Below are 144,179 nucleotides of genomic sequence, written 5' to 3' on the forward strand. Positions count from 1 at the left end.
TACCAGTAGCCCACTCTGTTTACTTGAAAGAGCGTTATGAAAATTTAGAAATGATATTGTCAAAGATTAATTATAATGAACATATGTGGACGATTTGTGGAGATTTAAAAGTGATCTCGATGTTACTGGGACAGCAGGGAGGGTACACAAAATTCCCATGCTTTATATGTGAATGGGACAGTAGAGACAAAAGTTCACATTGGATTAGAAAGGAGTGGCCAAGAAGAGAAGCATTAGTACCGGGAGTTAAAAACGTGTTAAGAGAAAATCTTGTCGAACCAGAGAAAGTTCTTCTGCCCCCACTCCACATTAAATTGGGTATTATGAAGCAATTCGTCAAAGCATTGCCAAAAGATGGCCCGTGTTTCAAATACTTGGGAGAAAAGTTTCCAGGATTGTCTGAGGCGAAATTGAAAGAGGGCATTTTTGTCGGCCCTGATATTCGTAAGTTGATGAAAGATGATGTGTTTGAGACGAAAATGAATATAACAGAAAAAGAGGCTTGGCTTTCTTTGAAAGAGGTAATAACCAAGTTTCTAGGAAATTATAAGGACCCTAACTACATGTTCATTGTAGAGAATATGCTGACTAAACTGAAAAATCTGGGTTGTTCGATGAGTTTAAAACTTCACTTCCTGAATTCCCATCTTGACTACTTCCCACAAAACCTAGGAGCTGTGAGTGAGGAACAGGGTGAAAGATTTCACCAAGACGTGAAAGAAATGGAAAGGAGGTATCAAGGTCGATGGAACATTACTATGATTGCTGACTACTGTTGGATGCTGAAGAGGGACTTACCGGACAAAGTCTACAAACGAGAAAGCCATAAAAGGAGCTTCAAAAAGAAGAGAATGAGGCATAATGAAGACGAATAAACATACAAATTGGTCATATCATACAGTAAATGGTGTTAAAAGCGCTCTAAGTGATTTATGAACAATAAATTTTATGATAAATAAAAATAAAGTGAAGTTTCTTGATCATTTATAAAATTGTATTATTTCTCCTAATTTTTATTTGCATTTTGTAGGAAAACCTTACGTGATGGAAAAAAACCATGGTCATATTTGGATTCAGCACACTTAAAAATATAAAGTTCAGCCACCAAATGTGAGACAATTTTCAAAAATTCGAAAAATGCAGGCCTGTGTTATTATAGATTGATCAATATTATTGATAACCTGAGCAGGTATTTGAAGTGAGTAATAATTTTGTTAATTATTGTATATTTAGATAAATTGTAGTTCTCTCTCTCTGCCATTCTACCCCTTACAATATAGTTACGAGTTGAGGTTTGAATTGGCAAAGAAATTTCACTTCTATCACATGTGCTTCTACATGCCTTCTTACTTTTTTTTACTGTGGGGTTTTAAAAATATTGTGCATTACATAATGGGGTGGACCCGACATAGTATTTGCTCCATGCCCTTATTTTATATTGACAGCCCTGTATCAACCAATGTGTCTTCTACCAAGGGCCTATAATTAAGGGTCATTTGTCAATCTTATTTTTGTCCTCTTTCAAACAGCTGTAAGAGTTACTTGAATTTTGCAATTTCCTCATTTTGATACAAGTAATGTGAAAAATATGTTCTGCTCTTTAAAATTGACATTACTTATGTGCTTAAATTATTTGAAGCCTGTTTTAGATGTACTTGGGATAGTGGCAAACAATTTTTTTAAAGCTTGAAAAATGTGGCAAAAAAAATTTATTTTACAGGCAGTTAAGTAAAGCAGTGCACCTGCTGTAATATTTAAACCACTGTGTGCATTCTAAACAACCACTTCCTGGTTAAATACTGTTTAGCCTACACTAAATAAATAAAAGCAGTTTTTATTGTCAGTTAAAATTATTCTGTGATCTGCCAATAAATGTGGCTGAAACTAGATTGCTACAGAAATACATTAGTTGAAGACAAGCCTATTGTCACAAACCACCTTTCTTTATGACATTAAAACATTATGCATTTGAGATTTGCAGCTATATTTCCAACATTTCAATATTGGTTAATGTTGAGTGATCTTCTTACATGCTGAATGACTCTTGAATTCAGTTAAATTTTTTATGCCTTGTTTTTTAAAAACATTCTGAAGATGACTGTACAAAGAATTTAACAAGGCTTGCAAAACAGAAAATAGTTAAGGTGAGGCTACGCATGAAGCTAGGCTATGTTCACGATGTATGGCTATATATGTTTATTAGTTTTAAATATTAAGTTGAGTTAATATATTAGTTTTGTCAAGCTTGGCAACCTAGCGAACCAACAGCATCTAATTTTCGAGGTGTGGCTGGCTGAAAAACATCAGCCTGATTGTGACTACCCCTCCCTCGCTTCACCTGACTGAACAGACTGTCCTGAGGACGTGGACAGATCCCAGTTCCCGAAACATCACAACTTTTTTGTTTTGGGAAGCATACGATTTTTGTCTGTGCTTTCGTTTTGTCAGGATACCAGTTTAAATTCATTGCAGAGTTCACTTGTGCATCGCTGTGTTATTGGTATGTCATCCAGATTATCTGTTTAGTATCGTTGTTGGGTTCCTGTCTCTGTTGCTGTGCTGTCCAAAATTTTGTGTGTCTGTATTTACTATTTTGTTGCAACTGTCTCATCTTTGTCAGTCCTTTGTATTCTTATGTGTTGATATAGTTCCAATTTATTTAACATTGACTGATTTTGGCTTTTTTTTGTCTGTTCTTCAGGTTTTCTCTATGACATAAAGGGCAAATTAGCAATTGCAAGTCATTCAAAGAACATAGAAAATTGAATGCTGGACAGCTCAAGGGGTTTCCAAAATACACCCCACAAAAAATCAAAAGCTGTGCTAGATAACAATGAGATGTTAAAAAAAAATCATTCTCGCGTAAAGAATATTTGTAAATTAGTTTAATCAATTCTAATGAAATATTTTTACATAAATGGTATGCACTCACCTTGGGCATAACAACTTCAGCCACCAAGGAAGGTGCCACAATAGTTTGACATTAGACTAGCATTGAGGGACCAGAGTTAAAATTCCAGTCCAGATAAACTAATTATGGTTTATAATAGCTAAATTTCTTCAGGCAGCTGTTGGCATGGTCCTAATGTGGACTGTGGCTTGTCTCTCCCCTAATTTTCTTTGATTGATCTTTATGTATGAATTGCTTTCTAATAACCTTGATGAGAGAGAAATTAGGATTGCTGCAAATTATTACAAAAAAAAACATTTGTTTGAAATACTAATAATTAAGCAAATAATAAGCATCAATATGTGAGCACTATGTTCACTGATTATACTGGAAAAATCTGTTTATTTTCTGGGGGAGGGGGGGACATTTTGCTCACCACTTAAAATTGTTAACCTTGACAATAAAGTACATGGTGAGACTAACTTTGCCAGCTACCCTGGATTTGGGGCTACCGAGTGTCAGCTGATGGCTGTAATTACAGAGCCAACTGCATCGTGTGTGGACACGGGCTTTCCCGCACTATGCTTGGTTCGGCGTGGTAGTGCGTGGTGATCGTTGGCAGCCTGAAGGATAGTGAAGATGGGTGAACACTGCATTTAAACCCGGCTGCTCGTGCTCTCGCAGACATTTGCTTGCCGGAGGGACTGATGAGTAGAGCCAAGATTTTATGGTGTAATAAATATGCAAATTTTGTCATTAAAATTAATGGTAATTCATGAAGACTCCTTGTGGAGGCCCTTTGTTAAATGTTCAAGCTTGCTCATCAGATGAGCATTCACAGTTGCAACACGTGTGTGCGTGTGTTGAATGTGTGGTGTGTTTGTGTGATGTGTTGTGGTTGTGTGTTGTGTTAGGATGAGCTATATTCCCCTTTTGAATGGTTTGGATATTTGCCAGCTTTTCTAACTTGTGGATCACAATTGCATTTATTGTTATTTTTTCTTCTAAGACAATTACCTCTGCCATCGTTGCGGAACACCCTTGAGCCCAGTATTTTGAACCTAACACTTTGTACATGTCAGGTGGCTATTGTGTTAATATATTCCTGTTTATATTCCTATATTGCTGTATAAGTGTCTCTTCAATTAACTATGACATCATGGGTCACAATGGTAAAGTGAAACTGAACAGAAAAAAAATTATGTTTAAATATATACAAACTTTTATTTTAAACTATACAAAACAAACAAAAAAAGTGATGATTGTTATTTACACAACATAATCGTACTTGTGATACAAAGTCATCATACATAATTACGTAAATTCAGCACCCTTCATGCTACCTAGGAACATAATTAAAAGGGTATTTTTTTTCTGAACACAGGTGCATAGTTATTTGTTAATGCACCTTCTAAATCCTTAACAGCGAAGTATAAAAAACAAACATTTAAGAAACATCTATTCAGTTCATGTATCTTACATATAATAGGTATATATTAACATTTACCTAAAAACAGGTATACACTTCAAGTACATTTGTTAAAATACTTTTAAAAAAAATGTACAAGGATGAGTTTTAAGTTAATAAATTATGTGCATTAAAGGTTCACAATACAGAAAAAATATTTACGCAAAAAAACTTGAAACTGTTGCTCGAGATCAGCTGTCTTACATAACTACAGAATTAAAATTATAATTACAGTTCAATTTGCAATTTTAATAGTATCACCGATCATATGATTTACATTCTAATTACCTAGTTACACACTTTTAACTTCCTTTACTTTTATATGAACCTATTGCGTGGCAGCTCAGAATACACATTGCACAAGGTAATACAAAATCATTAAACTAGTCTAGTGGCCCTTGGACACCAGCCATAAAAGTTTTAAAGTTGTAGAATCATTTCAAATGAAACAAAGAACACCATACAAAAATTATTCATATTTGTAAAAAAAACATGTTATAGTTGATAACCAAATGAACAACAAAAAAACACTCACTTTACTTCAACCAAATTTACAACTTAACACAACAGATAAAAAAAGAAATTGTTTAAAAATATAAATTTATTAAACCTAAAGTTGCTAAATAACGTAAACTAAAATTTAAAAAACAATTACAAAAGCATACAAAACAATAGACACAAGGCCACATGATGGCTTAAATCAAAGTGACTTTTCTTTTTACTACTGTCCTGGCAGTGACAAACTAGCTTGTAACAAAATTGCCTTATGTTTTACTGATCAAATAAGTTGTATTTAAGAAAAATTACTTTCATACTTATGTAAATTTAGGTAAAATTAATTTCCTACACCACTATACAATAATATTAAGTCATAATATTTTAATAGAACAGCTTTCCAAGGCTATAGTATAGAACTTAATGAATGCAATATCATTCATTTAAGTAATGGTCAATAGGCATCATGCACTTTTTTAAGACTTTTTCAAATTAAAATTTACATAAATTTCAATCAAAAAATAATGTAAATATTTCATTTGAAATATATGATTAGCAATCTGTACTGCCATGATATTGACACACTTGTTTCTAAATTCCATTGTCTTGTCAATTCAAAAAATTTGGCAACCTGCATTTTTTAGGTTGTTATGTTATCAGTTTAAGAAAGAAGCCACATAGATTTTGCAGTCATTATTTGGTCACGTAACACTGAATTTTCCTCCCCCACATTTCTGCCTTTGTAGCAATGCTACGTACTAGTATAATAACATTAATAGCAATTATTTTAAACTGAAATTGCACTACAAATGCTTTTTGAAGCACTTTTGGGCATCCTTACGTTTATTTCTGCCCATTATGCTTATTACACAAGGCATTTAATATGACTGTTGTGGAAAGCTTTTTTGACTGTGTGCATGGTCGCATGAGCACTACTGTAGCCAGGGATGAACACATGGGGGCAGGGGGCAGGTTATATATCCTTCCCCAAAATTTTAATAAATAATAATAAAAAAAATTGTTATCCCCACCAACAAAAGAAAATAATTTGAAAGCAAACCGCAGGCTAAGAGGTTCTAACTTTTCCCTTCCCCTTCAAAATGAAATTGTGCATAGGCTCGTGCTAGCATTAGATAGTTTTAGCAAAAAAAAATTTGGGCGCACTTTAATTTTTTATAGCGCATTGGTTACATGTTATGATGTCCATGGAGATTTATTTCACGTTTAGGCAGACCAAAATATCACAATCAAAAAGGTCGGGTTGCCACATGTATTAAATTTCATTCCACCAGTGAATGATAATGAGCTGACATAGTTTTTAATGTGAGAATAATGCATTAACCGGTTTCATTTTTAAATTCTTTAAGTTAGTTCTAGGACACTGATGTTTGTATTTTTACTTTTTAGTATAACAGGCTTGTTCATGATGTTAAATGTTTGTCAAACAGCATTAAAGTGACAGGGAAGCAAATAAAGCTATTAATTTAATATGGTCTTGAAATGTTATATGTTAGTTTTAAAAGAAGATAAGAAGGTAACAAAACATTAAATTGTGTTTGTAGGTTCTATAAATGATATTTTATTATAGTAAAAAAAAAGTTTGTAGACATCTACAACTTAGAAAGTATATTTTTTTCACCTTACAGCTTTTTAATATTTCAACATAATCCCACTGTTGAATTTCATGTGACTAGCACAAATTTGAAAATGTTTTAAATTAAGTCACATTAACCCATACTTTGACTTCAAACAATAATTAGTTAGTTGGCATGTACACTGTAATCAATATCACATACACAATTGACTCAATCATTTAAGGGATTCAAAACTATCTTCTTGAGATTTTTTTTAACTTACTACTCCAAGACATTTACAATTTCAAAGTTTAATCTGTTGCATGAACATGTGAATTTTAGGGATCAAATGTGTAGTATGTAACGCAAAATAATAATTGTAAAGAACGTGTTGAGGGTATTTTAATAACATCTCTCTCAGCAGGATAATAGCCTAAATATCTTGGGTTCTGTGCAGGAAAGTAGTATGAAAACACTGTAACTCAGGAAATGTACGCCTCCTTAATACCCTTAATTTCCTTAAAAGTCCTTAATTTGTCTTTAATTGAATAAGGGCCCTTAAAATATTTTGAAGTGAAACTTCTTTGGGCACGATGGGTGTAAAATTTCAAGGCCAAATTTTAATGCAACATTTTCGTGAAACATTGTTGTGAAACGTTTCTGACGCGAAAAGGACGGAGAATAGGTTGCGGACGGTGCAGAGAACATGTCGAGCCGCGGGCTCCACGTGGCGGCATGCGGCTCAGGTTAAGCCCTGCCGTGCTGCAGCGATAGGCGGGTCGCAGCGGCATGGACCCGCCTGCACCTGACACCACCTGAGTTGCTGGCATCTTGTAAAGGAGTATTTGGGCAGAGGGCAACACAACAGGGTTTGAGCTTATTGCTGTGCACCACGCCACGGGCCAATTTGCCAGAAAATAGTGTTCTTGTATCTTGTATGTGTTATTTTAATTGTGTTATATCATTAACGCAGACGTAGCCAGGGAGGGGGAAAGTACGGACCCCACTCTTCCAGGAGTTAAAGGAGAAGGGGGAGGCAAAAACATAATAATAAAATTGAAGCTACTTATCCACATAAGCTTACAGGAAGATTAGTTTAGAAGGACTATTGTAATTGCTAGAGCCTCCATAACAAAATCCTAGCTAAGGCCCTGGTTATATGAGTATTGTTTAAATGTTTAAGCTCGGTAGTAGCTAAATATTTTTTTTTTGCTGGTATTATGCTTTTCACACTTTAGATTTACAGGGTAATTATTTGTCACAAATTATTATTTCAATAACTAAATCACTCACCATATTACAATCATGAGCCCACGAGTGTGTAAACATGTTATGTCCAAATAAGAATATGCTAGTTTAAAAAAGATTCAAACAAATCCCATGCATGGAATATTATTATTTTTAACTTTGTGGCAATATGGTTCTGATGTAAAGTGTTACAGTGAGGTAGGGCCATGCCGTTAAGTTTTTGCGTCGCAGCGGACATGTGCCATTGTTCATTCACTTGACGGCAGAACATTATCAATGTGCAATGCCTATGAATGCATTGCAGTATGACTATGTAATCTATTGACATAAGTAATATGTTTCACTATAACTGAATGATAACGTGATATTCACATAACTACAAAATAAGTCTAGGTGATATTTGCAGAACTACAATATCAGTATAGAAGAATGCTCTTATCAAATTCTATAATACCTAATATAAAATTAAATTAAACTAATTTATTATAATCAATTCTAGGTTTTATATTTACTAAACATATCTTCTTCATGGTGTGTGTATATATATTGTTAATTAATACTTATTGATCAATAATTATTGATATCCTGAGCTGTTATTTTGAAGTAGGTAATAATTTTTTAATCAATGTATATTAACTTATTTCTATTTTAATCAAATTTCTAATAAATATAAAAAAGGTTAGGATTTTAAAATACTAAACCAATTAAAGCAAAAAAAACCTCTGCTATGTTAGCTTGTTATTTAATTGTATAAATGGTTTTGCTGAGTAACACTAAGTAATATTATTAATGTGGTTGAGGATAAAATTTATTGAAGTTGATTTACTTTTTAAAATGTGTATAAATTGTAAATAGAATTGTTTTCATGCTACATTTGGGGTCCTAAAAATCTTAATATAACATTTAATGGGGTGATTATTTCAACAGTAACATTTATCATTAATTAATAATTATTTTTGATAAATAATTATTGATATCCTGAGCATTTATTTTGAAATGAGTAATAATTTTGTTAATTCATGTTTATTTAGAAAATAGTCTTCTTTCTCTCTCTCTGTGCTGTTTTACTCCTTTCGGGCTTGAATTGCTAAAGAAGTTTCACTTTGATCACTTCAACTATTCCATGCACTTTTTTTTATTTCACTAAGAATCCTTAAAAAATTATCATTAATAAAGATTGATAGCATGAAATTAATGGATAAATGGAGGTGTTTTAAATTTTTTGGTTTCTGACTTGGCAGTAAACATTTTGCACATGCACAGTACAATTGGTGAATTTCGGGCCATATTGTTAGATTTTATGTACATATAAAAATAATTTTAATTCCTTATTCATATTTTATATCTCACCTTTAAACTAAAAAGGTGTATTTTACTGTTTTACTTTGGACATTTAAAGTTAATGTAATTAGTGCTCAAATTAAATAATAGGGCTACATTTTTTAAGATTGTAACTATTCTTGGGTTTAGATATGTATGTGTTCCAGGGATAGTTCCGGACAATACAGACTTACCTGTAAGAAGTGAACTAACCAACTAAATTTTTTTGTTCATTTACTTTTTAACATTGTAATTTTGTTACGGGATTCTGTGATATTACCCCTTGGTGTTGAAGGCAATGAAGTAAAAGGGTCCTTAAACACTCATTTTTTGATTGCACAAGAGGGTATGAACCATAATATCCTCCTTTATTTTTTTATTATGCTATGAGTCTCATATTTTCATTAACATCTCTGTTACAAATAAAAATAATTTACCACCACAATATGGTACCTGTATTGTATTCACAAGAAATATCTCTCACTATTATGAAATATGTCATAAAATACCAGTTAACGCACAAAAGGCAATCCATCTCATGATAGCAGAAAAATGTGACATCACAATGAGACTATATTCTGTGGTTATTGGACAAACTGGAACTTAGATCAAGGAAAAAAAACATATCTATCAGCTTAAAAACATTATTGCTAAATTGTAAATAATTAATCAACCAAATTAAATTTAATTAAATTAAATTCTTTAAGTGATTAGTGCATGTTCCCTATTGAGGAAGAAGACATTTCTTAAAACACTTAATGTTTGGTACTGTTCAATTATACAAAAAAAATTTCTGTACTGTTCAGCTATACAAAAAAAATTTCAAGTAAAAATGCAGAACTTGAAATAGTTTATGCTTACAAACATACATTTTCAGTTACAAAACCTATTTTATTCCATTTAAAACCAGGTCGATCAGAGGGTATGAAATGGTAATAGTGAATCTGAACATGCCATCTGGCATGTCACAGAAAGTATGTATTAGCTTATCAGTTTAATTATGGAAGCAAATATCTGCTAGTATTTGTAGTACAAAAAGTTTAACAACTGTCCAAAATTATTTTGTACAAACTACTGACATTTCTTGTTGATAACAAAATACCGGTATGTTTCCCAGAACACAGGTTTTTGTATTCTATTTGCAACTTAGTCTTTCCTGCACCTAAAGAATGATTAACAATACATTTTCAAAGTCACACCACTTGATTAATTTAAATACAGTCAAATAGATATTTTCAAGAATACAGCTGAATGGATATTTTCAAGTTGAATACTAGTTGAGACCACATGCATACATGACATGACAAGAAAAGGATTCAGGATTGTTTCAGAGTGTACACTCACACAAAAAAGGTTTTATGACAGGATGTCCACTACTAGCTGTAACACAATCCAACGGTTAAGTGTTTATGTACACACAGAGAAGTACTACAGATAACACACAACCCATATCACTGAATACTAGTTTTGAAAGTTTTTACAGCAAACGTCTCCATAAATATGAAAGGAGTGCTTTATCAATAACAGTTACATACATATTATGTAACCTATGATAGTGAAAAAACAAATAATTTTGTAATCAATTATAGTTAGAAATAGCTGTAAAATCTAGTTCTGGAACTAATAATCAATTAATACCTTTCTCATTTCACTCTGCCAGTCAGCAATGTGCATATGTGCATAAAATAATAACAGAAAACCCAACTACATTATATTTCACCACAAGCAAGACTTTACAAGTAGTAACTGCATCCTAAACATGTATTGACCAATACCAGTTCTGAATGCACACGGGGTAGGCAGTTGGAGTGGTATGTTGGTAAAACCAAGTGTGAAAGCATTTTTAATGTGTTGTGATCCCCAAGAAATTAAGTAACATATGTATGGAATTCAGTCATTATCAATTTTCTCTACCCTGCAATACTGTTTAAATAAATAAAAAATTTTTTGTTTGTTTTTACAAATTAGTTTAAAGCAATATGCATGATCATGCTGCTTCCCGCAGTCAGCAATGGAAATGCAGACATTGTAATCAAAATATGTTAAATTCTCTTACAGGTGACATAACACAAACACTTTTCTGTTATATGTTATATAGTTATACACAATAAATTACTGTACCTTTTTTTTTAACATCTGCTGCATACACAGTGACATAATTATCACAAGTCACTCAGCTGACCTCAAACTACAATGTCGGTGGCATGGCAACGCTGGGTCTATGACATATATTATATGTAGTTTGTTTTACATCATGACACAGACAAAAATATTTCAAGACTACAGTAAAATCTCACTGATACAAACCTGAAGAGACTATAATTTATGCACTTTGTAATAAAAAAAAGTTTACTCTTTGTAACTGTTTTGAGTTTTGTACTTGCACATTAACCACACATCTAAAATTAATAGGCACTGGTACACAACAGAAAAAAACATACCACGTAACCAGTAACAATATCTTTATGTCAGCTTTACTTCAGTAATGAGAGAATACTTATAGTAAACTAGTGTTTTGTACAAACAGGATTTGTATTAACGAGATTTCTGTGTAATTTGATTTTAAAAATGCACAAAAGCAATAAAAATAATAAACATTAAATCACAAATAAATTTTACAGCTGCATCAAGAATGACTGAACAAGCGTAGTTGAATAACAAATATTTTAAATATTTGTTTGCAAATGAATGGGTAAAGACTTAAGATTAAGCCATTGGGTAGAAGAGGCTGCCGAAATATCACTATCCCACAGATGTAGTAGTGCATAGATTAAGTAGGGCTTGTGGTTATAATGCTGTTTAGTTATGTTAATGGGAAATGTCTACCACAGTTGCAAAATAAATAGTTGTCTTACTTTTTTTTACACTTTGTGTAATGTTTCCTTTATCAGTATAGCCCAAGAAAAAAGTGAAACCATAACTGCAGAAACTGCATAAATGCAGAAACTATCATCCCAACTTATATCACGACAACTATGCCCAACCAGTATTTGTATTACATGAGTGTACACAATTTTTTTTAAATAAGAAGACATATATCTGTTATAAAACATTGTGAAAATCTACATTAATTTTTTTTTAAAATGTTACTAGTTTTCACAGCTTATTACAAACATTCCTGAGAATTTTAATTTTTAAAATAAGCTGGAAAAAATCATACACAAAAACAGAAGGGTCATACGAATACTAGCCAACTGAAAATCTTGGTCAGTTGCATATTAAAGGATGTTCAGAATGAAGATAAAGAACTCTCTTAATTCTGTTGCTATGTGGCATAAAAAATAAACTGGGTGGAACTGCAGTAACAGATAGAATCAAAGCACAATTAAGTCAACAAAATTCAGTATAGATACAAGTAGACTGAGCTGTTACAATAGATACCTACTTTTGAGAGAGAGTTATACCAGATAAATAAATAAATTTTATACTCTCACAACTATCTGTTTTATGAATGAACTAGTTTGAGTTCTGCCAAAAAAAAAAAAAAAAAAAACGGTATTTACCCAAAATATTATTTTGAAGGTGAATTAGTACCAACAAAAAGCAACTGAGTTCAAAACTGAGCACAGGACTTCAAACAACATGGACATAAAATTGAGGAGCTGGAAATATCTTCCTCATGCATACACAGAAACCTACAACTGTACACTGAATTCAATTTTTCAAACACCTACTGTAAATGGACAGAATAACAGATTCATTATAAGAAAACGCAATAGTACGTCACTTTAAATGTAGTAATGTAAATAAACACCTCTACATCTGATTCATAGTACTGAAGCAAAACATTGTAAGAAGTGAAGATACTTCAATTATAGAATGGAACAAAACAGACCAATGAGATAAAATTCTGTGCTACTGTTACACCCATAACACATAACACATCTGTCTTCTAGCCTGGAAGGGCAGCTATCAAACCAAATCTGTACAGGCAGTGGATATGGCAGTTGCAAACCGCACTTCAGAGAGAATGTGGGATACAAGAGACATAACCAAAAACTGGGGGACACAGAAAAATTAATACTTCATTAACTAACACTGGGTAATACTTTTTCCATTCAAAACAAAAACAAAAATACAGATAATTGCACTAAACACACACACAAACACACAGGCAAACCGAATTCAACCAGAAACATGACAGACAAATTCTATGATTAGTACGTATAAGTAATTGGGCAGTTGAAAACACAGAGTCTCAAACCTCGACTACAGATGATTCTGCAGAAACGAGAGTAGCGTGGTTTCATAATGTTTGCTGGCATCCAGATGCCGCAGACTGTGCCTCTCATTAGGGTAAATCTGAAATAAATGTGGTAAAAGTTGAATACATGATGGGTATCTTGTACAAAATTTTCCCACATTAAAATATAATTTTAAGCAAATAAAAACAAACACTCCCTGGTTGACTGACATACCTGTAACTGGTAGGGTTTCCCTGCTTTCACCATTGCGCTGATGAACTGACTCGTGTGGAAGAAGTGGACATTTTCGTCAATCAGCCCGTGAATGATCAAGAGACGATTCTCACTGCCAACAAAAAAAAGAATTACACGTATTACACAATTTTCACTAAAAAAGAAGTTGGCATTTATGCTCACTTTTTTTACAACTTCAGAGGTTTCATTAAGATTTACTTAATTTTTTTTATCAAAATTAAGGGAGAAAAAATTTACTACACTAAATACAATGTATCTAAAAAAATACCTTGTGAAACCAATTTCCGGATGAATTTTTAGGAATTTCATATAAAATGTTCATATAAAATGTTATTATTTCAGGGTTATTTTTTGTGTATACTTATAATAAACAACACATAATATCAAATAGATCTACTCCTTCAGTGCCATTCTTTATGTTACAAAACTAAAGCTTCCCACAGATGAATTCCACACAATTTAAGAAGAGAGTCTTTAACTATTAACTATTTGTATTTCATGAGCAACTATAAACAGAAGCGAGACATCAAAACACAAAATGCAAACTAGCAAATGGCTGTTGGAAATTATGAAGTTTGGTGACTACCAGCACATTTACTGCACAAACAGCATCATGATTCAGAAACCACGTCGTGGGAATTGTTAAGTTTAATGTGTTTCAAAAACCTTCTGAGAGCACACTTCTTTGAATAGGATATTTAAAATGAACTCTGAAAGGGCTACGTTAATGAAAAGTTACAAACTGTAATTTTGGATGTGCATATCTGGTTCAATATTTTTTTTTCCATTGTATTTTTGCTTCCAATGGTACACAGTAAATATTATTTCAGTCTTTTAGTAATGAAAAATTACATGGACAAGTGAGTACGGAATATTTCAAATTATTTATGAAGAAAGAGCAGTTACGTTTTGTTGAATTTTAAATATTTTAGTGTTAAGAAAGTGTGTAATATACAAAATATGGTTAGTTTTTCTCCCTGTCACGAAACCACAATGCACTACTGTGTGCATAAATTCTCTCACCGATTTTCAGAAAAATAATGGTTGTTAATTATTTTAACATGTTTTGTTCACTAAATCACCACAATTGATTTAATATTCACAGCTGAGGACCGTGCATACAGAATAATTAGGTAATTGGGTCACCATCTTGGTTAGCACTAACAAGTAAGCTTGTTGTTCAATCCTAGCGGCCCACAGATCAATGTGCAAACCAAATACCATTTCAAGTACATATCAATATCACACATATATTCTAAATACAAAGCTTGCCAACCATTTGTGGTAATTTAGTGCCAGTGTGATATCTGCTCTGTGACTTGAAAACACACACTACACATTTACATTTTTAACTATATTTCTAACCTAGGTGCTGCAAGATCCCATGTTTTTTTTGGGGATGACCCTTAATTTATTTTCAAAAACTTTCAAGCTCAAAACTCTTTTTTTTTTTTTTTTTTTTACACATTTTTGTTGAATTATGGCATAAAGACGAAGCATTACTTTCAACAGATTCAGCTAACAAAAAAACTGTTCAAAGTCTAGTCATTCTTTCCTATATTTAAAAAAGTAGGGCCAAAAATAATTTACTGTTAACAATGAAACAAATTTAGTTTGTATTTAAAGTGAAGTAAAATTTTAACATTAATATGTAACATAGTTATTTTACATCACTAATTGTAACATACAATTTCTCGACCCATCATCTTCATTATTGGTCTAAACTACCCCACTGCACATCAGTGTAATCAATAGTAATGTGTATCATAATTTATGTGACACATTTGGTAAAATTAATTTTATTTTATTGATACTTAAAATTTATTTTCAGGTTAATTATTGACGAGGGAGGGGGAGACGAAAAAATGAAATGAAACATCTAATTATTGAGGGTGAGTAAAAAAAAGGCCGGATGACCTGTCTTCCCCCCTTCTGTTTGTGGCGCCCATGTTGTTAAATATGCTACCTGCTGGGGCCGTGGCAATTTCAAATGCCTTTAAACTTGGGTATGTTTTGGCAGGAGATGCAGTACACACACAAAACAAGGGTAGTGCATTTTAAAAAATAGATACTAAAATTTAAAATTAATTAACTTATGAAAACATAGTTGAAAATTCATATCAAGATGTGTACAAAAAAAAAAGCTTAGAATTTTATTTGAAAAATAAAACAGTTAAGAAGTAATTAGAAATCAAAAGAACTAAAAAACAAAATATTTACTTAAATAAGTTATAGTTTTGATACAAAAATTTTACCTAATGAATAATCTAATAGGAAATTTTAGCTGCATGATTGCAATTTTATGTATAATATTATTTACTTGCTTAATCTACTGTTTGTGAAAATAAAGAAAAATTAGTATTTCCCAACCTTTTCTCATCATAAAAAAAAATTGCACCGATTCTCAACATTTTTTGGTTTTCATCTTAATCTCGTCTTTAACTTAAAAACTGCTTGTCATATTTCTTACTTATGCAATAGTAAAAATGTCCATTATTCATACATGCACTTAAGTTAATTAATCCACATTTCCACCAAATATTTATTCCACCTCCCCAGCACACTCAATAATGTGCAGCCAATGCTACGAAAGTAGTTTAATTAATCCATTTTCATACAATTTTCTTTACATGGGACCAAAAATCTACAAATTGTATTGTGTGACAAAAGCCAAATCATAATTACATAAAAGTGCTATTGCCCTATATAAGTAGAGGAATACTTGTAGTGTAATAAATCATTAAACAATTAAAAATTAATTGATAAGTCAATTACATTACAGTAGACAATTTACTGTAACTGTTTAATATTAAAAAACTTTACTGCTTATATGCCTTCCTAATTAACAATAAGTAATAAATATGCTTTACCTTAAAGGTAGAACCCCGATTTTGCGAACACGGATTTAACGAAAACAGTGATTTAACGTAAAGGTTTTCAGGAACCATTAAAAAAAACACCAATTTATTAAAATAATAATATAATTTCCAAAAAATGAAAGTAAATAGTAATGGAATCTTATTAAAAATTACATTTTGTGGTGTCAGTAATAGAATGGAGGTACTATATATTAATATGTGCCTTTGCATCATCTGTCCAAATACGAAAAAATTAAAAAAGTTGTTCAAATTGCTTAAAAACTGCGTGGCGCTGTAACTGAATTGCGTAGGTGCGTGCCCTTGCGCGCGCATGCGTAAAACATACGAAAAATGCGAGTAACGAGATGCAGCCGTGTGTAACGTTTCGTTACTCGTTACTAGATGGCGCACCTGTTACTCGGTACCGAATACATACGGTTTGCTACAGCTTTATTATTCTCAGTAAGAGCTTTGTGCGCGGTGTTTAGTTTTTGGAATACGTTTTTTATAAGTGCTGCGCAGCTCAGCGAACAAAGAGAGTCAGCCGGCGGCTACGCCGCGCCGTAACAGCAGCTGACCGAGTACAATGACCTTTCTCCGCGTACGGCGCGCTGTCGGAAATTTTCCATCAATTTGCGGCCAATTTTTTTATTTTTTACTGTGACGCAATGTGTATGTAGCTCGTATTTGTTATAAACGCTGCAGGTTGCGACTGTATTTTAATACACTTTAACGTATTTCTTACACTTTACATATTTTTAAACTTTTATTTTATGCCTCATTTTTCACGGTTTCTGAAAATCTGTATGTACGACCGAGGTGTACGTACGAACCGGGGGCCGTACGAGCGAGATTAAAAGACGTTGAAGTTGTAAAGATAACGAAGTCTGAGATAGCACGGCAGCACAAGATATCAGCGTCGACCCTGTCTACGATATGGAAACGGTAGGGACGCGATTATGAGTGCGGGGGTCATTGAAAATCGGAAAATCGGATTTAATGAAACATCGATTTAGAGTAAACATTTTCGGTAACCATAGCACTTCGTTAAATCGGGGTTCTACTGTAGGTACATGTACTCTATACATAGTGTGACGGCAGTGAAATTGACTATTTCAAATACATTATATCTAAAGCACAAGTAGTAGCACTCACTCATCAGGAAACTGATTGACATAGGTGAGGATGGAGCCATTCTTGTAGCCTGCCTGATTGTATTCTGGCAAGTCCATGTATCGCTCTGTGTACCCAGTATCATACAGCGTCCATGAGGTTACTGGTGCACCTGCTATCGCCAACTGTCCGACAGTAATCAAGCACTAATAAACAGTACACTCAAACATCATGTTCACAAAGTATGGTTCACATATGTACTTATATCTGATACAGATTCAGAAAACTGTTCAATTTTTTATAAGCTCACACCACACATTCTTCCTTGAAAAATATCATATAATATCTTTTGCATTTCAATATATTGGTTTATCAGGGGGGGAAAAAAAACACACGCATACTTGTGAACACATCAGCAGAAACATGCACCGAACACATACACACACATACGAATGGCATATTTAAAAAAAAAATCCTAAACAATGCTTACACCTAGTTGAATGGATTGTGTCCATGAACAGTTTTAGATGTTCCATCTTAATACTTTAATTTTTGAGATGTAAGCATTTTTCATGCAAGAGCTACTTATAATTTAAACTGTGTAAGTCTTCTTATAGGTTGCTTCCAATATGACAAGAGGCTATATCCTAACAAAATTTGCATAAATGCCAACTTTCTAGAAAGGTAACTATAGTGCGAGCCAAAAGTCTTGCAAGCAGTAACTGTGGAGGTGAGGAGCGTGAGATTTAAGCGGGACAGATGAGGAAGAGTATCCGTATCAGTGGAGCGTGGCCAAGGAGATACTAGAAGTACCTCCTCGGGCACAGTATTTTTTGTAGAATGCTATACCCAAAAAAATATATTGACCACATAGTTACTTGTAGTTAATGTTCCAACTAGTGGAAAGAGTGGAAAGGGAGAAAGTGATTGAGAAACATTAGAAAACATATGTAATGCATTTTGAAATGCTTAAAAAATTTATCAATGCTAATAAATGCTACAGAATGTAAAAAAAAGTTGTCAATTTTTCAATCACGTCAAAAATGATACTAAATCATTGTTTGTAGCTCTCTATTTCTAAAAACCCTTACAAACTTTGCTACTTTGTTACATTCCAGGTTGCCCCAGCCAGGAAACCCACAAGAATAGTAAAAATTCCAAACATACTTGCTAATTTTAATTACTGTTTCTTTGAAATATTTTTTTTGTAGTTAGAATGATGAAAAAGAGATTTTAAGTTCACTCAAATAAGAGTTTTAAACATTTTTTTTTTTATTCGTCAATGAAGCATGTTAGCCAACAACTTACATATACCAAGTACAGTATAAAATGAGATGATTCTTTCTACCACTGAAATCATCACTAAATTATGAACAAAAATAAATAAATAATAAAAATGTACGAAAGATGTTGATTAAGTCCTTCAATTAAATTTTTAATTGAAGTACCAAGTAGTCCAAGACACAGCTTGATGAGCCATTTATTTCACCCTGGAGAATCGCTGATGCTTGAGGTTGAATTTCTACTTAAAACAAAGTCATAAAAAGAAGGCTATTCCACGACCTGGAACCAAACTAGCAGGCGTGAAATCATCACTTCACACACCCACATCTTTTAACTGCAGTTTCCGATGATGCAACCACATGAGGCGACAATCAAGCAACAACTGGTTGGACGACACAGCTACCTTTCCTTACATAGGCAAAAAAGAGAGAAGGCAATCCCGTGGCCCAAACTGTCTAATCAGAATAAATGTTACCATACATGGTAATAGGCTATACCTCCAAAGGAACTACTGACCCTAAGGACAGCTTTCGAAGTTTAACAAATACAGAGCGTGGCTCATCCTGATTGGCTGCCAAAACTGAACCCAGCAAACATTCTACTATACATGATTTCACCACTGCACAGTCTAGAACCTACATACTGGATTTTCCAGATAACAATTCTTAGAAATGACAGAATACAAGTAAGTCTCTCAGACAGGCACCAAGGTATTATTTCTTTCCAAGACCGTCTGTTCCAGAACTTGCTGTAAGGAAGACCAGAATATAGCATTTAAGTATGTAAACATGTAATTAATTAACAAGTTAATTGAACTGATCAAACTTAAACCAATTTTTTCACAAAAATAATAACTTCATCTGGAAATACAAAAATTAAACAAAAAAAAAATTAAATTAACATATTTTTATGAACTTATAAAATGAAGTAGGAATACTGTAGATTAGAAAAGAAATTCTGTTTCATTTCTACAAGGGGGCAGTGTGTCTGTAGTACTACAACTTACCTGTTTCCTTCATCTGCGTGCAACTGAAAAGTTTCACGCACATACTCAGGGTTCGTACCCTCTTGGGCAATCAAAAATTAAGGAGTTTTTAAGGACCCCTTTAAGGATTTTAAGGATTTAAGATATACATGAATACCTACAAATATTTAAGTAAAATAAGGCATTATTTTTGAAGTCTCTAGTACATACAATACATGTGATATTACGAATTACAATTTTGGGAACACGAACAGGCACATTGACCTTATCTTCACATGTAAATGAAATAGTAACAAAAATCTCAATATGATGTTCATTTTCAACACAAATTGCACAATTTTTTCTAATAGAAAGCAAGGAAAATAATATGTGAAAAATAAAACTTTTTTTTTCCCAAATATCTTATGTTGCCTAGATATTTGACAAAGGTAATAGTTTTTCAATTCTTTCACTTTCTCTTCTATTTGTTGCACCAGAGATTCAACTGACAATTTTTTATCTTTTACAGTTTTTCTTAAATTATTAGACTTGCAGCACAGTGTGATTGATCTTGTAAGCTCTGCTACTTCACTCAACTCATCAGCTGACTTGATAAGTTCATTAATGTCTGCTTCTAAACAAATCTTTCTTTTGAGACCTTCCATGTCATCTTGTAATTTTCTCTTTCGTTCACAAATGACTTCTTTTTTTTTTTTTTTCATTTTCTTCTCGCTGGCAAGATGAGCCATGTACTTTAGTCTAGCACTACTTGCAGATTCAATCAATTCATTTGAAATTAAAACCTTCGATAATGACAGTAAAAAAGGTATATACTTAATACAGCTAAACTTAAGAGCCTATTTTAGAAATATCTTATACAATCCACACTATAGTTAACTTAACTTACAACCACTACAGACTACACCTAGCCTATAAGACAAATAAATGATAGCCTACAAAGTTCCAAGTTAATGTAATGTGAATTGGGTGAAGTTAGGTTAGCTACATTAAAAATTATATGGTGAAATTTTTTAAACATTTTATTTCTCACAAAAGTTTGATCATAACTAAGGTGAAAGGTTGGATTGGTAAGCTACATTATTTTTCAATTCTTAAACCACTGAGTTTGGAAAATGCCTTTCTACTTCAGAATTAATTAATTTTTGAAATTATATTGCTTTGTTTTTAATGAATTTCACTCAACACTCTCCCCTAACTTTGCCTTCACCAATACTGAGGGGTAGAAAACTATGTGTAATGTCTCAAAATCCCACAATAAAATAACATTATTATGGTATGTATATGCTCAAAAATAAATCTTTTGGTTGACTGATTCACCATCTTATAGCTAAGTATATTATCCATTAAAATATTTATAATCCTAAAATATAATTTGATACCTAATAATCTATAATTTAACAGTTAAAAGTAAAATGGTGAAACAAGAATTTTACGTTTAAATGTGAGATGCAAAGTATGAAAAATATTAAATACGTTTTTATAAACAAAATTTGGTCATGTGGCTCGAAATTAGTCATTTCCTACATGGCATAGGAAAAATGAGAGTTTCGTGACCAATATCTAGATAACCTACATAAACGGGCCTAGCAAGCTTAACTAAGTCATATATATACCTTGGTAGAAAATACCCATGTAGGAAGTCCAGAGAAATTTTAAAAATCACGTGTGATCATGTGACGACAATAAAATGAAACAATACTGTTCCATGTAGATATTGGAAAACGTAGCATCATTTAAACCCACTAATTGAATAAACTACAAAGACCATAACTCAAATTTAAATATAGCATTTCTCAGACATAGAACAAATATAAAGTCTATAAAAAGCTAATTCAAAAGAAATTACGTACCTTGCATATGTACTTTCCTAAGCACTTTCACCCATTACACCAACATCCAACACTTAGTTACACCATGCACAAATGGCTTTGTGTTTACACTTTTCGTATTCATGCAACCACTCCTTGTACTCCTTTTCAAAAGCCATGTGGCTTTAAAAACACACTTTCCTCCAGGCATTAGAATTCGTATCATAAACTGCGTCATGCTGAACACTGAATGGTCCGCCATTACCAAAACGAACACGGACACGTCACACTTAATTCTGGATAGTACTACGTAATTCATTAGTCACACACCCAGCACTGTAAATGTGCACGGCGCATGCACCGAGCGTTGTTTATTACCAAAGTCGTTACCGGAAAAGAAACGAAAATACCAGTAGTCGTTACGTTCGCACGATGTTTTATAAGGAGTTCTGAAGGACTCTTGGTAAAATTTAAGGACTTTTAAGGGCCCTTATTCCAAAAATGAAATATTAAGGGCTTTTTAAGGATTTTAAGGAGGCGTACGAACCCTGATACAGCATACAGCACAAAATATGACAGAGAAAATTTTTGAAGAATGTTGGTAAAAGCACTCTAATATATTCAGCTATGAATTTTCTAATAACTTTCAGTTTCTTTGTTATTTAATTATAATTTGATTATATCCACTGTTACCCATACAGCTACTACACTGCATTAAAAACAGTTTCATTATTACAAAAAAACTACTGAAACAAAAATTTGGTACAATTTTTTGCTAAACACCACAATACTCAAGTTTTTTGTCATGAGTTATTGTGCAGTTAAAAGCAATCTGCACTCTCAAAACATATCTCCTGAAGGCAAGGTGCTAGAGAATTAATTATAAAAGCGCAACTGTGAGGGAAATTTTGCAACAATTACGGCTAATTCACTACTTGGCAGATCTTGGATCAATTTTCAATTACCTGCTAGATGGTAGCACGCTCACACAACAATGTATTTGCTGCTATCTTTACCAAAGGCAATTAATTTTTATTTACAAAACCAAACAAATAATGATATAATGGAAAAAGTCTTTGTCAATCTGTCATATTATTCCTTGCTTATGAGCTGACATAATTTACAAAAGGATTTAAAATATAATGTATGGTCCCCACTCAGCACTCAAAACAAAAGCTAAAACAACAAAGATGCTGTATGCTTTATAAGCAGCTGCAGTAAGTTACACATGCCTCTTCCAAGTTACCTTGAAAATGTCAGCATGTTGTGCCAAGGCCATGAGACTGAGGTAGCCACCATAGGACCAGCCATGAATCGCCACACGACTCATGTCTATGAAACCCAAACTGTCTGCCAACCACTGCAGCACTTCTATCTGATCGGCCAGCTCCACTGTGCCCTGTAACAAACAGTGTTTGTGACAACATAATCACTTGAACTGAACACTTTTAAGAAAAAATTTAAAGAAAGGGTGGATACATGCTCGCCAAGTGCGTTAAAGTGAAACTTCACAGGAAAAAAGATAGGAAACTTGTAGGTTCATAAGTATTTGAAACAAGTGTAAGAGTGTGCTAGTATACAAGCTTACAGGCGAGTGTACATGTTTTGTATGAAAGTGTATAAGGTTGTGTGCAAGTATCCCAGTGCAGAAGTATGCTAGTGCAGAAGTATGCTAGTGCAGAAGTATGTATGCTAATGCATCTGTATTCAAGGGTGTCATACCACAAACTTGTCAGAGAGCGCTGCTGTCATCTGTTTTTTTGGCAAGTTATTTGAAAGCTAAAATTGATGCATGAACTTGCCTTCAATAAAGAACTCAATAGGAGTTCCCACTAGCTCACAAACATGGAGACGAAAAACCAACAAAGAGTCTTACAGTTCTCTGAACCTCTATCTTATTCCTTATTCATTATCTCCCTCTCTTTCACCCACTCCTAAGCATTAAAATTTTTGTTTTTCTTTATGCTATGATCTTAACTTACCCTATCAGCTGTAAGGAAGTTGCACTTCAAAAATAAATTGACACTGCAGTGAATAAACAAGTTCAAACCTCGCCCCGTTTGCATGCAGTTACGATGGCAGCAAGCTAACTAAATACGCTCCATGACATGGCAGCTTCTTTAAAAAGAGAAATTCTTCAAATGGTGACCGCTGAAATTGTTTTTTTTTTATACTATACAAAGGAAATCGAAAAAGAAAAAAAAGAAAAAGAAAAAAATGGCTTAATTGTTTACATATTTATGTTTCTTTGTTCCTAACAATTTCCAACATTCTTAATGTGATATTTATTACATATGAAATGACAACCATACATATATATAAAGAGAAAAAATATATTTAATGAACAGTGCCATACTCTGAGAATTTGTTTTCTTTGCAACAAGAAATTAAGTAGTTATGTACTGTACAGATGCATAGCTGTACAATTAATGACTTACCTGTAGGATTCTTAACATAACAGCATCCAATATACAACTTATAACAGCATTTCTAAGTTTTTATTTGAAAATTTGTAAAGCATTATTTTATGCAATTTAAAAGTATCCATATATAAATTTTAGTTTATATTAATGTATTTAAATATGTCTTAAATTCAATCATACTTAACTAAAAGAACATTAACAATTCTGCAGGCAATGTATCAGTGATGAAGATCATTCACACAAAAAAAAAGGCTAGATACTTTGCATTAAAAAAATAATAATAATAATAAAATTAAACATGTTTACTATAATGGTTACTTAACTTGTACTATGATATTAATAAAATTCTTTATTTATTAAAACTAATTCAAAACAAAATAAACTTAATACAAATAAATTTAATGTTTCCACAAGCACCTGTCACAAAAATATATACCTTTGATTATGAAGAGCGGAAAGAAGGAGATGGGCATTGGAGAAGAAACTGTGGAGCTGCTTCTCATGGTAAAGGAACGTTTTCCAGAAAAAGATTGAATAGAATTACTGTAAACATTAGAATAACAGGACAAATTTAAAATTAGTGAGTATTAGAGCTACAAGAACTAAGCTGCCAAAGACTGCACCTACCATTCTCCCTCTGAGGTGACTCTCGAACTGTAGTCCTCTGTGCTGGGATCCTCGGGAGTCAATGGCAATCACACAGTACCCTTGAGCTGCCAACATGTGCATCCGCAGCTGACGCATACCCTGCAAACGTTCCAGTCACCTTCACAGCTTGAAACATGGTGGTGCAGTAGTCACACGGGTTTAAAGTAAATGCTCACTTAAATGCATATTGCAGTCTAAGCATGAGCCACGTTACAACCAGGGGCGGATCCAGGATTGACTACTTGGGAGGGGGGAGGCAGCAGGAGTCTGGACCTAGTATAATACCCGTTTATGACTTCTGAAGTAATAGTGCATATTTTACTCTTCTGGGGGAAGACACATGCACAAGAGCCACACCCCCCCCCCCCCCCCCCCCTTAGATCCATCCCTGGTTATAACACAGTTGATCCGACAAACTGACAACAGCTATTTCCACTATTTCCAGAGTCCACTACGGAGTCCAGTGCTTTTCCCAGTCAGTTATTTAGTACAGTAAAACTTTGAGTAACCTTATCTTAGCCGGCAGTTTCTGTTATCCATCATTGTTTTTTAAAAAAAAGTGCATTAACAAAATAACATCTTTAAATAATCTACAGATTACTTTTACACCCTACTGTATAAAGCTGAAAGTGTATGCATTATTTAGTTTCATAGGATTTTAATTTCATTTTCATCTTAGGCCTGCAGTGAAATCACATTATTGTACACAGATATTAAGAGATTTCTGTTACCCATCTATTCTGTTACGCATCACAGCTCTGATCTGGATGGTGAAGGTTAATCAAAGTTTTATTGTATGCCAACTAAATAGTCAGCAAAACTTTAGGCCCGTATGAAATTGCTAGTCAGTTTCCCTTGCACATCTGAGGTACGGGGCGAAGACCCTCGCCAAGAGCTTACATCATGTACCAACAAGCAAAAATGTTCCTGATAAAATCTGTACCTCAGAGCCAAACAAGCCTTAAGTAAAAATTTGGCAATTTTTGTTTTATTGCAGATTTTGTTTTAAAAGATCATTATTACCAAACAAAGACTTCATAACCCATTAAAAAACATTTCTGAAGCATTTAGCAACAGTTGTTAGAGCCTAAGTCAAATATGAACCTATGGCTGTAGGAACAATTAATCATAAGTTCCTTCTTGACAGCCAAACGCACATGGAGGTTAATAGGAAACACAGTATAATTGAAAGAACAGTAAATTTTTTAAGTTAACCAATTGTGAGTAAGGGGCTTCTCTGGTTCTAACATACAGAGTAAAACTGAAAACCACCTACCATAATAACCATTGTCACACCCAGCTTCAAATTTTGGGAGGAGCAAAAGATGAAGGTTTTGGGTGGTATAAAATACCTTCCAGTTAAATGTAGTAAAAATAAGTATGAATATATATATATATATGTATGTATGTATATGTATATATATATATTTTTTAATTTGTACATGGAGTCCACGCGTGACAGTAGTGAAACTTCTTACTTATTATATTATTAGGTGTAGTAAACATAATTCTCTTTGGCTGAGGTTGCAGATCAAAAAAATACATATACAAATATGTGAGTGCTAAATAATGTTATTGCGCAAGTATACAAGTGCTGCATCATCACTATCTCTCCCCTGCTGTATCTTCTAACGGTTCCCCCCACCACATATTTAACTATTCCCCTCATGCAATTGGAATTTTTGTAAGCTTAAAAATTGTAGCCCTCTCAGCAAAGAAGTTTCACTTCAAAAGTATTTCTGGCATCTCATCAACATAAGTTCAATTAATCAGTAGAATTAAGAAAAAATGAAATATTTCATTTTTACAAAAATAAATGGAACCAACCTCAAGAGTCAGGTGCGACCTGGAGTAGATTGTTACCACTTCAGCTGGGGGTAATATGGGTGAGAAGGGGGGAGCCGCCCCCATCGCCCCTCCCATATGACAGCCACTGGTAACAACTAACCAACATACCTTGAAAGTATTAGAGACGAGCTGGACTTCTGGTCCCCCGTAGATATTGAGGACCGTAGGGTACTTCCGCCCTGCTTGGAAGCAATGAGGTTTAAACACCATGGCATATAGCAAATCTCCCGAAGAGATCTGATGAGTGTACAGCTCCGGACAGAAGAATTCACCCTCAGGGACTAAAAAAACACAAAACACGCCAGACAATTGATTACTGATATGGAAGTGCTCACGTCATTGTCAGTTCACAAAATGACTGCCAACCCAATAGCCTATGTGTTTTACTTATTTTATTACACATGTCACTAAATCTAAAACGTTTGTTAACTATGCATCTCTCTTAGCTTCCACAACGACCACCTAATCAGCAGCACTGTAGTGTTACCAAGTCAAAATATAAGATTTTTCTGAGTTTTTTTGCAAGTCAGTCTGTGTATCTTTTTACCCAGCTTGAGTGCACGCCCGTCGCCTGTAATTCTCCTCTGAGCCGTGATGAAGACGGCTTATCTCGGCGTTCTCCCAGAGCACTGTTTTTCTCGGAGCTCTCTTGAGGCAAGCACCGAGAGGCACACACGCGAGTAGTCTTAACCAACGTTTTGGCACGTCTCTGTCCTAATTTCCCACAGATGTGCAGTTTCGACCACCCCCTCCTTCTCCAGCCTTTCCAGGAAACTCAGCCCAGTTCACTGACCGGCCACCAACCCCGGCTGGAGCAGAGGACGCCCATCAGTCTTCGAATGTACCGTCTCTGCCCTCTCGTGGTGGATTTGTGAGTTATTTCCCCTGGGTGTTTGAACGCCCGCTAAACACATGTCCCCTGACGCCTCACGCAACAAACAGTGCCCCGTAATTCATTTCCAAGCCACCAGAGCTGCACTAGTCCCCTCCATAAGCTTCATGCTTTCAAAGTCGCCTCGCACGAGTCGATCTCTCCTTGATTCGGCCCCTCCTCAGTAGGTCTCGCTGTGATCGGACACAAACACCAACTTCGAGATATCGAAGTCAGTTTTTCTCGAACACCCCCTCGGAAATCTTCAGAACCTTTCGGTTTGGAAGCCAAAGTCACCCCCCTTTCTTTCGAAAGCCATCGCCTGTTTTTAATTATGAGTCGCTACCGCCACCCAGACATTCCGCGCAGCGCTAGCAGACTGACCACCTTAAATCCTCGGCGAGCAGCACAGCAAGACTTCAGTCCGGTCATCGTACAAATATGTAGTCGGCTAGACAAGGGATGTTGTTCCTAAACTCATTTCTTAACCAGTAATTAGTCAGTCTGCATGCCTAGTAGAGATAGTTATACTTCATTAATTTACTAATTATTTTTAATTTATGGAAACATCCGCAGAAACAGTGCGTGTTCGCGAGCTTCGCATTCTGGCGGGCTACTCTGCTGAGCGCTAGGAGCCACTCCCTGTGTGGTGAGTTTTTGACAAACCTTTATTCCCCGACCCTCATCGTTTTTGGTGGGCATTTTCTGCCAATTTACTGACTGTCTGTGAACCAGTTCTGATTTGGGCTTGTTCACAGACAGGGTCCAAGATCCGGGTGCGGTCATGACTACCGCATTCTAGCTTCCTTTCCTCGGGGAGCCAGGACAGCTAAGGCGCCCTGGTACCATGTAACACGTCACCTTCAGCCAGCTAACTTCAAATCTCCAGTCCTCCAAATTCTTAGTGATGTCTACAGTGTGACAGATAACTACGTTAAAGAGACTGGAACATCCGAAAATTGACTTTCATAACTCTTATGCACTAATACCTAAAAGTCTGGGATTGTTTATTTTAACCAATGGTTTCTGATTCTGTTTAACTATGTCAAATGAAACTTAATAGTAATATTCTAATTAGGGTCGGCCCATATTTTAAATGTTTTAGTTGTAATATATTTGTCAACCCATTCCTTAAATGTTATAATTTTAATATATTTGTCAATACATATACGTAAATTAAGTTACCTTTTAACCTGTTTGTTGAATCCATGTTTTGTTGATTTATGGTAAATTAATTCAAAATAAAATAAATATACAGGCACTTATATTTAGACGAAATCACATTTGTTATTATTTTGCCTTTGGAACTAAAAGATCCACCAGTCTCCCAAAGCTATTTTAAGGGTGCATTTACGTTACACCAGTGAAGAAGAGGAGTGTGCGGCAACCAGCACTGCCGCGCCTCGTGGGTCCACCAGTATTGCACATCGAATCAACAAACACTAAATCAAATTTTGAAAAACGAACTTATGACAGCAAAAAATTATTAGAACTAAGATTACCGGGAAAAATATAAATCATAAACCAAAAGACATAATCTTGGACTGAACATTTTTTAGATGTTTAAATATTAAGCTTCTCTTGTTAAAAAGAATAAAAAAACTTATTAATAATTAGCACAAAAAGAACAGCACAGGGTAAGTATTAAAATACTATTTATTTCATCCCGACCTTGAATCAAAACTGCAATGTTATCAGCCACAATTAACTGCAGTTAAGAATGGGGGGGGGGGGAAATGTTTAAGTTATGCTACAAATTTGCAATTTGATTTAAAAATTGTAACAAACATGGCAACATAAACCTGCAAAGAGTTAAAATGTCAGTCTATTTTATTCATTAAATTGTATACAAATTATTATCACAAGATAGTGACAATCAAAAATTTAATTTTTATATATAGGTATATATACACACACGCGCACGCTCATGCTCACACTCACACTCACACACTATCATAAGAAAAAATAGATAATTAAGTTTACAAAAAAAATCATTTTGAGGTGCAAACGGACCCACTTTGGAGAAATTGTGTACCAAATGTTATGGTCACACTGAATGAAACATCAACACGAACATGAAAACAGTGTATATTGTACAAAGATTTGTTTTCACACGGGCAGCAAAATGTTGTGCACAAACAATTAATCTAAAGCATTTATTTAATGACTTTCTAATTTTTAACCAACTTCTTTAAAGTGGAAAATATTTACGTAAAAGTATCTAAAACATAAAAATTTAGCTTTACTATACAAAAGACTAAAAATAAAAATAGATAACTAAAATGTTTATGAATAACAGTCAGCCAGTCACTTTGAATTAATTACTTCAACATAACATCATGATTGCTTGTTGACACTGGAAGTGAAATAAATTATGTTAATGAGTGGAGAGAAATGTTACATTAATATTGTATTCATGAAATAAAATGTATTCAAGTAAGGTTACAATGTTTTCCCCGCAAGTACATAAATCTAACTTTGGTTAATACAGTGTTACGGATAAATATAGATGATTGCAGTTGTGATTTAACTTTCAAATAATTTAGCATGTCTTTTGCATTTTAGTGCAAGGGAACTGTGAGCTTACTGGCCAGAAAAAACGGCAATTGTAGCATGAATCACAGGTTTTGTGTTAATCTGAAACGCCCCTCGTGTCCTTGTTATTACTATTTATTAATATTGACAAGATGTTGACAAAACAGGCCTTGGAAGTGGCGGGCAGAAAAGAAATAATTAAGAACAAAATTTTAAACATCAGAGGCGGACACGGGGTGGGTCCAAAGAAAATTTGTAAACTCCCTATCAAGACCTGGGAGCATAGAATGGATCGTTATTGCCTTAAGTAATAAAAACAAACAGTTACGTTTAGAGGCATCCTTTTATTTAAGATCAAAGTTTGTTTTCAAGATTTTTTATTACAAGTTATAAAGAGAAAATACTTCTATCATTTAACCATTATTAAAGAGAGCTTATTTTACTTAATCATTTGCCGACCCGGGACGCGAATAGAAAATTATTTTTCCAACACATCATTCTTAAATAAACCTTCAAGTTTTAACATTTTACAATAATCTGTAATCACCATATTAGCTTATCATTGGTTAATTATAACCATTTCACATATACAATTTCGAGATGGCTGAAGAGACCAAAACTGTTAAACTGGTTAGAATCTGATATCTGAAATTACATTTGGAAATTTAAAAAAAAAAAAAAACTTTCACTGGCACTCGCTCTCACGAACTGAATATTATCTGGCGGTTCGTAGCTGATGGCGAAAAGGCCGGGAGTGAGGGCTTCCACTGGCGAAACCACCAATTCAAAATTGGAGGTCGCCGGGCTTCCTTAGTTCCCCATGATGGTTTCTTTCTCTTTGGGAGGGGGGACTAGGACCCTGTCAAAACAGGGTAGTGGTTGTTAGGCACAGCCATGTTGCCTGGTAGGAAGATGGAGGGCGATGCACGGCCGACGTCGCGGTTAAAAGAAAGAAAATATATGCAGAACCAGACAATAAATTTGGTTCGCGGAGAAACTAGGATTACTACGTAGAGGCTATGCTGAGATTACTAAAATAAAAAACCAAAAGGTAAATAGGGAAACATCCCTTTTCTGATCAGACTACATCTTAGTACTGCTGCTCGGCGTCAGCTTTGATTTATCTGGACGGAGCCCGAAACGCGATCAGCGGATTACCGACGCCGTCGTTCCAGAGTGCAGAGCAAGAGTCCACTCACATCCGCGCCGCGTCGCTAATTAAAACAAGGACTTCGTCCTAGAGGGTGGAGGGGCGTCGGAAACCTTCGGCAACTCTCGTCGTCCGGCCCGAAGTTAACCATCGTAAAGGACTTCCCTCTGTCGGAGTTTGCACGCACTAAGGTCGACCAGGGGCGAGTCGCGGTACAGTCGACTTAAAAAAAAACTACACTCTTATGAAACCAGTTTATATGGAAAATAAAATTATTTCCAAAAATAATTTTAAAATTATGATAAAATTTAAAAAAAATGTGCCGAAATACCTAATTTCCGGCACAAATCTATTTTACATTCAATTTATTGATAGTTTTCATGACCTATCATTTTAAATATGACACGATTCCTTAACTGGTACGATTACTCCTTACAGCTTAAGAATCGAAGGTTATGATTCCAGGTAAGAGTCAGTGGAATCAAAGCACCGAAGAATCAAAATGCCCATTCCAACTCCATCCAACCTTCAATAAAAGTATTTAAATATTTCATAAATTCACTTATGAAAGGTTTTATTTAACCAGTGACAGAATAACGTGATGGGGCAGAACCACCAATCAGGGTTATCCCAAATTGTGTTACAATTAATTGCAGTGTAAAAAATAATTTATGGTTAGCAATTTAAAGTTTTGGCAGCACATACATTTGTATCAATCAAATGAACAACAAAATGAAAGATATTAAAATGATTCCAATTAAAGAAGTAATAAATAATTATTATAGTGCTAGGTGTCACCTTGCACAAGCTGTGGTAAATTATAGCCTTCAAACATTTTAAAGGCAGTTAAATAACTCTTCCATTAACAGACCAAAATGTTTTCCTGATACCAGTAAAAAAAGATGTGATTTAATTAAGTTATTTTAGTTGTGATTAATTAAAGTAAAAATGATTTCAGTTTGTCATAAATGATAATAATTTAATAATAATTTATAATAATAATAATAGCAATAATTTAATTTCTTTGGCATTGACAGTACTTGCAGAGAATGGTGTTATGGGATTTGGGAACTCTGAGATATTCATTACAGTTACCTGAAGGTTCTAACAGGTATCCAAATGGAGTGAGGGTCACGCCTTCCACTGTCCAGTCAGAGTGAGATATTCTGAATACTTGGCAAGCAGGCAGCTTCTGAATGTTACTGTACACAGCCACAAACATAGTGCACTCCTGGAACAAACAGAAACACATCTTCAACATTTCAAGCAAGTTAACATTTACCTAATTTTGTGTAACAAATGTGTATATGGTTATCTTTACTTCAAACATCTGCTGAAAACACTGATGGGCCGGGCGCCTACACTTGCTTCGGTGCACCAGTAAACTACACGTAAAGAAATTTATACATAAGTTGAGAATTACCTCGGTCGCTGTATAAATGTAGTAAAGATATACAAAACGAGTGCTAAAATACTAAAGTATTTAACTGTGGTCCAAATTTTAATTATAATTTGGTCTGAAATTACAGAAATAGTGGTTCAGCATTTTAAGCTACTTGTTTTTTAATTATGTCCATTGTCAAATTAAATTTCTGTCAAAAAAAATTTTTTTTTTTTCATTCATCCATCTGCTTAATCATATCTACAATTGATTAGCATGCTGAATCTTTCGTACAAGTGTTCAACGATGATGTCAGAAATCAAGTGGTTCTAAATTTAGCAAAATGGGATCTTGGTCTTCAACTAAGAATTAAAGAAATTCCTCCCTAACACCTACAGTAATATCATAAACCATTATGGTTTAAGTCTTTTAACTTTTTGTTTACTCAGCCAGTTTCTGAAAAACAAAAAACAGTGCAAAGCCATTAAATGATTTTTCCTCCTCTAGGGAAGATTTTAGACTTTTCTGTGCCCGGGGCAGAAATTGTGTTTGGCCTACCCCCCCCCCCCCCAATCGCCCCCCCCCCCCCGTCACAAAAAAAACAATTACAACAGCAATAATTATCATTAATATAGTTTTGCACCAGTTTACATTATATGTCAAATTTTATAAAATCCTGCAAGATTGTTGATAATATGTAAAATCAAAATATTTATAGATATTGTATGGATATTTTTTTCTATTCACCTTTTAATCACTTAATATAGTCCAGAAAAAAAAATTGTCAAACCATTCTGGGCCCTCTAACGAGGCGCTCGGGACAGGCTGCCCCTCTACCCCTCGCTAGATCCGCCCCTGGTCTTCTCTACATCTTCAGAAAGCATCTCTGAATATCGTATCTTCGACTTTGACATCTCACAACATAAAGTTCAGATGTAAAAACAAATATTACACAGTAGAATTGTCTCATCACTGCCTCACACAACAATAAATTCTATAGTGCATGCCATTAAAAAAGATAACATTAATTTTTTTTATGTATTAACTTTTTTCTCATTCATATTATGTGCCCGACCATGCAAGCACTAGTGTGTGTTCTTGCAAAATTTAGTCAACTAGAACAAGGTCCCAGCAAGATGTGGTTTGACCAGACATCTGCTGGTGAAACTCCAGTTGCCCCCCGGGGTGCGCGCCACCTGCCTTGTCGAACTCTACGCTGTAGCTGTACCCGGGCCGCGTCAGCAGCCGCACCTCGCCCGGCCGGCGCAGGGACACCACGTACAGGTGCTTCTCCAGGGGCGACTCGCGCAGCCCCAGGAAGTACACCAGCTGCCGGCCGGCGTCCACCCACAACGAGCGCCCCAGCACCTCCCACTCCCCGGCCGTCAGAGCCAGCTTCTGGCCGAGCCTCGGCTGCAGGAACACACCTTCGACATAAGTGGTGGCCACACGTCATCACAAAAACAACAGTCCGCTGTGTCCACAGCTTGCACTTGTACACTTGCGTTATTACATGTACATACAGTAAAACCTTGTGAAGTCAGTCTGCTTCATGTCATCTCTTAAGAGAGCCTGGAACAATTTAGAGGCGTAAACCTACATGAAAGGACGTACATATAAATAGAGGAAAGATTACATGGAATACTGATAAAACAAAAATAACAGCGAAATTAATTTAATACATCACAAAACACCAAAATTGTAGTCGATACACCGCCAAACACCGTAATGGGAGTCATTAACACCTCATAACACCGTAATGTGATAAAATTCACCTGAATTACCTCATTTAAGCTATAAAAACATAGAAATCATTGCACAGTCCTTAAGTTTGGTTTTTAAAAACTAAATAAAAGCAGTCAATGGCGGGTAAAACCTACATAAAAACATCACAAAATATGTATTTAAGTATAATAATTATGGGCTTTAAACATTGCATACTGATATTTTGATTATTGCATGTTTTTGGTTGAACTTACTCTCATCAGCATAGGTAGTATTTTTCATGTAAATATTTTTAATATCTTACCACAAATTGTTTGAAGCAATTGATCAATGTAACTGTACTTAATATGTAGTTATTATTATGTGTGTTTTAATTTTTAATGGCAAAATTAGCTTTTTTGTAACCCCATAAAATCTTAGCTCTATTTATAAATATAAAGAAGCCTTGCACAATAATCAGTGTGCTAAAAAATACAAATAAACAGCTTAGAACATAAAAATGCATAACGAGCAAAATGACGTAAGCAGTGTTAGTGCTTTAAATTGTTACATTATGCAGCAAAAGATTATGAGTTACTTTCAAAGAATAAAACTGTACTGTATGCATGTTTTTGTTGGTTATTAATGATAACCTTTTTTGCAAGCTGTACATATCTTTCACAAATTATTTTGTTTAGTTTATAAGACATTTTCAGTAAATAGATTGTTTTATTCAAATTTTTCCCAAATTATTTGGTTAGCCCGGATTTACATTTTCCAGAGTCGTCTACTTTCCCCACTGCTCTGACTTAACAAGGTTTTACTCAATTCTTATAGCAACATTAGGGTAGAAATAGCAATAATTAATTTACAATTAGCGAAACAATTTTATATTTGAACACTGAAAACAAATTGCTGCCCTTAAGATGGGAAAGAATAAATGTTCTCATCGCCTGGTACACACTCCAGTGATGCCGACAGCACATCAGGAAAAGTTGTCAACTTAGCAAGTTAACATCTTGTAAAAAGGACTATGTTTGAATAGATGGCCAATGATGTTGGTTTATAATAGTTTTTCACATTAATCATATGTACATGCATAGAAAACACTAGGCCCGTGGCAATGTTACTGACACGTGAATAAATGAATCAGAACTTGCCATCTCATTAGAGATAAAGAGATGAGATGAGAATGGAGAATCGAGGAAATTAATTAGTGAAGGAAACGGAAGCACCTCGGAAAAAAACCCACTTTATCACTGCAATGCCCACCATGGTTTCAACTAGGGATGGGTCGTGACGATTCTTCGGTGCTTCGATCCCACAGATTCTGCCAGGAATCGGAACCGTTGATTCTTCCGCCAAGTTTCAAGGAATCGTATCGTATTTAGTATGGTACTAAGCACTCTTAGGCTGTGTTCCAAATAGGTAAAAATGCGTGCTCACGTACTCGCTCTCGGAAGTGACGTCACGAGAGTGTTGTTCCATATAGTCGAGTGCGAGCACGAGAACGAGTGCACATATTGAGTGCGTTTGAATGCATGCTCGTTGCGTACTCTCGTAACCATTGTTTGTTTACGTTTACGTCTGGACTATTGATCTAAAACAATGGCAAAGGAACAATGCACATTTTATTGGAAGTACCTGTTCGTAATTAAACAACACGCGATGTCTTCATGTGATCTGTAAGATGTGGAACAAATATGCAACAAAGATTAACAAGTACGATACCGGTAATAGCACGGAAATTGACCCGGAGGTAAAGGTTAGGATGGTTAATTTTAACATGATGAAACATAAACATATACATACATGCATTTAGGTGATGGATAAACCAACGTACACGTCTTAATGAAGCTGTTAGCATTGTACATTGTTGTAGGAAACCTCATACACATGGGTATGTTTACTTTGGAGTATGGTTGTGTTCCAAATGGCGAGCACGCATGGAGCATGCACTTTGCACGCAAGGAATTGTGGGTGTGAGTATGAGTACGAGTGCAAGTGCGAGTGCATGTGCAAGTGCGGATTATTTGGAAAACAGCCTTAATAATTTAGAAAAAAAAAGTTTTTTTCCTGAATGAAACCAGCGATTCCTGCTAAATTTACCATTTTTTTCGGCCAGAATATTGTCACAATATTTACGTAACTCACCTTGCACTTTTATTTCAAAATTCGGTAAATTACATAATAGTTATCTTATATCACGTTTATATTGGTTGCAGTTTCAGCATATACAATAGGGTATTTGACAGGTTTTAGGTAAATGTCTAAAATTGTTCATTATGACATAATACCTAAGCAATTTGATTAATTCTTTGTGAAGTTATCTATTTTCTATGAAAATCACCATCAAAGTTTAAATGAATAAAAAAGCCGCCAAAACGGTGAGACGCCATGTTTGCAGGTCACCTGATGTCATGACGTCACATGCTTGTAAACAAACTGTCAGCTTTCACGTCGCAATGCGGCTAGTGAGAACTTTGATATTCTTACTATGTGAAATGGCTTACAAATGGTGCGTAGTGCCACAATGCACTAACACATCCGTTAAAACACCGGAGAAAATATTTGTGAGCATTCCGAAGAACTGCAAGATCGTACAAAAGTGGTTAATGCTCGCTCGCAGAGACCCGAAAGATATAGCAGCAAGTACTAATGCTTTCATGTGTTCCGTATCATGTATCCAGGTTTATCCCTAATGGCATGATCCTATATTTATTGATCCTGTGGTAAATGATGCTTGCTGTTTAAATTTAGTACGTGTAAATATACTGCATAAAACAAAAACTTGTGATCTACCAATGAATTATGATCTTGATTTGAATAAAAAGTGAAATATATCGTGCATTCAACTTACGACCATTAGTAATTATTTTACCACAAATTTTGATTATATGCAGGATCTTTCGACGAACTAAAACAGAAAAATTATGTACCACAGTAATAAAAATGTACAGGGTCATGCCATCCATAGCAAGAGACCAATTTGGATACGCGATACGGAACTCTTACCTATTAAAGTAATGTTGACATAACTGTGGTTCACAAAACGATAAATTGGAGAATAATTTATTTCTATATACATTGAAATACATACTTCATTTCATTTTTATTCACTTTAAATTAGTTCTAACGGGAGCCCTACTTTTGTTATTGAATGGTCAAACCAATAAATCTGTCAACATTATATAAAATGTTTACAATAATAAAATGTTTTTAGGCTTTTCTAATTTACTTAATTATTTAAAAGTATATTTTAATCATTTATAATAACACTTACAACGCTACTTTCACGTTCTTTAATTCTGCAGCATAAAAATCGGGATTGTTTTTAAAAAATAGTCCGACCATTATTGCGTCTATTCTCGGGAGGTTTCCACTGTCAGCTTTAATGAAGTTGGTCTCCATCATATTTTTTCTAATAATTACAATAATTTCTTACTTTTAGTCAGCATTAGATAAGAATACTACTTAATATGACGAAAAAAACCTTGAAGAAAACACCGATGCACCATACAAAACTTCGACTGGCATTTACTGTTTACAAGCAGGTGACGTCACGCCAGATTCAGCCAATCCCGTGCGTTTTCAATCACGTGGTCAAACATGAGAATTTAATTATTTTATTAATGATTTCTTATAATAATAATATATATTTCTGAATAATGCGTTGGCTAAATTGGTTTTGAAAAAAATGTTTACTGTAAAGCTAACAACATTTAAGTCAATATTTTAACTATAATCAAATACCCTATTACATTATAAAAGTCGTTAGGATCATAATGAAATATTTGTTTTCCAAACTCTAGAATCATAACCGTGTTTTAACTTATTTTGTGTTGAATTACACAATACGAAAAGAAAGGAAAAGAAAGAAATTACGAATACATCATCTCATCTAGCCGAGTCCGCCATGCTTTAACGTTGTAAACAGCTAACAGAGCGTGCAACACAACAAAAGCAATACTATCTAGCGTAATTTATTTTGTTTGAAGTTTTAAAATGGTTAAAATTGGGTTAAAACCCATAATATATCATGGTATTTTTATTTAATATAATAATAATATTTAACTGATTAATTAACTTTTTTTCGTTTGCTTCACACATAGATGGTACATTTTGACGCGGCTGAGCACTTACTGCATGAGATGGAACACGAAAGCCTCCATATTATCGAATACTTTATGACATGATGTAACCTCACTTTTGTTTCTATTAACACGCGTGGTTTCAATTAATATTTTTCAAGAGATCAGGTCAGTTTATTTCTACTATAGTATAGTACACGTATTTCTGTTATGTATATAACTCTTTTTGCAGAAACACACGTGAAACGGTGTATTAGAAATAAAAAAATCATGTCTGAAGTGTGGAAACATTTTACAATCTACCCGTTTGATGACAAATTTGCAATTATTGTAACACGAAAATATCTCATGGGCCAACAAAGACCACAACCAACCTATTAAAACATTTTGGGACTCAACATAAGTAGGACCTATCTTGCTTTGTGGGACTCCAGTGAAATTCATAATGTACCATAAGATTCTATTTTCGATTTATATACTGTTTTAATTTTAATATTTCAGTTTGTTTTGTAAATACACCTGAATTCTCATTTCTAGAAATTGATGAAATTATAACCTTGTATTGCTTATGAATTAATTAGCATAATACAAGCAGCTGAGTTCTCATTAGAATTGCATTAAAAACTTTGTCTTGAAATAGAAGTTTGTTTGGAATCATGGTACATATATTGTAGTTTTCCTTTAAGTTCTTTAATGATTAGGTACATGGCAATTTTTTTTTGGTGGAATCGGAATCGGAATCGAAGCAATTTTAGGAATCGGAATCGGAATCGGAATCGAGAAAATGTAGAATCGACCCATCTCTAGTTTCAACTTGTGAAAAATCCAGATTTGACCCAGCTAGAAATAGAATCCTTGAAGGGACGAGAGTGATCTGACCACTAAATCTCAGAGGCTACAAAACTTGTTGACTTAAATATAACCAACGATATAAAATATGCCCTTTCATTTCCAACAAGATTAAATAGCTAAATAAATAAACACTTTTCAAGAGGTATAGGACTTTCTGCCTGATAGAAAATTGGAAATTAAGAATTCATGATAACGGATGAGAGAAAAACCAAAATAAAGTTCCAATGAATATAACTTATGGGCTTGCGAGGGTTCAAGCTGACGAAGCCAAGAAACAAGTACACCAAGCCCTCACATAGCACGTCTTCTGATTGCACGAATTCATTTAGCACATTATAATTTTACTACCCCAGTCTTGAATAGCACATCTGTAAATTCAGTTAGCACAAAATCGCTACAGGCAAAAAAAAAAAAGTCGGACATGAAGCCACAAAGTCTGCTTCAACTCGGTAAACAAAATATGTGTTGTGACACACAGTCAGCTATATAAATGGTCTGACTACACTATCGGCTGTTGTACAAACATCAGCTATGAGAAAATTTAGTTGTGGCTATGGAATGTAAAGGATCAAATGTTTTCACGTACGCGCGTATTCCGCAGTGTCGTACCATTGTCGCCCAACCAAAAGACCGGGCCGTGATGAACTTCGGTCTAGCCAGTGGCAGGGAACTCGCACAAACACAAGCAACGTCTGCCCATTCATCTGCCGGTAACTGTATGTGCGAAAGCACATGCAATTGGAATTAAGTAGAACCATTGGCTTTCAAGTGAGAGCATAATGCATCAGCATCGTGTTCAAGTATTTGAGACAAAACTACATATAAGTATTATGACGTGCAGAATGTCATGAAAGCTTTACTTATGTTGGTCGCACTTAAGGTTTAAGCAATTCAACTGTGCACACAATCATACCAAATAAGGACTCTATCAAATGTTTATATAAGTCTGATGCTGTTGGTTGTACTAGCAGGAATATATTTGACATTAGATACCGGAACAGAAATGAACAGATGATTCACATGGCAAAGATTGTTAAAAAGTTGCAATTAAAAAAATCACGGGTCTAACAGGATAGCTGTGAACCAAGCGGTGATACACGAAGAAGCACTTTAACTTTTAAAAAATGAAAATGTAAATATCCTAACAGTAATATCGGTTTCACTGCCAGTAAAAGATGGTTGGGAAAGTTTGCTTAAAGGTGCACGATGTGAGTTGAAGGTCACGCCCGGGCGGGCAAGCCAACCGGCCGACTGACGATAACTATCTCCTGTTACATGGTGTCGTATTTGTCATATAAAGTACATATTTGATAGTAGGCTTATAAAGACAATGGTGTGACACATTTATCATTGAGTGTATTCTACGCATTTATATTACGTAAAGAATATTTCCCTACACATTTTGGAACACATTAAGTAAATAACCCTTGCTATTTATGGAAACCAATGCTTCAGAAGACGCGATTTCGGATAACACGAACATTTTTAGGAACGCATTAGTCGTGCTAAGTAAGGGTCGCCCTTGAACAAAGTTCGTATCTTCGTAGAGTTCCATGGATACAAGTGAAGTCAGCTTAACGACACATAATAAATACAGCACTGGTGTTGACCCTCAGTGCTTCTTTGTCTGTTTACTAAGGGAGGGGGTGAGGAGGCAGTCCTACGGATTTCCGCACTACCTAAAAAAAAGAAAGTAAACGATTGCTGTTTTTTTATACCTCTTTTTCCCTTCAGACTATTGTATTTTATTTTTTACCCAGGTGGCAAGCTACTGTTGTCAGTTCCTTCTATAAAAACCAGCAGGCCCTTTACCGGAAAACTTGCATAGGGCTGTTAAGAATGTAAAAGAAGCACTTCAAACCATCAAAACGACGTCTGCAGTTACACCACAGAATGTTCAGTCAAAAGCGTGGGAAGACATATGCAAAAACAATAATGTCTGGGCACAGTTGCATCATAAACACCTCTCAAGATAGACATGTTAATTGTGTAAGGTGCCAGTTCGTGAAACAGGGACATTTACAACGGTGAAGGAGGGAGAACCGTCAACACTGCCACACGGCCTTATGCACATATGTACATTTACACACACTTGCTCTCTCTGGCTGGTTTATTTTTAGATTTTCCCCTCCTCGCTACGCCAGCGCAGCATACACGTCACTTGCCGGCGCCGACCCGGCGGGCGGCAGACGTATAATAACTGCGCTATTCATGGAGCTTCATACTACTAATGAAATACTTTAATTAAACAAATTATACTAACTTGTTGAACTACATTTACTAAAAAACCAATATAGGCTCGTTATTTACGGCATATTCAACCACACACTGCTATGCTAATTGTTTTCTAACCAAAAGTGAAAAACTCGCATAAGGTTTGCACAACATTTATTTAATTTAAAAATCGGCATAAAATGTGTGACCCTTGTGCAGATACGGTAAAGCAAGAAATGGCCAAAATTACAGTAATTATATCAGTAATTTTGTAAATATTGATAATTGAAAAATTACACTAATTAGAAGATTATATATTAATCACTGCAATTGAAACCCCATGCATGTGCACACACCACCATTAACTACAGTGGAACTTCGCCACTACGGGAACTGACAATGGCAGAGGATATCTTTGCAATAATGAGAACTATAAATAACCTAATAATTATGAATATAGATGCTCAAATAGATTTCCACAATCTCCAATTTACTTTTATTGACAAAAAGCCACACAATCTCTGTGCCGTACTTTTTCCGCTCCCAATTCCATGCCTTTTACGCTTCACTTTTTTCCCATCCACATGCTCAGGCAAAAAATTACAGTGTGTCCAACGGTGTCACCTAGGAAACTTTTTTTCAGAAATAACATTTATGTGTCTTCAAATAATAATTTAATTATTTGTACGTTTCAAGCTATAAGTTTAAAACAAAATTTATTCTGCGATACACTGTAATGCTTTAAAATAATAAATGAAGACTTCACTGTAATCAACAATGCAATTTTGGCAAGACCAAGATAGAACTTCACTATAACAATGATTTCATTGTGAACAACAACATTACAATGAGTTACTATATTGTACATGTTTGTATGAAGCATCTTAAACACAAATAATACTGTAGTTGCAAAAATAAGCAAAGAAAACTACTCACTTTTTTATTAATAAAGGGTCTCTATGCCTATCAAATCTATGACATACAGAAATATGCACTGTAAGATTAATAATGTCACTTTAAACCTAAACTGATAATTACAATTAACTTTATTTACATTACTATCCACATATGTATAGTCAAACACTCCTTTCATTCAACAAGTAACAACAGAGAACATACTTTGGCGATAAAACCATCATTACCATCTCCTTAAGGCTACATGCAAAATGCAGTACAGTACTGAAAATTGATTTTTACTGCGGACATAGTGAAGCGTGGAGCTGAGAAGTGTAGGACACAAGTAGGGTTGCTCACTTTCCATCGTGTCATGCGTGTCGTCAATGCCATTGCTGACACCGGACACATGCGCCGTGATCAAGTACAAGTGGCGGAAGCCCGTCTCCTCGCTGGCCCACAGAAACTTTATTTCACTCTTACACTCGCTGGGCGGGAAGAAGTACAGCAGATCATTCACCTGAGGACAATCAAAAACACACACCCTCAACAAGATCTATTTAACATAAGAGATTCACACAGCATTATATAAGCTTTTATTAGTTTGTTGGTTTAAGAATAGCAATCATGTTCGCAGGCACAAGATTTGAAATTAAAATAATACCCTCAAATCAAGTCAATGACTACAATTTGCAAAGGAAATAATTGTGGAAAATATTTTGCGAGCGTAGAAAATGGTGCAATATCTATACTTGTCTAAGCATTGGGAATGCTTACATGATTGATTATACTTATTCAATCAATTTATTTCTTACATTTATTATTGTTTAATATTGTTCTATTACATAAATGTAAATGTGTTAAGTAACCCAGCCATACTGTAACTATAGTTTTCTTATATTTTCATAGTTTTTCTTAGAGGAATTATATTCAGCTATATTTATCAGTTTCATTCCTTTTCATCATTTTGATTTCCAATGAGATACATTTTCATAGTTGATTTTACTGCTTTGCAATAACTTCCAAGTAGACAAAATGGTTGAAAACTATTCTCTTTGCATCACTACTCCATGGTAGCTTAGCAGAATAAAAACTGGAATATTCTTACAATAAAGGGACTGGAGCTTTAGCTGTCGGTGAGGCAAGACGTGTTCTGTGCGAGCTCTTCAATACCCCACACGGTAGTTACCGATTTACACTATTTGTAGCTAGTGGTGTTAATTTAATACCAGCAAATATTGATATAGTTATATCGTCATGAAGTTAGGGATTTCATCGATATTAGCTGAACTTTCGCGCTGGTTGTCTATTGACTACGGTCCAAGCAGATCCATAGGTGATGCCATTCCTGCATTTCCAATCATCAAGTCTGGAGTCTTCATCGATGACATTGATGGATTAGTAAAATTTTCAGCAGCCAAAGGAGATGCAGTTTCTGATTCTGACCCATGGTTCAAAACATAGAATAGTTCTTTTTGATAATTTTGCAGCCTGTATGCTGAGACGAAGCATACAGTTCTTTAAATGATTCCTGCAATGGGACTTATGATTTAATACAATTTCTTGGACATACGCCATTGCAGTTTTGCACTATTTGCCATGGGAAAAATTCATACTTGCAAAAGAAGAAATAAAAAAATTAAAATGAAAAAAAAAAGAAAAAAAAACAATAGAAAACAAGCTTAAATGCATTTACTGCAGTAATGAATTTTTTCCATGACAAACAGTGCAAAGGCATATGTCCAAGGGATTGTATTAAAATCGTAGTGGTCCTGTACAAGTATCATCTCGGTTCTACAACTGTAAGCCGCCGGAACGATTAATGATAAAACAATCTGTAATAACAGGATTACAGGATTTTAACTTTTAAATTTTTTTTATTCCCTAAACCTACCTGATAAAAGGAACTCTTGCACAAGGGTATATGGCTGGGTTGCATAAGAATCACCACTAAAATTACCTTATAAAATCATAGTCTTGAACTCACTATTACATATTGTTTTTGCAATTGTAATAATTTCAAATCACTCTTTTATATTCAATTAAATATTGATTTGTGCAATTTTAACAAGCTTAATTTTATTCAGTACCTAAGATGATAACTTTATTAACAATATATGTAATAGTGTTCATGGTGTTCATAGTTCATAGTGTTCAATCTAAATGGTAACACGGTAACAGACATCAGTTAAAACTGAGTTCAGTTTATTGAACAATGAATATAATTTTATTTATTTATTTTCAAGGTGCCCACTTATTAATTCTCTTTCATCACACTAGGTTATTGCTCACATATTCACATTGAAATCATAACACTTATCTCTACAGATCTCTCATATCACTACAGTTGTTTGTAGAAATGTAGGTACAAGAACAGGTGGAGTTATTAGAAGTGTATGATAAAATAATTTGTCTGAGTTGTTAAGTACAAGAGTGTATGATAAAATAATTTGTCTGAGTTGTTAAGTGCAAGAGTGTATGGTAAATGAGATATACGAGCTCAAACATACACTGAGAAATACACTTATCAATAAACACAATTAACATAAACAATTAAAAATAGTAATACTGAAGAAACTGGCAATTAGAATAAAAGTATGTGACACGTGGTTGCAATTAACTTACAAAAAAGCTATTAACATAAAATATTTTACCATACACAAATATTTTATGCAATATTTTTTAAATGCTATTCATAACAAGTAAACTGTGAAATGTGAATTCTAACCATTTCATTTAATTCAGCAAAATCATTTATTTTTTATTTAGAGTAAACTTCCGATTATCCGGTTTGCAGGTTAACCCTGGCATATTGCACTTCCATTAACCATAATTTTTTTTTACTTTCTAATTTTTTATTTCCGTGCATGCACAATGGCAATGACACTGCAATTAAATTGTAATGCAACAAATTAATAATGTGACGAAACATCAACCAATATTTTTTTGCTCTTTCCTAAATAGTTATTCGCTTCTTTTTTTGTATATTTATTTCCGATGATGCCCAAGTTTCAGCCAACGTTTATATTCCGCCATTCCACATGCCAGGCGTGTCAACAGTAATTCTACAGAGAGAAGTCAGTAGCTTTCAGGGCTAGTTTACCTCTCAATTACTAGGATGCGCTAGTTGCAAATCATAGCAGAAACACATACCTATAATAAATAACAGGAATTATATTAACAGGTTAATTTATCTTTTTAATAATAGAAAACATTAAGTTTATGCTTCTTTAAATCTTATTTCAACTGACATATATCTCCTAAATCAATAACATTATTTTGTAACTCAGAAATGTTCGTAGTGCCTACATAGGAATGTTATGCCCAAGCCTTATTATGTAAACAATGCAGTACATGAATTATTTTATTTAATTTTGGGTGTTTTAATCTCAAAATGTTATTTAACATTTATTTTAATTTACGTCTAATGTAATTATACATACGTATATTAGTACTGTATAATAATTTAAACAGGAGTAGTGTCTTGATTAAAATGGTAGACAACAAGCACACTTACCTGATGGAAAACAAATTATGTATTTTGATTAAAATACTCTCTTATTGAAAAAACACATTTGACTAGCGCTGTTTTGATTAGTGCTCTGCTTTACTGGAATGAATTAGGGCATTACTTCAAGGGGCGTCTGTTTGTCTAGATAAAAAATATTCCAAGATTTTTTTTTTTTTAACTTTGCTTTAATCGTGTTTTTAGGTTATTCGTGGACCACTTGCCAGTCATTACCCTGGATAATAGGAGTCTATTGTATTTATACAGATTTAAGTGCCAAGCAAAAATACCAAATTATTGCGACCCTACTAAGGGTTGCAATAATACACAAATAAAAAAGCACATACAACACTCACAAAAACATATAACACAATGCTAACTAAATGCTTTTAATTTTACAATATTATACTCTTACCCAGCGATCCAAGGCACTACCACCGGAATAACACTCTTAAAGTTACGTACTTCCATTTTGATTTCCAAGTGAATAAGAATCTTAATAATTTTGGGTTGGATCTGAACACACAAGTCCTGATTACATAACCTCTAAGATTACAGATTAAGTACCAGTGTTAAGCTTATGGGCATACATTTTGGCTCATAACAATTTTAATCTCTATCATAACACTACACACATGTTAATTATTTTTTTCAGGAACAGCAATGATCAGTGGATAACCAAGGGATGGCATGAGTGCAATGACTTCTATAGGGTTAATTTTACTACCTGAATGGTTAATTAAAACCTATTCTTCATGGAGGCAAATCAGTAAGTAGTATCATTCCGAATACTGTTCCCCATACCTGTAAGGTAATACAGACTTTTAATATCAGTATCTTTTAAAGATACTGATATTAAAAGCCTGATGAAGTTAGCTTCATACTAATATGTTATAAGATAAGGCAGATAAACATTGGGAAGCCCATATCTGTGTTGCTGCTGATAATAACAAAAGTTATTTTTCCCCCATTTCTACCTTCTACTGCCAAAAAGTGACTAGTAGAGTAAATCAAAAAACTTAAATCTGCTAAAATACAAATTATCATATCTGTTGACAATGTCTGAAATCAGAATATCTCAAATATCAATATGCCAATAACATAATCGAAAGTCTTTATTGGTCTAGTTCTGCTTATAATCAACTTTAGAAAACCATCCTTACCTACAACCATAGATACTGTAATAAAAAAAACCAGGCAGATGCACATGTTACAGTTTACAACAAATTAGCACAAAATGTTTTGTATATGATTCTGAAGATCTTGCTGAATAAACAAAAATTTTTAAAGAGGGATCTGAAATCGCTCTACCCCGAACAAACTGTGGCGACATTCGCAAATGAGCAAACCGGTGCTTATAAATTGTTACTTTTTTTTTTAAGTCTTACATAAAATATGCATTCTGTATCCCTCCACCAGATGGCAAATTCCACATTGACTTGGGTCTAATGAATTGTGTGCGTACATAAATTACATGAAACTGTCATATTGTTTTACTCTAATGGTTCATTAACGAAACAAAACACACCTGCTTTCGTCGCCGCCACTACCAGTACAATGTAAAGGTTGACTCTCATGCCATGTTGATTATTTTGTTTTCCTGTCATTACTATCACTCAATAATGATTATAGCTCTCTTTCATATCATGTTTCACCCACTAACTGTTACCAAATACCTGTGAAAATTCACACACGTGTTCATAATTACAATCACTTGTGTGAAGTTTTGGTAAGAAAATGGTGGAAAATTTTGTGACAAAACAACACATGCATAAGAGTTAGATAGATTTATGGGAACTGCCCTTAATTGAGGCGATTAGAAGCAAAGGGGTATAAGTGACAAAATCAAATATTTGGACATAAGTGCATCACATTGTAGTATAATATCCAATTTATTTGGTGGCAAAGGGATAAAGGTGTGCGGGCTGACTGATGCTGCCTTCTAGTCAAGGATGTACTACTTAGCAAGATGTGATTTCTCTGTGGTGGCAAAGGGATACAAGTGCACATACACCTCTTTGGCTCCAAACAGTTTTTTATAATTTGATTAGGTGTTTACAGTGAGTGTACATTGGTGGATAAATTTTTGTTTGCATCTGAAATATAAAGTAATACAAGGATGGAAGAAGATGAAGAACATAACAAGAATGGAGATCAAGAATAAGTAGATAGTGAAAGTACAAATTCTGGAGGTAGGATGATAATATTAATAATGTTTGTTTTCCACATAACCTTAGCTATAGGAAGAAATTAATTATTAAACAGTTTTGTAATGAGTTTAGTAAATGAAATGGGGAAACATTCAACGCCATGTTGGATTATTGGTTATATGGCTATAAAATTACTGTAAACAAAATGCTAATACACACAAGCTTGGTGTTTCTTAGTTCCAATACATACAATTTATATAGATAGTAATATAGTTGGTACTGGAACATCATATTCTGTATATGTACTACTATATTTTGTTTATTATATTATTTTTAGCTAGTGACTGGCATTTTGCATTTTAAATGTATCAATAAAAATACCGCATAATATTTTGTGTGCCAGGAATTAGACCTTTACTTTTGAGGTTGTGACCATAGCATAAAATGTAAGTTACAATACCAATCTAAGTATAGGTATAAATTTTTGTGCACATATTCAGATTGTAAAGATGTGTATTTTCCTGTATGCAGATTTGGACGCTGATAATGATGAGGATGACTTTCAACCAAATGAAGAATCTGATTCTACTGATGGCGGTGAAGACAGTAGGAAAAGAACAAGGAAAAGAGTAAGGCGAGCAAATGCATGGAAGAGGAATACGGCGAAAAAATGCAGAAACACAGGGTGTAGCATTGCAGAACCCTGCCCTCCTAATTAAATAATTTTCTTTTAAACTTCTTTTCTGTATATGTAAGTATTAATAAGTCAATGTTTTTTGAGTGGTGTATATGTTATGAAACAGTATAATCAGACCTTATGAATATTAATATATGTTATTTGCTCGTACTACGTGTTTTAAAAAGGTATTTTGTATTTTAACAGATATTTTAAATCATTAGTATGTTTTATGTAATTAATCACAAATGAGCCGCTGTACTAGATTTTTGCCTGTTTAGGCCTACTTTTTCAGGTTTTTTCTAAATAAGTTTAATTTTGTAAAGTAATTTGTATTATGATTGCTGTTCTTAATTTTAATTAACGTGTGGAATGATTCTAGAACAAGGGACTGTGTCTGGTGTGATGGTTAAAGAGAGAGGCATGAGAGGCCTGTAAGTGTAAGTGAGAAAGAAACAGTGCTTCCCCGCCAACTGAGATAAAGACGGTAATTCCCCCACTGCGTGGGAACTGTGTGATAACTGCTGTCTCACAGTGTGGGAGAGAGAACGAGAATGGGAGTCCCCGATTTCGATGTGAAATTGAAAAGAGACAGATCAGAGGAAGCCCCGAGTTCTGCGTGTACAGGGTTTTTCATGTATTGTAATTTGTTCTCTGATTGGCTTGTATTTGTAAGCGTGAATGAAGCGTGCGTGTGATTGGTCGGTGAGGTCATGTGACGTCTACTCCCTGCGTGGAGGAGACAGTGGCAGGATTTCACCAGTCGTCTGCCGATCGCTGCACCAGTAGGTCGCGTTCGGTGGCTTCTCGCAGATGATGTAGAAGCATTTGAAGAGATAATTTCACGTTGGTGGTCGGAGCCAGGCCTATTCTTAAATTAACCTAATTATTTGTTATATTTCGTTCGGACATAATTAGAAATTACGGCCACCTTCGTAGGCATTTTGGCTCGAGGCGAAATTCGTTTTCGCCGGGTGCGGTCATGTTTAAGGCCGCACTAATTTCGTGTACTTGCAGTCAAAGATTACTGAAGGACGCTAATTTTTCGTTAATTTTCCTCGCGCGAGCTACCAGCAGTTTTCGACGGGCAGATGTACGTGTGAAACGAGTGAATGAAACATTGGGTTCGATTTGTCTATGCATCCAAGTATGAAAAAATAAAAACAACAAAATTACAATCGGCGTTCAACATCTGTTTATTTTTGTATGTAACGAACCATTATAAGGGAAAGGGTATTTTGGAAAAAATGGTGTCTACCAGCATTGGCACGTTTAAAACAAAATGTTTAAAACAATATGTTCAAAATTGTTTAAAACAATACACTCTGAATAAAACAAGTTTAAAACACAATGTATAAAACATTCTGTTCTAAACATGTTTTTTTATATGTATTTTAAAACAAGTTTTATTTCTTACGAAAACGAAAACTGCATATTGACATTTTCATCACAAGCATCACTGTCTCATTGTAAGTCACCAATTGTGATAAATATCAAGACTAGGATGAGAAGTTTTGAAGTGAAACACATTCCTCACGTAAACATAAAATACCAGCACTGCTTGGTGTCAAACCAGTCATACCTTTTAGGGTCACAGTTCCACTAAGTTCATCAAATCTAATTAAAATTTGTTTTTGTTAGTTAAGTGCACAGAAAACAGTTACAAGTTTGGCAGCCTTCCCTGTTCCTAGCCGGTTCCTTACAGTACTATGCACAAACCCGAATGTGGAGAAAAGACATTCAATACCAGCTGACGAAGCCACTGCACTGTGTAACTGATGTGCCAGGTTCAGAGTTGCATGATGAGTACTTTTCTCCAAAGCCATCCACCATACTAGAGGTTTAATCTCTTTTAGTGTTACAGGACTGAATAAGTACTCCTTGAAAGGTGAACATTTTGCCTTGTACTTAATAATATCCGGCATGGCATCTGGGTGGTATGTTAAAGCATACTCCATTGCAGAGTGAAGTTGCTCCTCGCTCAATCTCTCCCCTCGAAAACGTGATCTATGAGGTTAGCTAGGAGATGGGCATCAGTCACAGCTAAGTTAAATCGCTTCATAAAGCAATTTAGTTCATTGGACTCACAATCATTATCATTTTTGAAAACATCCTGTAGATCAAGCCAAACTTCAACTGCTTCACCAATGGTGCAATCATCACGTTGCACCTTATCTAAAAGACTGAAAGAGTTTTGAGTTTTTTAAGGTAGTCTTGTGCATTTTGTTTCAATCCAATATTACTCACTTTCGCACTTATGTTTGGTCCGATGGCACTTCGATTTTCAGAGCAGACTTTGGCAATGATGTGCCAATTGTTCAAATAAGACTCTATGCAATCAGCTGAAGAATTCCAGCGAACATCCGTAGGGAGAGCGAGAGCTGTTCCACCAGCCAGTTTGTACTTAGCAGCTGCAAAGTGGGTGTTTCTGAAATACTTTGCTATTTGCTTAACATGTTCCATAATGCTGTCTACTTGCAAGTCATGTGCTAGTAAATTGAGGAGATGAGCTGAGCAACCGTACGTTATAACATCTCCTATGTCTTTTCTTGCCAGCTCCTCCCTCATTTTCGCCATGTTGGCAGCATTATCAGTAACGAAACTTCGAACTCTGCTGCCATACTGTTGACAGTTTTTAATTGATTTTTCTGCTATCTGTAACAGGTACTCATAAGTATGACTGTTATCTTCAGTGTCAATGGTTTCAGTTAGATGAGTGCATTGGTCCAGCACATCACTCACGGACACACACACAATTGATTATTGTGCACATTGCTCCAACCATCCAGAGCCATGCACACAGATTTTCTGGATAGTTTTTTCTTCACCTCCATCCATTTCTCAGAGTAAATTTCATCTAGAAGTTCATTTGAAACTTGCCTTCGGTTAGGGGGTTTGTAGCCAGGGCGAAGAAGTTGAACCATTTTTACAAACTCGGGATGTTCGACATGCCTGAATACTGAGTTTGTACCGAATATGAAGCGAGCTATTTGCAAATCTAGTTGTTCTTTAACGTTTACTGTGGTGCGTATGGTAAACCTATCCAACAAGGTAGTAGATCCATGTGGTACATGTGAAGAGGAAGAAGCCCGAGATCCTTCAGTTGAATCCTCTTCACTACTTACTGTCGAGAAAGACAGATTACTTTCTAAACTTGATAAAATAAAACTTTTGCAACCAAGTGTTGATGTTCTCTCTCTATCTGTAACAAACAAAAAGTACCCCATTGTTGTAGTTTTCGCTTTTCGTACCCTATCAACAAGGGTAGAGAGTGGGAGCAGGAGTGGTTTACAGTGGGGGCAAATATTCAACTTTACTCAAGAGGCACAGCATTACACACACAAATGAATTGTCAGAATACTGTGAAGGGTTAGGGACAATGTTGATACCAATGTGCATAGCCATAAAAAATAACTTGCTACAAATCAACATGGCATAGTTCTTGTTCCATATCCAATCAGTTTTCTCATGGACCAACTTTTGTTTGTTTAAGTTGGCTAGCATGTGACATACATTATTATTTTTAAGGTTGCTGTTATTTGGGATTGTAGCAATTTCAATTTGTATAATGATTTATCACTTTACTGTCACTTGTATGGTTACTGTTATTTTGATTGTAACATGTCCTTGAACAAAACAAGCAGCTAATATGTGCCTGCCCAGTTGGGATTAAATTTTTTTACTAATAAAAACTGTCATTTTTTAATTTTATGCTACACCTACTCAAAATTGCCTAGGCAACATTTAATTTATAACGTAGCCTACATTAAAAAAAAGTTTAAAATACTTATTAGTGTACATGATATCCTGTTCATTTACTATATGAAAATGTTGTGCTCTGACAAAACTCTCACATCTGTATCACTGATCACAGTCCGACACTGTGACACACAAGACTAAATGTAATGTGTATTTTTGAAAACAATTTTTTTTTAATAATTTGGCTATGGTAGTATGGTACATTAAAATGTTTTTAAAAATTAATTTTCTCTCATAAAATTCCACTGCAACTCAACATGACCTCAATTTGGATTGTTTTTAATTAATAATATTATTAAACCTCGATAGTAGCTGGCTTTGGTAACTTTCATTGCTATGAAAACTTTAAAGTGTTAAGTGATAGTATGACCATAAACAGCAAAAAAAAAAAAGTAAAACTGTTTATGAGGAAATCAACACTTAATTTTCATACTACACATAACCTATACAATTCTTACGTAAACTATAATTAAAAAACTTTCTTACCGAGCTGAGCCTGAGATGGTCCAGGTTGATGGAAGCATGAAAGAGAGCTTGCGGGGAACTGCTCATTAGTACTACTGGTACTGGTGGGCAAAATACAAAGGTCCATTTCTTCTTCTTCTTCTTGTCTCATTAAGTTGGTGTTATTTTCCAGGGCACTGTTTCTGTGGGTAGGTCTACATTTTGTTTCAATATGTTGTTTCATTCTAGCAACTAGTCCAACCATGTCTTCTTTACACAACTTACATTTTGCACTCATAGTTTTAACAGTACTTCTTGTTTCAATAAAATGTTGCCATATTGGATCCTTTCTTCTACCAGTTTAACTCATTATTACACTCTATGTCAATATACTACTTTCTTTTATTTTCACACTTTTTGACACTATGAAGTAATAAAATGTATCACTCACTACTAGTTAAGTCATGCACTAACTGGCACATAAACAAATACAAATACAAACAAACCAGACTGTTCAACTGTCAACAATATGGACAAAAAAATTCCCTGCATTACAATTACCAAATTCCCCTCTCAATCAGGGTTGCTAAAGTCAGGGAAAACCGGGCAAAGTCAGGGAATTCCATATTCAAAAATGTGTAGCAATATACCTTACACCTGATGGGACTTCTGCTGAAACAATATGTGCAAAACATATGGTGGAGGTTTTGTTTAAAATTAATATTAAAAACAAAACAAAATTTAAACATAAAAAAAACTCTTTAAAACATGACAAATGGTTTAAAACAAAAAAAAAGTTTAAAACAATAAAAAACATGTTTTTTGATTTTTTAAAAAAAAAAACTGTTTTTTTCCCAACCCTGGTGTCTACAAGAAAGGAAAATCTGTCAAACCATTTGAGCACATGTGTAGGTACGAATGTAAATGTTTTTCTGATGCTGATAGGAACGAAATATTTAAAGACTTTTGGGCTCTAGGGTCATGGGATCTGCAAACATCATTCATTAGTGGATGTATGGAGATGAGTAAGCCAAAACGAGTGTCTAGTAGGGCAGTATCCCACAAACGTGTAACTGAAGTTCTCAAACTAAAAGGTAAAAGGATTTGTAAATTGTTTTTCCTTAAAACAATGGATATAAGCCAAAAAAGGTACGATAATGTACTGAAACGCAGAACAAGTACTGGTGTCCCTCAGACAGATAGGAGGGGAAAACATACTCCGGCAAATAAAATACACGTGAATGATGAACAAATGGATAAGCAACATATTGAATCCTTCCCTAGGTACACAAGTCATTATTCTAGAAGCAAAAATCCCCAGACAAGATATCTTTCTGGTAGTTTGAACATTCGAAAAATATATGGTCTTTATTCAGAGTTTTGCAAAGAAAATCATGTAAATATCCCTTTTAAAGAGAGTCTGTACAGACATATTTTTAACACAAACTTTAATCTTAGTTTCAAACATATTCACACAAAGACGTGTTCTACATGAGATGTACTTGACAGTAAGATTACACATAGTGTGGATCCTGACATAGTTAACAGCAGCATACTTAACAAGGAACTTCATTTGCGTAGGGCAGAAAAAGCAAGGTTAGCAAAGAGTGATGCTAAACAGCTGGCAAAAGATAGTCCTACCACAACAACAAATTCACGGGTATTCGCACATTTCAGTGGCTTCATTTTGAAAAAGATAGTCCATACAAGATGTTTTATAAATCCACCCTCAACGAAGACATGGAGTTCGATTCCATTGATTTAAGACGAGCAAAACCAGGGCGCCCAAGCTCAGGAATACAATTGACTGAACTCTTTTCTTCACCACCTGCCATAACAACAGAGAAATATCAGAATCTGCAGCAGTTACTTCCATTTGTGCCCCCAATTTACCATCCATTCTACACAAATCTCAACCACAAATAAAAAAAAAAATCAGCTTCTGCTTGCACAGCAAATCTACAGGAAGTAGAACACCATGCCAGCACCTGCTAATGAAGTGGTGTCTTCTGAGGATGATATGTGGGAGTCAGATTAATGTTTTCTGAGGAGGAAAGCAAAGGAGACTTTTTTGTATGTAAACTAATAATAATGTTTTGGAAAAAAATGTTTCATTGTCTTATCCATTTGTGTAAATGATAATTTATTGTGTTTGGGATAAACAAACTATTTAAATAACAATAATTGGGCAGTGAGAATAATATTGTCGTTCTTGGACTGTTGTTTTTGAGCTGTTATCGGTTCTGAGTAAATGTGCTATAATGTTACTTTCAATATGAACATTGTATGATACATATTGTTTATTTCATTAATAATAGAATATTGGACATAAAAATTGAATGAAATACAGTAGACTTTTGAGTATCCATGCTAATGAATAGGGCCACGATTTTTTCGCACAAGCGAAATAACGCGAAATAAAACGATATTGAGAGTTAACACCACCGAAACGCGAAAAATAGAATACGTACCATATAAACACGAAATGCATTACAATAACATCGTTAGATGCCAAATTTTTGTTTACGACGTTTCTTGGATCAATTGTCTTTGTAGGCGTTTCAAACACACTTCTCCAATATACAAATATAACAGAAGATTTTAATATTTCATAGTTTTTTCACGGATAATAATCTTCCTAGTTTTAGGTTATATCAAACATTGAAAATATTTGGTTATATACGCACGTTAGAAAAACAGTGCCGCCATTATGCGAAGATTGTGAACAGACACCGTTAGCCAACACACAAAGCGCAAATACAATTGTATTGAGCGTAATAATTTTCCGCGTGCGTTTCATAACGTAATTTAAAAGCTGGGAAAAAATTTGTCGTTTTTTGACTAAGTAAATGTACTGCAGCACCCGAAGCTTTAAAATCTTTATGACGTGCAGCGCATCGCCAGTGTAAAGAGAAAAAAAAATATTAATGTTTCGTGTATTGGCACGATTGCATTAAACATTATTTTTGTAAAAAAAAAAAGTGGTTTACAACGTCCGTGACTATACTTTTGCCGTGCTGAAATTTAGATTTAGAGTTATATTTTCATTACATTTTACAACATTTCGTTAAGTTTTCGTGGATTTTTTTCTCTGTGTTCCTGTTTTAGGAAGATGTAGCAACATCGTGTAACAAACAAAAAAAATGCCTAAAAATAAACCAACAGTGGCTGCACGTGCAGCAGAATTTTCAAAAGAAGGGTTTTATGTGAGTGACGGTAAAATACTGATGTGTAAATTTTGCGACTGTCGTTTAGAGTTTGAAAGGAAAGATACACTAAACAAACACACTCAGTCCGAGAGACACAAAAATGGGAAGCAAAGGCAACAAACTTCAAAACGGCAGCTTTCAATTTATGAGGCAGAGCCAGTGCTAAAACGAGCCAAGCAACAAAAAGATGAATTTGTACTGGAAACAGTTGAAGCATTTATTGCTGCTGGAATTCCTGTTGAGAAACTGGACAGCTGCAAACTTAGGGAATGGCTAGCAAAACATGTCGGTGGTGCTGGTGATATACCTAGTGCAGACTGGGTAAGAAAAAAATATATTCCTCTTTTAAGGGAAAAGAAAGAGGCAGAGATCAGAGAAAAAGTGGCAGACCAGAAAGTTGTAATTATGGCAGATGAAACCACAGATAAAGCAAATAACTGTGTGTTCAATATTCTTTTCCAGATATTGCAACCAGGGGCAGAACATAGCATTTTACTTGGAGCATCATGTGTACTTGAAGCTGCAAATGCTGTCAGCTGCTCGAAAGCTGTGATTGACATATGCACCAAGTATGAAATCAAAGAAGAAAACATAGTTGCATATGTAACTGACGGTGCTAGATATATGACCAGATCTGCAAGCACTTTGAAAGGTATATTTGGTGAACATGTGTACCACGTGCAGTGCTGGGCACATAAAATCAATCTGGTAGGGCAGATCTGGCAGAACAGTTTGGAGGATTTAAACCTGTTTGTGATCAAGGTAAAAAATGCTTTTTTGAACACACGAAAGAGACGGCATGCTTACCTCAACTTTTTGAGGGACAAGAATGGAGAAGATAATGCGAAGATGTTTCCACTGCCCATTGTGACACGATGGAACACGTGGTTTCATGCTGTTTTCTACCTGGCTGACCACCTGCATAACATTGTTAGCTTCTTCGAACAACTGAGTGAAGAAAATAATGCTGGTGTGAAATTCATAAAGGGACTGCAAGAAACTGAGATACAAGCCCTGGAAGCTCAGTGTGTGTTTGTCACTGAAAATTGTGCCTGCTTTGTTGACACAATAAACTTCTTGGAGGGATCCTCCTACCCAACTGCCCACCTCCTCTATTCAAAGCTTCAGAAGCTTCAAATTTCATTGGAAGTTCTAACAAAAGGAATTTTTCCAGAGAGTGTTGAAAAGTTACTGAGCAAAATGAAAAGTGTTCAGTCTGCAGCCTTGAAAGAACTGTTCAAACAGACATCACAGCTTAGCTTACTAAAGCTACATGATTTGGTCTCAAGTGATCCTTCTCATGCACTTTTTCGTGATATTGATGCCCTGCTCAACCCCAAAAATATTGGGAATGTGAGTATAGAAGGCAAAAACTTCTCCAAAATGGTTGATTCTCTACCGTTCCTACAAAATGTGCCAAGAACTGCAGTGGCAGCAGGTTATATGTCCCTTCAAAAGCTTGTAAACATTGAACTACAAAAACCACACACAGACAATGTAGACATAGTGAACCTCATGTGTCAACTAAAATGTGACTTTCCTGAATTTGCTGCAGCTGCACTAAAATTAATGTGGATACCAACATCAAATGTTGACACTGAAAGGTCATTTTCTAAATATTCTGTAATTGTCAGTGACCGGAGAAGATCTCTTTTGCCTGAGAATGCAGAACTTTTAACTATGGTCGCTTTCTCATGATTTGTGAATAATGATAACCAATATAAAATACTGCCACCTATATATAAATGTGCCTTTACCAAATATGAGAAGAACAAAGTCAAAATTATGTCCTAAGTTATGTTTATCGTGTTTTTATACTTGCTTTTATACACAATCTACACCGTTAGTATTTATTTACTTTGAACAATGTTTTAACTAACTTTAAGCAAAAATTGTAAATATTAAAATAAGGGATTATAATTACATTTAATATCACTGTCCTTAAATCTTCGAAATAAATCATAAAGACAATACAAAAGAAATTTGAATTTTTATGACGATAAAGACGAAATCTCAAAATCTTTAGGACGAAATTTCCCAAAAAATAAAACCGTAAAATCTTGGCTCTACTAATGAATAATCGCAGATAATCCAAAACCATAAAAAAATTGTTTCAACAAATTTAAAAAAAATATGTTTTCCAAATAGCTGCCGGTTAATCCGCCACTGGATTATCGGGAGTTGACTAGTTGTACTTTATCCTAAACCTGACCTTATTGACAGTCAAAAGGATGACACATTTGGTGACAGAAGGGTGTAAGTGCTAACAAAGTATTAAAAAAAAACATCACTGACCACAAAATATTGCTCCGGATACATTATTATAGAATAATTAGCTTCCAATACACATAATTCATAATGTAAATAATTTTAAAAAATTTTCAAGGAATTTTACAGTTGGTCCTAACTTTTAACCTCATTGACTCACTATTATTATTTTGTCACTTGCATCCCTTTGCTTCTAACCGCCTTAATTAATAGTACGTAATGACAAGAAAATGAAACAAACTCGACATTTGAAATCAAGCCTAAAGTTGTGGAACTACCTTCTCTGATCTGTTGTAGACATGACAGGCTGTGATTGCATTGAGCTACGTGTGCAGTTACGGGCACTTGGGTTTCGAAAGAGCGGGGATAAACGCGGACGAGCCGCACGTACATTGATCCACACGTCGGAGTGCTGCGTGTTGATGACCTGGATGACGTGGACGGCTGGTGCGGGCGGGTCGGCGCTGTGGTCCAGGCTGTAGGTGTTGGGCGGTGGCTCCATGAAGTTGTCCACGGAGAGGAGCACCAGCTCCAGCCTCTGCTGCCGTCGGTCCAGCAGCTGCACCCACACGCTGGCGAACCACACGTGGTTTAGCGGGCGCCACTCACAAGCACTTTATTCTCTCCGCAGTAAGCCTGCGTTTCCTTTACTCAGATCTACGCCTCGCCTGCAGCAAGGTCTTTAGAGATGGGAACATGGAACAACACAATTCAGGGATATTGGAGGAACTGGCCACGAACTATAGTACAGTGAAAGGTCCTTAATACGGCGTTCATTGTGTAATAAGTATAACAACTTGGAGCATTACGACTTCCGATAGGAATTTATCCTTTAAACCCAGCACTAGCGAGCCGCTTGTGTTCTGAATTTTTTCGGGGAGATTTCAGCTATTGACCTTGACCGCCATGTAGAATATTTTGTCGCCAGCATTTTTAGTTCACTTCGAGTCTATCATTACTGTCGTTATTTAAGTATAGCATTTCCTGATTTTTAGCGCATTACATATATTTCACATTTTCAAAATTGGTAATCCCATCAACTATACCGACGTTTGATGGTCCAGCCATGGTCAAAAACGTGCCAAAGTAAAGACCTTTCACTGAATAGAACTATCCCAGCATTTACTTGGTGTGAATTCATAAACCTTTCGAAAATAATAATGAAGATGGCCAGTCAGGAACATGAAATCAGATATTTCTCGGTTAGTGAATATTGTCATACCATTGCTCCATATCACTTGTAATAGTAAGTAGTAATTAAATTCTGTTAAGTATTATTTATAAAAAACCTTTCACTAGGTTGAAATATTTAAAAAAATGTAGTGTTGTATATACAAAAAGCATACACAAAACATACATTAGAAAATCTTAAAAGTAAAAGAAGGAAAAATTACTCTCATAAAAATTCATTTTCACAATCTTATAAGCGAAGATTTAATTTATAAGTTGGTGGTATTTTTTAACATAAATCTCTGTGTTATAGTAGGAAAATAAATTATTCTAAAGGAATGTATAAGAGCCAAGATCTCATAAGTCACTTATGTAAAAACATATTTTGCCTAAAAGAAAATAATATTGAACTTTAATTCAGAATACAACTCATCAAAATACATTTTATAACTTAATATTGTACCAAACCACACAGCTACATATAACAAAATACTAGCTTGAACATTTGTAAACTGTCCAAAGGATATAAATAGATTGTGCTGGTCTTAGGAGCCATCTCTCCAAAATCAGTCATTTTTTTCATCAGTTATTTCTGTCGGGATCAGCTCGCTACGCTATCTGTAGGCCAATTTAAATTACCTACACAACTACCATAGCCATGAAACATGACCCACAAGTAACTAGACTAGCAATCCACATACATATATACATCCAAATGTTTATTGAGATCTTTTGCAGCCACCAGTAGCAGGCTTTGGAACAGACTGCATCAGACAACATGGCAATATAATGACCTAGCTACCTTTAAGCACATACTGAAGAAGCATCTTTAGAACACCCCAGCATGATCACTTCGTGGCTCACCTACAGCATGAATCTGTGAGTGATATTATTAACTGATAATGTAACAGATCTCACATTACCTTATATTGGCAAAAAAAAACTTTAACCATTAATTACATTCCAGCAGGTGTATGCAAATTTTTAATTTTGAGTTACATATGGATTAGTTTATGGTTTAGCTTTAATCTTTGAAAATTTAGTTATATTCAAGTTTTTTTAAAAAATCATTTTACCTATTGCATCAAGTATATTTTATTTAACTATGGTTTATTTTTATTTTCATTATATAATGGTAATGCCAGAGAATCTTTTAATGCGGTTGAGTATAAAAAAAACTTCACTGTTTCAGCTAAACTTCGCCACCAATAGACAATAAACAAATAAATAAATATGAGACTAATAACAATCAAAATTTGCTTTCTGCATTTTAACATACAAAAAAAAACTGAAGTACATACCACAATATTGCACTTCAAGCACACGTGTTATGAGACAAATTTAAGTTTAAATTTAAATATTGCATATTAATAATTTAATGAATCTGCATAAATTACATGTTAAAAATATTAATTTTATTAATTTTATTTTTATTTATTTACTTATTTACTTGCTATATTACATTTGTGTCATGATGTTATGATGCAAATGTACAGAAAAATGCATGTTGTTAAGTATGCCCAAAATTTAGAAAGTATTTAGATTATGCATTAAAAAGTACTTTCAGAATTCAGAGTCAAACATTTAACTGAAACAGAATCAAGAAGTGTTAATAGTTTAATCAATAGTATTTTGTAATCAAACATAATGCAAGAGGATCTTCTTGCAAAATATGAATTTCTGTGACAAATCTTAAAATGCAACAACCTTAATATTTTCATGTTGATATTTTTATTTTGTAAAAAGTAACTGGAAGATATTTCAGGGATTGCTTAAGAGTAATACAACCTTTTTACTTTGAATGTTTATAAATTTGGCAGATTAAAAAAAAAAGACTGAAGAGTAAGGCCTATTAATACCTCACATGACTTTAAAAGATGCTTACAATTCAGCGTTCGGAGTCCAGCCAACACGCACAAGGTACTCCATCCAAGGAAACATGACGGAAAGTGGGTACTGCAGCTCCAGGGTGATCAGATCTGTTATCTGCAAGCTCTCATTTAACCTGAACTGCACCAACTTCAGATTAGACTTGGCGTTGGGAGTTCCTGCTCGTGGGAACCTGCCAAACACCACTCTCCCTCCATCAGTTACTTCCCACACACCACAAAAAAAAAAACGAATGCAAAAGTTTTTTTTATGAACAGTAATACTATTAAATAACATGTGAATTCATCCTCACCTAAATTCTTCCACTTCTCCAAAATTTGAGTTTGAAGTTGGGAAACAGAATATTCGAACATCGCTCTCATCTACTTCTTCGTATAATATCCTATAAACGCCATCTGAAATTGGACCCACAAAATGCAAGTGAAAAACTTACTGTACTAGAAAATCTGTAATGGGTTAATCCCTTTATTTTACTTACTCAAATTGTGAACTTAACAAGTTTCAATTGTTTTTAAAGTGTATTTAAAATCTGAATACAATACATTGCAATCTCATTACTATATTGTTGGAAAAACCTGCAGTTTTAGTGCTGTTATCTTTAAAAGATTTGTGCAATGGGAGTGCATGACTTGATGTAAGTTTTTGGACATACGCCATTGCTAAGAACTTTTTCTGTTGAAGAAAAACTAATAAATAAAATTTAAAAAAATACCCAAAAAAGACCAAAAACACACAAAATTAAGCAAACAATTTGTGTGTTTTTTTGTCTTTTTTGGGTATTTTTATTTATTTTATTTATTAGTTTTTCTTCAACAGAAAAAGTTCTTAGCAATGGCGTATGTCCAAAAACTTACTCAAGTCAGTTTTAGTGCTAAATAAAAAATATATCTTTATTATTAACAGTTTATAAAAGTGACATATCTTGTGGGAATATGAAAAATTTATATTTTAAAGTGATAAATCCTATAAACTGAGGTACATACTTTATAACAAGTTTCCACTGCATGAAGGGTGCATATGTAGCTGATTAAACAGAGATTTAATTCAAATACGTGAAAACTGTAAGCTGTCATTACTGAATGAATATAAATTAAAACATTATAAATATTTAAAAAAACTCATGATAAAACTTTTGGAGGAAAGAAAGGCAAAATAAAATTAAAAAGTTAAAATCTTCAGTTCAGCTAATACAGTAGAACCCTGTTATAATGGTCCTGCATATAATGTTTTCCTGCTTATAATGTCATATTTTTAAAGTCCCAATATTTCCTCCATAAGGACAATGTATTTATTTCCTGCATATAACGTTCATAAATAGTGTAATTTCCTGCTTATAATGTTTGCTTTCTAACATTCAATAAATGGGGAAAAAATGTTTTAAAACCAAATTATTCCAACACTTACAATAAAAAGTTTCCTTTATGTATGTTTATGTTTACAATCACTGCCATACAATACATGAAGTTTGTTAAAATACAATTTTATGCAATATACTGAAGGTACACAATGTTCATAGTTATGTGTCAATTGGCACCCTTAGTCAACTCTTCTCTTCCGTGCCATTCCAGTGGGTATTCAGATGCACGTACATAGTCCTACGATATTTAAGTTGCCGACCATTGAGCAAGGGCATAACTAAAAGTGTTTACTATTGCTTACAAATAATTTTTTTTTTTTCATTCATACATAAGAATTCCAAAATTAAACATTTTCAGGTGGCGAAGGAGTAGACGTTCTTACTCTTAATGTTGTCATCATGAATTGTGAGACAATTTTACAAAAAATGTGGCAGTGTATCTGTAAAGACAAACAAAAATTAACCAGGGAACAAGACGAAGTTGAAAAATTGTTGGCTTGTTTCAGAAAACTCATGTATCAAGTATACTATCTTTGGTTTTAACATTAAAGTTGTTTACATAGCTTGGTGAATCCATTGGTACAAAGCTTAAACATTGTTAAGTGCTAAATTGAGATTTCCTGCTTATAACGTTTTCCTGCTTATATTTTTTTCTTGTGCTCCCTTGAAAAACATTATAACAGGGTTCTACTGTATTTCAATCAGCATTATAACTCTTAGAATAACATTTTTGGTGTAATAATTAGTGTTATGGAAGAATCAAACTGACCCATCACTTCATAAAAACCATAGAATCAACAAACATTCTTATTTAGAACCAAATCAAGGTGTAATGTCTCACCTGAAAATTTTGGCTGCCACCAGTAACCCTGGTAACGACTAAACTCTTCCTGCATTACGTATGACGGAATTCCAGCACTTAAAGGGTCATCTACTAAATTTTCTAATCCTTTATGTGCAAATGTGACCCTTAGCGATATGCCTGGAAAAAAATGTTTTTAAGTGTTTACAAATATCACCAAAAAAATGCTGAATAATTAATTCATGCCACATAACATAGCCCAACCTTTCTGGATGCAACAGAGTGGAGACAGGGTAGAACGGAGGAAGGCTGACAGCCAAAACTGGGATCCAGGATACGTTTCAGTTTCGACAGACCAATTACAGAGGTTTAAGGTTTCATGATCTCAGCACATTTTTATTACGTCCTCAAAATGCCAAGAGTCATGAGGCTACATTGTTGTTATACAATTTGCTTCATGCTGCACATTCAGGAATCTACCATACTTGATTGAAGAAGATCAGCCCTATCATAACAACGGCACCCAGGGGTGTCTGTCAGACAAGTTATATGCCATAACTAAGCCTGCAATAAGGTGACTGTACTGAGTAGCAATAGAATGAATATCACAAGAGAAACCTACTCAGCCTTCATTCTATGCTTCCCAGCTGGAACTTTCAGGGCAGGGCACAAATTTAAGAAACACAGTTTTACCCAGTCCACAACATACTATACTTTGCTCAAGGTATTATTAACTCTACTGTCAACTTTCAGAGCTAACGCACCAACCTGTTAGCGTATGTGTCACCCATATGTCGTTGTTACAGACGTAAGCTATGAGATCAGGATTCGAAGGGCAAATCTGGGGATTCAGTTTTGCCCCACTGGAATTCATCCTAAGCTCTGCTGGAAATAATGGGCCATTCTGAAAAAAAAAAAAAAAATGATCAATACTAAAAATGTGCATTGTATATATATACATACACACATACACAAAATGGCAAAAATGTCATATATTTTATATTAAAACATGAATTGAAACTTAAGTTCTGTCATATATATTTAGAAATTTAGTTTCAAAATGCACTGTATACAATATGGTTTATAATGTAATGTCAAATATAAAAAAAATCTCACCTGAAAAACAACTTGACTTATACGCTTTTGCATAATACAAAATATATCTACTAAACGCAGGAACATGCCATTTTTTAAGTTGGAAAGCTAAAACATTTTTAGAGAAATGTCCACATGATTAAAGGGAGTCTCCTAAATTATATTTAATGTGCGACTATAAACTTAAGTGAGGCATCAAAAAAACAAAATGCAAGTTACTAAAGGCTCCTGGAAAATTTAAGATTCATGATTCCCAGCATTAATGATGTTTATTTCTGGACTTTCATGACCAGTCCTTCAGTTTCGTAACTTTCCCACGACTCTGATGACCTGTAGACACCCTGCTCAAGCGGCATGCACCACTCACGGAGAAGCCGGTGTCCAGGCACTGGAAGAGGCTGCTGGCGGCCGGGAACACCAGCTTGCCCGACCCGTGGTGCAGCTCGTACGAGGTGATGCCCCACGTAGCCAGCCGCTTGCGCTCCCACAAGAGCTGCTCCTCCCGTGAGAAGCGACCCGCGCCCGTCACGCCCTGGAAGTTGGCCTCGATGCAGGGCTGCCACGCGAGCCGGCCGCCGGCCGCCGCCCGCCCGCCTCCGGCCACGTCCGCGTACAGCAGCGTCGTCTCCCAGCCGTTGGCGGGCGTGCTCAGGAAGTAGACGCGCGTGCGGCCGTCCGCCAGCGCCCGGAACGTCACCGAGCCGGGCACCATGGTCGACAGCCCCGACAGCCGGCGACGCAGCTCGCACACCACATTCTTCAGCTCCGACCACGACTTCTTGAGTCCCGCAGTTCTGCTCTCCACCGCAGCATTGTTTTCCATCATTTACAAACTCTCCCTGCAACAACAACACTTGTAAGCAGCCTGCAAGCCACTCACAGTAGTTGCTATCAAAACTTACATTATTTTCACCTCTTTTAAACAACCATCACTGTTCAAATAAGTAATATTTTTTAAAAATGATGTAATGATTAACCCCCATAGAAATTTATAATTTGGAATTGACCATGTCCTTTCAGCCCAATGCACCATCCTTTTCACTAGGTGTATATGAGAGGTCATTAAAACCAACATGCCAGAAACCCCAAGGTTTTCAAGTGTTGAGTGCATCAGCGGTGTTTATGTAATAATAAGTGCTATTCTTTGTGCCTTAGTCTACCCTGCAGTCAGTTTCAAAAATAGACAGAGGCCTGTGGCGAAGATTTATGGACAATGAGCTCACATGACAAAGGGGGTTAGGAGGAAAATATGTTCATCAATTTTGCTTCAGCCAGTGTGTGTAGTGTGTGAGGAGCATAGAGTTAAGGTTTGTTAAGAATAAAAGAAAATTCCCACTAATAATTAATTATAAGCACAATTTAGAAAATTTAAAAGGGCAGTTAAATTCTCATGAATGCCATACCCAATCTCAAAAGGTGTGTATGATATTTGATGCCTACTGTAATTATTATACTACCACAACTTTTTTTTACTAAAGATATATATATATATAGTATATATATATATATATATATATATATATATATTTGTAAGCAAAATAATTAACTTTTGAACTATATTTAAAACTTAAAGTGAACAATATTATATATTTATACACAATGTAATTCCTAAAGAGGAAATATGAAAAGAACATATTTACAACTATTCCTCTAAAATGATTACTAAGAGAAATACATGCTCTTAAAAATAAAATGTTAAAACAATTTTGAAAGAAATGTCATAAATGACTTGCATTTAAGCCAAAATATCAGCTGTAACTGTAAAAATATGGTTGACAAAATACATTCCAATATCATTCCAGTCCTGAATAGTTTTGTGATGAATGAAACCTTACATAGACCTGACAATTTAATGTGTCAGTTTTACACTGTCCTGAAATTTGTCTAAGCGAAGCCACAGATGGTTAGCTAATCAACAAAAACTAAACATAGTCATTGATAATTAAAATGATGAATAAATATTTTGTGTATCATAAATAATGGATAATATTTATAAATACATTGAAAAACACTTAAAGTGATCTCTAAATGCACAACTTTAAACATGGTCTTCTAATAATACCATTGATATCTCACTAACATCCTCCCTGCCCCCAGGTCTTGCTTTCCTCATATGTCATCATCCCCAAGCGACAGCTATACAAATTGAAAAATCATTTCTCTTTTTCCAGACCTAGCTGTGTTATATTTTTTAACAAAATATAGGTACATATGTGAGCTTGATTTTAAGTCTTAACATATGTTTCATAAAAGAAAAACCTGATTCCAAAAAAATACTGACAGGAATGATGAACTCTGAACATACTAAGAACACTGGCAGCACAGTAATGCCACCACTTGGGGCTACCAAGGTCAACAGCCGGAATCCACTCGGAAAAATCTCAATGTGTCTTGATTTGTGCCAGATTACATAATGTGCTACCAAACGAGGGCCGGGAAAAAAACAAGGTTTTATTAATAACTTTATTTTTTTATTATGTTGGTTATTTTGGTTCACGGCATGTTCAAATTAAAGACATTCGATATTCCGCTTTCTGCCACTCATGTTGAACCAGAAAAGTTATAAATCAAAAAACGGAAGTCCAGCATATCTGCAAATCTGACTGGGATTTAACCACAGAAAGGATATTTCCCCACAGGAAGAGGATTCTCCATAGAATGGGTGTTTCACGCAGAATGGGGATTTACAGTATCGTCAGACTTCACACAGAATAGAAATTTAACTATCTAATATTTTTTTTATTTTTTTAGTTAGCTGGGTATGCTTTACAAATTAAAATCACTGTAAATCACAAGATACATTAATGAGCAATTTTTTGATGTTATTAGAGTGGAATTAGACCTCTCATTAAAAAAATTATATTTTATTTAAAAATTCATTATTTAAGAAAAACAATTTGGTTATTTTTATCAAAACCAATTGGTTTAAACCATTGTGGCTTAAATCAGCCAACCGTGTGCCCAATTATAAAATGTTGGATTAAAACCCCTTCAAAGTAATGCTGTTTACTAGGTATCTACTATATGAACACAGCTGCTGGCTGACTTGTGCTCAGTGGGCTTGCTCTTGGAGTGCTAACGCAGCCACAGTTTTCAACATAGCAGCTTCCAATCTACTATGCATACTATGGTGAGCACTGCTGCAATACGTGTATTCTACTTTGTGTGTGTTTATTCTATAATATTGATTGTATTCAGACTTACTTTCGGTTCCAGTTAAGTTTGCCTATATTATATATTTGGGTGTACCTACAAGTATACACAACTTAAAACAATCCAGACACAATCAACATTATAATTTCAGTAACACAACACAGTACATATTATACATAAAAATTAACTATAGAAAATTTTATTTGAATTACTACAATCATATATTACCAGATGTATTTACACAAGCCATGTAGGAAATTCTGAAGTAGAGCAACTTAAATTTTTGTTTTACTACCTGAGATGTTTTCACAATCATTATCTAAGAGAGTGTTGCGACATATGTTTGATTTGTGATGTTTGCATTTAAAGCACTATTTTGATACACGTTGTGACAAACAATTACAATAGATTTAAAATTGTCAAATTGAATTAGGGGATGTAATTCATTAGCTGTTTTGGTTGCTTTGTTTAAGCATTATTACGCTGTGAACTGAAAATGTGAGTCGTTCGTAAGGGTTTCATTGGATTCTCACCATTATCTTTTTATGCAGTGCGTATGACTGGTGTTTCAGGGAGCTCATCTGAAGTTTACAAATTTGCTATGCAGTGGATGTTTGACGTTTTTGAATTTTGGCATTAAGTGGATTATTAGAATTTTTTGTTTGAATTTTTAGTAAATCATGGGTTTTTTTCTTGTGAGTTTAAGTGCGACAAATGTGGGGTGGTTATTGAGTTGACCAAGGAGAGTGTATGGTTTCATTGTTAACGGGTGACTAGTATTTGTGTCTGCAAGACAAAAGGGTAAAATGTAATTTCAAAAAATCTTTCACAAACAGCACATGGTTTTCCAAAATTAATCTTTTAAATTAAACAATAATTGTTATGAGGTATTTGTTTAAAATGAGAAATTTTCCAAGCACCCCATTACATTTCCAGACAATGTTATGTTAGCACTCCAGCCATCACAGACTGGCCGTCCTTCTGTCAAGGGGTGTTGATCGAGAGGAGTATGAATCAGTCCGTCCGTAAATTAAGTGGTCAGGGTGGTTGTAGAAATAGATGAGGTAACGTAAATATAATGAGGGTCAAGTCCAGGGGCAGTGCATTTTTGATGGCTAATAACAGCTAATAACATTTTTCTCGTTCCTGTTAAAGATCGCACTATAGCCTGTCTCAGGGTTAGATTGCAGTACAGTGTAAATGGCAACCACAGCTACCAGACTATAACAATTTCGCTTAACATTAATAATCTTATTTTGTATGTACCATCTTAAATTATATTAATTTTTTTTTGTAATTTTACTAATTGTTCATTTTTTTAAAGACTATAAATGAGTGTATATTGACAGTATTCTCACAGCTGTTGTCATTATGACAAAAAATAATTAAAGCTAAGCACCAATTATTATTATCTCACAGGAAAAAAATTTGTAGCAGTCTATCACTTATGAATAAGGAGGCAGTCCATAAAATTATGTATTATGCTCAAAGGAGGCACAAAAAAAATCTAATTTTAAATGTCATAAAAATATTGGTGACAAAAACCAACTGAAACCAAGATGGCATCTTTTAATTATGACTCCTTAAAATAAAATGAATATATTCATTTCAGTCTCTTAATGAAATAAAACAGGAAAATGTTCTCATTATAAATTTTACTTTATAAAATACAATATTTCAGATACAATTACATAAATTTTTATTGCATTATAATACTGTTTCTAAAATAATTTTGCTCTCTGGTGTATAACTGGCCACAAAGCACACAGACAAGGTCAGCGCTAATGGCAGAAATTTTGCATTGGAAACAGAAAGAAAATGCACATTTAAATGCACACTACAATCTAGGGATGAGATGCGTTATAGCAGAAATCTCCTGCGAGTGATTGAAGAATTAATTTTGCTTGAAACTACAATTATTAGCAACTGTTGGCGTGCTTATGAGTTATGAATGTCTTTCAGAGCATGATTATGTTCAAGATCAGGTGAATCACATTATGAATTTTGTTGATCAAGACACAGGGGTGAACACCCAAATAATAGAAAGAGTTTAGCGTGAAATGAGGCAGAATGTACCACGGTATGGTTCATGAATTCCTCATTATGTTAGGTACCTCGCGGAATTCATGTTACCTTGAAAGTTTCCAAACCAAAGTGAATATCTACATCATTTTCTGCTCACGGCGTAGAAAATGCACCCGCCACCTATATAGATGAGTGCTTTCTTTTTTCACTTCTGGTTTACATATAACAAACTGTTTTGTTGTTTGCCTGTGCTTGCTATAGTGACAAATATATGTTGTGCTTTATTAGCATAGCCGAGACTGTTTTCGGTAAGTATGTAGTGTACGGATTATCGTCAAAAAATTTTTTAAAAATCTGAAATAACTTTCATTATATGCTCTTTTACGTCCTCTTTTCATTACAGCCTGCGGAGAAAAGATATTCCAATTACTTTTGGAGATATCAAATTTTTAAATTTTAATCACTATACCTGTACATTCACATGGCATTTATCATTGTTTTTTGTTTAAGATTATCTTTTTTTTTTATTGGATAATGTTGTCACGAGATAGTTCGTGATAGCCCAATATTCAAATGAACCGTGAGTTTTTAACGTTTCAAATTTTTATGATTTATTTATTTGGATATTGTTGCACGTAAAACCAAATTACGTTCGTTCCTACTGTTAATCCTTTGTTCCGGTTTGTTAGGTTAGGTCAGCTACAATATAAATACTTTAAAACTAAACAACCATTAAAATTAATTTTATTATTTTTAATGTCCGTTCAGTTTCAAAGTATTTATAATGTAGCTGACCTGACCTAATCTACCTTTGTCCCATTTTGTTAGGTCAGGTCAGTTACATTATAAATACTTAAAACTATACAACAAGTAAAATTAATTCATATTATTTTTAATTTCCGTTTATTTTGAAGTATTTATAATGCAACTAACCTTACCTAATGGAAAATTTCTGTTATTTAGGCATTCACGCACACACTGCAAAAAAAAAAAAAATTTGACGGTCGAATGATTACATAGGTCTTGTATTGCCAAATAAGAACGGCGATGTCTCCAAAAGTAATTGGAATTTCTTATCTCCGCATGCTGTAATGAAAAGAGGACGTAAAAGAGCATATAATAAAAGTTAATTCAGATTTTTAAAAAATTTTTGACGATAATCCGTACACTACACATTTACCGTTTTCCACAACAAATTGGCCTGATTTTTGTCACTGCCCTGCTGTTTAGATGATTCTAGCTGCAACTTGATCCTGTGGTTCTCCAGAGATCCTTAGGAATTCATATAGCATAACCACAGCTGTTTTATAAAAGATAAGGATGTTTAATATCCGTCCATTAAGGACAGGACGAAGGCTGTTTTCCACCCGAATTAAATACAATTACAACAGTCTGGGCCCCGGTCATAACAAAATGACAATAAACATCACTGTCTTTTATAAAACAGCCACAGCTAGTAAACATAGGGTGGTGACACGAATCAGGCCAATCTCTCGTGGAAAAGTCTGAGCTACACTAATAAGTTACAACATAGCAACAGCCGCATCAATGCACAGGCTACCTAATGTAACGTATAAAATGGTAATTTCTCAAGAGCTAAAACCACCATAATTAACAAGAAATGTTATATCTATGTCCACAGTAACTAGGCACCTGTGCTTATTTGCATTGTGTAAAAACCTATAAATTAACTTTATACTACAAATTATTGCTAAATCATAAATGCAATCAACTTACTTCATAAACGCCAAAAAGTTTGTTTCATTCAATCGTCAATTCTGAACATTATGCAGAATTTTACTGAAACAGAGAATACTTCTCTACTCTCTTCTCTAAGTGCAATAACCTTTACATAAGGCAAATGTTTTAAAACTTTATAAAAGAAAATCTTTAAATACTCATTACAAACACACTGCACAGCTACTAACGGTCATTTTATTTTTTACAATCGCACAAAACATTTTTAATTTCCTAGATATTTCATTTTAAACCACAAAATACACAGATGGGCAATTCATTTTAACATTCTAAACATTCAATTTATAACTACTACTCTTCCTTTAGTAAAACTCTGTGAATAGTAACTGTCACTAATAATTTTATATCACATCACCAGACTAATTTTAATATTGAAAATAAATATTAAATTAAAGAAAAAATTTCTAATACACCTTTCACTACTTCCACAGAAGTAGTAACTTCCACAGAAGTAGTAGCATAGATAGAGCACATAAATATCAGAGTACCAGGGAAACAATTTTTTTTTATATATATATATTTGAGAGTGGCCTACAGCCTGAAGCCCACGGCCATAGGATAATGTGTCCTTATTCGCATCTTTATGATATCGTAGCAATCAAATCTTCTGTATGTAAATTAACACCCATGCCTTACCCGGGACTCGAACCCAAAACCCTTCGCTCCAGAGAAACCAAATCACCTTTTTTTCCCTATATTCATAGGACATATAATGAAGAGTTTCCTTTTTAAATAAAAGGTGCTGGGGTTACTAAACGGCAAGAAAACTATTAGGTGAAACAACATAAGAGGGAATATATAGAATTCATGTCCATAATGTCGATTGCTAACATGCCTAGTAGATAATTATTAATAAAATGTGTATTTTAATAACTTATGATATAATTTTATGTATGATTCTAACCAATTTTTATTTTATTGTATCTGCAGCTTTGGAGCAAGGAAACATTAAATTCTTATTGCCCTGGGTAGTACTAAAGCTCAAGTCCAACTCCTGTCTGCTGCACACCAAGAAGTGGGATGACACCCTCCGGCAACACCACTACAGTTGGACATAAATATGTGAAAGTGCATAATTACAATTTATAACACAATAACTTGCCGTCGTCCGGGGTCTCGGGCTCGAGTCCCGGTGTGGCTCCTAGTGGGAAAAGGCGGTTCTTGCTACGTATTGTCCGGGTGGGCGCCAGACTAGCTCGGTTCTAGTCGTGAGTTTGGGGGTCGTGGATGTATGTGCCCCTGCGTGGCCCACTAGGGCCGGCGGCGGTGTTGCGTGAGATGATTTTAAATAAGAGGCGTGGAGTTGAGGTGGTGGTGTCGTACCTTTTATTCATAGGAACGAGTCGTACACAATACAACACTCTACAGAGGTCCCCGGGGGGGGTTTACTCGTTATTCCATGGCGCCGTATGGTTTGTGTTCCGCGTTACGTGGCCTCGGACGCTGTTACGTCTCATACGTCTCACTGGTTACACAGGTAACGTAATTTCGTAACACAAAGGCGGGACACAAAATACACTGAATTAAGGGGGTGCGCACAAGTTACGTTGCACTCGTTACTCGGGTAACGTAAGTTAGCAATACAAAGTACGGGACACAAAAATACACTGAATTAAGGGGGCGCGCACAAATTACGTGGCACTCGTTACTCGGGTAACGTAAGTTAGCAATACAAAGTACGGGACACAAAAATACACTGAATTAAGGGGGCGCGCACAAGTTACGTGGCACTCGTTACTCGGGTAACGTAAGTTAGCAATACAAAATACGGGATACAAAAATACACTGAATTAAGGGGGTGGACGATTGGAGACGGCCAATCCCGTATGCAAATGTCTCGGCGCGGGTGTTGTGCCCACTGTGGTAAAACACGCACCGCAATTAAGTTTGTCCAAGTTCCCTTGCGGGTTTGTGGTCAGCGCCGTGCGCGTGACCTTAAATAAAGTTCTGTAAGTTGCGGGAGGCGGCCCGTGCCGTATACTGAAGAGCAGCCCCGCTGACCAAGTGTGGTGCGGGGTGTCTTTAAATTGATGCGGCCGGATTAGGTCCTGGACCGAAAAAAGGGACCGGGTACTCACGGAGAGGTTAAGTAATAAAAGGGGTTCTGTTAATTAGTGACTATATTTACCGGACGTTACTTTCGATGTAGACAAAGGATGTTGCCTCTCCGTGGGACGTAGGTCCGCCCCGGTCCGTGAGCTGCGCTGAACTGCCGAACTGGCATGGCGTCCGAGGGAGGCTCGGCCTCTCTCGCGCCAGGCGTGACCTCATTACGCTAGACTCCAAACGGGTGTGTCTGGAAGAGATTTTATTGTCGCTAAAATCCTAATTTAATGTTTCAGGAGGAATGGGTACGGTTCTTCTCTTGTCTACTCAGGTTTCCGCGGTTTTGCCTTTAATTGCTGTTCGGCTCGCCTGACTCAGGTGGGCCATGGCCAGGGGTGTGTTCCGTTAGCGGGAGCGTATACTGGCGGGTGCAGGTCGGGCTCTGGGGTGGTCGTCGGCCAGACGACGTCAAACTTACAAGAAAAGACCAATGTAGCAGAAAGTATATAACAGTAACATGTTTTTCTAAAGAATTGTCAATACAGACTGGTCATCAAAGTTATTTCAAATGGAATTATGTGTGAAGTCAGTACTCACCAAGCTAACGAAAATTTAATTCCTGGAGCGACGAATTCAGCCGAAATGGGGCCATATTAGGGGTTGGATACAGTTCCGTAAAGCTCTGTCAACCATATGCTGTAATTAATTATTAAAGTTGCAATAGTTTATGTTCTCATCCAAACCTTATTTTTCAATGACTTTAGCGAGTCCTCTGACAACTTTTGAAAAGAGCACAGAAACTACCCCCTCACGGCAAACGAGAACAAAAAACAGCGAGCCGTTCCACATTACAAGACTCATTCCAAATGTTAGTTTAGATTGTGAATTGATAATGATGAAATATGATCTCCGACATAGTGGTGGAGATGTAGCGAACATCTCTCGGTACCTATATGTTAGATGTGATTGCCTGGCAAAATCTCTCATAGAAGCATCCACAGGAAGATAAGTTAAGAACCATTCAGCCTATGTGGATTACCTATGGATGTCACCAGTAGTATAGAATAGCCGGTCATGCACTAGGCTTAAGGATGTGGATTAGGATTGTTGCCTGCCATTTTAGATTGTGTTGTGATGTCATGGTGGAAACCTTTGATGACCTTGACATTAACCTTGACCTACCAAATTTTACAGATTTTTCCCAAAATTCGCCAAAATGAGCTAAATTTGCCAGGTATTTTTAATTCCACAAAAATTCTCAAAAAATTGAAAAATAAAAATCTCTCCATTTCGAGGGGAAAATTAAGGTTTTGAGGGAAAATCTATTGTTATATTCCTCAATATGTCAAAAATTCAGAATTTGAAAAAAACACAAAAGCCTTAGAAAGAACGTAAATTCCGCAAATAGGCTTAAAGTACGTATCTAAAAGCTTCTAAAAAGCTTCTGATGGCCATATTGGATGACCTTGACCTAGACTGCAACATTCAAATTCTTTAATTTTCCACAAAAGAATTCCAAACAAAAAAATAACGAATTGCTTAGGGTACTTAAAATATTTATTTAATCGATTTTGGTCCTTGGTTCTATTCCTGGCGAGAGTAAACATTAGATTTATTAATAAAATATTTAAAATTCTTAAATACAAATTTTAAAAATTAAAAAATATATATTGCTTACATCACACCATGTAACCATTGCAATTGAGGTTACAGCCACTATCTTGAAAATCCATATTTTTTAAGCTATAAAATTGAGAAAAGAAATTATTTATTGAAAAGTTTAAATAAAAAACTTTCCACCATCTTGGATTATGATGTCACTGCCGCCATATTGAAAATCTATGGTAATCATCCAAGGTCATTATCTAATGACCTTGGTAATCATCCAAGAAATTCGGGAAAAAAATTAAAATTTATAAAAAAATTATTTAATCAAATTTTAATATAATTTTAATTAAAAACATACTTATGTCATTGAGTCTTAAATTCTAACCTGGCGAGGACAAAATCGTTCCTCCACAGAAGCCACCAACATACTGAACTCCCACCACTAATGCCAATATATATATATATATATATATATCACCGACTAGTATGATGTCACATCCACCATCTTGTACTCATATGCTGGAGGTTGCCATCTTGATATAGTCTGCTGGAAGCTGCCATATTGTTTTCATCAGCTGGAGGCCGCCATCTTGTTTTCACTTACTAGAGCCTGTTACCACCATATTAGTTTTAATTTTATCCTGCTGTGCAGCAATTATTTATTGCCAGAGCACTCATCATCTTGTTGCCTGTCTAGATCACCATTTTGGAAATCTGTATTTATTAAACTAGAAATTTGGGAAAAATTAAAAAAGTCATCAAAAAATCACTCATATATATAATGATTGATTCGATCGATTTCTGTCCTTGGTTCGATACTTCATAGATAAAAAATAATAATTTTAGTAAAAAAAATTAATTCCAATATTTTTGGTAGAAAATCCTAAAAGCAGCATAGGTAGCTAATCAACCAGCCCCAGTAGGTCGATATTAAACATCATTTTGGCAATTTGATATTATTATTGACGCCATCCGCCACTGGAACGCACAGGCCGTTATGTCCCAACAACACTTGCTCGTAAGTGTAACGAACACGCCCGAGCGTGATGTCCGCCGTGTGAGTGAAAGTGCACCGTGACGAACATCAAGCCGACTACAGTGCCTGGCCGGGTGTGGCAATGCGCTAAATTAAATCAGTAATTATTCTTTTCAAAAAACAACCAAATTAATAAAAATTAAAAGATACTGTAATAATGTGAAATTATGTACAATTGTTAAATAATCATGTAATGTCAAATATATCATTTAAGTCCAAAACTGGTCGGCGCTGTTTTCCCGCGCTTCACGTGTCTTGGCGCGAGGTCGCGCGGCGCCCTCACGCCAGTTGCCGTCGGGAGCTTACAGGGGTCGGTCGCTCAGCGAACGCAGAGCCTACCGTTTTCGCGCCACGTCCAATTCATCGCAATAGTGTAAGTTTATCATATCCTTTCACTCAGCTCTGCGCCCGACCCCACTCAGTCGTACGTCTTTACGTGCGGCTCTTAACTTAATTATTTTAATTGCAACAGGGATATTTTCAACTAACTACATAATTTTCCCGTCCTGAGCATTCGGACAGTGGACTTGAGTCATACGCAGTTTCCAGGCTTCGAAGCCAGCGAATCATTATTTATCAAGGGCTCCTAGCAAGCCTCGTGTGTCATGTACTAACTCTTTAATCTACGTGTTTTGTATTTATCTTATTTAACTGTATAATATACATCTTGCAATCTACCCAAGTAATAACTTTGTTAATCTGTAATAAGTGACTGTGTCTCACCTATGTTATCATCTAGCCGGGCTTACGTACATTTCGACGCATTAGCATCTTGTTGTGGGTTAGATTGCAAACACCTTTAAGAACATTTAATTATATAGTGCTGTATTATATGTGAACGTCATTCACTGCATAGATCGTTGCAGCATATCAGCTCCGCGATAGTTTTCCGCATTCTTCATGTCGGTAATGGCCACAGGATAAATCATTACATACAATTTTGCCATCTATCCTGTTCGCGCGTATCATCAACGTATAGAACCTCTCGTGCAGCGACGGTCAGACAACAGACGCGGCCAGGCATTGGACAAGCCAGTGTAACGGTCTTAATAAAGTGCAGTGTCTTTTCATCAGTTTACCTTTTATTTCCAAGGCGTCCTGGGTGGCCTAAACAGCCCGGGTAGTTTTAACAACGCGACGTACTCCTGCCTGCAGCCACGAGGTCGAATTCCCGTTTTTGCCCCCTGAGATCATTTTCAGATTAATAATTACTCAAAAACTTAATCAGGCAGCAGGAGTGGCATTAGTTTATTAAGTTAAGTTAGCTATACTAAAACTATACTAAGTGAAAATGATTGATTAGTTTAGGTTAGCAACATAAATAATATGGTAAAATAGGTTAAACTTTTGCGTACGTTGTGTTAGAAAAAATAACTGTAAAAATGTAGCAGATCTATTTTAACAAACAGTATAACATATTTTTTCGTATTATTTTGAAAATAGGATATTATTAAATCGTTAGATAAATCATGTCTTAATGTTCAACTTGCACAAGAAAGACAAAGGTATAGCAAGTTCTTACTTTCATTCAACTCAAGTCACACAAGTTGAGATGTACTAGAAGGTGTGCATCTTTGTGGTCACAAAACACCTGTTTATCCCGGTGTGATTCAATACTATTAAAACAATAAAAAAACTTCCTCACCTCAACATACAAACACACCTAGAATGTAGTGATATATAGTCACAAAAGATTGCTACTGCAAATAGCCTCAAATTCCAGGGTTTCAGTGCTCTGTGTGAAAAGTAGTAGAATATTTAACGAATGAGTCCAGTCGGCAAGGTTCGTATATGCTCGTATATTTTCTGCTGTCTTAAGTAACTACTTCGTCAAGCCGTAAGTAGTCAAAGAAGCTCTTGCTTGAGCACGCAGTCTTAATGATGCTCATCTTGTTCATGTACTATGAAACATGGATATTGAAATCGTCACCTTGAGAAACAAGACGGTCTTCGCCAAGTTGTCTCAAGATGTTACTCAAGACACGACTATAAATACCAGCATGATAGGACATGGCCAGTCTCTAATTTTTGTCAATGTATGTGCATATGGCTGGTTGGTTGGGGGTCAGCAACACTTTGCGGTGGGTTGCCGTACAGTGCGACCGGTAAGGTGTCTTTCGGCTGTTCTGTCGACCCTTCGATGTGGCTTGTCGGGGCATCTCGTTGCTCTGGGCATCTTCATATGTCTTAAGATACTGCTCGACATGTCTCTGGCTATTGTTACAATAGCATCAATAGAATCCAGGCACCACTACACCACAATATGCATGAATAGCCATATGTCCAGTGACACACGCTCCACAATGTTCGGGAGCACGTCGCTCCGACTTACAGCCGGAGCTTCCCATGCACGTACGGTTCAATGCTATCTCTACTTGCCTGTGCCCGGCAAAACTTCTCATTTTGACAGTAACTGTAGGCCCATGCATCATTGAAATGAGCCTCCATGCAACACAAGAAGTTTTCACAATTTCTGTCACATTATTCCCTCTGTGAGAACCATGTGCTCACATCGCAGCGCAGATAATTTCTTTCGCGCTCGGTCAATTCCTCCAAAGCGATGTTATGTCAGGCTAGTTTCTTGTTGCATACTCGTACAAACATTCCTGGGTCTTAATGTGCATGCACTGTGAATTCTGGGAGGATGACTCGTGCACTTGGGGCATATGATATGGGTGTCAGTTGGCCTTGATAGATTCTGTTTACATTGTCTTTCACACAATGTACACAGAAAAAACCTTACCTATTTCAGAAATGGAATAACTCACATGCAGCAACACTTGTACGTTTTTTGATGACACAGCTTTGCTGACATTATAATTATATTCCTCACTGCATGCGACATTGGTTCACTGAGCACAGTGCGTTCATTACAACCTCTGCATTATTCCCCTGTTGTTACCTTTGGCACTGATGTAGTTGTACATGTAGTACTATTAGGCAAGTTACCCTGTTATGCTATTCTCTAAGAGTAGTTTGAGGCAACTTTTGCATACTGATGCAGTGCTAATTGCTATGCCCGTGCTTCTCTGCAAATCGCGACTCGTGGCCTGCCAATCTGGTAGATGGGTCTTTCCATCTAAGGCGGGGTGCATGACAATGGGTAAGGTTGCTTCTCCTCTGTTCCATGCTCCCAGCAGAACAGCACTGCTCAAGCATGCACTCCTGCCTCATGGATGTTAGCATTGTCGATGATGGTGTACGATTGAGTCGATCTGGCTGTGTTCGGAATGGTTCATCTCGGGCATCATCTAGCCAAATTTGCTTAGGGTGTGCTCTCGAACACTTGGCACATGGATTGAAGTATGGTATCCAACACACTCGTCAAACGTACCCGCTGGTGGGAATGGAATGGCATGATCTGATTTCGTCAGAGTGTCACATCTCATTACCCTGTGTTGTCCTGTCTGTTGCTAATGGGATTTGTTAGTGCTCGCTAAGGAATAGAGTTATTCCTACTCGAATCTCTGTCGAGTTTAGTTAAATTACTTTAGTTGAATTTTGCTAAAATTGTTGCCACACAAGTTAGGCATCGTTTGTCACCATGCCACCGGTTGTTGTTGGAGTGGTTGTTGCCTGATGATGGCACAAAGCAACAAGTTTGTGGATTCCTTTACACTAGTCCACATGTAGAACGAGGCTCTCTCAGTGAGAGGTAACCATGTGGTTATTAGGTTGCAGGTTTTGTGGCTCGACAGAGATCTCCAGGCTGTTCTAGTCACCCAGGACACTATGCTAAGTTCGAAAAATGGTTGCTACTAGTGAAGTTGGCATTTAATAGCAAATCACTGTACACATGCCGTCTGTGGACAATGCCTGTTCTACTCGTTGAGCCGATGTTCGTCACAATGCACTTATAATGACACATAGTCGCGACATGCCGAGTGTATACTTAAGTCCCCTTTTTGGAGCATGATGCTGGTCTGAATTGTTTTGCATACCTATGCTAAGGAGTGGAATTATGTAAACACAACAATCCTTAAACTGCACACCGACAGAACGCTAAATAGCACTTTTCCAAAATGCAGTTACATCAATTGATTACAAACAAAACCTAAAAAACTGCTTATTGACAGTAAATGGTGTGTGCCAAATATGAAATTATGTTAAGTGAATACAAACAACAACCTTCAACCGAATGCTGGCAGAAAAACTAAATTGTATGTGTACAACTTGAAACTGTGTCAAGTACACACAAATAAAACCCTAAAACCGTATACTGGTGGAACACTAACAACATGCCCGCCAACTGTCTTGGGACAATATAGAAAGAAAATGTGTCCTAAATTAATGCTAATGCCACATGTCCTACAAAAGATATGCCGAAAGTCTTTGGGGCTGAATTAACCGAAATTTCAATGGTTGCACTGTCACCGTGGCATTTTCGTGTGCTGACGACACTGTAAATATCTTGTGACTAACGCAATATTTGAAACTTGAGTCACATCCCATGACCAGACAAAATTAATTACGTAAAACTGGTTTACTGCTGGGTTGTGATGTTATGATGGGTGATATAGTAGGGGGCACCAACAAGACTAAGTTTGTAAGTCCTATGGACTATTCCATAGGCAGAGCGGAGACTCTTCTCTGGGTCATGATGTCAACATTTGGCAGGCAGGAATGAATACCCTTGCTGTTACAACATCTGGGGATGCAGATTTGCTGAAAGGTAAAATATTTACTGAATCATTACAACACTAATTCTGGTATGATTGTTATTAAGCATGGCAATGTAGATGCCACTACCATTGGCATGTCCTGACCTATGCTGCAACTGTGTCACATATTGTAGTTACATTCACGTAGCAGTGATTAGTGGTTGAAGCAGAAAGTTATGTTTTGAGGGCCATTGGTTTTTGTTCAGTGGTTGGTTGTACAGGTGCTTATGACATGCTGCTTTGAATAGTCATTGCATCCAGCAATGTGATGATGACATGTACTATGTTTGAGTGAACACATGACGACTGCTGTCTCAACAGTACATGACTCATAGAATTAAACCCTATAAACCTCAAACACTAATCACTAAAGAACCACTTGAACAGTTGATAATATTTATGTATGAAGCATAATTAACATGGTGGCACTCGGCCCTAAATAAGGATGGATCATGTGGACGAACAAGGAGCGGGTCCCCAAAGTCCCTGGGCCTTAATCGAATGAAAATAAAATGAGTTCATTGAGGTTGTGAAACTGATTGATGGGTGCTAGCAACGAACCGGTAGACGATTATGGTGAGCTTATGCGGTGATAGATGCGATAGTGAAACAGCGATAGGCTCCATAGTGCGCGAGCACTACTTTCCCTGTTGGCAGCCGGAAATGGACTGACAAGTCCGTGGTCCTCCGTGCACCACTATGGCCTCGTTCTGGCGAAAACATGCTGTGTGCAAAGGGATACTTCATGCCATGTCTCGCGCATCTTCAAGCGAAACCATAAGTTGGTTAGATCTTATTACAAGGAGATTGCAATGAAAAATTTTTTCTATTAATTACTGATTCACTGAAACAACAATTACAATGCACTATCAATCCATTTCCGTGCTGGCAGAAATTGACATAAGAATAGTGGTGGTCGTTCGACTCATGGCACACATCACACCATTATGCAACGAAGGTGTGTTCTGGTTGCACACTAGCATACATGGAGTTAAAGTAATGGCAATAGGTCATGCGAGCCAGGGAAAGCAACGACGCATGTCATTAGAACAATTACCCTCCAAGTGGGTACACAAATGCTTAATTAAGCGACTGCCGAGATTAGTCATTCTTGTGGATGGAGAGGGGAGTGACTAGCCTCACAGCTAATGGAAGATGATTAGATATTAATTACATTATTGGAGCTTAGTCAGTTGGTTGAAATGTTGCATTGCATGAACGTGTCCAGCCCAAGTGTCGGATGATGATGAACAGGATTAACCCCTAGCCACCACTAGGGGTCATCTTTCCCCGAAAATGTGTCAAGAACTTAGGTAGTGCTAGACCATGTGTTGAAGAATATCGCAATAGTCCATTATTTATTATTTATTAAGTAAATAATATTGGTAAAATTAAATTGACTTCTTAAAGCAGTTACATAATAAGTCTTGAATAAAAAAGTCATGTGACCCTAACCCATAAATGTTTGGGGGACAAATGACTCATCTGTGGCGGTTACACTGTGCAGGACCACACTCGTTCGTGTCACCTACCCAGCTGTAAGGCATAGATTTAAGAGTTAATAAAACCTTAGATTTGTGCAAATAGGCACGCTGATAGTAAATTATTATTCCGTTGTTGGTACTGATGTGCTTAAGCACCCCAGGAAGGGGCAGGATTTTGCACTGTAGCCAATCGTAATTTGGCAGTTGTGTGAGAACATGTTGTTCTGGCTCTTTGTAATCTTGTCTCTCATGGCATGTGCACTTATTGTTCGAATACAGTTTTCTTTAATTTTTTTTTTTTTTAGTAATATCTGATTTACAACATACTTGATTGTTTACAATTTACTCAATTGTACTTTCATTCGCCTTGTTATTCAGGCTTGTAACTAGTTCAGCATTTTGTTAGAGTTTTCGTATCTGGCCAAACTTTAAGCTTCTTTGCTTTCCAAGCATTACCAGTGGCTTACAACTGAGACTGGCGATAGGTTTACATAGGTCTGCCCTCTCCTAAGTCTTAAAATTACATCGGAAGTCCTCCTTTTTGTAAACCATTCCTGCATCATGGGTTGACACCAATGCTTATATCTGGTAATCCCTACAGACAAAATGTTAGCTCACCATACCAGAGAGCCTAAGCACGATTTCGCATGAATTTGACTCTGCGAGTGTTCTTGCTTAGCCTGCAACATATATTCAAGGCGATTGTGGTAAGCTCTACTTCCACCTTCTCATTTACGTTTTTCCTTCGATGCCTAACACAGTAGGCTTCCTAAGACAAAACATATTCGATGTTTAGGAAATTGACATCTGCTCTTAAAACCAGGCTGTCTTTTATGTGTTAATTAGAATATCTGTGGTTCACCAATAGGTTCGCTTGTGTGTCACTGTACTGTTGTTTTCATTCTTGGGTTTTCCATATTATCTTATTAGTATAAGCATTGGGGTTGTTTGTTTGCTGCTGTGTTTCCCTGGGTTGTTGTTGTTTGTCTTCAGCCATTATTCATTAGGTTAACATATAGCACCACATGGCTGGATTAAATTCATTGCCCAAGTAATTTAACATTACATTACCATCCAAAGGACTTTTTCATGTACTGTGTAAAATGTTCCTAGTCACTGGATGTTATCCATGCTTTAATTCATGAACTAATGTATCACCTTTGATGTTTAGCCTGCATAGGGCCACCGCATTAGGTGAAATTTGCAATCCGTAATACCTTTTGGTTAATAAGAATAGAGGGATTTTGGGGGTATTTTCTTTTGGACTATGAAGGATCTATTTAATACAAGACTTACTTCCTTTTAGTAATTCATTTATTATTTCCATACTTTGGAGAGGTGTGTCAATTGTGTGATAGCTTTTTAATAGATTCTCACTTTATTGCTCTGCAACCTAATACATCACTAACTATCTCACTCACATCACATTCATTACATCACCTTATTTACACACACCGAGTCCTATTATTGATGCTCGTCCTTTTTCTCTCCACATGCATGCCAACCTCTGTCTCCACAATACTCATGCCGGGTGCCAACTGACACATATCAACAACACTAAACCTAACACCCTTCCCCCTTAAGTGATGAAATCCTTCATCCACCCTAGTTTGACTGTTGCCCTATTAGGCCTGGTACTACTCGAAGCATCGCCTTCATGTGTTTGATTCCCCTCACCGCAAGGGCCCTGTTGTGGGTTTACAAGCAGTGGCGCGCTGGCCTCAAAACCTCTGAACTCTTCTTCCTCCTCTGGTTATTGCGGCCGCTGCCCCGGCGGTCTCCCCTGCTCTGCTCTGTTGTGCTCCCCTACCTGCCACTCCACTTCAGCGCTGGAGGATCCTACTGCAGATCCTACCCTCTCACCCCCTGCTTGTGGAAGACTCCTGCTAGCATCATTTCCAGGAACAGCATACCTACGGCGCAATTGATCAATGTGCTGTCTCATGTAAACTCCTTTACTTGTTAACACTGTATAAGAAAGGGGCCTTGTTACTCCCACCACAACAGCAGGAACCCATTTCGGTCCCCTACCCATATTCAAAGCGAATACCAGGTTCTTGGGAAACAAACATCCTTGGAGGAACTGGTTTGGTCTTCTCCTCTTGCTTGCTTTTCATTTCTTCTACAAAATCAGGATGCACCCTGTCCAGGCATGTTCGGAGTCGCCTCCCCATGAGAAGTCCGGCTGGGCAGGCTCCAGTTGCTGCGCACGGCGTCACATGCTGTGTTAATAACATCCTTGCCAAACGGTGTGGTAAGTCTGCCCCATCCATCCGCTTAAGCGCTTCCTTCATCGACTGAACCATTCGCTCAGCTTGACCATTTGACAAAGGATGGTATGGAGCAACCTTGACCAGCCTAATACCATTGTTTCTTGCAAAACTTATGAATGCAGCAGAGGCAAATGCAGTTCCGTTGTCACTCACAATAACATCGGGAATACCGTGGGTTGCACACAACGTACGCATAGCCGTTATGACACTCTTAGCATCTGTGGCCGCTACCGGTAATACATCCAACCACTTCAAGTACGAGTCCACCACGACTAAGAACACTTGCCCTCTGATAAGCCCTGCAAAATCGACATGTAGCCTGGACCACGGTTTCCTGGTCCATTCCCAAGAGTGATTGGGATCCTTGGGTGGACTATGATGGGATGATTGACAGATCTCACATTGTTGCCCGACTGCCTTCACATCTCGTTCAAGTCCAGGCCACCACATGTAACTGCGTGCCAGTGCCTTTGTCCGGACCACTCCTTGATAGCAAGTATGTAGCTTCTGGAGGATGTGCTTACGAGCTTCTTACGGAATTACCACACGGTTGCCCCACAGCATACAACCTCGATGCGTGGTCAATTCATGTTGCCTCTGAACAAACGGAATGTATTCTTCCGCCACTCTTGCAGTAGGCCATCCTTTCATGGCCCAATTGTAGACCCTTGACAAGGTGGGATACTTCCTGGTCAGCTCAGCGATCACTTGTGCCGTTAAGGGAGGAGTGTCAAGCGCTTCTAGGAGAAGTACTTCCATTGGTGCTGGCACAGCATTTTTATGGGTTATGTGGGGAAGGCGACTAAGACCATAAGCATTGGATATGCTTGCTCCAGGTTGGTATCTCAACACAAAATCATATCCACTCAGCAGTACACTCCAACGAAGCATTCTTGGCGAAATGATGTTTGGTGTAATCTTGTCTACCGTGAATAGCCCAAGCAGGGGTTTATGGTCTGTGCGGATCTCGAAATTTCTTACATATACATAGTTGTGGAACTTTTTCACACCTGCAATTATGCTAAGGGCCTCGCGATCAATTTGCGCGTAATTATGTTCGGTGACCGACATTGTGCGAGAGTAGAAACATACGGGTACTTCATCACCGTTGTCATTTGGCTGACTGAGAACAGCCCCAACCCCATACTGTGAAGCATCACATGTCAATATAAGGTGTCGATTTGGATCATAATGTGCCAGCAAGGACTCTGATGTCAAAAGGGCCTTGGTACCTGCGAAAGCCTTGTCCATTCCCATGGTGACTCCTTCCGAAGCAGCTGGTGCAGGGGCTCCGCCACCTCAGCCTTATGCTTAAGGAACGAATGGTAGATATTCAGCAGGCCCAAGTAGGCCTGGAGCTCTTTATCAGGGGTTGGACGAATTCCTTTCTGATCCACTATATATCCAAGAAAAGTCACCGCAGATGCTCCCAATACACACTTTTGTGCCTTCACATGGATTCCCGCTGCTCGAAAACGCTCTAGGATCTGCCTTACCCTGCTATACAAATCCTCCATGGATGTCCCTTTCACCAACACATCATCAAAATAGGGCAAAACACCATCCATTCCCGCCAACAAGTCCTCCATGAACCGCTGAAACTTACCAGGGGCTACACTAACGCCGAACTGTAGGCGGTTCACCTTAAATGTCCCCTTATACGTAACCAGCGTTTGGGCCATGGCCCAACTTTCATCCACTCGCAGCTGTTGAAATGCCTGAGCCAAGTCGATCTTAGCAAATACTGTGCCCCCATAAAGCTTGGTTAGCAGTTGGTTAATGGGAGGGATAGGGTACAGGTCTTTCTTCAAAGCCTTATTGATGGTGCTTTTATAGTCCCCACAAATTCTCACTTCCCCATTTTGTTTTAATACTGGAACAATAGGGGTACCCCATTCAGAATGCATGATAGGAGTATAGACCCCTTGCTCTACTAACTTGTCAATCTCACGTTCAATCTTTGGCAGGAGTGCAAAAGGAACAGCCCGTGGTTTCAGTCGCAGAGGTCTGACTTCCTCGTCTAACTGAAACCCAATGGGAGGGCCTTTGTACTCTCCCAACTCTGCTCTGAACACTTCAGGAAAATCATTGACCAAGTCGGAGACCGAATAACTTACTGCGAGAACACCTCTAACTTCTATTCCTATCGCCCTCATCCAGTTCCTACCTAGGAGCGATCGGTGGTGCCCCCTAAACACAATTAATGGCAGTTTACTCTTCCACAATCCATACGTCACGTTAACTTCACAAATACCCAGCGTCTCTATAGCATTCCTACTGTAATCCTGTAAGATCACTGTGCTCTTCTTTAGTGCCGGTGACCCCTGGGGGTAGATGTTTGAGAAGGTGGATTCATCAACAATTGACATTCCCGCTCCTGTATCTAGCTCCATTTCCACTGGATAACCTCCAATAAACACTGTTGTACCAAACTCAGCAGCCCCTTGCACATAGAGTTCCAAAGATGATACACCTGGTCTTCTGTAGAGCTTGGAATGCTATTCACTTCCTCCTTCTGCCTTTGCTCCACCTGATTTACATGGCCCTTGTTCTTATCAGTCGCCTTTGCTCTGCAGACCTTTTCAAGGTGGCCTATCTTCTTGCAGTAATAGCATTCTACATTTATAAAACGGCATGCGGCCCTGAAATGTTGACCCCCACAACATGTGCACTTAGGTGTCTTAGAATTTAGGTTATGCCTAGGTGCAATTTTCCTGTTACTCACTTGGTCTACCCTCACAGGGATGTGTTCCTTCCCACAAGTTGCTTCCTGTGCTACATAATCGGCATTCACAACGGCTGCAGACGCACCACGAATGTCACGAGTGTTCTGGTATGCAGCCTCGGCAGCAAGGGCTCTTTCCTAGGCTTGGGCGAATGTCAAAACAGATTCAGACAACAACCTTCGCTGCACCGTTTCATCCTTCATACCGCAAACAAAACAGTTTCGTAGAGTAAGGTCAAGGTTATTGCCGAAATTACAATGTTTGGCCAGCCTTCTCAATTCAGCAATATACTCCGACACACTTTAATCTTCCCGTTGATAGCGACGGTGAAATTTAAAACGTTGATAAATTTCCGATGGTGTAGGCGCGAAATGGTTTTTTAACAGCGCCACTATCTCCTGGTATGTTTTAGTGGCTGGAGCAGCTGGCGAGATTAACGACCTCACAACACTGTACGTTTTTGGGCCACACACACTTAAGAGAACAGCACTCTTCTTCTCGTTACTTGTGACTTCATTAGCTTCAAAATAAAACTCTATGCGCTCTGCGTTGGCATCCCAGGTCTGTGGATGCGCCACATCAAATTCTTCAATGTTACCCAACTTAGTCATGATGCTGGTTGTATGTGATACCTATCTATTGTATCCCTTCCTCGATGTCAGTAATAAATTCTCACTTTATTGCTCCACAACCTAATACATCACTAACTATCTCACTCACATCACATTCATTACATCACCTTGTTTGCATACACCGAGTCCTATTATTGATACTCGTCCTTTTTTTCTCCACACGTGTGCCAACCTCTGTCTCCACAATTCTCATGCCGGGTGCCAACTGACACATTTCAACAACACTAAACATAACACTTTTGTATTTTTGTGAGTATTATTATATGTTTGTGCCCACATTCCAATATGCGGGTTATTGACATCAAGGTTTATGTTTTTGTACTCTATATGTGTGCACGACCTGTATGTTTTAAATTAATTATATTGCTTCGTTGAATAACTGTTTATCTTTTACACACATAAGCTGGGATAGTTTAAGGCCCCATGGTCTATAACTCTGTAGTTCAGCACGGCTAAAAAATTCACCTTATATTGTCAGAAGACTCTGCTTCAAACATGTTGCCGTCACCCGACCTCTGATTAAGACCCGGGAGGTACCTGACGGGTGCTACGGGCGTCGCGGTGCTGCTGATGTCCGGGGGGCGCCAGGCTAGTGCGATACTAGGCCGTTGATGGTGGGTCGTGGGTACTCTGCCCCCGCATGCCCCACCAGGTACGCAGATTGAAAGCTATCCTGAGTTGCGGCGCTCGGCCGTGTGGAGGACGGAAGGGTGCAGAATGACTGTAGACAACTTAGATTATATTAAACAGTGTTTAATTCACGTACTTTCTGGTGGTACTTGTGGGTACCTGGTATGCCCTACACGTACACTACGCGGTACAAAGTCGCTACACAAACCGCGCTAATGTGCTGTGCGGCATCAACGCCGTATTACATTTACACTTTAAAACAAAACACAACACTACACAACGTTTGGATTTTACAGCGGCAGTCTCGCGGGAACGTGATTAATGTTTGCTGGAAATGGCCAGCGTAGAGAGTTAACGAGTCTGAGAGGACTCGACGAGCATGACCCTAAATTATCTGTAACATTTACATGACTTTTAAGCCGGCAGGTGTATGCGCGGCGAATTAACTAAAAAACACTTTGGCTGGAGGCGGCCAGTACTGTAAGTGGTGTGATCCGCGATGCGGTGCGGAATCACTAAAAAGACGGTCGGGATAGGGCCGGTTCCGCGGAATACACACCGAGTCGACATGAGCAGCAGCGAATTAGAAGGTTACGTGATTACATTACTTACAGAAGGAGCGATCGGTGAGCACAAAGGTGAAGGCTGCTCACGGACGAACACGTCTTGACCCGGCGCTTAGTGGTTCGAGACTGCCGAACATGGCCGCCTCGCAAGGGTGGGGGGGAGGGAACTTTCACTTCCCTTGTGAGATGGCGCCAAAAACTTAGATTATATTAATTGGTTGAATTATAACAAAAAACACATTCCAGGAGCTTAAATAAAATCTAGCACCTGGTAATTGGGTGCTTAAGGCTTAACAGCTGTTTTGTATTATTTAATGATTTGAAATGTCGCGCCAAGTTGGCGACTGTCAATATAGTGAAATGTAAATTGTTTAGTTTGGATTTCTCCTAACCTGACTTGATCAGGTTCACGGTGACGTCGTACCGACCATTGCTGTTAAGCCAGTGCTCCGCACTGCCAGTACCGTATCCCGTTTTCGGAGCGAGCCCCTTGCCCAGCCGGAATGAGTCAAACGAGCACCCCGGGCGTGACCTCAATTAACTGAATTAAACATTAGGACACGTAACCCCGGGGGCTCGACTACGGAAAACAATTCCCAAACGAGGCACTAAGACAAAGTTAATTAATCACAAGCAGTGAGCAAGTGCATCGTAGAGGCTCCGTGCGTGCGCGGCATGCACGGAACAGAAAGCAAACCTCATTACTAGCCACAGCAGCTACTGGCCTTGATTAATTGGCCTTTGATAGTGGTCTAGCCAAACTAAGGGAATTCAAACCCAAACAGTGCACGTTGAGACAATTTATAGTTAAATTTACAGTGACGCCGTCCCCGCTGCCTGTTTTGAATTTACGTGAATTAGAAATGTTTTGATTAATTTTGATCTCAAGGTTCCTGACCTCGTGGCTGCAGGCAGGGACGCGTCGGCAAAGGGCTCCCCGGGCTGTTATGGCCTCCCAGGACGCCGTATTAGAAAAAACACACACGTTCTTTTAACTGGTTTATTACGTCGCACACGTTACACTTTGCACTCTCACGCGACTGGCCGCTTCATCGTCGACCTATGCTCAACCTACACCACCCTCTCTTGGTAGTACTCGTTACGGTCGCCCAGTAGCCCGGCGGCTAGTACATTAAGAGGGGTAGTTACCCCGCGAGTGGCGAGATGAATGCTCAGGTGAGCGGCAAACCTGGTTCTGCGCCCGAGAGAGTCTGGGCGGGGCGGGATATGAAGTACGCTTACGGCGGGTTACACAAAGTTACTAAACACAGAAACAATACACTAAAGTCACTAGGGCTAGTCCCGGGTTCGGACCAGGTCCGGGTGTCCCACACAGGTGGTCACACAATGGCGGCTACTCCGCGTGGTGGCGAGGGCCACGTTATGCTGGGTACGGGCACGGCGGAATCCGGCGGGATATCATGTCCGTGACCGTCGCACTTCCCAGTTGATGAATCGTCCGTAAACTTATTCTCGCGTTTGGCGCAGTGCCTCCCCGCGTGGGCGATGAACTAATTCCCCGTGGGGTTATTGATAGCGTGAGGCGCAGGCGCCATGGCGGGTCGCCTATTTAACTTACGTATCACAAGAAAGGCTCGGTGGCGAGCCACACATTATATTTAAAGACCGTACGAAATCTCATACAGCCGGTTAGGGCCGACCGGGAAGCTGTTGAAACGGTTTGACTATAATTACCTATTGTAGTTAATGATGAATTGGTGCGAAATGTGAGTGCTTCGTGTGCGCGGGGCTGCTGGCCCTGGCGAGTCACCGATGACGACTGACTAACCTCCCTGGCCCCCTGGGCCAGGGGGGGGGGGAGGAAATTCCGCGAGAAACTGCAGAGCGCGGGAAGATGATTTCGGCCAGTTTTGTGAATGATACTAGTTTACAAAATGATTATTGAATTAACATTAATTATTAGTTATTTTACAAGTATTAGTTTTTGCTTGTTTTATCGAATGCATGAACAGATTATTTAGTTGCGCAGTGCCACACCCGGCCGGGCACTTTGCACACGAAGGAGGCCGTGACTGACGTCACGCCGTTCGGGGCACTGCACTACGTTGCACGCACGGGCGTGTTCGAGGCATGGCACTGATCAGGTGTTGAGGACACATAACGGCCTGTGCTCTCAGAGGGAGCACCGACGACGGCGTCAACAGTCGCCAAATTGGTGCCGCTTTTAAAATTAGTAAATCAATTAAAACAACTGTTAAGCCTTAGGCATCTATTTACCAAGTGCAAAGTTTTAATCAAGTGCCTGGAGTATGTTTTTTACTCATCATATAACAAATTAAGTTATTATAAGTTTTTGGTGCCGTCTCACAAAGGAGGTGAAAGTTGCGTCCCTTGCGAAGCTGCCATCTTTCAGCAGTCTCCAACCACTCAGTGCCGGGAAAAGTCGTGTGTCCGTGGGCAGCATTCAAGTTAGATTCATTGATCATGTTTATTCTGCACTATATTTTCATAACAAATCCTTTTATTAATTCACTGCTGCCCACGTCAACTAGGCACATATTTTGCGGAACCGGGCCTATCCCGACCGTCTTCATTATGATACCGCGCTGCATATCGGATCACGGAACTTACGGTACTGGCCGACTCCAGTGAGAGCTTTTTATTTAAGGATGTCGTGCATATGCCTGCCGGCTGCACTCATGTAAGTGTTTCTTTCGAACTTAGGAGCCCGCTCATCGAGCCCCCCCCCCCCCTGCCCCCAATCGATTTCGGCGCTGGCCGTCTCCAGCGAGCATCGACCCACGTCCCGCGAGACTGCTGCGGTTGACATCGTACGGCCGAAGGCCACCCCAAAGCCCGACCTGCACCCGCCAGTACTCGGCTCCGCTAACGGAAAGCACCCCTAGCCATGGCCCACCTGTGTCAAGTGAGCGGACCGCAGCCCAAGGTAGAGAATAGCGAACCATTTTAATTACGCATGCAACGCACTCCCCGTGCCAACAAAATTCCCCACACAATAATAAAGTAATCAAAAACAAACAAAAGCCCCTAATTAATAAAGTGCGACGTAGGAGTGCCCGGGTCACTCACGTGTAGTTTTCTACTAAAACAGCTGTGAGTGCAACCCTTGCGGCCTTCAGCCTAAATTCAGTAGTGAAACGTGTGACGTAACGCAAACCGCCCCAAATTAACATTATCATTCGCCACTGGAGTAGTTATCAAGAAACAGACAGTCTCCAGCTTGACTCTAATATTCAAACTTATTTTAGACAAACTTATTAAATGTCAATTCTATAACATATATAGATATTAAATTAATCATTATGTTTTATTATGTGAATTTAGAGCCACTTAAATTTAGTAAATTATATAGATTTTTACGAATAACGGAACTTTAGAAACTCTGGCGCGACAGGGAGCTCACCCCTCCCTTCGCGCCAGGGCCAGACGCCAGTACAGCACGACTCGTGGACCGGGACGGACGCATGTCCCACGGGGAGCCAGCATCTCTTTGTTTCACCGAACGTCCATCTGGTAATTATAGTCACAACCAAAACCTTTTTTTTAAATACTCCCCGTGTGCGCCCGGTCCTTTTCCGGTGTAGGGCCTAACACAGCCGCGTCAATTTAACACGCCCCACACAAAGCATTACGTGGGGCCGTGCAGTAAACGGTACGGGCCGTCTCCCGCCACCCCAGAACTTTATTTAATCGCCCAGTGCACAGGCACAGGCTACATTCAAGCTTAAATGTGTTTTTAATTTAGTAGCGAGCCGCGGTCCGCACAGGTGTGCCCGCGCGTCGCAAGTTACAGACTACGAGATTAGCCGATGCTAATCGAACGCTCTCCCTCGACTGCGACTGGCGTGAGGACTTAATAAGTAAACACACGTAGAGGCACGCAGGTGTCCCTCTCAGATAACGTGTGCAGTGTAATTGTGTACGTAAAAGCACCATAGAGTGCCGTTTTATCAAGTGTAATTGTAATAATAGTGTAATCAAAACTTCTATGTGTTCCGACGCCTCATTGGCAGTCATGTACCGCCGAGTAAACCTCGCGCCCAATGTAATGAACCAGTGTCAATCGTGAACAATAAAAAGTCCACCCCGCACCTCCCGTGCGCGACGTGCGACCTGTAGAACAACCAGAACAGTGTATGTAAATTAACCTAAACAACCCAACCTAATCAGGAAACAAATTCCATCACCGCCGACGGTTCTAGCGGACCACGCTGGGGCAACGAACCCACGACCATCACACGGTTAGACATTGAGCTAGCCTGGCGCCCTCCCAGAACAGAAATCTCTAAGAAAGCCAGCCACCCCACTAGGACCTGCGCCCGACCTCGAACACGAGACCGCGGCAGACGGCACGGTAACCATTTCAGTGTCGCGTAGTGTTGTGTTTTTTTTATCGCTTTGTGACTGTAATTGTGTAATCGCTAGACGCTGCCAAGTGTTGGTGGGAGTTTTGTAGCGGGACTGAACCGCGGAGCGAACGTGTAGAGCGTACTGTGTACCCCGCGGACCCCCGGTGAAGCTCTTAAATTAAACGTAATTCTCACAAACTTGTTTATCATTTCCGTAGTCGTCTGTCCTCCACACGGTCGAGCGGACTTCACAGCCAAGAGAAAACCGTTCAGGTTAGTTTTCAAACCGTGTACTTGGCGGGGCACGCGGGGCAGAGTACCCACGACCCGACATCAATGGCCTAGCATCCCGGTAGCCTGGCACCCCTCCGGACAACAACAGCATCGCGATGCCTGTAGCGCCCATCAGGTACCCCCCGGGTCTTTCACAGAGGTCGGGCGATGGCAACGGGCACTGTAATTAAGGCCAGTGGCCGCGGCGACTGGTAATGTGGTTCGTTGCGCACTCCATGCGTGCGGTGCTCGCACTGATTACCTACGACACACTTGCTTAATGCTTATGAATAATTACTATTGTTCTAGTGTCTAATTCATTGATTGTTTCATAAAATCGAGTCCCCGAGGTCTCGTGTCCGGAAGTTTATTCGAGTTTATTGAGGTCACGCCCGGGGTGCTCGTTTCACTCATTCTGGCTGGGCTAGGGGTGCGCTCCGAAAACGGGATCCGGTACTGGCGGTGCGGATCATGGGCTTAGAGGCCATGGTTGGTACGACGCCAATGTGTCGCGACGAGCCAAGGCTCCAGGAACTGAACAGACCATCTCCTCTAGCCATATATGTATGTGTGTCATTTTTTTTAAATAAAACAGCTTATAACTGAACCAACCATCTTACATTCCGTCAACATTAGTAGCATCCCGGAGCGCTGACAATCTGAGAAATCATTGCAAGGCCACAAACCTTCTCTCTTCTGGCGATTTGTTACGATTATTTCTTGTTATGACCATTAAAATGTACAAAATTTAGTTAATGACTGTTCGCTACAATAAAGTTTTATTTGGCACACAAACACATTTGGTAGGTACGTACCCCGATGAGCACAAAAATGACTATATACGAGTTAATGGCACCAAATGCGGGTCTGCCATATGGACGAAAGAAAACACGAAAAAGTGATCTTTGTATTTGTATGGAATTTAGGCAACAGAATGGCAACGAATAGGTCACCAAAATCCGTTCCCAAAAATAAGGAACTGGCCACGTCTAATTGTGCACTAAGAATACGGTCAGTGTACAGTTGTAGTATATTCAACACACAAACCCTATTTTTTGAGTCTTGGAATACCGACCAAAAACATTATTGCGGGCTAATTAATCAAAGAGGATAAAGAGATAAAGTCCCAACTATTACCTTAAAGACTTTCAGCTGCTGCGGCTGGTGAGATTCAAATGCTTTACCCAATTTTTCTTCTAGTAGAATGTTTTTTTTTTGTTTCACAGGGGATAGGGGTATTACCCAATGGAAGTTGCAGTGTGGGTTGGCAGTGCATTTGTTTAGAGAAACGGTTTTATGTAAACTATATAATGAGAATGGTTTTACTAAAGAATTAAGGAAGTAAATATTAACACTTGAGTTAGGTTTAAAGAAGAAAAATCGCAACACACTCCTTCGTTATAATATCGTTGTCCTTGCTGTGTTCGTTTCCGTTTTCATAAACACACTGAAGACACGGGGCAAAGCCGCCCAGCTGAATTTAAAAATAATGAGCGTAGTTTGGATCGATGTACGAGGTTATTAGTATTAAGTATATATTTTAGTCGAGATCAGATACGGCTTTGCAAACATGTTTTATAAATGAATATTTGTCAGTGATCTTGTTTGCAAACTTTGTTTAATATTTGGGTTTGCGTTTAGAAACGATATCAGGGCTACCAATGGCTTTCATTTTCTTTGAGGGTTTGAAAGTCTGTTTTATTGGTTATCTTGATGGTCATTTGGTAACATGTCGATTGTTTTGGTGAATTCCTCATTTCCCTAGTAAAATCGCGACTAATTCAACGATCTCTTAACTAGTGTATTGATAAATTCAAAAACTTATCTGAATGTTTTTTTCGCGTTGATACTCGTGATTTTGAATAAGGTAGTTTCCTGGCTTTGGATTAATAATGGAGACGTTTTTTGCGAAATATTAGACCATCGTAAAAACAAGGGCATTTTCAAAGTGGTTTGAAAACGTGAGTAAATTTGAAAATTGTGATAGTAATTTCGTAGTTTTAATACATCCAAATTGAACGTGTTTATAGAAACTTTTGGTGCCATCATTCTTAATAAAATTGTAATCTAATGAGAGTTACAAAATAAGTTATTTTGCTGTAGGCGATTTTATATATGTATCTTTTTAAATTTTGACTATGTAGTAATAAAAACTCATTAAGAAAGTGTTTTTAAACTTGGCAGTGTTTATTAATATTTTATTAATACGTTATGTTAAGATAGTAACATATGTAGCCTTAATGTCAGTATTGTAATATTCTTATACTGTACTTCATATTTAGACCTAATGTTAAATTTAATTGGTGCCTGAGGATCAGGACGATAGCCATAATTTAATTGTGTGCCTGCAAGTTTTAATTTAAGTAAATGGAGATATTAAAAAAAGTTTTTAAATTATTACTCTTAGTAAGCAGGCCCGACATAATTTTAAGATGGATAAGATTATTAATAATTTGTTTATTAATTTGGCCAAGTGATTGATTGAGCACATCAAGTAACTAAGTTTTACTTTTAGATTATAAAATTGAAATTTTATCTAGCACGGGTGGAAATTTATAAGGTTCTTGTACTTTTAGGGGCTCCAGTGTAAAAAGTAATTGAGAGATTGGTATTCTGATCAAGTGTTCCTTTATTGTCTCGTAAAAAAGCATCAAGTATTTTTAATGTCATTACCTAATCATCGGTTAACATCATTAAATAGTATTTTACATGTAGACCCTAGCTAACTTAATCATTCATACTATTTTATAGTATTTTAAATCTACAAACTAACCTAACCAACCATTCACACCATTTTACAGTATTAATGTGCCTAAATAACTATTCGAAACCGTATACTACTTTATTATTATACCTATTTCCGTGAATGGGTAAAAACCTGGTGGCAAGCATTACCTTTACTTCCCTCCCCTCTCATTCATCTCCTGAAGTGGACATTAATAGCCAATACACTCTCCTCATCTAACACATTCCAATCCCCTCTAGTTCTTACAATCATTACTACCGGTAAAATATTTGAAATACAGTAGTGCGACTTAAATGCGCTGGCTGAATGTCAGATTAGCAAAAATGTGGGATAACAAAGAGGTGTTAAGAAAACACCAATTAAACATGAAACTTTTATTATTTTACACATTACGAATCCAATTTTTATATTTCCCAGAAAAAGAGAAAACATTAAGCGGAAACAATTAATATAAAAATCTATAACATTGGCTGAAAGATATACAGTACCTACTTAAAAAGTTTAATCCTGTGATATTCCATAGAAATTTTATCGTAGACTGCCTTCCTGTTGACTGCTGTTATTTCACTGCCAAGTGTCTCAATCTTTGCAGCATCATATTGATTCCTTTTCCTTTTTTCTTGTTGCTCAATATATTTAATTGCAGTTTCTAGAGCGTGTAACTTTGTGGTGGAATATCGGATAATGAGTGTTGGATAAGCGAATGTCGAGTAAATGAGACTACTGCTTTGTAATTATGTTTTATAGAACTCCCAAGGACAGAGTTGAAAAAAAAAAAACAGTTTTTTTTTAAAACCGAACCACCCTTTTTTTTTTGTTTAAACAGTTTTTTTTGTGGGTTTAAACCAGTTTTTTATTACAGTAGTTATTTTGGTTCTTAGCACGTTAAAATGTAGCCATACAACATCCCACTTTCTGCCACTCATTTTGAACCAGAAAAGTTATAACATCAAAGAACTGAACTCCTGCAAATCTGCACATCTGACTGGGGCTTAACCACAGAAAAGGTATTTCCCCACAGGAGAAGGATTCTCGATGGAATGGGTGTTTCACACAAGGATTTCCCACAAAATATGATTTTTTTTAAATGTTAAATTATTAATTTCCACCCCCCCCCCCCCTTTTTTTTTTTACACTTTTGACTATAATTTACTAATTATTTTAATTTTAAAGTACTTAGTATTTAGCTGGGTGTAATTTACAACTTATTCAGATAATTTCAATTATAAGATCTTTTTTAGTAGGTACATGATTATTTGTTCCTGTAAATCACAAGAAACATTAATGATTAAAATATTGTTATTAAAGTGGTATTAGACCTTTCATTAAAATTTATTAAGATATTTTATTTAAAAATTCATAAAAAAAAATTGGTTTTTAAAACATAACATTTGATTTAAACCTTGGTTTAAACTGTGGTTAAAACCATTGTGGTTTAAATCAGCCAACCCTGCTCTAAGGATAATTAGAAGATCTGAAAACTATCATGTAAATAATTTTATACGGACCAGCCTCACTTGTAGAAAATTACCATTAATCTTAATAGTGGTAATTGTTCCAAGTTTATTTCTTGATTCTGATGGCATAATCCTGTATAAATTGGTGGTACATATGTTTGCAGTTTTAATTTAGCATCGTAATATCTTGGACATAGCATAAACTTGTGATAACAATGAATTATGATCATAAGTTGAATATGAATTTAAAAAAAAATTCTTCAAAACCTGATGTACAGTAGAACCTCTGTAAGTCAAACTCAAAGTAAGATGCCAAATATTCGAGTTATAGAGTTTTCGACTTGTGGAGGATTTCAACTTATTGACGATTTCAACTTAAGCGGATTTTGATTCGACATAAAGAGGTTGAGATTCATTCTTATACATTTTGAGTTAATTAGAGAGGTAAAATAAATAAAAATTCAAGTTGCAGAGGTGACAAACATATTTTTATTTATTATAAATCAACATTATTTCAAAACATCCTTAAAATAAAAAAATATGGCATTAAAAAAAGTCAGTAATTTTATTTTTCTTTAGATAATTCGGTTGTTCTCTATCTATAGCATTGTCTAAGGTATAAAGAGCAGAAAATTCTTGTTGCTGGTTTGCTCTATAAAATTCCGTAAAGTATTCAATGCTGTTCTTCCCTCTTTGATGGAAACCCATGGAGTGCATGTAGTATTGTTCGAGTCTTCTATGTCATCTAAATCATTAGTGGTATCGGTTTTCTGAGTTACTGAATCAATAATTTTGTTAATTTGACAATTTCGATAATTTGACCGTTTTATTTTTTCTCGTGATGTCTGATTCATTTTTTATTATTGTTGACAGGCCAAATTGTTCAGCAACATCTTTCTTCTTTTGACAACTCTTCACAGCTTCGAGCACTTCCAATTTTTCAGCGAGACTCAAAGTTTTCGGTTTACGTTTCACAGCACTCATGTTTTAACAATTTTATTTGTAAACTGTTGTACAAATTGATGTGTAGCAGTCGTAACAGTCGACAACAAATGACTTGCTTCGTAAGTTCAAATGAAATAAAAAATAATAAACACCTGACTCCAAGCAAACAAACACGTGAGTCATAAATTCGTGGTAATCCTATTTATTGTATACTCCTAAATTGATTTCTAAGAAACAATGGTGTACTTATATTGTCAACAAATTCTTAAAGTTGGTAACTTATTTTTCTTTGAACTATAGAGGTAATAAGTTTCAAATAATTGAGTTGTGAAGGTTGTAAAATAAAACATTATGTTCGAGATACAGAGGTCCAATTTAATTTTTTGAGTTATGGAGGGAAAATCTGTACCAAAATGACTTAGAGGGACTCACTGATTATTTTGACTAATAGAGGGTTGAGATTTCGAGCAACAGAGGTTTTAGGGCTGGAATGGAAGGATCATGCGATCGGAATCAAGGGTAAAATTAGGATTCATAATACGAAAAAATTACCGTAATTGTTATAATATATTAGATTTCTAGAGAGTTTTTATACCAGAGATTTTCAATAGTTTGAGGAAAATATTTTTAATACTGTATTGAATTGCACTAAGTGCGCCGAAAACTAGGAAACTACTTGCAATCAGCACTTGGATTATGATTTATAAGTAAAAACATATTCATTTTAAGCATTAGTAAATGATGAGCATGCATAAATCCTATTGTTTAAAATAACAAATGTAATGCTGAAAATTTTCTTTTACACGTCTGTTTTTTTGTTCGCATGATGAACTGTGCCATCAATATAAATGTGATTTTGAATTTATTTTACCAATAACATTTATATTTTTCTTTTCACCATCAGTATTAAGATTATTTTACATCTGGTTTTTTATTTAAATGATTCATAGCACAAGATTTAAGTTGGCCATGGACATAACTAAAGACGGTAGTTTTCTGGGTAACTATTAGTGTGGAAATTTTTCAACAAGTTTACTGGAAAATTTTCTGTGAATAGGGAAAATTTTGCAGCAAATCACAGTTCCACAGAAACACGAAAATAAATAAATGTTATTAAAGTTTATGATTTAATACAGTTTCTTGGACTGTATATACAGGCATATCTACTTTTTAACTTAAAATTTTATGAACTGTTGCTGTTCATTAAATTTTTTAAGCAAGGTAAAAATTTTGGTCTTCAGGTTAACTTTTATAGGTAATTTCTGTGTACATTTTCAAGCTAGACTGTATACCTAATGCCTGTATTTTCATCGTTGAGTGTGTCTGGTATAGTATCAGCCGGTGGTGCACAAAAAGTTGTACTTTAAACTACCAATAAACTGAAAAGTTATTAATGTGCAATATATATCAGCCTATCAGTAAATTTATGTTGGTAATGGAAAAATAAAGATAATTATCTTTGAAAATGTGTGATTAAACATGGCCAATGATAGACTCACTTTTTCCTTATTAGCTGCACACATAATGAGCTGATGTTATTGGCCAGTTTTTTTCTGCAAAGATTGTTGGTTTTTAATTGTTTTGAAAAGCAAATTAGTTTCTACTTTAACTAAATTTACACATACTTTTTAATTCAATACTTTGTTGATTAAGTACAGACATTGTTTTATTGGCACATTCTGTTGTTTGGCACTAATCAAGCTACCTGTTTTCAGATTTGGTGGATTAAGGCTATTGAACTTACAACACTGGTGACATTTTTAGTTTGCTCAGTGGTACTTTTTACTGCTGGTTTTTATTTTCACTACAATGTTCACTGTTTTCTAGTTGATTACATTTTACATTTTCACTTAATGGTACACCTATCCCTCACTTAGCACGACTAATTCGTTCCTAAAAATGCACATGTTATTCGAAATCGAGTATACTGAAGCATTAGTTTCCATAAATAGCAAGGCTAATTTATTTAATGTGTTCCAAAATTGTGTAGGAAAATATACTTTACGTAATATAAATGCGTTGAATAACACTCAACTATAAATATGTCACACCATTTATCTTTATATGCCTCCCATCGCACTTTGTATGACAATGACACCGCGTAATGGGAGATACGTGGTTATGTACTTTATGGTCAGTCGGCTAGCAGACTTGCCCACCCGGTCGTGACCTTCAACTCACGTCGCGTACATTTCCAAACCATCCTTTACTGACCGTGAAACCGATATTACTGTCCGGATAATTACATTTTAATTTTTCAAAAATTAAAGTGCTTATTCGCATATCACCACCTGGTTCACACCAATCCTGTCAGGCTAATGATTTTTTTTTTTTCATTGCAACATTCATTTAACAACCTCTTTCATATGAATCATCTGTTCATTTCTGTTCCAGTATTTAATGTCAAATATATTCCCGCTAGTACAACCAACAGCATCAGACTTATATAAACTTTTGGTAAGAGTCATTATTTCGTACGAATGTGCGCACAGTTGACTTGCTTAAAACTAAAGTGCGACCAACATAAGCGTGTCCTTCATGACAATCTGCGTGCTGTAATACTTCTAGTTTTATGTCAAATACTTGAAAACAATGCATTATGAGTGATCAAGCACTTACAGTTACCGGCAGCTGAATGGACAGACGTTGCTTTTGTTTGAGTGAATTCCCTGCCACTGGCTAGACTGAGTTCACGGCCCGGTTTGTGGCCAGGCGTCAACGGTACGGCACGGCGGCACACAAGCGGACGTAAAAACATTGGTCCTTTACACTCCATAGCCGCAATTTAACTTGCCATAGCTGATGTTTGTACAACAGCCGATAGCGTAGACAGACCTGCGCGCACATTTCTTCCCCCCTTGTTTGGCTAACTGTATCCCATGGCACATATGTTTACAGAAGTTGAAACAGACTTTGTGGCGTCGTGCTCTTTTTTTTTTTTCTGCCGAGATTTTGTACTAACTGAAATTTACAGACATGCTATTCAAGACTGGGGCAGTAAAATTCACATCGCGCTAAATGAATCCGCGCAATCTGAGACGTGCTAAGTGAGGGATAGGTGTATTCCCATTAAAACTATATTGACAAATGCGCTGTACTAAAGACTTTTCACTTTACATTGTTATTGCTGACTATAAATGCTGATGCTTTGTGTTTCCCTTTAATTAGGTGTTCTTTGTGTGTGAGTGGCGTAGAATTTTCCCAGAGTATTTTATGACGTCCTAGGTTTTTGAGTTTCACAGTTCTGGATGATTTCATGCACTTTGTGTGTTGAAAGGTCTCTGCTAATATGTCTTATGTACATGCATCCACATTCACAGGGGATTTGATAAACATGCAGTTCTGAGGTTGAAACTTATCTGGGAGAGGTTTTACTCTGGTGATCATGCTTATGATTACGGTATGGAATTTGACCTGAAACCCTTTATAATCAATATTTGTTTCCTAACTGTCTTTTTTTTAGGGAGAAGCTGTGGATATTGTAATGAAATTGTACTGTATTTTGTCAATAGACAATTTAATAAGTGTAATTTTTTTTGATAACACCAGTTATACTCTTTTATTATAAATTACAGCATTACTCTATGCTTGTGCATAAAATCTCTGTGGAAACGTGTATGTTAAATACTCTTTGTAATTAAATGTTAGTTTTAAAACAAAAACAGGAAAAAATAGGTAAATGAAAGTGATTATTAAGAACATTGAGTTTTGGAAGATATATTGAATTTAGAAGGCTGAAAAGGACTGTCATTTTTAATGTGATAATATATTTTATTAATTATTTCCTACACCGAATTCAAAGGAATATCTACGGATCAAGATTAAAGAATGTGAATTTAACACTTGTAAAAATAAACATTAATAGACGATTAGCTAGATGAAGATTCGCTGCTTTTAAAATAACTCTTAACGTATACTACTACAGGACTGAATCAACATTCTTCAAGTTTATCAGCTTCTGTTCACTGTTATGAAAGACTACAGAAATTAATATTTTGAAGATTTTGTATTGATTGGATATTTCTACAATTGTATGTATGGTGATGATGTGTTGTTGCTTCAGGTATATGTGTGTTTAGTTAGTAATAGATTAATATTGAGAAATAGGTTAGTTGTATCCAAAATTCTTCATATTATCATTGATTTCTGTTAAAGTTTGTATAATTCCTACCTACCTAATTTAAATTTGACTTTGATTAACTTCTTATATTGCACAACTATTCCTGATAAACTTAGTATTTTCTCTCAGAAGTCTTGACAAATTTTGTTTAATTAGTCTTAGTGCTGTTTTAAATGAGCTAGTTTTGTTTACTGAGGTTAATTACTGTTTGGCAAATTAATTTTTTTTTTTAATTTTCATATTATTTAAGTATCAACCATTAATTTAGGATACAATTAATTAATAATTTGTAAATTGCTCAACATTTAATTATTTTTCTTGAAATATTTTCCTTTTTAATTTTGTATTATTCAATTGGAATTTTTCGGTAGATATAACTAAATTAATTTGGCGCTCATTTCAGTTAAGTAGTTATATTGCCTGAAAAGTAATTTTAGATCAGTACTATTTTACCTTAGCGGGCATTTTGGTTATTGAGACACGCACAGAAAGATACCTCTATACCTCATAGTTATTAAAGTGTAGTTTAAATTTTAATTATATATATATATATATATATATATATATATATATATCGATGGCTTAGAATGAAAACCTTGTATTTCATAAGATGCAAATTTTACAGCAGAGACAAAAAACAGTTTCTTTCGCCCCCCTCAATTAATGGTTGTACAATTCTTTTATGTGATTTCCCGATAGAAAGCAGTAGGATGCACATTTTATTTCTTTCAGCCAAACATTTTGTGAGATACGAGGTTTTCCACCCAAAAACATAAAAAATATATTTTCGTCCAAAAATTGAGATACGAGGTTTTCATTCATTTCATATATGTGTGTGTGTATATATAGTACCAGAAAAATAAAAAAATTTCAACATGGAAAGTAAACAATGTTCCAGTTGGTGTTTTTTTCCTTTTTGTTTGTTGACTGGTGGGATTTTTTTAGTTATGAGCTTTTTATCATGCCAGTTTGTAATTTTCTAGGCTACTGCCCTCTCCACTTGTTAAACAGCTATATTAATGAGTTATTTTGTTATCAGATCATACACAGTACTATGGTTAGGTTTTCTGGTAGGGTAAATATGTAGTTGGGCGTAATTTGTGAAAAAAAAAAAATAAGTTGAAAATCCGAAAATACTTTTATTCTATGCTCTTTATCTTCCTCTTTTCATTAAACTCGGCAGAGGTAAGAAATTCCAAATACTTTAGGAGATATCGCCGTTCTTATTTTGCAATACAAAACCTGTACTATCATTCGACCGTGACAATTTTTTTAGTTGCCGTGTGTTCGTGAATGCCTAATTAATTAAAATGGTCGATTGTGTCAGGTCAGTTACATTATAAATACTTTCAAACTAAGCGTACATTAAAAATAATGTGAATTAATTTTAATGTTGGTTTAGTTTTAAAGTATTTATAATGTAACTGACCTGACCAAACAAACCGGGACAAAGGATGAACAGTAGGAACTCACGTAATTTTTTTTTACTTATTACTTGCGCAACAATATCCAAATAACAAATAAAACATTAAAATTTGAAATGTTGAAAACTCACCTAAGTTAGAGGTGGGTACAATTCCTTTGCCGTTAGTAGAAAATTTAATCGTTCACCTACTTGCGAAAAAAAAAATTCATAGTCGTAAACAAGAAACAATGATAAATGCTGCATGAATGCACAGGTATTGTGATGAAAATTAAAAAATTCCTTATCTCCTAAAGTATTTGGAATTTCTTATCTCCGCCGGGTTTAATGAAAAGAGGAAGTTAAAGAGCATATAATAAAAGTATTTTCGGATTTTTAAAATTTTTTTCCACAAATATTGGCCAACTACATATTTACCCCTGGTAGTATTTAAATAACAGCTTTTTATTACCATTTAAGAAGTATTCAGGTGTTTGCAACATGCTTTATAATCATAATTTGCACTGTTTCATGCTTTTCTGAGGATTTGCTAGCTTTATGGTCCATAAGCCACTTAAAGTTGTTTTTACGCCAGAGAGTGTCACATGAACGCCCTTTGTCCAAGGGCTACCATGTTGACAGACAGCGTCTGTCTGAGGTACTGAGAGGTTGCGTGTTGGGCTATGGCTAACAAATAACATATTAATGGTGTGAATAGATAATTTCGCGGCTGTTGTCCGAGCTCTACCTTTTATAATCAACCTTTTTCGTTGTTTGAAACTTTTACTTAAAATTTGGTCACCACAGTCGTAGGTATTAGCCCAAAGCAATGAGTTTGTGACTTCGCCATTATTCCGAGGATCATGTCAGGCTTGTACCATGAGTTTGTGTGTAATTACGGTATATAAATATCTGTAATAAAACTTTGTTTTGTCAAACATTTTGGTTCCATTTTAAAAAAAAATTGTTTTTCTTAATGCAACAAAATTTTTTATAGATTTGTATATAGTCTGAAACAGTGTTGTGGTCGGAAGATGGCAGCCATTGTGTTAAGTGTGAATGTTCGTAATGGATAAATAAAAACAGTTAAATAACTCAGTAATTTTTCTCAAAAGAATTATTTTCACCATGAATCAATTAGAGCAACATTTTTATGAAATTTAAACATTATTTTCGAACCTAACAAATTCTTTAATTGTATTTATGTATATGGAATCTAGACCAATTGTGAGCTAGCCGGAGGTCTGAATTGTTTCAAGTTCGGTAACCATTTTATACGAATTCATCATATAGTAGTTTGGACGTATGCCAAAAAACTGCATTAAATAAAAATTCCCCATTGCATTAATCATTTAAAGTGATTTTGTTAATCAGCAAATGTTTTGTTGTCTACAAATTAAATCATTGTAGGTATCTATTGATTGGCCTGTATGTTTTGGTTTCTTATATACTTTATTTGTAATATTGTAGTTTTCCTTGGAGACTAGAACATCTAGGAAAGGAATTCTTCTATCTTTTTTCACCCTAGTGTTTGCAAGCATATTGTTTATGCCTGATGATGGGAGCAGATGTCAATTTTAGAAACTTCTCAATGGTTTCGTCATAAAGTCTACTGTGTTTGTCTATGCTGTCATGTTATCCAGATTATCTGTTAAGTTCATCACAAGGTTCATCTTTGTGTGGCTGTGTTCAGGTTTTTTCTGTATTTACTGTTCTTGTTGCAACTGTTTTGTTGTCAGTCTCTTAATGTTCATCTGTGCTGTCATTTTTTATGACAAAATTCCTTATACAAAATTACCTGTGTTTCTTAAGCAGGTAACATGCTTAATATCAGCTGATATTGGCTTTTTCTCTTGTGTGTGTGTGTATTCGTCTTTGTTCTCCATTCCTGTGTTTTTTTTTTGTAATAACCAGCGAAAAGCAATATGCTGCTGTGCCAGATTATAAGGATGGTGGTTTCTGGGTTATTGCACAGGAAAATTTTGCCAATTAATGGTACATAATGTTAATTAAGTTATGATCTTTTGCAACATTTCTTGCATCATTTTATGTACGAGTTCTGATTACTTAAGACTTAAGTGTATTGCTAGTATTCTGGTATCAAGGTTGAGTATTATTTTATTAAATGAATCTAATGATTTTCTGCTTTCCTCTGTTTCAGATTAAGGCAACAAATGATATATTTATGATATAGAACTGGGAGTTCCGCGATTGGAAGGACTACCGATAAGTTACCTGCTCCTGGGATGTCTAAAAATGCTAAAAAATATTGATTATATTGAAAATGATGCTACTACAGCTGTGCATCACTTTAGCACAGATACCTCAGCACCTGTAACACAAATAATGAATCCTATACCTACTAGCATCACACAGCCTGCATCTAGAGATACTGATATTTCATTGCAGTTGCCCCAAGCTGTTACTCAGTCAATATTAAGGAAGCCCAACCACTTACTGACTGTTGGAAAAAATGTGACCTCAAGTGAAGTTTGTTTCGTAGAGTTGCATCCTAATGGTGTGAGGACTGAACATGAATCATCAACATTTTCTTTGCATAACATTATTGCACAATCTGACCTTACAGAAACAATTCAGCTGAATTCTTCATCAGAAAAAATTGCCAAAATTACTGTCTCAGAGAAAAAATCAACCATTATACTGCCTGCATCTCGTGAATCTCTTGTTCCTTCACAACCACCACAGACTTCATGTAAACCCCTGGCCAGAGTTAGTCAAGCATTTCCAACTGCACCTAAAGTAATGGTTAGAAAATTTGATTTGGCGTACAATAGCCAGACAAACACTCACATACTGAATAAATTTCAGTCAAAGCTAAGGAACTCTGATGAAGATCGTAAAAATACTTTGTCAGAGAGTCTCTCTTCTCCTTTAGTGTTGGCGAGTGAACATGTTAATCCAGTGAACTTAGAACTGTGTAGTAGTGGTGGCAAACTCCAACTAAAAAAAGTAAATTCATCTGAAATAAATTCAATCATTGAATGTTTGGAAAAACCCCCTCCTGCAAGTGTTGAAAATTCCACTAGCATATCTACAGTAGGAGTAGTTCCAGTGACATGCAGTGCCCAGAAAACCATTTCCACACTAAAACTCGTGCCTACAATATTGAAAAGAACTCCCCCAAAGACAGTGCTCACACCATCAGGTTCAGTAACGATGGACTCCATACCCAGCGCTGGTCCACGTACTGCTCTTCCAGTTATTGTAGTGAATAACAAAGAAGCCATGGGCACATCTGCTGCCAAGAAGCCAGTAGTTTCCTTTTCCTTGGCAGGGAAGTCTGTCATTACCAAAGACAACAAGGTATTCAACATTAAAGTTGTTAATGGGAAGTGCATTTTGTTTGAAAACATGAATACTAAAACCAGTGAGGTTTCAGCAGCATCTGAGCAGCCCAAAGTTATTAAACAAGTTGATTTAAAGATGTTGAGGACTCCAAAATTCATTAAAGTTGATTCCCGTAATGGTGGTTATATTTTGAAGCGATGTCTTCAGAGTAGTGAAGATAGTGGAGTTTCAGCCCCTAAACAGCCAAATACAAGTATAGTGAATGACAAGAGGCCACAGCCCATGGAGCACACAAATCAAATGGAACTTGACTATTCTGCTCCATCCGAGGATGCCAGAGATGAGTTAACTGTGTGTGGTACTCCGGTGGCACCTGTGGAGCAAAATGCTGTTTCAAGTGATTTTCATATACCCGGTGATGTAGCGAGGGATAGTGTGGAGTGGGATGCCAATGAGATATTAAAGACGCTCGATGAGTGCAAGTTGGAAACGGGGAATCACCTAGAAAAGCAAGATAAGGAAACGAACAAAGTGCCAAATGCAAGAGAGGTGGAGATTCCTGCACGCAAGATAATTGTTGTCGATGCTTATTCACAAACAGATCTTTACTCACTTATGGAACCAGGTAAAATTGTGGAGCTGTCAATATCACCTGCTGCCAAATATAGTAGTGGCTCTGTTGCTAAAAAACAAGCTGTGAAGGGGACATCTGCTACAGTTGCTAGCATGGAGCATGTTCCACCTGTTCCTGTTGAGACTCCATGTCTGCAGGAAGAACAGCCAGAAGCCAAGAGAACCATGTTTGATGTAGCAGGAAAAGAAGACAGATTGCAGAGTAACCAAAATAGCAACGATAGTGTTAAGTCTTTTGATCAAAATTCCAAATTGTTGAGATTGCATATTCCTAAAGAAATTGAACCAGTCATAAATACGGCTGATAGTTTTGATACCGCTTTGTGGCAAGATATATTGAATAGTTGCAGTGTTACAGAGATAGATCCAGTTCAGTTGCTAAAAGGGGAAGCTGGTTTGTCCTCACGAGCTAATGTTCCAAATGAGAGTTCAGTGCATGATCTGATTGTGAAACATAACCTTGTCAAGTTGTGCAACAAAAACAAACTAGTGAAAAATGATAGCCCGTGTGGCGAAGAGTACTTCAGGCCAAAGTGTAGGAAACGAAAGCAAACTTTTCCATCTTTCAACAAGAAAAAACCAGAAAACTTCATCAAACAGAAAGAAGCTAACATTCCTTCAATAGAAGTCGAAGTGTCGGATAATAATAATATTGGTGTAAGTAGTGTTAATGGTAATGAATTAATGGACAATCCTAATTTGCAATCTTTGGTTAGCAATAAAATTTTGCTTCAGAAATTATATTACGAATGGATAGAGTCGGTGATTCCGGACTCAGACGGCAACGTAGAACTTCACTACGCTGTGACCGAAGAAAACGTGAACCTGGTTCGAAGGCAGTGCATGGTGATTTGCGCTCGGAAACTCTCGGTGGACCTGAAGAACGACGACGGGGAGACGCCGCTGCACTTGGCCGTGAGGAGCGGGCACAAGCAGATAACGCAGATCCTGCTGAATCACGGCGCGGACCCGTGCGTGAAGAACAGCTCCGGGAACACGGCCCTTCACCTGGCGGTGCTGGCAGGCAGCGGGGGCAGCCTGCGGGCCCTGCTGTCGAGGGAGGGCACCTGGACCCTCCCGCTGGACGTGCTGAACGACGAGGGGCTGGGGCCCCTGCACCTGTGCGCCATGAACGGCCGGAACAAGCAGCTGCTGGAGCTGCTGGCGGCCGGGGCGAGCGTGAACCTGGAGGACGGCCGGAGTGGCCGCACCGCCCTGTTCCACGCCGTCGAGGCGGACAACAACCAGGTGGTGCGCGTGCTGCTGGCGGCCGGGGCAGACTCCTCACTGCCCAACTACTCGGGCCACACGCCCCTGCATGCGGCGAGCGAGGTGTCCGTCACGGACAAGCGCGTCATGAGCCAGCTCATCACCAACGAGGGGCTAGCCTTAAAAGAAGGCATGAAAATCAACAAGAAACTTAAGAATGCCCATGACTCTGATGAGGACGAGGACGACCCTGAACGTGTTGGTGGCCGCAAACTTTCTATAGGAAAGAGAATTTAGCTGTAGATCTTCTAAGAGAATTAATTGGAGGAAACAGATGTACATAGTAATAATTTCTAATTTAATTTTGTTAATTTGCTACTTGACTGTAAGTACGTGCTAAATCAAGTTAGGGTTTATGTTTATATATATATATATTTTTTAACGTTTCTGCGGCAGTTTCTTTGTGACTCCTATTTTAACAAAATTTAACTTTTTGCAAACAATAATTGTTTTATTTTATGCCCATTACTGTTTGTTTTTATGAATAATTTAATTTTAAATAGCTTAAATTTTTTGTGTTTGGCATATTCAGCACTGCAGTATGTTTAAGTATGTTGTGTGATGTAAATTTACCAATAAAATGATTCTTTGAGAGTTTGTTTTAAAAATGAAGAATACATGCTGTTTTTGTGAATTTTTTTTTGTCAATGCAATACTATTTAGGGTTAAACTTAGTAATTGCATGTTTAAAATAAAGTTCATTTTTTTTTTACTTTATATTTGACTATACATGGGAAAAGTAGCAATTTTCATGCCAAAATAAGATGAAAACACCAGTTTTATTTATTTATTTTTTTTTTATTTTTAAATCCTACACTCCAAGCTGTAATGAAATTTATATATATAAAACTGCTAGCTGAAGTAGGTTATGTGACTGCACTCATGAAATTTAAATTTATATACACATACGTTGTTTGCACTAGATTTGCCTTACCTTACGGCATATCAGGATTTGCACAAAGTACATAGGTACTTATAAGTACGTACTTGTCCCCGAAGTGACACCTTAATGGCTGTCAAAACCAAAGTGAAGTATAAGGGTACAAAGTAAACAAATCTCTGTACTTTTTGCATCCTTGCAGGTAAACAAATGTCACATATTTGGACATATTTCAGTTATTATTAAACAAAGGTAGGATCATAAATAGTTTGCAAATTTTCATGTGTTGGTAATTTAAGTGCTACAATTTTGGCTAGGATTAAATTTTTTTCTTGGAAAAAAATTAACAAATCGTTTATCTGGCTAACAGCATTTGTAAGTTCAAGAAGTATATGTATTGAATTGCTTTACTAAACCACAAGGGCAAGTTAAGTATGTGGGATCCCATGTATGTAGTTAGACTTCCAGGACTAATACCGTTGTTGTATTGGGTAGTTATTTTATTTTTATAATTGAATCTCTAACCTGGCTTTTTACTCCTTAGTTGTGAATTATATATTAAAAAATAAGGCTTTGTTCACATGGGCTGTACCTTGTGTAATATCTGTACTGATAGGGTTGAGAGATAAACCAAGGGCCCGTCCTTTTATTTAATGTACAACTTCTAACACACTGTAAACATTACCATGGCCATAATGGTCACAACTGTAAACGTGATCTACGTTTAAGGTTTCATCTTATACCCCTCCCTCTCGACTGCTCTCGGTTTACAGGAATAATGTGGGTGTAGAAATCAAAGGTGTGTAAATATTTATATTTAACACACAGGTACATATAGACAATTTTTTTTTAATCTGTTCATTAGTTGTGATTTTCTAACTTAACTTCATTAATACGTATGTATCTGTGATAAAAGTTATTACAAGATATTTTATGTTTTTATCACCTTTATTTGTAAATTATGTAGAAAATGCCAATAAGTGGTTATTTTACTTTATGGCTGAACCATTAAGTGATATTTAACTGATTATTAACTGTTTGATAGAAATACTTACCAGGCAAAATTTTTCATTTTGAAAACTGGGATTCCACTTCATTGTTCCCACCCATTCGTGTTTCTTGGTGTAGTTGGTGTTGCACCTATGTTCAGAAGTTACAGTTACACCCACCAGTGGAATGGTTTGGTTGCAGAAGGTACAGCCCACACAAACTAAACCTTAATTTCATTCTAATAACTCGATCATCTTGGTCTTGAATGCGTGCACTTGCTGATGCTGCAAATATGTGAAAGATTTAAGTTATTTACTGTGGATTTTTATGTTTTACAATATGTGTTATTCACAGTTGTATTCTTTTTTCTTGTGGGATAATTGAATAATAATTATAAATTATTTTTAATTGTAAGTTTAGGGTGCTCAGTATATACAGTGTTACTGTTTGTTTATGTATTTATATGTACGCAAACATACAAATATTAAGCAGAAACAATATATTTTTTTTACTACTTAATTAGAATTATTAAGTTTTAACCATTATAACGGTTTATAGAAAGCAAACTTGGTAATGGAAAATGTTTGGAAATTATCAGTTTCCTTCCTAGTTTTTTTTAAATCCCGAACTGAAGAGTGGAAAATGCTTGTGAACATGGGATGTATAGTAGTCCAGTTTTAGAGTAAGCCTTTGAAAAATTACACATGAGCGAGGGGACAGGCACTGCAATGTCACGGACGACGAAGTGCAAATGCATCACTCTTTCCTGCCAGCACCCGTCATGGGCCTTTGCAGACTTTGCCGTAGCTGTGTATTGTCAAGGTGTTCGGATGAACATGCCTAGGGGAAAAAAAAATTTCCCAATCTTTTAATACTATAGAAAAATTAATACTTTGAACTAAGCTCAACTTTGCTCTGCCAGAATTACAAATTAAATATTCATTTAATGTCATCATCTTGTTTACTAAAATTTCTTTAGAGAACTTAAAATAAAAAATATCCACCTTACTATTATTAAATTCTATATTTTAAATTTATAATATTTAAATCTTCAACTTGTCAAGCAAGAAAGTATTCTTTACCTTGGTAAAGACTACTAGCTCTTTATCCCTGGTTTTTATGTCTTAGTGTAAAATCAAATGGTTCATACTCAGTTAGGCTGCTTACCCACTGGTTGAAAGTAATATGATCAAACAAAACATATTGATAAATGAATATGAGAAACTTTTGGTGAAGAAATGCACTTTTTTTAATTACAGTATTTTTGCAGGTCAAAACATTGCCATAAAACATGAGTTTTGTTTGTCAAAAATAAAACACCTCTTAACAAAAAAACCAACTCTTAGGTGTTTGATGGAGATTATGAACTAACTAGGGAATATTGCATGTGGTTTAGCCACTTCTTTTTGGTTGCAGTCTGTCGTAACAGAATCATTGGTGTGTTTATTGAGTGCATGGTGGCAAGGACTGAAATATTGAATTAACGAATTTTCGTGTACTGTTATCAGTACATTTCTTTGTAACATATCAATCAAAAAATCAAATGTCATGCTTACTGATATATATATGATAGTAAACAACTAAGAATTAACGGCCGTATTGGCCATGTTTCAGGTTTGTTTCATGGAATTATTTGTTATATCTGCTGAGGATATCCGATAGCATCGATTGCTGGTGAGATTTGTGGAAAAATTTATTCCAAACATTGTTACGCCCAGTGGATATTCTGCTTATCTATAGAAGTTTCACAAATTAATTTTTGTAGTTCTATATGCAATATATTGAAGAAAACAAAAACATAAAATACTAAATTATTTAGTACTAAACTTAATTCTGCTACAGTATGTTCAACTGCAAAACATATGTATGGATTTAATCTGTAGTTATCTGCCGTTATAGATATACATTTTGTGTGCTGAGCACCCTAGTTATTTACTCAGGGAACAGTTATACATAATTATTGTGCTTAATCTAGTCCTTTCAAAAATATTGAATATTTACAACAAAACACTTAATTATCCTGATTATTGATTTTGTTTGGTGATATATTGTCACAATGCAGATTTTGTTTTATTTTCAATCATGCTAGCTGTACATCTTAAACCCATAATATATATTTTTCTGACAACATACAACTATTGACAGGGTTGTGATGTGGATTTTAAAAATGTTCTAGACCACAAATTTTGTTGAAAAGTTTTGTTAAGTTTCATTGTGGATACTGCTGGTTCATGGGACAAGATCTAATAGCCCTGAAATTTGTGTGTCTGCAGTGCAAAAACACTTGTCCGTTTATTTTTAAAGGATTTTGTAATAGTATAATACTTGTGTTGAACTTTTTCATTCTGTCTGCAAGGCAGCAGATAGCTTTGCCGTCTTTTACTTGGACAAAAAATAAATTTTAATGTGAACGTTTGTTAGTTTTTTTAGGGATTAGTTTGTAAAGTGGTTAAAATTTTGCTTAGTCATTAGTTTTAGTTGCCAATAATTTTTTATTGTTACCTAAATCTTGATATTTATATTTCAAAAACTTTCACAATATTGTGTCATATTGCACTTAGATAATTCACGCTAGCCTCCAAACAACTAGCTTAGTGGGACGTTGAGGATATCAAGAATTCTTTTAATGCGATCTCAAGCAAAGTCAGTTGCTCACCTTGATATTCAATCCTGCGACAGATCCCACGGCAGGGTTTGGAAAGTAAAACAGCACTACTGCCTTGCTTCTGCTAGCTAAAGCTCTGCTGTCGACTGCCAAGAACCTATGCTGCCTAGTGCTCTTGTTTGGTTTGGGAGCATCTGCACTCAATAAGCATTATTTTTTTATGCAAAGCATCTGCACCCATTTTATTGTTCCTAAGTCTTTTGATGAATATGTTTTGAACTACATCAAATCATGCATGAATTCAACATATAGTATGATTTAAAATATTGAATGTAATATTTTGGTAACTATTCTGATATGTGTTACTGCACTGAAGTATGTGCAAAACAAATTTTGAGTATTTTTACAGCATCATTGTAATATTTTTGAATACTGTTCTCGTTATGTATTGTAAACAAAGTTAAAATAGTTTTGGTTTAAGTATAATTTAGAAAAAAATACTGTAGTAAAATAATGATGCAAAACTCAGTTTTCAAAGTGTAATGTGTAACTACACAGTAGTAAATAAATTATGTAATCAGGGTTGTCGAGGAAAACGAAGGACCTGGGGGCAAATAATTTTATTGGGCCCCCTTCCAAGTACAGTACACTCCCTATTTAACGCGGTTGTCGGGGGACATAACTTTTACCCGCGTTGTTGCATAACCGCGATGTTTCGATGTGACCAAGGTCAAAAGGCATAAAACACCGCCTGTGTTCTAATAGGTCGGCAAGCACGCACAGTATAGACGGCCCGCCTTTGTGCGGACTTTGCATCCGCAGTTTTCACTAAACGCGGGTGAAAAAATAAAAATAATAAATTGTAAATATAATTATTAAATGTTGAATTTTATTTTTTATTTTTCCGCATGCCGCGCACAGTTTGTCGCACGGCCTACGAGCGCGCCACACGCCGCCATACACACGTGCGGCACACAAGCTGCTGCCAGTCTCGTGGTGTCAGCCACAGAATCTGCTTCGTCTGAGTGTCCGTAACAAAGTAAGTGCAGTGTGTGCGGTTACACACGATTTTGTGGTCAAAGTCTTCTAAATAGAAAGGCCATAGTAATACTTCAAACCGAATATGAATCGCAAAGTACCGAGTTTGATTGACAAAATAAAAATTCTAGATTTACGTACTTACAAATAGCGTGTCTTTTGCAGAAGTATGCAGCAGATACGTGAAAAACTATTCTAGCATTCGTACAATATAAAATAAAGAATCGTCTATCGTGTAAAGTGGTTAAACTTTGTTATCCATGCTTACAGTAAATTATAAATGGTCACATGTGGGATACAAAAATTGCGCCAAAATAATTTTAGCGCAATCAGTGGCGCCGTATTAAAAAGTCTGTTAAACGTTGTCTTTACTTATTCCATCAAACGCTGTGTCGAGTTGCTGAGTGTATGTGGCTCGGATCGGCAAGTGTTATATTCCCCAGCCTCTGGTTAAAGGTCGGGAGGCCGCTACACGTAAACATTTCCGGGGCTTGTGTACTACCTCACGGCAAACGTGGTACAGTATGGTTCACGTAAGTATTGGACCACTGGGAATTCCTCGGCAAAGATTAAAATTACGCTAGCTGATTTACTTTATTATTTAATGTTAAAACATTATACCAAAGTAAAAAGATGAACGTGTATAATACAACGAATAATATTACGTCTGTAGGTTCAAGTTGTAACAAAACATTTATATGTCTCCGCTTGTCAACACACATGACCACGAGAAGTGTGCAGACGGACATGAGTGAACTACTCAAGGTCACCAGACTTCCCCCCTTTCGGCTTAATCGCCCCTCTCATCACTGGCGCTTATATTCCACTCCTCCCATCTACCCGGGTGTCTTGGTCGCATATTCTCGGCTCGCCTCTCCCCTCCCAGCGCTTGCCGTCAACCAAACCTATCCAAAATCAATCCCCAGCCGAGTCACGCTGGATAATGTCGCTGGACGGTAGGCTTTATCGGGTCCCCTGTCCGATGATTTATTTGTGGGTTAAAAAAAATGTTAAGAACTAATGTTTCAGAAAATAACACTGGTCTGGATTGGATCATAATTTGAAAACACTACAAGATAGAGAAATAATGTACGGAGATATCTTGTTTAGAATTTCACTGCGGACATTTTCTACGCCTAGGCTTTTTTCTGCCCGATGCTTAGTTTGTGAGTTACAACGCAAAATTATCCTAATCGGCTGTCAATCATTTATTCCATTATTATTACAGTAGAAACTCGTTAATCCGTGACGCGCTAATTCGGGAATCGGATAATCCGGGACGATTTAAAAGTGCAGAAAAAAAAAGAGAAGTAAAAATTGTCAGCGCTTAAAATTAACGTCACGCGGGCCGGCGGCCGGCAAACACTGCAAGCCTTCGCATGGGCCGCCAAACTCTGCAACGCTGTTTGTACCGACCCTTTGTGTCGTCCCCCTTTCAGCTGTCACATTTGTCACTCTTTAAACTTGAGGGGGATGTCTTGACTTCTGCTTCCCGTCTCCCTTTGTTTGTTTCCACCCGCCAACGCACGGCAGGCGCCTGGCGAGTGACGTGTCTGGCTGGCATTCGGCTGTACGAGGGGGAGGGTGGAGGGTGGAGGGTGCAAGGTCAGCACGATCTTATCTTTCTCTCTTCGGCTGTTGTAAATGACCGTGAACTAATGGCTAGGCAGTGCCGTATTTTTTTAAGCCGAGACTAATTCGAAGGCGGTCTTTACAGTGAACGGATTATCCGGGTTTATTACTTTTTTTTTTACAGGATTTTAATTAGCCGGGCATCGGCGGGTCCCAATTAACACGAATAATGGAGAGTTTACTATTTTTTATCCATCTGCTGCCAAGGCGCAGTAAGCCTCGGGAGATGTTACGTCACATGACCTTGGCCTTAACCCAGCTGCACGCCGGTATCTGAGAAGCTTGACAAGCCCTTCCGGGCTTTAATCGCTAGTCCGTGAAATTCGGTAATCCGTGATTATCTCGGTCCCGACCATCACGAATTAACGAGGTTCTACTGTGTTATTATTATTATTATTCATTTCTGATTGGGGGACATGGTTTGACCCGCGATATACCCGATTCCGCGATCTATCGGGGCGCGGTATACCGGGAGTTTACTGTACTAAATGTGCAATTTTTCAAATGCCACTTTGTGTGTGTATATATATCTGTGTGTGTGAAAGTGTGATAGACTTGTAATGCAATTTTGCCCAACTATCTTGTAAACTCATGCAGTAGAAACAATCTTGAAACTTATCAGGGCTCTTCCCACTGCCCCACCCTCCCGACAGCCTTGAATGTAGTCATGTAAGGTTTAATTGTAGACTGTTTTCTGTACTTGTTAGTTCATGATTTTGGAAGTAATACTTTGATATGTTTAAATCCCACAACTACAAATTAGTTTAATACAAAAAGACATGTGTGTTTCATATTTCACAAATGTATGGATGTCAGAATCTCAGGGATACATAATTTAAGGTTGTCTCGTGGATCCAGCAGCTCCTGCTTCGGCCTCCTTCCACTGCCAAAGGGGCCTAAAACTTGGCTGACTGGGACTGTGTTCCATTTCTGAAAAGAAGGCATGAGTGTACATACCCGCATGTGTTCCAAACCTTTGTTTCTGTGTTTCGTTATCAAGATGGAGGAGACACAACACTTTAAAATACTTGACCATGTGCTATTATTGCAGTGTTTACTCAGTGATATCTCTGAATGTTTCTTGCAGTGGAGAATAAAGGTTTAAAATAATTTAATGGATGTGAGGTCATTGCTGGTTTACACTGGTTGTCCTTCCTTGAGGTTTTTCCACCAGCGATGGTGTATGTCAAGGAAATTATTTTGAATTATTCAGTAATCTTTCATTATCTCGGGAGTCCCCTAATAGTGCAGTTGAGTCAGGTCCGTCGAGAGAAACCAAAGGCCAGGGGACACAAATAATGTTGTTAGGCCTCCTCCCCATTACTTGATGTACAACTTTTGAAACCCCACAATTTAAAAAAAAAAATCTAAAGACTGTAAACGTTATTGTGGCCGCAGTTGTATCTGGACTCATTGGATAAGGTTGTAAAATTTACAATGAATTTTATTTACAATAGATTTGTAACTTTTGGCTTATCAACGGTAAACTCAAGCATTTAAAATATTTTAAAACTTGAACTTACTACCCCTACACCGCCTTTGGGCCATGGGGATTTTCCCCCACCCCCACCCATCCCTCGTGATGGCCCTGGTTTCACTTCCATATAAACTAGATACACACTCTTTACGTTTAAATGTGAATATGTTGACTTTCTGTCTTCCCACCATATTTTCCTACCATTATGGCATCAGGGCTGAATCGCTTGAGGTTTAGACAATTTGTGGATGATGCATGAGGTTGTACTCGTGATTTAATAATGGAACACCTACTTTGCATAGAGTGCAAGGATGTAGTGATGGAACTTAGCCTCAAGTTTGTCCTAAGCATGAAAAAAATATGGCAGGTGTTAATTTCGATTTATTCAGTGTAAAATTTTCCATGTCTGTTTCAATCTGTCAGAGGGAAGTGAAATTTTTTCAGTAATATTTGCATAATAATACCGGTATAATTGGTACTAAAAAAAATTTATTGCCAAATAAATCCAGACCTTTGAAACTAGTTTATTACTTAAAATTTTATGATGTTAATCATAATTTTTGAGTATGACTGTTCCTTTATTTAATATTATGTGGTGTAAATGCACATCAGATTAACAAGTAAATTTTACAGAATTTTGCAGTCATTTTCTTTTTTTGTATATTTTGGCTTTTAAAATAAATTAAAAATATTATTATAGTCCTTGCAGGTATTTGCAAATGCAGATGTGTCTACATTCAAATTAATTTATGTAGCTATTCTGCATGCTTTAAGAAATTACATTCCAAAATGCTGTTTCAGTTAGTTATGTAAAACCAAACTTCTGGGTTTTGACTGGCAGCTTTGTTTTTTTTTTTTCTTAAGAAACAGAAGATCCTAGTTATATTATATTTCCTTTTAGATTGTTGCTGTTCCTGAATAGTAAGGATTTGTGGTATTTGAAGACTGCAATCAGTGAGAAACTAGCTATGAAAAGATGTCTCATTCTTTCAATCCTATTATACTAAAATATTTTGGTTTTTTGAAGCTGATTCTCATAATTTTATACTACACATTGTGGTTGATTTACTGTTGACTGTGATGTTTAAGTAATTCTGATACTGTTTGTTTAGTGTTGTGATGTGAATCGTACTCTATCATATAAAATACATTTGGAAATGCCTGTATTTATGCGACATAAATTATTGTGACTGTGAACATTTAAAACTGAAAGTTGATTTGAATTTTTTGATTGGTACTGGTAGTGATAAGCTATGGACCATAACAAATTTGCCTCTTATTATTTTATTTATTAGTATTAGTATTTTGTTTTTCGGGGTAGAGATTATGATGTTTGTTCTCTATATTTACATTTAAGGTAAAACAGTGTTAATATAAAATGAACATATTTATAATTTAAAATTATAAAATTTATTCCATATAATTGTCATTTTATAGTGATTTCTCAAACTGGCATAGTTGCACAATTTGTTAATACTTTATCCAGAATACTGAAAGTAATATGTTTGTGCAACATACATAAAGGATTAGGTATAAACTATAAATGTCACATTTATAAATATTAGATATCCTTCAATGTTTAACATTTATATTTTACAACTATGATGCATTTTGGGCATCTGTGTTTTACGGTGTGAATTGTGGTGTTTTTCTATTCTTGATAATTGTTAGTCTTTGGTTTGAAACCCTAATTTTATTTTTGTAACAATTTACTCTCATTTAATTTACAGAAAATGTATGTTTACTTAAATCTATATTTTTAATTATTTAGATAATTGATAATGAATAAGTTGTCCATATTGTTTAGAGCTGTATTAATAATTCATACACAAATTGAATAATAAGTTCTCTGTTTGTTGCTCATAATGTAAAATTCGCTTACTGTAATCAATTGCCTGTTGTATTTATGGGCTTTACTCATAACTTCCAGTGGAAACTCTGAAGAACACAGAGCTTGAAAAGTTACTGCCTAGCTGAAACAAAATTTGTGTGAACTACAATGAAAACCAAGCAAATGTTCCAAATAGTAAAACAAAATCAATACTACCATGTCAAAGAATCAGACACCAAGGGTTTAAAATCTATACTTACATATTATGGAAAACTGTAGGTGTACTCATAGGTTTATGGGTGACATTTGACATCTGTGATTTCCAGCTTGTAATAACAGTTGCGAGTTATCAAGAACTTTGATTACTATAACATGGCCTGTTATACACAGACAACAATATTTGGTCTGTTTGTGAACTATACAATATTTGTTGTTGCTGCTGTATTCTTATTCTTTCACTTTTATTCTTTGTACATTACACATGCTGTATAAAGAAAATTCAACTTCCATTTTTCCTTGTGAAGAATTTCTGAAATCACCTCCCCACTACTGAAATTTGGTTTCTTCTATAAACAAAATTTATATTTAATTATAGCTTTCTTAGATAATTGTAAGTTAACCATACATTGACATAAAATGTTAGTTTTATACATATAGTGAGGTTTTGTTTGTGTATATTGAGTAATGCAGTTATTATATCAAATTATCACCTTTCAAAATATATATACAAGTAAATGTGTTTAATGAAGAATCATTCTTAACAAGCAAAATAACTTTAGGACGTAACAAGTTAGTTTCATGAGTAAAGAAGGTACAGTAGAACTCCAATTATCCGAACTCCGTCTTCGAATCGCTGATTATCCGAATCGCTTTCAGGATTCCAGATAAGATGGAAACGTGGGAACTTTATTGGGATGATGAGTCACCATCTCATAGTTCTATTATTGGCTGTCGTACATTGCCAGGTGGCCGGCCTGGCCCATCTTTCACTGTTCATTTTGATGAGTCAGTCAGTATGTCATTTACCTGCTACTGTGACGGTACTCTTTCGCGCCGGTGCGTTGTTTTGTCTATAAATGTGTTTCGTCGTTCACCATGGCTTCTAAAAGAAAACGTGTTATGTTATCGTTAGCGGATAAACAAAAAAATGATAGAGCAATCAGGTTAAGGAGTTACGGGTAAACAGTTGGCTGAGATGTACGGTGTTGGACAATCAACGATTTCAGACATAAAAAGGAGTAAACCTACACTTTTAAACTTCGTGTCAGTGCTTGAAAATGAAGATGGAAGTTCTTCAACAAAGATTTATAAAATGCTGTTTTCAAGTGGTTTTTGCAGCATTGTTCTGTGGGAAACCCAATTTAAGGCCCAATTCTTTGTGAAAAAGCTAAGATCTTAGCTGAGAAGCTTGGTTGTTCATCCTTTGAAGCAAGTAACGGCTGGCTAAGAAATTTCAAGTCCAGGCACGGTATTCGTGAAATAGATTTAAGTGGCGAGAAGTTATCAGCAAACTCCAAAGCTGCAGAAGATTTTATTGAAAAATTTAAAGTTGTAGCAGACTCCTACAGTCCTGAGTTTTTGTACAATGCCGATGAAACAGGTCTTGTTTGGAAAGCTCTGCCTAAAACCACTTCAGCATCTAAAAGGGAGTGTAGTGCTCCAGGACATAAAGTTAGTAAAGACCGTGTTACGATGCTTAACTGTGCAAACTCTACAGGAAGCCATAAAATACCCCTTCTGTTGATAGGGAAGTCAAAAAGCCTAAGAGCATTTAAAAATGTGAAAATGCTTCCCCTCTGTTATAAAAATCAACCCAAGGCTTGGATGACTGCAACATTGTTTACCGAGTGGTACGACGAAATTTTCATTCCTGAAGTGAAAAAACACCAAAAATCTCTTGGAAAAGAAGGTAGTAAAGAGCTTTGGATTGTTGATAATGCACCAACTCATCCCACCACAGAATTGTTGGAAAGAGGGAATGGCCAGTTTAAAGCCATTTTTTTACCGCCAAACGTCACAAGCTTGTTGCAACCAGTGGACCAGTCTGTTATCGAAACCATGAAACGCCATTACAGAAGGCAACTTTTTAGGAAACTTTTGTTAGAGGGCTAAGACCAAGAGAGTGTGTGTGAAAACCACAAAAAAATAAATTTGAAAGATTGTGCTTACATGGTGGCGGAAGCTTGGAGCTTGGTTAAGCAAGTCACATTAAGACGTGCGTGGAACAAGTTGAAAGGCATAGAAGATCAAGAAAAGGGAAGGGAAGAGACAGGAGAAGATGAGGATGACATGACACTTGAGGAATTAAGAAAATTTCTTTTGAAAATTCCTGGATGTTCAGATGTTAGTGCTGATGAAGATATAGGAGAGTGGATGGTGTGTGATTCGTCAGACCCTGGGTTTCAAATTCTAAATGATGATGAAATTGTTGAAAGTGTGAGAGAAGAAAGTGTCGAGGATGAAGATGACCTTAACGTCGAAGTTGAAGCGGACACGGGACCATCAGATAGTGAAGAATTTGCCGGCCTTGAAACTGCGTTGCAGTGGATGGAGCGTCAGCCCGTGTGTGACCACATGCAACTTCTCACTGTCAAGCGGATGCGCGACTTTGCTGCCTGAAAACGGATGAAGACACTCAAAACAGCTTACTTTGACTGAGCTGTTCAACAAGCAATGACATTTTACAGTACGATACGTACATGCATATTGTATGTATGCAGTAGCGGATCCAGAGGGGGGGCTAAGGGGCTCAAGCCCCCTCCAAAAGCATCTGGGTCCACTATTGTTTTAGTGTTTGCCTTGATAAAGCCTAGCCTCAGCTGGGTCAAGCCCCTCCCAAACCAAAATCCTGGATCCGCCACTGTATGTATGTACATACATATGTACTATGACTTGATGTAAACTTTTGGACATAAGCCATTGCTATGCACATGTATGTCTGTGGAAGAAAACTACAAAAAACACAAAAGACAAAAACACAAATTAAGCAAAAAATTGCTGTTGTCAGGATATAAACACCACACAATACTCCACAACAGGAATATGGTCAACAGACCAAGAAAAATAAAGAAAAATGGACTAACGAAACAAAAAAAAACACAAATGATGACAGCACAAAAGTACCAAACCCAAAAAATTCAGCACAACAGTTGAAACGAGACATAAACACAGCAAAACGAAATGACGCAACAATAAAACAGTTTTCTAAAACAGAAACAAGCGACATTTTGGGAACTGCAATTTGCTCCCGTCCTCAGGCAGCGATGCACATGGTACGAAAACACAGGTGTGTTTGTTTCGTCATTTCGTTTTGCTGTGTTTGTCTCGTTTCAACTGTTGTGCTGAATATTTTGAGTTAAGTATTTTTGAGCTGTCATCATTTGTGGTTTTTTTTTTTTTTTCGTTTTGTTAGTCCATTTTTCTTTATTTTTCTTTGTCTGTTGACCATATTCCTGTTGTGGAGTATTGTGTGGTGTTTATATCCTGACAACAGCAATTTTTTGCTTAATTTGTGTTTTTGTCTTTTGTGTTTTTTGTAGTTTTCTTCCACAGACATACATGTGCATAGCAATGGAATATGTCCAAAAGTTTACATCAAGTCATGCACTCCCATTGCACAAATCTTAGATGTACTAATGTACAGCACTTGTAATTAGGTATCTGTATGTATGTACATAGTATGCTTAACACGTAAATGTATTTCATTTTAATCTAATTAATTAAAAGCTCTTTTTCTTTAAAAAAAAGTTTTTTTCTCCTGTTTTAACATAGTACAACATACATACAACAATAATTAATTAAAATTACCCTTTTTTTCGGAAAAATCCAAGTATCCGAATTTTTGATCATCCGAATCTGGTCCCAATTGATTCGGTTAATTGGAGTTCTACTGTACATAACCCTATTTGACCTTTTTTTTTTAGAAAATAAATTGTTTTATTTAAATTATTACAAAAATTTAATTTTAATATGTTTGATTATCCTTCCTGAGTATTTTTTGTTATGAATATTTTTACTGCAGAAACAGTTGTTACCTACTTTATTATAATTAACCATGTGCATCACTTTGAATGATGTGGCAAGAGATAAATGAATTTGCATTATTGACCAGAACAGATGCGAAAGAGATTAGGACATGAGGTTAACATAAACTAGCCTCTCTATTCATGAACTACTACAGATAGCCAGACAGTATTTAATTAGCTAATACATTGTTGTTTTATTTGTGAAACAATACATACTTTTAACAAGTTAAAAACTTTCCATACAGTTCCTTATTCCTATATTTTTAATCTATCAAATTTCCTGCATATTTGATGGGAGTGGCTTTTGAAATGAACTTTCAGTTGTGTATATTTTCATAAGTGGAATTTTAAACTCAACAGTAATATTTTTAATGGTATAGTCTGTACATATCTAAACTAATTTATTATTGATGTTCAGTTCATATGAATATGGTTTATCCACTGTTTAATGATAATGCTGCAAAGGAATGTAAACTGGTTTTGTAGTTCTACCTCAAATGTGCAAAATGTTTTGATTTAGTGTAAAATGTGTGTATATATTTTCACTTAATAGTCATTTTATTTGAATAAATTATGTGAAATGTAATTTTTGTTGTAGGTGTGGTACCTATGATGATTAATAATAGTGAGTAGATAATGTAACATGAGAATTTGTCACTAGTATTTTGTTTGGAAAATAAATTATAAATTTTCATTTGTCTTAATGCTCGTCAATTTTTTCCATTATTAACCAATAATCTAGCAAACATTTAAATTGAGATACTTGGACTCCTTAGATTTTTTTTTTGTTATTAAAAATATAAGTTGGTGAGGACTGTTAGTGTAAAAAAGGATTTTAAAGTTTGGTGTAAATTTCTGGAGTTATAGGAGAGGAGTGGATGGGTCGTTGTGGGAGTGAATTTGTTATGTAATAGCCTTGGATGGAACAGGAACTTTCTGCGTGTAAATACAACATTATGTGCATTAAGATAAGTTAAATTTTGCTTTTTGTCTTGTGACTTTTGAATGAATATAGTTGACAACTTACAATAAGGATGGTGTGTTGAGGAAAATTGACTATACTGTCGTGTTTCTCTGTACAGTTTTTTTTTCACATTCTGTTAGCACTTCTAAATTTGCACTTGCTGCTAATTGACATATCAGGTTATGTTCTAAATTTGATAGAAATAGATGCATGTGAAGTAATGCCACGGTGGCACGGAGAGGCGAGGTCATCCACAATATAACATTACAATTATCATCAGAGCATTAGATCACAACAGAGAATCCCTTAGATATTTACCACTATTAATGTCTTGTTAAGCATTCAGTTCCTAAAAATGTGACCAAAACTTCTCTACATAAAGATACAAATCAAAGTTTACAAAATAAACTTTCACAATGCATAAATAAGTTTTTATTAAATAATTAATTTGCAAAAAATCATTAAACAAATTTAAGATGGCATAATCACATTCCATAAACAGGAAACAACACTGATTTCACTCAAAACAAAACATACAAAATAATTTTAATAACTACAGGTTGAAATATATTAAAATATATTTTGTAAAAAAAAAAAAGGTAAAATTACAGAGAAACTCATATGTCTTGAGTAATTGGATGAAACATGCTTAGCATGGCTGTTCAGCAGCTGTTCTGTGTCCTAGCCGAGAGTACTTGCGGACAAGTTCAGAAGCCCCATAGCAGCCATACCTTGTACTGGCAAGCCCCTCGCCACCCGGCACCGAAAGCCATCTGCAGCAGATACTCCAAACTGCAAGTCCACTGGCACTCACATTCCCACAGGGAATTATTGATAATTAATTTGTTCATAAAGTCTTGTAAACAGCAGGGTCGTTAGAGACAGTAAAAACACCATGACACTGACCAGGAATTTTGGGAAAGGAATCGGCATGTCCAGTAGTAAGGAAACCATTCCAGCATATGCCTCGGTGATTTCAGGAAACTTATGGCCATGTCGAGACTCGATCCCCAGTCCTCTAAACTCTTAAGAGTGGAGTACAATGGCCTCCTAATGCACCACTTCCAGGGTGGAGGGGGGTCCCAAGGAAGCTGAAACATGCAAACCACCCCCCCCCCCCCCCCCAATCTTTTCTGACAAACTTATATGTGAACACTTTTTCTTGAGGGGGTGGGGAGAAAAAAAAAGAAAACTGGGGAAAGTGTTACTTTCATTATCAGTGATTGGCAATGTTGCAGGTAGAGCCTGGAAGAATTCACGAATGTGTTTACCTGGAGGACTGAGAGAAGTAAATTATTAAAGTTTGGGCTCTTTGGTCATTTGAACCAAGTAAAAAAATAAAAAAATAAATTTTTTAATTTGTCTTTATGTAGGTACCTAAGTTTCCATTTCTGGTGCCATAGTGGGTTTTAATGTTGACGTACATCTCATGAGGCATGAAGCCCGGTCCCCATCCCCCACCCCGTCACCAATAGTCACCCCTGCCTGCAGAACGCATCTACCTGCTACAGTCAGAACAGCAACCCTCCCAAACTTGAGAACAGTCGCTAGCTTGACGTAATATGTTTCAAACTTTGCTTTATTTATTATTTAATGCAAAATTAAAAGGGCCTTAAGCTGTAATGAAAATTGATTATGTTTTTATTAAGGCAAGTGTGCAATTTTATATTATGTATATATAAAATTTTTCTGTTTTGTTTTTGTCTTTTTGGTGCGAGGTGACTGTCTCATCCCTCGTGCCATTACTTTCCGGGAGTATTCGGCAAGACCGCATCTCAGGGCAAACACACTGTTCCATGAGGAGCCTTCAACTTTTAATACTGACAACTCATTAGTACTGGTAATTATAATTTATCGCACCCAAAATTTTTATTAACAACTCTCCAAGTTTTCTTGGGTCATTTTGCAATGCAGGTCCTAACCCAACTTATTAATTTCACCTCACATTGTGACCACGTCACCAGGGCCACATAGAGAAATTAAGGGCCCGGGGACAGATCATTTTGATGGGCTCTCGCCTTATTACTCAATACACAACTCTTCAATCCTCACTATTAAAAAAAAATTAAAAGATTGCAAACCTTTAAGAGATTATAATGCTTTATACCTAAATAGGACAACTTGTGATTTTTAACAGCATTTTATGAATATATATATATATATATATATATATGCATGTGTGTGTGTGTGTGTGTGTGTGTGTGTGTGTGTGTTTCTCTCAATAAAACGTAACTTTCATCCCGTTAAACTTTTCAGAAAATGTAACAATTTTTTCAAACTTAACCTTTTATGTAATACTGAAGAACTTATACTTAATACCGAACAAATTAAAAGTCAATAATTGTTTACAATTAGTTTTTTGAGCTTTCATATCAGTGAACGTTTCAATAATAGAATAAAAATTCAATGTCTGTGCAAGTCTTTATTCAATGCATAATGCCATAATGCAAAAGACCCATTGTTGATCTCAGGCAATTATTTATTTTTCTAAGCATACTCAAGGATCTTTTTGCTTGAGCAATAGAAAAAGGAAGTATGCAGAAAATGTGCAGTGCAAAACACACATTTGGAAATAAGTTAGCAATGTTGAGTTCGGTAAATTAGTTGGGCAATTTTAGAGACTGCAGAGTAGATTAAGAAATGTTTGTCATGTAAATATTGAGAACAATGAGGAATTTTGAACAAATTATTTGCCTCCTTACTTTAATTTTTGTCACGATAGATCAAACAAACCCAACATAAAATAAATTTCTGTGATCTTTGTGAAAACCTTTTCTTCATTTGTATGCTTTTCTTTCTGCTTTGAAGCAACTGATTTATGTTGGTATTCCATAATTTCGTGGGAAAAATTGAGCACGTTTCATTTTAAATAAATATATAAAATAAAAAAGTGGCACATATCAATGAGTTTAACAATTCTGTTCCTATATTTTTAACTCTTAACAAAATTAAACTCTATGTATATTTAATGTGTCACGAAAAAAATATTTTTTAAGCAACCCTATTTATTATCTGCATATTCAATGATACACACCACTATTTCTTGGGTATGATTTATGATTTCGGATCTTAGGACATTTAATTAATATTCCTAGCAAACTGGAGACTTATGGATTGAAAAAAAAATACATATATAACACGATTATGCTTCGCCAACTGTATGTGTGTGTGTTGTGCCCACTGTAACATGTTAAAACAATGAACACGGTAGGCAAATGAAGGAGCGTAAATAATACTGAGTTTCTGACTGCAAACAGAAGCTGTCCCGGTGGTTTTCTTGAAATAATATCTCCCTCGCGCAACATCCACCTGACGTGGCCGGCAGATTTTTCATTGCCTTATGAGGTGTTAAACATTCCGCCGCCAAGCGATTAAGCAAGCCAATGGGCGTAGATTGGGAGAAAAGGAGGGGGGGGGGGTGGCCTGGAATCAAAAAGCCCTCTTTGATGGGCCCCCCACTTGCACTTGCAAAATTGTAACTATGAATTAGGAGTGATAAATGCTACCCCTCCCCCCAGGAATCCTACAGACTTTGGTCCATGACCAAGATGAAACAAAATATCTGTTATGAGTAGATGTATTTTTTTATCTGTCCTTGTGGTCTGTCATCATAACTTTCTTCCAAGCAAATTATCTTGTACAAAGTTACCATGGCCAGGACTAAATATATCACATAACTTTAGGTTTCTAGACTTGAAATTTTCTTCCTATCAGGGTGAGCCTATGCATTAAAAAGTCTTGAAATGCAATTGCACCCCCCCTTCCCGGGATTCCCCCCCCCCCCCCCCCCACATACTTCTCGACGGTCCTGCTTGTCGCAAGGTTGACAACTTATGGGTTGACCGACTTCAGAAAAGCATGTTTTAATTAATAGGCCGCGCATATGTCTGCCGGCATCAACATGACCAAATTAACTTCTTACGTAGATTCATGACGACAGCCATGCTCAATTCATGGTTAACAGTGAATGTATGAGATTGGCCACCTCCAATGAAAAACCCCCTTTAACCATTCAGTTTATTCGTCTATTGAAGTGGACAGTTTATATCTCGATGATACATGGAGCTTATCAAACCTTCAATGTGTGGTTTAAGGTGTATGTACCTATATTCTAGTGGACATCATACTTTATGGCTGTGAAATAAATTCCTTTTTATTTTACTTTAATTTATTATTATAAAATAATTATACATTATTATAACATAATATTATCATCAGACAAAAATAGTTAAGTTACAATAAAAAAATTATAATTAGGTTTATCTTAGGCCCATTCTACAATGGCACGTACATGGAGAATATTTCACTATCACATCTTCTGCTTCCTTGATGCATGGAAACATAACAATGGGATTGCATATCAAAATTGCGAAGTATAAGTTTATTAAAAAAAAGAGCTTGGAGATCATAGCACGGGCAGAATTTACATATTTAATACAAATAAATGACAAAATAATAATATAGCTAACTCAGGATATTCTTTTACTTAAAACAATTTTTAACGTATTTATAAAATAAACAAACATGGCTACCTTAGTAACGCAAGTACTTGACGTATGTTGGTCGCATGGAGTCTCGTAAATGGAAGAGCTGAGCCAAACATGGCTACCTTAGTAACGCAAGTACTCGACGTATGTTAATAATAATAATAATTTACACCTGCAATTGGGCTTCCGCCCGGTGGCAAGGAGTTCCCACCCCCCAACTACCATCACTCCTCCCCCCTCTGGAGCCTCCTTCGTAAGTCCTTCCCTCCTCCCAGATCCAGTGTCCTCCCCTCAAGTTCGTTCCACTCTCGCCCCGTCCTCACAAGGAATACCTGTCTTCCTCTCTCTGTCCGTCTCCATTCTCTCTGAATCTTCCACTCATGATCCCTCCTTCCTCGATACAGCCCTCTGTGCAACCTAGCTCCCAGCTTTCCCCAGACCCCCTCCCCCCCACGAATTACCTTATTCATTCTCACCAGCCTTTCCACCTTCCTCCTTTCTTGCAGCGTGTCCCACCCCAGCTCCTTCATCATCACCGATGGTCTGTGTGTTTCCCCCATCCTGACTTCGCCTTCCCTTCTCCTCCACATATTCATCACCCATCTCGCTGCCTTGCGCTGCACCCTCTTCAACTCCTCAATTTCCTTCTCCACATAGGGGTCCCACACCGCCGCGGCATACTCCAACACTGGCCGTACCAATGTCACGTACGCCTTTTCCTTTACATTCTTACCTGTCCCTTTCAGTGTCCTGCTAAGCAGCCCTAACCCCATTCTGCCCTTCGTCACCACCTTCTTGACCTGCTTTCCCCACCCCAAGTCGTTCTGCAGGATCACTCCCAGGTATTTATACTCCTCAGCTTCCTGGATCACCTGTCCCTTCCAGCAGTACACTTTTCCCTCCACCCTTCTCTTCCTCGTGAACCTCACCACCTTTGTTTTCCCTACATTTATACCCATTTCGTTTTCCCTCGACCAGCACTCCAGTTTCTGCAAGTCCTCTGCCAGGTGCGCCCCTTCCCCCACAGTTTCATAGAGCACACAATCGTCCGCAAACAACCGCAGCCTACTTTTCAACCCCTCCCCTACATCATTCATCATGATCAGGAAGAGCAGGGGTCCCATGACACTGCCTTGTGTTGGTCGCATGGAGTCTCGTAAATGGAAGAGCTGAGCAGTGCCGAGCTAATCCGTACATGCTGGGAAAGTTCTGGCAACATTGATGGCAAGCATTGCTGGGAAATGTGGTGAAGAACAATTTTGATGGCCACGTTGACATCGTCCCGGGCTGCGCCCTTCTGAGTCCGATGTGCCACCACCTCTCCCCTTACACGCTGCGAGACCCCTCCTTCCACCCCAGCCTCTACGACCGCCCGCCGAAGTGTGTGTGTGCGTGTGTGCGTGTGTCGGCCCGCGCCCGCCAATGTGACGTCAGTGCTCCGCTCCCGAGATTTGCCGAGCGAGGACGAAGAATCAGTGAGTCGCGAGCGCTGCGAGAGGAAGGAGCTTCATGCACCGGTCATCGTGTTTCGGAGGTTTTGAGTGATACAGGGGGAAACGGGCCTCGCCACACACGGCCTACGTCACGGCCGTGAGAACAGAGTAGCCGGGTCCACATGCCCATTATACATGTGGTGGCGCCCTAGGATTCGACGAACACTTCAACCCCCCATTGCGGTAGCAACGTGGAGCAATAATTTGCTCAATTTTGGCCAAGTCATATTGATCTTCTAAATGGGCTTTCATATATACAAAGAATATGCTTTGGTGCTTTCTTTTTATTTCCTGGCAGCAAAGCAGTTGTCTTGAAAAATGGAATTACAAATAAAGATTCGTCTGAAGATGAAACTGCATTAGCAATACCTAATATCATGCTACAATAAATTATGGAAGCATTATGAAACTAGATTTTTAATTTGTTTTTACATCAAATAATAAGTTATGATATTTTTCTCACAACACATTAAGTAAATACATTTAACAAAAATAATTTATTCAAATAATCATATATAAAAATATGATCATTTTTATATGTAACACAATAAAATAAGTCATATATTGTCTTACAAATCAAAATAAACTGCACATTACAAACAACATAAAAGTAGACGATCACGCCATAACACCGAGCAAGCTATTTGTTCTCACAACTCTTCCTCTAGTAGAAGCAGCATCGAGTGCATGACCCGACTGACCGGAGGTAAGGTTTATTCTACAATACGGGTTAGGAAGAAAACTGGTTTTCTTATGGGCAAGTTTGGAATAGGGAAACATTTGTCCTCTAGGTGTGCGGTTGTTCTGTCATTATGATATGTTTGCTATGTGTTAATGGAAAAATCATAAATCACAAAAAAAAAAAAAAAAAAAAAAAAAAAGTGCGTGGAGTCCCTCCGTGCGGAAGAAGTTAAACTTCACTGTTTACTTCGCTGCATAGCAAGAATACCACGCGCATGTGCTTGGAATCTACCGACTCACTCTATTTCTCTCTCCTACTTTCTACATTTGTGTATCTTTCTTTCTCTCTCCCTCTTGCGTTGGAATATCGGACGCTACTCGTTGTTAACGCTCACGCTGGCCTGTAACAGGTATACTGCGCGCATGCGTTAGAGTGCCACGCATTCACTCTCGCTCTGTCTCTTTCTATTACCCCTCCCCAGGAGGGTTGAACATTTAACGCAACAGTGCTTTCTCCATGGTAGCCAGTAGCGGATCCAGAAGGGGGGCTAAGGGGCTCAAGCCCCCCCCAAAAGCATCTGGGCCCACTATTGTTTTAGTGTTTGCCTTGATAAAGCTTAGCCTCAGCTGGGTCAAGCCCCTCCCAAACCAAAATCCTGGATCCACCACTGATGGTAGCGTTAAACGTTTAACGCAACCTTTTTGGAAGTCGCATTAGAAGTTTCACTTCAATAATTTACGATAATATGTGAGCGTGCTGTTAATATTCGTTTTCGTGCTTGTGGAATTTAAATAATCAATAAATAAACAATTGTTGTGATTTCCATCCTTAACTAGTTAACTTATGTGCTCGGAATCACCATTTTAGGGTCTAAATTTATATTGGAATGAATTTACACTTGGTAACTATACAAACCTAAATCCTTAAGTTGGCACTGTTTTACTGTTTCCAACACTTCTTTAAACATTAATGTAAGGTTAAAAAAGCAGCAGAATGCAAATTGGGTATTAGGGTATGGCGATAGTATTCATAAAAATAATGTACATCAAATTATTTTTAGAATTGTCACAACCTCACAATGATGATAAATTGTTAAAATTAATATCAGTAATTGTAAACAGGCAGTGGATGCATAAGATTAACAAGTTCGTATGCACAAGTAACAGCAAACCAATGACAAATGTCACTACGAAAGTACAACTACGCACCTAACAGCCGAGATTTTCCAGGTTCCAAACTTATAACACTGATCTTCCTAACCTGTACTAGAATTAACCTTACCTGAGTGCATCTGGACCTGATGAGTAAAACAACCGTCTGCCGTACCGTTTCTGGTCAGGTGTCTAAAACATGAAATATAACCCTGAAAGTTAAAAGGGCAAAACAAGAGAATGAGTGGAAAAACTTGGTTAAAATTAAATTCATTTGGTGAACTAATTTTCGTTACTGTCCTAAACTTCTCTCTCTCTCTCTCTCTCTCTCTCTCTCTCTCTCTCTCTATATATATATATATATATGTGTGTGTGTGTGTGTGTGTGTGTGTATACATACACACACACACACACACACTGTGTTAACTCAGTTTCATCAAATACTAGATAGTTTTGTTCAAGTTCACAATATTTTCACAAATACTCTATTTATTTTAACAACTCTTACCTGATATCGAAAAGGCCAATATTTTAAACATCTTTCCTGCGTTGGATTACTCTGCTAATGTATCTCAAGCATGAAATTGGACAATCTTGTTACCTGTGCACTTTGCACACTGTGTCTAAAACTTGGAAAACTAAATATGGTGTATTTTCCTGAATAAAATTTTGGTATTTTTTTAAAGACTGGTTCTTATACATACTGCGCAGGAATTGTATGCAGGAAAATAATTGACAATTTCCACCCTCTAACCACTAATTTTACACTACAAGTGTGGCACACGCTAACAGATGTTTTTTGAAATTTAAACATAGCACCCTTATCAGATCGCGGTACCTTCCCAAGGGCTCGTGTTATTTTAAGAACTTAACTAAATATATGAAAGCATATTTACACCTCTATTTTCAACTGTTAATTTCGCTGGATGCCCAGAACACTTGCTTTCAATCTCAAACTGATACCATGGTTTGAAACCAACACACCACACTCAGAATATTACTTAAAAAAATACCCGATTACTTCAGAACCAACCATCCAACATGGTCGACACCTGCAGACCTGCTCGACTACTGCATACGACACCGTGTTCAAAGTGGCCTCCAACCACTTCGAGAATAGCATCATCAAAACCTCTCCACCGAACGATTTACTTGAGACCCACACGCCACTTGTTGCTCGGGTGAATTCCCTATTTCTGGAGTTGATAATATCCTCCCCCCTCCCAAAGGCACATGGTTTTATCTTGCCCAAGATATGTGACCAAACACCAATGCTCCCCCCTTGTACAGGACACACTGAATGTTTTTAAACAATTAAATAGTAAACGTACATTTATTTTTATTGGCCAAATATTCATGTCGGTTGAAAAAGGAAGAGCTACTAATAAAGGTTTGTTTTTACAGTGATTTCTGTGCTAGCATGACTTTAGATTAAATTACTCTTAAGATGAGGATTTGGACTTTTGTGTTACGCAGCTAAACCTGCAGATGAGCCATGCACAGGATTACTTACTGTGATCAGATCTAATTGCCTACAGTAAGTCCATGACCATGATGTAAAAGCATCATGTTGCTATTAGCATGTCCTCTGGTCGCCACGTTGGTTTGTGAGATGCAGAAAGAAGTCCTTCTGAACGCAGACGACGGTGCCCATGCAAGGCGACCGCGGGCACTGCACAGAGGAGCCGCTTCACCGGTTCGGCGGGATCTGCTCCTAGGTGGCTTGCAGCGGCCTCGTCGCAGACACGAAGTGCGCGGTGGCGTTGAGCGCGGGCTGGGCGGTCGTCCTGGTCCTCGTGAGGTACTCCAGCACCGGGGAGACGCTGCTCGTCGTGCTCGCCGTGGTCGGAACAGTGGCTTGCGTCTGGGTCTGCATGTAGGCCTGGGCTGAAACAGCGCCGTTTGCAATCACACACTAGGTTTCAGAAACATTCTGGCCGAGAATTCAGGGTCGCGTCGAGAGAAACTGAGAGTCCGAGAGCAAATGATTCTGTCCCACCCCCCTCCCCAATTACTTAATGTAATAGGCTATTCTTCCAACCCCTAAATTTATTTATATATAAAATTAAACATTACCATGGCCATAAATGTAAACATGATCCGAAAAAAAACTGCATAACTTGTAAGGTTCTCAATGCATGCTATTAGCTATAGTATTGTAATTTTTGTTCTACTATCAGGAAAAAAAGTATGTCAATTGTACTGATGATCATGCTACCAAAAAGTAACCAATTTTGTGTTTAAATTTCTTTGACAAAATAGACTGATTGTCTTCTGCTGAGCTAACCATCGAAGATTCCAATTTCCATTAATTAACAATAAATATTACTTAATGTTGAAATACACCATAAAGAAAAACTGTGTATGCTACGTTACTCTTTATTCAAACAATTCTGCTATTTGAAACATGACAAATCTCTGAAAAAAATTAAAAAAATATATTATAATTCATAACAGTTAGCGCTATCTATGCGAGAAATGGAGGGACTGTCTCAATAGCACTCTCTACGCTGCTGGTTGAACAAGAAGGAACGCGAGCATGCTGGTAGAAAATATAAAATTCAAGGCATTCGCAGCTGACTGTATACAAACTACATATATTTTCTGAAACAAAGCGCATGAGCACACACTCTATCATTCTTTCGTTCATCTATCCCTCTCGGTTTTTTTTGGTGGGGGGACGAATCATTGTACAAAGAGGAGAACGAGCCCAGCAACGTAGAGGTATAGCATAGTCCTCTCTTTATATCTCATTGGCCATGTACTTATTCTCTGTGTTTTTCGCGTCAGAAACGTTTCACAACAATGTTTCACGAAAATGTTGCATTGAAATTCGGCCTTGAAATTTTACTCTCATCGAGCCCGAAGAAATTTTCACACAAAACCCTGGCTACGGCCTTGATTTCAGTTCGCGGCTCTTGTCGGCGGTCGGGCGGCCCGTCAGCTGCCGAGGACTGCCTTCCGACGGCTGCGCGAGCTATGTTTAGCGGATGTTTACAAGGCAACGGCACGAGTCAGCCCGCAGGCTGACGCCACCGCAAATACGCACGTGACACGACCGCGCACGGTTTGTCAGGCAATGGAAGGACGTGCGCCGGTGCTGCTTGTGAGGCGGGTAACATTTCAAATCCATATATATATATATTTTAATTTCTTACTTCACGGGTTGTAACTGAAGGGAGGAGTCTAAACGAATCTTAATACGTAACGTATATCCCTCCTCCTTAACCCCCGCTTCCTTTTTTTTTTTTGTATGTGTGTGTGGCATCTTAGCTCTCGGTATATCGCATTTGGTTGGATTCATATCGTGAATGCGACGGAAATGTGTAACAGACGGTGCTGTTATCTGTGGCGGATGGCGCGGACCAAATTTCACAAAGCCAAAGGGAAACTTTATAGTATTAACTGTTTAATGAATTTTAACAATATGGACGGTATTTTAATAAAATTTCTTGTCTAAAATCAGGTCGCTTTTATCGGTTTCAAATTTCGGACTGCAAATCGAATGATTTGATTGTCGTAGCTGCTCAGACCTAGAATTCTAGCGGCGGGTGCGGAACCTACGTGTGATTTCGCGTCCAGAAATTTAGTTGACAACACAATTTGCGTACATTTATCACGCTAGGCATTATTTTAAATAATTCTACGTTAAATTTTATGTCCTAGTTTTATATTGTAAGTGTAACTTACTTGCAACACGAGAACATACGAATTTTCTCGTTACCGAGGTTATATGTTAGGCCTACACATGACTGGCGAGTACTGTAAAACTCGCTGGCATTTTTTTTCACCCTTCACTTCTTTTTATGTTCCTTCTGTGCTAGTCGAAACTTTAGTACAATGTCCATATTTATCCCTATAAGTCGCGTACAAGAATAATGTTTAACGCATAATAATACTAACAGAGCATCAAACAGTGAAGTTTTAAACACTAATTTTAGTTTCGACACTTTAGATTCAAGGAGGAAAGAAAATAAAGGTTATGTTCTCGATCTACGTTTCTGATGAAAAATATAAGTATTTAAATGTCGACACGTGGAGTCATAGAGCAATGCGTACGATCCGCCATTCAAGTTAGACTCAAACCAACGACCCACACAGTTCATCGAGATAAATAAATATACACGCATATCTTTAACTGAAAAAAAGAGAATTCATTCGGTCTGCGTATCATTTGAATTTGTAATCACTCAGTGTTAAGCTCCTGTCTGTGTCAAGAATTTACCGGGTGGAAAACACTTATCCCCCCCTCCCCCACCTTTTCACCAAATAAATCACCACAGGATACGGGGCTGCGCGAAGGGTTTTACTTTCAGGTTTATAGTTTGGAAGGCAACATATCACCCCATATGAGTCGCGGTTCCCACTACATCAGCGTTACCTGGAATAACAGATTGTCATAAAAATATTAGCAGCAAAGCAGGAACAAAAGAATAATTAGTTCTTTATTTTCCTAAGTTTGTTTCCCAAGTCCGTACACGCCCAGGACGCGAAACCATACTACCCTAACCCCCCCTCCCTCCCGGAAACAAACTGGAGTTTCCAACCCACCCCTTCCCTTCTACACTCTTACCCCCTACACTTCACCTCTCATACCCCACGGCGCCCTGAGAGCCTACCACTTCTTAATTTGTTGACTTGCAGAGCGCGACACCCTTGTGCGTGACCTCATTATGTGTGATGCGAAGACTGCCGGCTGCTCAGGGGCTAAAGGCGTAGCCAGGATTTTGTGAAGGAGGGGGGTCCAGTGTAACAATGATATCAGTTTTTTATTAGAAATTTTTCTTTCAAATCGAATCATAAAATATCGTCACTTAGAAATTCAAGAAATGATTTTCCTTGAGTAAAGAAAACAACTTAACAATTTAAGGTTTTAAATAAATTTTCGATAGTTTGTTATTAAGTAAATTGTTTGATAAATTTGTTAAACAAGTCACTATGTTATTAAATACATGAAACACACATGTCAAGTGTGTACGAAAGATATGCAGACTACTTGAACGTACAATTCCTGCCGCATGTCCGCATGTCCAAATTTAATGAGGAGGCAATGTGTTAGAGGAGCCCACTATGGATTACAATACTCCTTCTCGAATAACCTCTTGTAACCTTATGTAGCTGAGTTGCTGTAATTTCCTTATTACGCCTTTGCTTGTTAGTTTCTGAATACTGAAAGGGAGGGGTTGGGTCCCAACAAACCCCCCCTCCCCTGACTACGTCACTGCAGCGCTCGCCGAGGGTTCGAAGCAGTGCGAGCGGGGCTAGGCATTCTCCGCCCCCGTCCATTGACGGACCCAACTTAGAGTTCGTAAAGAGTTGTGAATTTTTTTTTTTGAGGAAAATAAAGGGGGGTTGGAACCTGTAAACACTGTTAAATCTTTAAAAATCATTGGAACTTCCCTCAAATCTGAGGTGACTAAAACAAATCCTAGGATCCATCAATATCGAACTGTTTATTCATATTAATTTATATCTACCGATTTTTCGGCGAATCGCACTACTATATGTGCTGTTTCCCGATTCTCATAACCACACTTGGTTGGCCAGTATCAGTTCTCTAAATATATTCTAAGCGAGTAGTACCATTAAATGTAAGTATATTCAATGGCAGTAGCGTAGATTAGCTCTAAAATTGGTTGCAAATGAACAAACTATCGTTAGCTTTGTGATACACTAAGCCGACGATACCAGAAAATGAATAGAGTTTCTAAGTTTCAATATATTATCTTAGCCCTCTGAAGACCTAGCGTAACCATGTGTACCGTAAATTTCAAGTTAGAGTCAGAGAAAATGATCATTTACTGTTTTGTAAATGCAGTAGTTGTTCTGAAGTACAGGTAACATATAAAAAATTCTGATAGGTATTGTTTTCATAAATACTATACTTCTACTTGATTTTATATATTTAAAATAAATCTATTTATAACTAAGTTACGATGATTAGGTCACTAAACACAACTAATTTTCGCTAGTACAATATTACATTTGCAAGAAACTTACAGAAAATAGGTTTATTTCACGCAATACAAATAAGATAGCGTAAATTTAGGCAAAGGTGTTTAGTTAGAGATATATTTTTTTATACACGGTTAGATAGATTTGAAGAGGTCACATTATGCTCTGACTTGCAACAACCATGCATTGTTGTTGTTCTGGAGACCCTCTGATGTAAATTTTTAAATGAACTGCGAAATGAGATTCTTGCTGAAAATATCAAATTAAAAATATCGTATATGTTTGAGTTGTAGGGTTGTACAATTAGAATGCTATAAGTAAGATATTTGCAAAAACAAAATTAACTGTCAGACATACTTTACTACACAAAATTTGCAATAAGTTAATTCAGGCACTAATTTAGAAGCAAACTAGACTTATATAATTCAGAGTATTATTTTTTATGCTCTGGTCACTGTCAGTTGTTTGTAAATTACGGCTACAATGGGAATATTTGAAATTTACAAATTTTAAAGAGTTTAAATGTTGCACTCTCTTTAGTGGTAGTATTTATCCCCCATTATAGCCCGACATGCCTCACACACTATAGAGACACAACTCTATATATGCCTACATGTTGTTCGATGAATCTATCTTGTTATTAACTATGGTGTTTGATTTGTGTATTTCATATATAATAATGTACCAAACTAAAGTGTGTGTTCCTAAGAAAATGATAAAATAAATTTCTACAATTAGCTATGAGGACTATCACACTGAGTTTCAATGTACTCGGAATGGGTGCCTTATCTTAAAGAAACATGAAAATTATCTCAAATAATTCAAAAGCTATATTAGTCGTTTATTAAGTATTTTTAGTGTTATTTCGTGAACAACGTATTTTACATTCAATGGCTCGCAAAGGGATTTCCAACAGAATATACAACGTATTAATTTGTAAATGCATACAGCTTATGTCAAAAATACTAATGATTCCAAGCGTTGCAACAAAAAATACAATCGCAAATAGATAATTCTTCAATTGTCAATCTCAAAATATATTAACTTATTCTGAAACTTTTATTCTAGAATAAATATAATTGCATGCCCTGGCTTAGCTCAATGCTTGAAGAGCAGGACTTCTGAGTCTAAATTACTCATATTTATGTGTGCAAGTAAATTTAACAGTGTGTGATTCAACATGTAAGATGAGATAATCTCGTCAGTTTGAATAGTTACTCGAATCAGTTGGCAACGATTAGTATCCTGATTTGATTCAAACAAGAAGTTAACAAATTACAAATTCATCAGAATTAAAAGACATGAGTCTAATTTAGCTTGGACTTCAGGACAGTGGTGCAATATTACCTTTCAGTAACAGACAGTGCCTTTAGCGTTGTGATATCGAACAGAACTATCAACGCTCCTGAAGAATAATCAATGTGCAGTTTCCAGCGGCAGTCAGCACTCGCCACGAACCACGATCCTATTCCGGTTCCTGGGGTTTCAACTGGTGACTGGACGAACGGGGTCCGAGGTTGGATTCATCTGCAGATGGCTCTTGGGATGGTCACACGATGGCGCTTCCTTCCTTCCTTCGGTCGACGTAGTGGACTCGTCCTTAACTAATGTGCTGAATGTCATGATGTTGAAGTTATTCTACTAAACAACACCCCTGATATTAATGTTCTAGTTGTATTGCGTTTAGTTCACTTTTAGGATAGTAGTTATATCGTCTCTTGCTGTGAACTACACTATCGAAGCTATATTATAGTCTTCTTACAAATTCATGCGATGATTCAAATGTTCTATAATCTAATTAAAATCCAAAAAAATGTATTAAATGTCATAATTAATTACAATTGTCGTAAAATACTTCTGACCTACACGATGGTTTCTTATTGACTGAATTAGTTCTGGAACCTTTTTTGTTGATTACACATGAAGCATAATCTATCACAAAATTATTTCCTTGTAAAAATTGTTTTCTTACAATAAAATATAAATATTTTATAATTTCTGCACCACTTTCTATTTAATCATATATTTAGAAAACCATATATTTAACTATCCAAAAACTAAACACATGAAAGTAAATAAAATATTTAACAGCACAGAAGCGGCCGGAATTGTTTCCAAGTAGTCCATACTTAATGCCAGTTTACACACGTGTTTCTGTAATTATGCCTCTCATACAAACTCGTCATGTGTATTTAATGTACTGTATTTAATAATATGAATGGGTATGTATTTATTACTTTTTTTAACGAAATCATAAAAAAACTGTCTTAATAACAAAGTATTAAAAACTTTTCAATAACAACCAAATATAAATTGGCGCGTTAACTTAAGTACGCGCTTAGAATTTATACTTATTTGGCGTAATAAAAAACTAACTTTCATTTTGCATGCAAAATATTAATAAAAATAAAATAATAAAATACTAGGGTGATATTATAAGTACGGTTGGTAAAGCATACATTCAATCAAATTTAAAAAAAATAACTACTCAATACTTAATATTAATATAAACAGTATAAGATTATGTATTTAATTTAGTAAAATAATATAGTTAAAACTTAAACACACATGAAAATAAATAAATATGCTTAATGTTTATTCTGATTAAATAATTTTAATTATTCATTAAATTATGATGTTATAATTTATAATGAAAATCAAGTATATATACAAGAACACAAACTCACTTATCTAAATACACTTGAAAAAGTTTAAAAACATGATGTATATCCCTAATATACACAATAAAAATGTTTTTAATGATATTGACCGGTAATCAACACCAATAATTATAAAATATAATTTAAAAGCACATATTTAATTTTTATATGTATGTAGCCTATTTTTTATCCTGTGAAAATTTCGTTGCATGGTGCGCGCGCATCAAAAAAGTTCACTCTTTTTTTTAATAACGCGCCTAAAGAAGTGTAACTTCAAAAATGTTAAGTTTTCTCAAGCAAAACAATTATTTAAATTACTTATGTGTAAAATTCGGAGTTCTAAAAGTTAACTGTTCCCTGATAATTAATACAAAAGTTATACTAGACCCCCGCCTTCACAAAATGCTGGCTGCGGCCCTGGCGTAAGGCACTGCCGGTGCAATAAACTTGATTAGCCCTATTGCCACCTGATCGTGGCGGAGCGCGCCCATCAGCCGTGATTGAAGCACCGCGCACGCGCGGGACTGGGACGCCATGTATGGCCCATGGCCCGTGCGTGACCATGGCCGAGGAGGACATTCACCATGAGCGTCCATGTAGTAGGGCCTAAGAGAGCACTCCTTTTTCTTAATGACGAGCTCCGTGAATTGAAACCTTTTCAGGTAGATTAAAAAAAAACAAGACGATGCAGCCAGGCTTTTATATCATTACGTAAGGAAATTAATAAACCCGCGTGCCCAGTGACAAATGGGTTTCCTCTGTCAGACACAGCAAAATGATTTGTGCACACGCATTATAACTGCTTGGAATCAATCTGTCAAAAAATGTTCTGCGCGTCACGCGACTAAGTGAAAAATGTTTGGAACCTGAAAAATTCCCTTGGCAAGTGGGACAAAAACATCATTTGGAATAAAGAATCATTAATATAGTTTTTCTAATAGTCAACTTCGATGCACTGTCTTTGCGTAAGATCTTAAGATATGGGCAACTTATTGTGTAACTACATCTCAACGATGATGTTATGGTTTCATATTCAGTAAATCTCTCGTGTTTAAACCTTCTGTGATCATTTTATAATGGCATGGTCAAGATAAATTTATTTCCATCAGTAAGTAAATTCCTGATTACAGACCTACAAGTTTACATGGTGCACTTTTCAACAGACTAATCTTTCGCAGTATTCCAACAGATTCACGATACGTCAATATAGTTTTAGCCTACAGCCAAGTCGATTCTACAAGCGTAGGTACCTACAGGAAGAGATGTAGATGGGAAATGATTTCACTTGGAAAATTTTCTGGAAAAATATAATGACATATTTTCCCGGAAAAATCTTTCCCCCATTTTTACATTGCCAACATGGGTTTACGTAGTTATAGCTTGGTAGATTTACGTTATACAATCATTTATTTTCTGCAGATTGGTATATACCTACTACTGTTTAATCAACCAATTTTTGTTCCCATCAGTTGGTAGAGTATAGCATGTTAAATGAGCTCTTAGGTGGCAAACAAAGACCAAATATATCTTCTTTGGTTTTGCGTATAGAAAGTGGGGGGGGGGGGGGGGAATATAATTGTGTAATTCTGTGAAAGTATTACTATTTAAAAACTTCTTTCTGTAAATTGCAGGAAAATTTGCCCAAAATTATTTTTTTTTCGTGAAACTGACATCTCTGCCTATAGGTAGTTTTGTTTGCCAGTGTGATGTCACAGTGTAGAGGGGCGGTAGAGGAACCACTTCCCCTCAATGGAAGGCGCGTCGCAGCGCGTGTCTGAGACGCAAGTGGATTGCTTGCTCTCTCACCCGTGAACACACACCGACTCAAGGCGGCGATGCTGTCACCCTAGCTGTCTCAGCGAAGGCCGTGCTCGGATTGGTAGCTGCTGTTTACCAACTGGTGACGTGCCCTGATTTGAATGCTAACATGATCGCGTACATGCGGTGGATTTACAACCTCCGCATATCGTACACGCGTACCTTTTTCCTTCGGAACATCCATGCAAGAGCGAACCTTGTAACTATAATATAAATTACACACACACATAATATAAATGCGAAATACCACTCACTGATTCACTCATCGCGAATTATCCGAATTTGTAAGACATGCATACTTCAAATTTGGCTCGTATATTTCTTTTACTACTTAAGAACAGATTTTACGAAAATCAGCTTCCAAACCGGGGGATTATAAAAAAGGAATCATCCCATTTTTCAAGTCCTACAGACTTGAAACTCGGTAGGGACGTTCCTTATTTCACATAGTCAACTGAGAATGTGTTGTTTTTTTCTTCTGAATATCAGCTCCCAAGGAGGATTGCGGGGGCTTTATCTATCTATATTTTATATTACTTATGATACAAAGTGTGTGTGTGTTTTTTTGCCCGAGCAACGTCTTGTACTTCAACTAGTATTACTATCAAATGATTTTCAAACTAAGGTTAGTTAAAGGAATGAATTGTTGTCTAATGAAATTCAAATGCGCTAAAACAAGTACAAGTTTTTTTTCTAATTATTGCAGGAGAGTTAGTTTTTGGATGAAATACATATTTTATATAATAGCCCGAGACTATTATTTACATACTAAATTGAAAGTAGAACTAACAAAGAGCTTTGGTAACCTCAACTATGTGCCAATTGTAAAAAAAATAAAACAAAATTTTGATCGTGATAAGAAAAAAAAACAATGTGTCGAAATTTTACGCCGAGCAACTTAAATGCTCGGCGAGTCCACTGTGTACAGAGCTATCACATCTTGTGCCGGCTGGGTGCCTGTTACGTTCAGACTGCTTGCAATGTACC

At 36.6% G+C, this 144,179-nt stretch overlaps 2 protein-coding genes across 2 annotated transcripts; one reads left to right on the plus strand and one right to left on the minus strand.

Moving 5' to 3' along the window:
- Positions 1 to 3,373: 3,373 nt before the first annotated feature.
- LOC134530609 (dipeptidyl peptidase 9) lies at positions 3,374 to 71,798 on the minus strand. The gene is made up of 16 exons (XM_063365601.1): positions 71,337 to 71,798; positions 64,789 to 65,260; positions 64,095 to 64,230; positions 63,366 to 63,506; positions 61,460 to 61,562; positions 61,163 to 61,339; positions 58,499 to 58,679; positions 42,454 to 42,613; positions 33,539 to 33,765; positions 32,053 to 32,188; positions 26,510 to 26,682; positions 24,533 to 24,652; positions 22,729 to 22,881; positions 17,448 to 17,590; positions 13,414 to 13,525; positions 3,374 to 13,297 (listed from the first exon to the last, which is right to left on the minus strand). The coding sequence occupies exons 2-16, from the start codon at positions 65,245 to 65,247 to the stop codon at positions 13,205 to 13,207; spliced, it is 2,514 nt and encodes an 837-aa protein (XP_063221671.1). The 5' UTR covers positions 65,248 to 65,260; positions 71,337 to 71,798; the 3' UTR covers positions 3,374 to 13,204.
- A 23,525-nt stretch (positions 71,799 to 95,323) lies between these two features.
- Positions 95,324 to 110,116, plus strand: LOC134530611 (uncharacterized). Its single transcript, XM_063365604.1, has 2 exons — positions 95,324 to 95,584; positions 106,455 to 110,116. Exon 2 carries the CDS (start codon positions 106,550 to 106,552, stop codon positions 109,739 to 109,741), a length of 3,192 nt encoding a protein of 1,063 aa, XP_063221674.1. The 5' UTR covers positions 95,324 to 95,584; positions 106,455 to 106,549; the 3' UTR covers positions 109,742 to 110,116.
- The last annotated feature ends 34,063 nt before the right edge of the window (positions 110,117 to 144,179 follow it).

Source organism: Bacillus rossius, chromosome 3 (genome assembly GCF_032445375.1).
Source record: "Bacillus rossius redtenbacheri isolate Brsri chromosome 3, Brsri_v3, whole genome shotgun sequence".
Lineage (NCBI taxonomy): Eukaryota > Metazoa > Arthropoda > Insecta > Phasmatodea > Bacillidae > Bacillus > Bacillus rossius.

What these genes read in the sequence shown, in the direction of transcription:
- LOC134530609 (XM_063365601.1), bottom strand. Translation starts at nt 65,247, where the DNA reads ATGATGGAAAACAATGCTGCGGTGGAGAGCAGAACTGCGGGACTCAAG. An exon ending in ACTCCGACGTGTGGATCAAT is followed by an intron (nt 42,614 to 58,498) that starts GTACGTGCGGCT and finishes GATTGTCCTCAG; the next exon opens with GTGAATGATCTGCTGTACTT. An exon ending in GGAAACCCTACCAGTTACAG is followed by an intron (nt 13,298 to 13,413) that starts GTATGTCAGTCA and finishes CATTTATTTCAG; the next exon opens with ATTTACCCTAATGAGAGGCA.
- LOC134530611 (XM_063365604.1), top strand. Translation starts at nt 106,550, where the DNA reads ATGCTAAAAAATATTGATTATATTGAAAATGATGCTACTACAGCTGTG.